The sequence below is a fragment of the Protomyctophum bolini genome (assembly GCF_963924005.1).
Source record: "Protomyctophum bolini genome assembly, chromosome: 15".
Classification (NCBI taxonomy): Eukaryota; Metazoa; Chordata; class Actinopteri; order Myctophiformes; family Myctophidae; genus Protomyctophum; species Protomyctophum bolini.
In genome coordinates this window covers 1,575,904-1,720,082 of record NC_137876.1, presented here as the reverse complement: position 1 = coordinate 1,720,082, position 144,179 = coordinate 1,575,904, and the positions used below count along the sequence as shown (strand labels likewise).

General features: G+C 44.6%; 6 protein-coding genes across 7 annotated transcripts in view; 4 read left to right on the top strand and 2 right to left on the bottom strand.

Moving 5' to 3' along the window:
* LOC308329189 (uncharacterized protein) overlaps positions 1-17,124 on the bottom strand; it is a gene marked incomplete at its 3' end in the record, with an annotated part of 32,419 nt that extends 15,295 nt beyond the window's left edge. The window contains exons 1-5 of the mRNA XM_080783392.1: positions 16,788-17,124; positions 14,406-14,492; positions 8,216-8,274; positions 5,247-5,425; positions 1,339-1,592 (exon numbers count right to left, since the gene is read on the bottom strand). Of these exons, the coding sequence (XP_080639518.1) occupies positions 1,339-1,592; positions 5,247-5,425; positions 8,216-8,274; positions 14,406-14,492; positions 16,788-16,923 (715 nt within the window). The 5' untranslated portion in view covers positions 16,924-17,124. The remainder of the gene's footprint in view (positions 1-1,338; positions 1,593-5,246; positions 5,426-8,215; positions 8,275-14,405; positions 14,493-16,787) is intronic.
* Positions 17,125-30,732: 13,608 nt separating this feature from the next.
* On the top strand, positions 30,733-40,580 carry LOC308330067 (alcohol dehydrogenase 1-like). 2 transcript variants are annotated; one of them, XM_080784715.1, is made up of 10 exons: positions 30,733-30,829; positions 33,232-33,333; positions 33,592-33,733; positions 34,273-34,360; positions 34,768-34,840; positions 35,410-35,556; positions 37,132-37,392; positions 38,006-38,138; positions 38,732-38,870; positions 40,271-40,580. In XM_080784715.1, exons 1-10 carry the CDS (start codon positions 30,812-30,814, stop codon positions 40,302-40,304), a joined length of 1,137 nt encoding a protein of 378 aa, XP_080640841.1. In that variant the 5' UTR covers positions 30,733-30,811; the 3' UTR covers positions 40,305-40,580. The 2 variants fall into 2 exon arrangements, with proteins under 2 accessions (XP_080640841.1, XP_080640842.1); XM_080784716.1 differs by lacking the exon at positions 40,271-40,580 and adding an exon at positions 39,066-39,095 and having other exon boundaries at positions 38,732-38,910.
* Positions 40,581-49,887: 9,307 nt separating this feature from the next.
* LOC308330068 (alcohol dehydrogenase class-3 chain L) lies at positions 49,888-68,260 on the top strand. The gene is made up of 9 exons (XM_080784717.1): positions 49,888-49,973; positions 51,518-51,619; positions 57,853-57,994; positions 58,204-58,291; positions 58,900-59,119; positions 60,063-60,323; positions 61,990-62,125; positions 65,457-65,595; positions 67,914-68,260. The coding sequence occupies exons 1-9, from the start codon at positions 49,956-49,958 to the stop codon at positions 67,936-67,938; spliced, it is 1,131 nt and encodes a 376-aa protein (XP_080640843.1). The 5' UTR covers positions 49,888-49,955; the 3' UTR covers positions 67,939-68,260.
* A 2,378-nt stretch (positions 68,261-70,638) lies between these two features.
* On the bottom strand, positions 70,639-101,621 carry metap1 (methionyl aminopeptidase 1). Its single transcript, XM_080784714.1, has 11 exons — positions 101,404-101,621; positions 99,059-99,110; positions 97,406-97,509; positions 95,935-95,995; positions 85,617-85,708; positions 84,324-84,407; positions 83,794-83,932; positions 77,669-77,800; positions 77,300-77,443; positions 76,424-76,489; positions 70,639-72,393 (listed from the first exon to the last, which is right to left on the bottom strand). The coding sequence occupies exons 1-11, from the start codon at positions 101,593-101,595 to the stop codon at positions 72,227-72,229; spliced, it is 1,233 nt and encodes a 410-aa protein (XP_080640840.1). The 5' UTR covers positions 101,596-101,621; the 3' UTR covers positions 70,639-72,226.
* Positions 101,622-103,661: 2,040 nt separating this feature from the next.
* On the top strand, positions 103,662-116,803 carry eif4eb (eukaryotic translation initiation factor 4eb). Its single transcript, XM_080784724.1, has 7 exons — positions 103,662-103,689; positions 105,967-106,095; positions 109,617-109,712; positions 110,331-110,394; positions 111,300-111,413; positions 112,394-112,533; positions 114,242-116,803. Exons 2-7 carry the CDS (start codon positions 106,055-106,057, stop codon positions 114,354-114,356), a joined length of 570 nt encoding a protein of 189 aa, XP_080640850.1. The 5' UTR covers positions 103,662-103,689; positions 105,967-106,054; the 3' UTR covers positions 114,357-116,803.
* Positions 116,804-129,150: 12,347 nt separating this feature from the next.
* Positions 129,151-141,625, top strand: LOC308329188 (kelch domain-containing protein 3-like; the record flags this gene model as incomplete). Its single annotated transcript, XM_080783391.1, has 3 exons — positions 129,151-129,329; positions 137,781-137,908; positions 140,631-141,625. The coding sequence occupies 3 exons, from the start codon at positions 129,151-129,153 to the stop codon at positions 141,623-141,625; spliced, it is 1,302 nt and encodes a 433-aa protein (XP_080639517.1).
* Positions 141,626-144,179: the final 2,554 nt, after the last annotated feature.

Sequence of the window (144,179 nt, the reverse complement as noted above, 5' to 3'; positions counted from 1 at the left end):
AGGTTCAGGAACAGCTTATTTCCTGTTGCTGTCTCCCTGCTGAACTATGTATGTATAGTTCCACTCACCCCTGACCCCTGGTGTTCAGTATGTCTGTATAGTTCCACTCACCCCTGACCCCTGGTGTACAGTATGTATAGTTCCACTCACCCCTGACCCCTGGTGTGTGTTCAGTATGTCTGTATAGTTCCACTCACCCCTGACCCCTGGTGTGTGTACAGTATGTATGTATAGTTCCACTCACCCCCTGGCCTCTTATGTATGTATGTATGTATGTATAGTTCCACTCACCCCTTACCCTGGTGTGTGTACAGTATGTATGTATAGTTCCACTCACCCCTGACCCCTGGTGTGTGTTCAGTATGTCTGTATAGTTCCACTCACCCCTGACCCCTGGTGTACAGTATGTATGTATAGTTCCACTCACCCCTGACCCCTGGTGTGTGTTCAGTATGTATGTATAGTTCCACTCACCCCCTGACCCCTGGTGTGTGTACAGTATGTATGTATAGTTCCACTCACCCCCTGACCCCTGGTGTACAGTATGTATGTATAGTTCCACTCACCCCTGACCCCTGGTGTGTGTTCAGTATGTATGTATAGTTCCACTCACCCCTGACCCCTGGTGTGTGTTCAGTATGTATGTATAGTTCCACTCACCCCTGACCCTTGGTGTGTGTTCAGTATGTATGTATAGTTCCACTCATCCCTGACCCCTGGTGTGTGTTCAGTATGTATGTATAGTTCCACTCACCCCTGACCCCTGGTGTACAGTATGTATAGTTCCACTCACCCCTGACCCCTGGTGTACAGTATGTATAGTTCCACTCACCCCTGACCCCTGGTGTGTGTTCAGTATGTCTGTATAGTTCCACTCACCCCTGACCCCTGGTGTGTGTTCAGTATGTATGTATAGTTCCACTCACCCCTGACCCCTGGTGTACAGTATGTATGTATAGTTCCACTCACCCCTGACCCCTGGTGTGTGTTCAGTATGTCTGTATAGTTCCACTCACCCCTGACCCCTGGTGTACAGTATGTATGTATAGTTCCACTCACCCCTGACCCCTGGTGTGTGTTCAGTATGTCTGTATAGTTCCACTCACCCCTGACCCCTGGTGTGTGTACAGTATGTATGTATAGTTCCACTCACCCCTGACCCCTGGTGTGTGTACAGTATGTATGTATAGTTCCACTCACCCCTGACCCCTGGTGTGTGTACAGTATGTATGTATAGTTCCACTCACCCCTGACCCCTGGTGTACAGTATGTATGTATAGTTCCACTCACCCCCTGACCCCTGGTGTGTGTACAGTATGTATGTATAGTTCCACTCACCCCCCTGCGCGGTGCAGATGATGTGCAGCTTGTTCCCGCGGGCCGTGAGGATCCACTGCACCACGGCGGGCTCCTGGTTGTGCAGCGCCAGCTCCGTGGCGGCGCCGTGGTCCAGCAGGCGGTGCAGGACGTACAGGACGTACTTGGAGAGGCGCTTGGAGGCGTTGAGCGGCTGCTTCACCTCCACGCGCCGCACGGTGCGCTCCAACACGCCCAGCAGGGCCTTCTGCTCTGTGGCCAGGCTGCACAGCCACCTGGACACCGGGACGAAAGAGACCCGTTAGCCTTCTGCTCTGTGGCCAGGCTGCACAGCCACCTGGACACCGGGACGAAAGAGACCATTAGAGCCTTCTGCTCTGTGGCCAGGCTGCACAGCCACCTGGACACCGGGACGAAAGAGACCCGTTAGAGCCTTCTGCTCTGTGGCCAGGCTGCACAGCCACCTGGACACCGGGACGAAAGAGACCATTAGAGCCTTCTGCTCTGTGGCCAGGCTGCACAGCCACCTGGACACCGGGACGAAAGAGACCCGTTAGAGCCTTCTGCTCTGTGGCCAGGCTGCACAGCCACCTGGACACCGGGAGAAAGAGACCCGTTAGCCTTCTGCTCTGTGGCCAGGCTGCACAGCCACCTGGACACCGGGAGAAAGAGACCCGTTAGCCTTCTGCTCTGTGGCCAGGCTGCACAGCCACCTGGACACCGGGAGAAAGAGACCATTAGAGCCTTCTGCTCTGTGGCCAGGCTGCACAGCCACCTGGGCACCGGGAGAAAGAGACCCGTTAGCCTTCTGCTCTGTGGCCAGGCTGCACAGCCACCTGGACACCGGGACGAAAGAGACCATTAGAGCCTTCTGCTCTGTGGCCAGGCTGCACAGCCACCTGGACACCGGGACGAAAGAGAATGGCACGATAACTTGATCAAAACCAGCCCTGATCGCCACCACCTTAGACCCTCGCCATAAACACCTGCCTTCCTTCACACCAAGGCAGAGAGACGCTGCGACAGCCAAGCTGAAAGAAATCTGCGCTAACGTACAATTGGAGAATGCGAATCAACATGCCGATGATGAAGGTGAATATTATTGACATTTATTGTATAGTATAGGCTATATACATTTATTTTGTATACTTTAAATACTTTTTGTGTTATGCCTTTAGCACCACCACCAATGTATAATGTGTAGTTCTTACTGCAGTACACAGTGACAGGCACTGTTTGCAAACAGTTCAAATTTAATAAAGTATTCAATCAATTAAAGGTGTCGCAGAGATTGGCCCTGCAACTGATGAAGAGGAGGAGGATCGCGAGGACGAGCCGATGGCTGCTGCTGAAGTGGAGAAGGAAAGTGCCATGCGTCAGCTCCTAGGAGAGGACTACAACCCGCTTGGAGCAGCTAATTATGATTCAGCGACAGAAGTGGACAACTTCATGAGAGACTGTCCCACCAAATTTGGAAAGTAACCCACTTCAATGGTGGAAAGCAAACCAGGCCCGCTTTCCGAGGCTGGCCGTATTAGCGAGGCGTTACCTTTGCATCCCTGGAACCTCGGTGCCATCCGAGAGGGTGTTCTCTGAAGCGGGTCTTGTAGTCACTCAATAGACTGCGGCACTGCGCACAAGGTTAACCCCTGAACATGTGGATATGTTGATTTATTTGAATAAAAACCGTTTTTGGGACACTGTGATGCTGCTAATAAGGTAGGCCTGGTCTTTATTTTATTTTGTTAATGTGCTACTGCGGCTGGCAGTGGCTATTGGCCTATATGGCCCCAGAGCGTCAAACTCAAAGCCTAAAGGCCGCTATAGGCACAGAGCAGGCTGTTTATTTTATTATCCACTCAAGTATTCCAATTTCTTCTCACAGTCACACTGATTAATACATTTTTTCGTTTGACAATGTTTTGCTGTTAATTACTATATATACCCTTCAACCGTTGTAACTTGTTAAATTATTTTATATTAGTTTTATTTATTTTAGCGTGTCACGTTTACATGGGACTGGGAGTTGATGTTCTGTAATTGGCCTCAAGTGGCTGTGGGCCTGTGGCCTTGCGCTGCTCAATGTGCAATGCATGCGTTTCTACTTTTGTTGAAACCAGCTCAGTGGCCTTGTGGTTAGAGTGTCCGCCCTGAGACTGGGAGGTCGGGGTTCGATCCCCGGCCGGGTCACACCAAAGACTCTAAATAATGGGACCCAGTGCCTCCCTGCTTGACACTCAGCATCAAGGGTTGGATTGGGGGGTGGGAAGTGAGGACGCTGGCGTCGACTGTTCGCCGCTTCACCTCCCAATGTATGAATGAATGAACCATTGTAAAGCGCTTTGAGTAAAGGCACGTAGTGCATAGAAAAGCGCCATAAAAATGCAATTCAATTCATTAAAAGCACAGAACTTGCCGATTTCATTTATTGTTTTGTGTAGGCCAATGCTTATTTAGTAGGCCTATTGTATATTATTAGCCTATTATAGGCTATTCCTAATCCTTCCTGACCGCTCCGCGATACATGTGTGCGTATACTGTAGCCTACGCACTAGTGCACTGATTGACATTTGACAGCAGGCCGCGTGAGCGGCAAGATGATTGTTTTAATCCTCCCGTTTCACTTCTAAAATAAACACCATATTTCTTATGGAAAACAATGTGTGTCATTCTTCTTCTTCCTCGTTGTAATATTGTTATGTTTAATGGTTAATAGTGCGCATTGTATTATGGGAAAAAAAACGCTGTATTTGTGTATTTTTTATGGGTAAAATAGCGCATTTCTTTCTTAACGGATAACGGTTAATTAGCCGGCAAGTCCTGGCGGTAACCGGTTAAAGGGACACTTCACCCTTTTTGCAAAAGAATATATGTTAATGACGTTTAGAAGCTTTAGAACACTTTCCTGGGAGTCTTTATGTGTGTAATATTTTAGATTGTAGCAGTGAGCCTGTTGTCTCTGATGTCATGGACACTGGGCTCACTTCCTTCCTGGACTACATGTTGTCTCAGTAAGACAGCTCTCCCACCTATCCACAAGGAGGAGCAGTGCACCAAAGTATTATGGGAATTGTAGTCCAGGAAGGTAGTGAGACCAGTGTCCATGACATCAGAGACAACAGGCTCACTGCTACAATCTAAAATATCTAAAACCACATATTACACATAAATACCCCCAGGAAAGTGTTCTAAAGCTTCTAAACGTCATTAACATATATTTTTTTGCAAAAAGGGTGAAGTGTCCCTTTAATACATTTCCATTTGGCCATCCCTACAGTGCATGCCTATTACTGTCGTAGCAAAAGTAGCTGCTCTACAAGCTCAAAACGCGTCGCAAATGCGACACGTTTTGAGCTTCTAGATCAGCTATTTTTTTTATTGGAATCCTGAAAAGTAACCTTTTTTTATTGAATTTCAAGTTATGTTAACTTTATGAAATGTTAACATATGGGCCTACAAAATGTTATAACATTTTAATACTAGTCATTTCATACTAGTCATTAAAGCGGGTTTGGAATTGTAAACAGATGAAATCAGTACTATATCAGTATTCTGATATTAACCCATTCTGCGCGGGAACCCTTTTTTGTGTTAGCATCATGTTATGCTTTAGCTATTGAAAAATAGCAGATCTACAAGCTCGTAGCGCGCCACCGAGTGGCGCGCTACGAGCTTGTAGGTCTGCTATTTTTGGAAAAATCGATCTGATCTCAGGTCAGAATGGGTTAATCAGACCAGTGTGTGTCCAGTGGAAACCTCGTATGAATCTGATCTCAGGTCAGAATGGGTTAACATGAGGGCCACATTAAGTGAAGGTGGGGGGTGCGCATGTGCCACCAGTTGCGCATGGGCCACCAGTTGCGCATGGGCCAGCAGTTGCCCACCCCTGCTCTAAGGTGTGACCCCCCATGTGACCAGCGTAAGCATACCTGGCCGGTCGGACGTGGAAGCACTTGAGATATTTGGCCATGACGAGGAACAGGGAGCTGATGTCGGCGTTGGGGAAGTGTTTGATGATGCCTTTGTTCTTGAAGCCGTAGAACACCAACCGGAACAGTTTGTCCATGGCCTCCTCCTTGCACTGCTCCTCCGAGTGGATGTCTACGGCCTGAAGGGGAGAGGACACAGCACACCTTAGGACATGTCTACGGCCTGGAGGACACCTTAGGACATGTCTACGGCCTGGGGGACACCTTAGGACATGTCTACGGCCTGGGGGAGAGGACACAGCACACCTTAGGACATGTCTACGGCCTGGAGGACACCTTAGCACACCTTAGGACATGTCTACGGCCTGGAGGACACCTTAGGACATGTCTACGGCCTGGGGGAGAGGACACAGCACACCTTAGGACATGTCTACGGCCTGGGGGACACCTTAGGACATGTCTACGGCCTGGGGGAGAGGACACAGCACACCTTAGGACATGTCTACGGCCTGAAGGGGAGAGGACACAGCACACCTTAGGACATGTCTACGGCCTGGAGGACACCTTAGGACATGTCTACGGCCTGAAGGGGAGAGGACACAGCACACCTTAGGACATGTCTACGGCCTGAAGGGGAGAGGACACAGCACACCTTAGGACATGTCTACGGGATGGAGGACACCTTAGGACATGTCTACGGCCTGAAGGGGAGAGGACACAGCACACCTTAGGACATGTCTACGGCCTGAAGGGGAGAGGACACAGCACACCTTAGGACATGTCTACGGCCTGAAGGGGAGAGGACACAGCACACCTTCTTAGGACATGTCTACGGCCTGAAGGGGAGAGGACACAGCACACCTTAGGACATGTCTACGGCCTGAAGGGGAGAGGACACAGCACACCTTAGGACATGTCTACGGCCTGAAGGGGAGAGGACACAGCACACCTTAGGACAGGGCTATTCAACTGGCGGCCTAGTGGCCCTTGGAATAATAATTGGAAAAAAAAAAGGGGGGGGGGGGGTTTCGTTTTTTTTTTAGAGAGAAAATTACAGGTATGATGTGCGCGATATATAAACAAAGTGCTAGATTATCATAATGACAGTAATCAGGCATAGTTGTTTCTATAGGGCGAGGGGGGCAGCCCCACCCCATGGGGCCCGCGACCCGCAATTTTATTTGCGCACGCATGAGACTGGACCATGGTCTTATTCAAAACGTATTTATTATTATTTGTGGACCTTCAGCATTTTTAGTTGAGGACCCCTGGCCTACATACATCTTTGTGTTTGAACACAAAATGCATTTGTAGAATCCAAAAAAATCTGCGCTTTGCGCGCATGCTGTGCGGCCCTCCACACACAATCATTCTACAGCTGTGGCCCCCGACCTAATCTAGTTGAATACCCCTGCCTGTCTACGGCCTGGAGGACACCTTAGCACACCTTAGGACAGTGGTTAGAACAGTTTGTCCATGGCCTCCTCCTCTACACCGATTAACACACCAATGGCGGAGGAAACCATGCAAGGCACCAACCAGCACATCAGGAGCAATCGGGGGTTCAGAGTCTTGCTCAAGGACACTTCCACACTATGACTCCGGGGGAGCCCACAGGGTTCAAACTAGGGGTGCAACGGTTTTCAACCGAAAACCGAACCGTTCGGTTCCACATACACGGTTCAATGCGCTCTAATGAACCGCGCTATTTCGGTTTGCATTAATTAATTTATTACAGCTGCGAAGAATGTATTTCTCGGTCACACACTGGCCTACTTAGAAGTCTAGCACTCTATCGGTCACACACCGTCCTACTAAGAAGTCTAGCACTCTTTCGGTCACAGAAGTGTAGCACTCTGTCGGCCCACCCCCTACACACACACACACACACACACACACACAGAGAGAGAGACGGCATGATGAGGAGAATCCAGCACTCGTCTTTAAACGTCGTTCTTGGAATAATTATTGATCGTCATACACAGAGACACACACAGCGGAGTAACCTCGCGCCAACAGGCTTCTAAGCACGGTCGTTGTAAGTTTGTTCAGATCTGATTCTGCATCTGCACTCGCTGTGTGAGTGCTAATTAAGAGGGAGAGTGAGAGCAAAAACAACCCGCAGCAGGACATTCATTCCGTCAGAAAAGTACCAACAAAATACTCCCATGTCCAATCCATGACTGTAGATAGAAGCCCTTCTTCTAATAATATAAGCATAATATCCTTAAATCCTCATGTAGACTTATTGTAAACTTTTGTAGGCTATTTTTCTGAGACACGACGCATTCACTGTGAATGACTCCCCTCCCAGGAGGCACTCTCCTCTCCTCTTTCCTGCATGTGCTTAATGCCCCGTGTGAGCGCATAGGTGCATTTATTTCCCCTTAAAAATAATGATGAGGCACATTAAAATAGCAATATAAGGTTTTTTTCCCCCTTTAAAATAATGAAAAGGCAGAAATGCCTAATAAAATAATATATGCTAAAAAAAGAGAAGAAAAGAAAATGCTATAAATAAACTTTTTTGAGTGGTGCAAGCCACTGCCTGGCTGGCTGGCTGGGTATGAGCATGAAAACAGCGTGGTTGTTTTTCACCACCTGTGCACAACCTAACACACACGCACATTATTAACTGTATATATGATGATTTCGTGTGTGCCAGTACAGTGACACTAGTACAGTACAGTAGAGGGTACAGTAGGGCGCGTTCCTGGGGATCACTTCACAAGGGGGTATTTTTTTTTACTGTACCGAAACCGAACCGAAACCGTGGCCCCCATACCGAGGTTCGAACCGAACCGTGGTCTAACTGAACCGTTGCACCCCTAGTTCAAACTAGCAACATTGCGGTTACTGTCCACTGTGTCCAGCCACTTTACCCCTAAAACTGTACGCTCTGTTGTCTTGTAATGTATTTTATTGTTAATCACAGCCTTGCAGATGGACTATGTTGTTCTGTTACTTACGTAATGCGGGCCCCAGACGTCCTGGAGGATCGTCACCCAGGCCAAGTAGGTGGAGATTCCTACAGGATGACAGGGAGACAAAACAAGAGGTTCATTTATCACGATGCCACAGGGAGACAAACCAAGACGTTCACAATCGTAATTGGCCGGCGACCCCCATCTGAAAAGATGTATTTCCAGGGACCCCCCCCCCCCAGAAGCAAAGATTTGAGTTAAAAACGTTCCCTCTGAAAGAACATATATTCAAAGATTTGCGCCACATTTTAACGATTTTTTTCAAAAATAGCAGATCTACAAGCTCGTAGCGGTAGCATGGCACCCGGTGCCGCGCTATGAGCTTGTAGATCTGCTATTTCTCAATAGCTAAAGTATAACTAACGTTTGCTTAAAACACGCCCAGAATGGGAACTTAGAAACAACTTAGCTCCCTCTCCGAAACACATTTTTACCTTTTGTGATAATTAGAATGTTGTTGATATTCGTCATGTCATGATTATAAATTGATTACCCAGGACCTGAATGGAAACAAGACTGCAAGGCCTTTTTTTTTTCAGTGAACCCTTTGGACATGTGTTTGACTGTACCCTGTTACTGATTACATTTCTGCCAATAAAGTATTCAATCAATGATTGCTATGATGCTATTCCCCACTGTATTACACTGTACTATGGCTCCCCCTAATGGCCGTTTATGGTAGTGTTCCCTGCACGCTGCACCAGAGCTAGTGCACATGCTCACAACGGTAACAAGACTACTCGCCCCGTTTCTGTTTTCCTCCCAGAACTTTCCCCAGTGAGGGGTGGGAGAGGCTGGACAGCAGACGGCTGGACTGAATTTCTCTAACTATAAACTCTCATGAGAGCAGACAGCCTAAGTACAAATATAATTTAAGTCTGTTATTTATAATTTAAGTCTGTTCACAGAAGTTGTTGTAGGATAATGTGGGGGATTATCTGACGAGGTACCATTTGAGTGGGCAAAACCTTACATTATACTAAATAATACTAAATTGTTTTTGGGTCAATATAAGTAAAACAATATAGCCTTTCCACAGGAGTATCTTTTTATATTTTTTCCAAAAAGAATACAAACAGCCAATAATAGCATAATTACAAAGTTATCCCCCTCACTGGTGAAAATTCCGGGAGGAAAAACGGGCAAGCACCGGGGCGAGTAGTCCAGTATCCGTGCTCGTCACCCCATAACAGCGGTTGTCTTGTCGGTGTACGCAGGGAGGAAAACCTGGGGGTTACGTAAGAACCGCGTGCTTTTTCTCATTAGGTCTCAGAATCTTATCCAACGATAACACAATGTTCTTTAGTTGTCCATGGCAGTCCGTGGATCAAATACCGAATAATGGAATCATAATAATAATAATATTAGCCCATTCTGGACGGGAACCCATTCTGGTGTTTTAACCCATTCTGACCTGAGATCAGATTCATACGAGGTTTCCACTGGACACACACTGGTCTGATTAACCCATTCTGACCTGAGATCAGATTCTAAAAATGTCAGTCGTTCTTCGATTTTTAAAAAATAGCAGACCTACAAGCTCGTAGCGCGCCACTCGGTGGCGCGCTATGAGCTTGTAGATCTGCTATTTTTCAATAGCTAAAGCATAACATGATGCCAACACCGAAAGGGGTTCCCGGTCCGAATGGGTTAAAGGAGAATTCCATGCTAGAAGGCTTTCTTACCTTTATCTTTAGTTGTTATGTCCCCCACCAAAGAGGTCCAGGTGTTATTTGTAGTTGTTACGTCCCCACCAAAGAGGTCCAGGTGTTTTTTTGTGCAAAAACTCCTTATTGGCTATTTCCCCGGCCCTACCATAAGCGATCAATGAATTTAATTGAATTGCATTGAATTGAATGGGGCATTGGGGTGTTGTGCTAATTTGCATATTTCCATCGCTCAATTCTTTTTTTTTTTTGTGTGTATATATTCTCTCTTCATAATGTAAATAGTATCCCAAGCGGCAACACTTTACTACTTATTTCGATGGAAATAAGCGAATTAGCACAAAACCCCAACCCCCATTGAGAGCTTATGGTATAGGGGAAATAGCGAATAATAATGCACTTTTGCACAAAGTAACACCTACCTGGACCTCTTTGGTGGGGACGAAACAATATATTTAGGACGACCGTTGAGTCGATTCTACTCTATGGCTCCGAGAAACAAGAGAACCGGTTGGATGGCACTTACACCCGCCTTCTAATGAGAGCAACATCTGTCTTGGAAGAGAAGAGCCACCCATCGACTGATCTAATATACAACAACCTTCCGTGTGTTTCTACACTAGTCCACCCATCGACTGATCTAATATACGGCAACCTTCCCTGTGTTTCTACACTAGTCCACCCATCGACTGATCTAATATACAGCAACCTTCCCTGTGTTTCCACACTAGTCCACCCATCGACTAATCTAATATACAACAACCTTCCCTGTGTTTCTTCACTAGTCCACCCATCGACTAATCTAATATACAACAACCTTCCCTGTGTTTCTACACTAGTCCACCCATCGACTGATCTAATATACGACAACCTTCCCTGTGTTTCTTCACTAGTCCACCCATCGACTGATCTAATATACAACAACCTTCCCTGTGTTTCTTCACTAGTCCACCCATCGACTGATCTAATATACGGCAACCTTCCCTGTGTTTCTACACTGGTCCACCCATCGACTGATCTAATATACGGCAACCTTCCCTGTGTTTCTTCACTAGTCCACCCATCGACTGATCTAATATACGGCAACCTTCCCTGTGTTTCTACACTAGTCCACCCATCGACTGATCTAATATACGGCAACCTTCCCTGTGTTTCTTCACTAGTCCACCCATCGACTGATCTAATATACGGCAACCTTCCCTGTGTTTCTTCACTAGTCCACCCATCGACTGATCTAATATACATCAACCTTCCCTGTGTTTCTACACTAGTCCACCCATCGACTGATCTAATATACAGCAACCTTCCCTGTGTTTCTTCACTAGTCCACCCATCGACTGATCTAATATACATCAACCTTCCCTGTGTTTCTACACTAGTCCACCCATCGACTGATCTAATATACGGCAACCTTCCCCGTGTTTCTTCACTAGTCCACCCATCGACTGATCTAATATACAACAACCTTCCCTGTGTTTCTACACTGGTCCACCCATCGACTGATCTAATATACGGCAACCTTCCCTGTGTTTCTACACTAGTCCACCCATCGACTGATCTAATATACAACAACCTTCCCTGTGTTTCTACACTAGTCCGATCCAGAAGAACACAGTTTTCCGGCCACTGCTACAGAGCTGACAATGAGGTTATAATCTTCCCTTCTTCTCTGGAGTCCTGCCTCAAAGCAGACCAGAGGTAGAAAACTGTCCTTCCCTGATGTCATCGCTATAGGGACACATGATGTCATCGCTAGTAGGCTTTACACAGGCATCAGTAAAGCAGGAACTGGGAGATGGCAATGAAGGACCGGGAAGTCTGGCGTAACATTGTGAAATCCACGATCTCGACCGCGGTCGAAAAATAATGATGATGAAGAAGGCCTTCTAGCATGCAATTCTCCTTTATGCACTATGTTATCTGTGTGATCTACAAGCTCTGCAAGAGCGGCACCAAGTGCCGCGCTACGAGCTTGTAGGTCTGCTATTTTTTTTTTAAATCGTGAAAAATGTGGCGCAAATCTTTGAATAAATATATACTTTCACAGTGAACGTTTTTAATCTTTGTTTCTGGAACAACATATTTTCAGATGGGTGGCCAGATGGGTGGCCTATTATTACATATCATTGTTGGGGGTCCATGAGGTGAAAATGTTTGAGAACGACTGACATACAGAAACATCAGAAAACTGTCAGGATTTAGAAGACATTAACCCATTCTGACCTGAGATCAGATTCATACGAGGTTTTCCACTGGACACACACTGGTCTGATGAACCCCATTTGGACCTGAGATCAGATTTTAAAAAATGTCAGTCGTTCTTCGATTTTTCAAAAATAGCAGACCTACAAGCTCGTAGCGTGCCACTCGGTGGCACGCTACGAGCTTGTAGATCTGCTGTTTTTCAATAGCTAAAGCATAACATGATGCTAACACACCAAAATGGGTTCTCGGTCAGAATGGGTTAAGAATCGTCCTCAGGTCTAAATGGGTTCAAAAGGTTGAAACCCCACCGTTATTTAATTATCATCATCCTTAGGACGTACCCAGAGATTAAAATAGGGTCCATTTTGCATCCCAAAATGCAGTTTATAGTTAAGGGACGCAATAAAACAACGACCTCTGCATCCACGGGATGGCGGGATGCACTACTACTGTACTGTTTTTTTATTCTACTTTATTTTGCTAGCTTTAATTATAATAATAATTTCTTTGTTTGTTTTCTACACGAATATAACCACATGATAACCATATAAAACAAAATGGGAGTTAAATGCTGCCATTTGTAAAAAAAAAAAAAAATATGACTCCTAACGTGGTTAAAGTGGGACTTATCAAATGTCCCTGGGAAAAGACCATCCCTGCATCCCGGGACTCATTACATTGAACACCTATACTTATCACTGCGTACCTCTGTGGTTTAGGTCTGACTGTAATCTCTAGTCTCTAGTCTTATCAGTGCGTACCTCTGTGGTTTAGGCCTGGCTGTAGTCTCTAGTCTATAGTCTTATCACTGCGTACCTCTGTGGTTTAGGGCAGGCTGTAATCTCTAGTCTCTAGTCTTATCAGTGCGTACCTCTGTGGTTTAGGCCTGGCTGTAGTCTCTAGTCTATAGTCTTATCACTGCGTACCTCTGTGGTTTAGGGCAGGCTGTAATCTCTAGTCTCTAGTCTTATCAGTGCGTACCTCTGTGGTTTAGGGCAGGCTGTAGTCTCTAGTCTATAGTCTTATCAGTGCGTACCTCTGTGGTTTAGGGCAGGCTGTAATCTCTAGTCTCTAGTCTTATCAGTGCGTACCTCTGTGGTTTAGGGCAGGCTGTAGTCTCTAGTCTATAGTCTTATCAGTGCGTACCTCTGTGGTTTAGGGCAGGCTGTAATCTCTAGTCTCTAGTCTTATCAGTGCGTACCTCTGTGGTTTAGGGCAGGCTGTAGTTTCTAGTCTATAGTCTTATCAGTGCGTACCTCTGTGGTTTAGGGCAGGCTGTAATCTCTAGTCTCTAGTCTTATCAGTGCGTACCTCTGTGGTTTAGGGCAGGCTGTAGTCTCTAGTCTATAGTCTTATCAGTGCGTACCTCTGTGGTTTAGGGCAGGCTGTAGTCTCTAGTCTATAGTCTTATCAGTGCGTACCTCTGTGGTTTAGGGCTGGCTGTATAGTCTCTAGTCTATAGTCTTATCAGTGCGTACCTCTGTGGTTTAGGGCAGGCTGTAATCTCTAGTCTCTAGTCTTATCAGTGCGTACCTCTGTGGTCTAGGGCAGGCTGTAATCTCTAGTCTCTAGTCTTATCACTGCGTACCTCTGTGGTTTAGGGCTGGCTGTAGTCTCTAGTCTCTAGTCTTATCACTGCGTACCTCTGTGGTTTAGGGCAGGCTGTAATCTCTAGTCTCTAGTCTTATCACTGCGTACCTCTGTGGTTTAGGGCAGGCTGTAATCTCTAGTCTCTAGTCTTATCAGTGCGTACCTCTGTGGTTTAGGGCTGGCTGTAGTCTCTAGTCTATAGTCTTATCACTGCGTACCTCTGTGGTTTAGGGCTGGCTGTAATCTCTAGTCTCTAGTCGTATCAGTGCGTACCTCTGTGGTTTAGGGCAGGCTGTAGTCTCTAGTCTATAGTTTTATCAGTGTGTACCTCTGTGGTTTAGGGCAGGCTGTAATCTCTAGTCTCTAGTCTTATCACTGCGTACCTCTGTGGTTTAGGGCTGGCTGTAATCTCTAGTCTCTAGTCTATAGTCTTATCACTGCGTACCTCTGTGGTTTAGGGCAGGCTGTAGTCTCTAGTCTACAGTCTTATCAGTGCGTACCTCTGTGGTTTAGGGCTGGCTGTAGTCTCTAGTCTATAGTCTTATCAGTGCGTACCTCTGTGGTTTAGGGCTGGCTGTAGTCTATAGTCTTATCAGTGCGTACCTCTGTGGTTTAGGGCTGGCTGTAGTCTCTAGTCTATAGTCGTATCAGTGCGTACCTCTGTGGTTTAGGCCTGGCTGTAGTCTCTAGTCTATAGTCTTATCAGTGCGTACCTCTGTGGTTTAGGGCTGGCTGTAGTCTCTCCAGGTCAATGATGTTTAGGTGCGGTATGAGCTCCTTGATGAGTGGCGTTGGCAGCTCTGAGGAGAGAGATCACGGAACACTAGCGTTAGTTAGTTAGGGCTTTAAGTCAACTAGTCGACTATTCAACTAGTCGACTAGTAAATCCACTACTAGTCGACCTTGTTGGTACTAGTTGACAAGTTGATAATAAAAATAATAATAAATGTAGGCCTCAAGATCAGCTAGAATCAGGGGTGCCCAAATGGTAGATCGTGATCTACCAGTAGATCACATGACATGCCCTTAAAGAATATTTAATTAAAAAAAAAGGAAAAAAATATATATATTTGTTGGCATACATTTTAGTTTTAAGATGTTGATATTGATTTTGTATTCATCTTTAGGGCCCCAAATCACACCTTAGAAAGCATGAGTGTATTTCAAACAGAAAGTGTTTTTTGACTGGGGGGGGGGGGGGGGGGGGGCTGTGTGCGCAAAAAGGTTGGTAGCGTTACAAATTAAATACAAAAAAAACCTACTTATTCCATTTGTCTTATATGTAATGACAGCTCCGCTCAGGTACAAACTATAACTACTACAAACTATTTTCAGCAATGGTATAAAAATAATTCCGGTGGGTAGATCCTGTTGAGCTGGTCATTTTGAAAGTAGCTCTCACGTCAAAAATGTGTGGGCACCCCTGAGCTAGATTATACACTTATAGTCACAGTACATAATTGGTGACAATAGCTATAATCGTCATGTTGTGGTTTTAGTACAACTATTATTATAAAAATGAATAAGTGATTTATTTGTTTTTACACAATAGGTAGACCTATAGTTAAACAACTAGTCGACTAGAATGATAGGAAATTATAGAAAAGTCGACTAGACGAATAGAAAATCACTAGACCACTAGCGTTAGTACAAAGAGACAGTGTTGTTTTTGGCAGCAGTAGTCTTTGGACTGAAACTTAATTTAGTTTTAGTCATATTAATAGTCACCTGGAATGTTTTAGTGTTCTAGTTATAGTTAGTTCTAGTCGACTAGAAGTGTCATGCGATTTCAGTCGACTAAATCTACAGTTGATTTAGTCGAGTAAAATGTATTTTGGCGGGCCTTGATGCCGTCGTAATGACAGCTTTGACAAAATCCCCTTTTGGCCAAAAAGTACTGTTTATACGTGTGGTGGCCAGGCTCGGAGTGCTTCCTAATCACACAACCCGCCTTTGTTTTGGTGAGTTTCGGTGAGCTAAAGACGAGGCTGGTCTGCATTCATGCGAGCCCCGGAAGTCAAGAGTAAGGGCCGATTCATACTCCTATTTTAGAGCCGAATAAATGTCGGTTCGGCGCTGTAGAGCCTACAATGTGACGTCATTTGGCTCTGTAGAGCCTACAATGTGACGTCATTTGGCTCTGTAGAGCCTACAATGTGACGTCATTTGGCTCTGTAGAGCCTACAATGTGACGTCATTTGGCTCTGTAGAGCCTACAATGTGACGTCATTTGGCTCTGTAGAGCCTACAATGTGACGTCATTTGAGGTTCGGGGGGGGGGGGGGGGTACCATCCTAAAGTCGTCTTTTCGGTGCTACTGAAATTTTCTGACGAGCCGAAATCATTTCGGCACTACAGCGCCGAAACAGCGGTAAAATAGGAGTATGAATCGGCCCTAACATAGCTCTAAATGCATTAGAGCTATGGGACAGACCATTAGAGCTATGGACCAGAGCATTAGAGCTATGGACCAGAGCTAGGGGGACCCCAGCTAAATAGTTGGGACTGTAACTCTGAGAGTGTACAAATGGACCCTAACGGGTCCAAAATAAATGGTTCCATTTGTACACTCTCAGAGTTAAATTAACATTGATTTTACAACATAAATTGGGGGGGTCTCAGAGATAGCAATGACCATTAAATGGGGGTCCGTAGACTAATGCATGTCAAACTGGGGGTCCTTGACATTAAAAAGGTTTAAGAATCACTGCTAGATCTGTAAACACCTTCTCTAATGGGGCCCATCTGAAGAGATATGCCAGGAACCCCCATGGACCTGCAAGTGCATGCCAGGGACCCCCATGCCAGGGAGGGACCCACGTGGAGTGGACCTCCACGGGCTAATTAGTGTCAATTTGGGGGTCCTTGACATGATAAAGTGTGGTGCTATAATGTAGACACCATTCATATCGAATAAAACACAGTATCGTCTCAGACAGTCACTCAGTCACCCAGCAGTCTGTGTGTACATCCATGCCACTCACTCACCCAGCAGTGTAGTGCGTGTGCGTGTGTGCCTCCATGTCGCTGTGTGTACTCACCCAGCAGTGTGTGTACCTCCATGTCGCTGTGTGTGTGTGTGTGTGTGTACTCACCCAGCAGTGTGTGTACCTCCATGTCGCCGACGTGCCGACATATCGCGTCGATACACAGCTGTTTGAGGCGGACCACACAGCCCGGGTGGACGCCGGGCTTTCGGCTCATGATGTCCGCGGCGTACACGGCATGCATTCTGACGGGACCTCACCGGACCGACGGCCGCGGGGGGCCCGGTAACAACAGACTGACCGCCACGGGGGGCCCTGTAACAACAGACTGACCGCCACGGGGGGCCGGTAACAACAGACTGGTTGCCACCGGGGGCCCGGTAACAGCAGGGGGTGTGTGTGTGTTTCTACCGAGGCTCCTCAAATGAAACTACAACGAAAACAACAACAACACTTTTTCCCCCCCTTGGCTGTCTTCTTCTTCTGCTGCTGCTGCTCTGCTGTGCTCACTGATACCAGGGTTGCCAGATTGTGTGCGAGAAACAAGTAGCCAGCAACCTGTTACCTGCTGTTATGACACATACTTACAAGCAACTTTACGGATAATTTCCAACTGTTTTTTATTGTATTGTATTTGTGACACTTGCTTTGGCGATGTAAACGTTTGTTTTCTCGTGCCAATAAAGCCCCTTTGAATTGAATTGATAAAGAAGCCCAAAGTCGCTTATAGTAAGCCGAGATGGCAACACTGGTTCTTCTTCTACTGTGCTGCTACTGTCTGCTTCCGTCTTCCGCTCCTCCTCTTCTTCTACTTGTTGTTGTGTTGACCGGTTGCAAAGATAGTTGCTTTTGGGGCAAACAGCGCCCCCCGCTGTACACCGGAGGATGTGTGAGGTTTTTTCGATACGAATCCACTCACAGTTAACAGATTTTTGTATTGAGTTGTGCTTGAAATGTACTGTAATTCTGCAAACTGTTAATAAATACTTAAATCAATCAACCAATGGTGTTTACATAGTGTGTGTGTTGTTTACAAAATTACACAGGTCCTATATTCATTGTTTACCTGGTAGCCTTATAGCTTCTAGTCCATAGCCCTAGAGCAGTGGTTCCCAAAGTGGGGCCCGGGGACCCCCAGGGGTCATTGAGGGAGTTCCAGGGGGTCCCTCAGCTAAATGATAGTTTGGAACCAAAGGGACCCTTTTATGGGTCTGTAACTCTGAGATTGTAGGCTACAAATATGTGTACAAATCTCAGAGTTAAATTAACATTGATTTTACAACAATAATATGGGAGTTCCAGAGATAGAAATGCCATTAAATTCGGGGTCCGTAGAACTAATGCATGTCAAACTGGGGGTCCTTGAAATTAAACGGGTTGAGAATCACTGCTAGAACCGTAAAATTATTCTCTTATGGGGGGGAACATGTGTGGTCAAATGGGTGTCAATTTTTGGGGGTCCATGGCATGAAAAGGTTTGGTTGCTTTACTACAAGTTATATCTTCATCAGGAAATATGTGGAATACATGATGAACATCTTCCAACTGAAGAGCGGTGATGGCTCAGGGGGTAGAGTGGCCCTGGGTGTTCGAACCCTGTGGTCTCCCCCAGGGTAACTGTGGAAGTGTCCTTGAGCAAGACACTGACTGAACCCCTAATTGAAATAGAGGAATGGAAGCGCTGCAGGGATCTGTTAGTAGTGGCTCTTAGATAGGTGCTCTTTGGTGATACAGGTAAAACCATATAGACAAAAGGTGTTCTTCCTCCAAGTGGTACTGCTTGTCAAAAATGTAAATTGCAGACTTGAAAAGAAAAGAATCCAAGGCACTCCGTCTTCAGTGAAAAATTAAATAGTTTATTTGAAGGATGAGCAAGGCAAATAAATGGACCAACGCGTTTCGACCACAAAGGTCTTCGTCAGGGTCTATCTGGAACCCTAATTGCTCCTGATGTGCTAGCTGGTGCCTTTGCATGGTTTCCTCTGCTATCGGTGTGTGAGTGTGTGAATGTCATGCACAATCTCTGTAAAGCGCCTTCGATAAAGGCGCTATATAAATGCAGCATTTACCATTTAACTGATACAAATGTTATCTCAAATAATACATCTCAAACTAATTTAGCACTTTTCTACTTTACATGGAGCCGGGCAAAGGCAACAACAAAATACAAACAACTTTATTAAGAGGGAAAAACACTAAAAGCTATTGGAATAAAAACATTTTAAATAAAAACTGTGAAAAGAGTATAATCAATAAAATGTTGAAAAATGTTGAAATATTTTGAAAACCTTTGAAAATGTTAGATTTCTTTTGGAAACTAAGAAGTAGTGTTGGAAGTGTGTTCAGCCTTAACAGGTGTATAGAGGAATATAATTATGTTGAAAACTATTTTGGACGGGCCACCAACAATGCGAACAATAGGGCTTCAATATTATATAATTATATAATTAAATATATATAATTTGCCTCCCAAAATAATTTGCAAATTATTTTGGGAGGCAAATTATTTTGGGAGGCAAATTATTTTGGGAGGCAAATTATTTTGGCAAATTATTTGCCAAAACCCTAATTTGCCAAAACCCTAATTTGCCAAAACCCTAATTTGCCAATAATTTGCCTGCCAAAATAATTTGCCTGCCAAAATAATTTGCCTCCGACAATAATTTGCCTCCCAAAATAATTTGCCTCCCAAAATAATTTGCAAATTATTTTGGCAGGCGAAAATATTTTGGCAAATTATTTGCCAAAATTATTTGCCAAAACCCTAATTTGCCAAAACCCTAATTTGCCAAAACCCTAATTTGCCAATAATTTGCCTCCCAAAATAATTTGCCAAAATAATTTGCCAAAACCCTAATTTGCCAAAACCCTAATTTGCCAAAACCCTAATTTGCCAATAATTTGCCTGCCAAAATAATTTGCCTGCCAAAATAATTTGCCTCCGACAATAATTTGCCTCCCAAAATAATTTGCCTCCCAAAATAATTTGCAAATTATTTTGGCAGGCGAAAATATTTTGGCAAATTATTTGCCAAAATTATTTGCCAAAACCCTAATTTGCCAAAACCCTAATTTGCCAAAACCCTAATTTGCCAATAATTTGCCTCCCAAAATAATTTGCCAAAATAATTTGCCAAAACCCTAATTTGCCAAAACCCTAATTAACATTTTCACACATTTCACATTTTCACACATTTTCACACATTTCACATTTTCAAACATTTCACATTTTCACACATTTCACATTTTCACATTTTCACAATTTTCACCTTTTTCGATTTTTCGATTTTCAATTTTCAATTTTTCGATTTTCATATTTCACTTTTCACTTTTTCGATTTTTCAATTTTTTTCGATTTTCGATTTTCGATTTTCAATTTTCAATTTTCCGATTTTCGCATTTCGCATTTCGCATTTTCACACATTTCACATTTTCACACATTTCACATTTTCACACATTTCACATTTTCACACATTTTCACACATTTTCACACATTTCACATTTTCACACATTTCACATTTTCACACATTTCACATTTTCACACATTTTCACACATTTGACATTTTCACACATTTGACATTTTCAACACATTTCACATTTTCAACACATTTCACATTTTCACACATTTCACATTTTCACACATTTCACATTTTCACACATTTCACATTTTCACACATTTCACATTTTCACACTTTAGCATTTTCACACTTTAGCATTTTTCCGTTTCTATCTCGAATATCTCGATAGATGGATATAATATGATATTTGAGATATAGATATACTCTTCGTTTAGAGTGGGGTGCCCAAAAGGTAGATCGCATTTTTCGAATTTTTGCATTTTTGATTTTTCACACTTTCGCATTTTCACACTTTCACACTTTCGCATTTTCCGCTTTTTCGCATTTTCGCATTTCTCTGTTTCTATCTCGAATATCTCGATAGATGGATATAATATGATAGGGGACACGGGGAGAACATGCAAACTCCACACAGAAAGGCCCTTAAACCCCGCCTCGGGTATGGGCACTGATGACATGGAGGAGAGAACACGTCCCTCAGCGCCCACAGCGGGAATCGAACCCAGGACCTTCTGAGGTGACAGCACTACAGACTGTGCCACCGTGCCCCCTAGGGGGCGCCACCGTGCCCCCTTCACATAATTACTAATGCCACCATCAACTACTACCAGACAACAGCAGGGAATGTGATAGTGGTTCCCAAACCCGGAAATAATCATTATATGAACTGGGTCATAATGTCAATTAACCGAGGAAACGTTTCAGTACTTTTTTTCCCACCACTGTGCTCTGTACACACACACACACACACACACACACACACACACACACACAGTGCACACACATACACACAGTGCACACACATACACACACACACACACACACACACACACACACACACACACACACACAGTGCACACACATACACACAGTGCACGCACACACACACACACACACACACACACACACACACACACACACACACACACACACACACACACACACACACACACACACACACACACACACACACACACACACACACACACACACACACACACACACACACACACACACACACACACACACACACACACAACCTAAGCCCTGAGGGCATGCAGGTTCGGTCACACAAACTATTGCAGTTATTAATTAATCTCTCAAAGACGGATGCTTTGATTATAAATTATAATAGTCCATTTGTGTATTGGGCCGAATACAGAAGGTTCTCAGATTGGTCATTCATTGACCACAGACACATAAAAATACCAGGAGGACAGTCAGTCAGTCACCGACGGACTGACTGACCCCAGCCATCTACACGAACACTACATATTATCCTCACCAAATCCCCCCCATCTACACGAACACTATACATATTATCCTCACCAGACCCCAGCCATCTACACTATAACACTACATATTATCCTCACCAGACCCCAGCCATCTACACGAACACTACATATTATCCTCACCAGACCCCAGCCATCTACACGAACACTACATATTATCCTCACCAGACCCCAGCCATCTACACGAACACTATACATATTATCCTCACCAGACCCCAGCCATCTACACGAACACTACATATTATCCTCACCAGACCCCAGCCATCTACACGAACACTATACATATTATCCTCACCAGACCCCAGCCATCTACACGAACACTACATATTATCCTCACCAGACCCCAGCCATCTACACGAACACTATACATATTATCCTCACCAGACCCCAGCCATCTACACGAACACTACATATTATCCTCACCAGACCCCAGCCATCTACACTATAACACTACATATTATCCTCACCAGCCTTATGTGACCCGTGTGTTCCAATTGATGATATTCACAGGGCTGCCATCTTGCCAGCAAGGTGCTACCGTGCTACCTAGGTTCTACTTCCCATAGACGGCCCATTCATCCACACAGAAAAGTCCTCTCTGATTGTATTACACAACGTCAAACTCACCAACATTGCAGCTGTTACGGAAAGCTTGAGTTATCCTCTTAAAACAAAAACTCGCGCTTCCTCGACAGCGCGACAAAAACTCGCGCTTCCTCGACAGCGCGACATTCCTTGCAGATGATTTTTTTTGTAAGTGTTTCGAATGTCCACATCATGCAGGAGGCAGCAGGAGGTTGAATGTCCACATCATGCAGGAGGCAGCAGGAGGTTGAATGTCCACATCATGCAGGAGGCAGCAGGAGGTTGAATGTCCACATCATGCAGGAGGCAGCAGGAGGTTGAATGTCCACATCATGCAGGAGGCAGCAGAATGTCCACATCATGCAGGAGGCAGCAGGAGGTTGAATGTCCACATCATGCAGGAGGCAGCGGGAGGTTGAATGTCCACATCATGCAGGAGGCAGCGGGAGGTTGAATGTCCACATCATGCAGGAGGCAGCAGGAGGTTGAATGTCCACATCATGCAGGAGGCAGCAGGAGGTTGAATGTCCACATCATGCAGGAGGCAGCAGGAGGTTGAATGTCCACATCATGCAGGAGGCAGCAGGAGGTTAATGTCCACATCATGCAGGAGGCAGCAGGAGGTTGAATGTCCACATCATGCAGGAGGCAGCAGGAGGTTGAATGTCCACATCATGCAGGAGGCAGCAGGAGGTTGAATGTCCACATCATGCAGGAGGCAGCAGGAGGTTGAATGTCCACATCATGCAGGAGGCAGCAGGAGGTTAATGTCCACATCATGCAGGAGGCAGCAGGAGGTTGAATGTCCACATCATGCAGGAGGCAGCAGGAGGTTGAATGTCCACATCATGCAGGAGGCAGCAGGAGGTTGAATGTCCACATCATGCAGGAGGCAGCAGGAGGTTGAATGTCCACATCATGCAGGAGGCAGCAGGAGGTTGAATGTCCACATCATGCAGGAGGCAGCAGGAGGTTGAATGTCCACATCATGCAGGAGGCAGCAGGAGGTTGAATGTCCACATCATGCAGGAGGCAGCAGGAGGTTGAATGTCCACATCATGCAGGAGGCAGCAGGAGGTTGAATGTCCACATCATGCAGGAGGCAGCAGGAGGTTGAATGTCCACATCATGCAGGAGGCAGCGGGAGGTTGAATGTCCACATCATGCAGGAGGCAGCAGGAGGTTGAATGTCCACATCATGCAGGAGGCAGCAGGAGGTTGAATGTCCACATCATGCAGGAGGCAGCGGGAGGTTGAATGTCCACATCATGCAGGAGGCAGCAGGAGGTTAATGTCCACATCATGCAGGAGGCAGCAGGAGGTTGAATGTCCACATCGTGCAGGAGGCAGTAGGAGGTTGAATGTCCACAGAATGTAGGAGGCAGCAGGAGGTTGAATGTCCACATCAAGCAGGAGGCAGCAGGAGGTTAATGTCCACATCACGCAGGAGGCAGCAGGAGGTTGAATGTCCACATCATGCAGGAGGCAGCAGGAGGTTGAATGTCCACATCGTGCAGGAGGCAGTAGGAGGTTGAATGTCCACAGAATGTAGGAGGCAGCAGGAGGTTGAATGTCCACATCAAGCAGGAGGCAGCAGGAGGTTGCTTTACTGATAACGAGTGCTTCCAAACTCTGACACACAAAAATAATCATCTGTAAGGATTTTTTTGACATGGAGATCTCTGTATCTGCCTGTGTCCCACATGGATATCTCTGTGTCTGTCTGTCTGTGTCCCACATGGATATCTCTGTGTCTGTCTGTCTGTGTCCCACATGGATATCTCTGTGTCTGTCTGTCTGTCTGTCTGTCTGTGTCCCACATGGATATCTCTGTGTCTGTCTGTCTGTGTCCCACATGGATATCTCTGTGTGTGTCTGTCTGTCTGTCTGTCTGTCTGTCTGTGTCCCACATGGATATCTCTGTGTCTGTCTGTCTGTGTCCCACATGGATATCTCTGTGTCTGTCTGTCTGTCTGTCTGTCTGTCTGTCTGTCTGTGTCCCACATGGATATCTCTGTGTCTGTCTGTCTGTCTGTGTCCCACATGGAGATCTCTGTATCTGTCTGTCTGTCTGTCTGTCTGTCTGTCTGTCTGTCTGTGTCCCACATGGAGATCTCTGTATCTGTCTGTCTGTCTGTGTCCCACATGGAGATCTCTGTATCTGTCTGTGTCCCACATGGAGATCTCTGTATCTGTCTGGGTCCCACATGGATATCTCTGTGTCTGTCTGTCTGTCTGTCTGTCTCTGTCCCACATGGAGATCTCTGTATCTGTCTGTCTGTCTGTCTGTGTCCCACATGGAGATATCTGTATCTGTCTGTCTGTCTGTGTCCCACATGGAGATCTCTGTATCTGTCTGTGTCCCACATGGATATCTCTGTGTCTGTCTGTCTGTGTCCCACGTGGAGATCTCTGTGTCTGTCTGTCTGTGTCCCACGTGGAGATCTCTGTATCTGTCTGTGTCCCACGTGGAGATCTCTGTATCTGTCTGTCTGTGTCCCACGTGGAGATCTCTGTATCTGTCTGTGTCCCACATGGATATCTCTGTGTCTGTCTGTCTGTGTCCCACATGGAGATCTCTGTATCTGTCTGTGTCCCACATGGATATCTCTGTATCTGTCTGTCTGTGTCCCACATGGAGATCTCTGTGTCTGTCTGTCTGTGTCCCACATGGAGATCTCTGTATCTGTCTGTGTCCCACATGGATATCTCTGTATCTGTCTGTCTGTGTCCCACATGGAGATCTCTGTGTCTGTCTGTCTGTGTCCCACATGGAGATCTCTGTATCTGTCTGTGTCCCACATGGATATCTCTGTGTCTGTCTGTCTGTGTCCCACGTGGAGATCTCTGTTTCTGTCTGTCTGTGAAGAGGGCAAACTGACTGCGACTGTGGTTAAGTAGGCTAATCAATTGTCAGGTGTGGGGTTGCCATGGCAATACATTGGCTGAGGCCAGAGGCTGGAAATTGCACAGGTGAGGGGATTTAAAATAATAATAATAATAATATATACGATTTATATAGCGCTTTTCAAGGTACCCAAAGTCGCTTTACAGAACAAAAGTAAATTCTATTAGAAAACTAGTTAAAAGGTAAAAAACTAGAAAAACAAAATGAAAAATAAAACAAAAAAACAAATGACAAACAAGAAGGGTGTGTGTCTGTGTGTGTGTGTGTGTGTGTGTGTGTGCGTGCGTGTGTGTGTGTGTGTGTGAAGGGGGGGGGGGGGGGGTAGAGTAGGGAAAGACAGTTTGAAAAGGTGGGTTTTGAGTGTGCTTTTGAGCATGTCAAAGGTGGGGGGCAGCTCTGATGTGTGCTGGGAGTGACAGGGCCGCTGCGAGGGCCCAGCTGTCACCCCCAGGTTCTCTTGTTGTCCCAGTAGGTTGGCAGTACTTGACCCGAGGGAGCGGGTCATGGGGACATGGCGTTGGATGAGTTCAGAGAGGGAGGGGGGGGGGGGGGGGGGGGGGCTGGTTGTCGAGGGCTTTGTAGGTGGTGGTGTGTAGTTTGAAGTCAATTTTGACTGGGAGCCACAGTGCAGTTCACGGAGGACAGGAGTCATGTGTGATGAAATAAATACAGTACACTGCCGCCCCGTTTATCCTTTTTGTCCTCCGTAAATATAGCTATTTGTATTTGTTGATTTTCTGACCATTCTGACCTGAGATCAGATTCATACGAGGTTCCCACTGAACACACACTGGTCTGATTAACCCATTCTGACCCGAGATCAGATTCTAAAAAAATGTCAGTCGTTCTTCGATTTTTCAAAAATAGCAGACCTACAAGCTCGTAGCGCGCCACTCGGTGGCGCGCTACGAGCTTGTAGATCTGCTATTTTTCAATAGCTAAAGCATAACATAGTGCTGACACCAAAATGGGTTCCCGGTCAGAATGGGTTAACGTGTTAGTCAGCGATATGAGGTCAGGAGAACAAGGCGTGGTCGAGTTCTGCAAGCATCGTTGAATTGCCGCGGTGTGCGTTGGAGGTTGCAGGCCTGTACGTGTTGTGGGAGTGGGCGGCGGCCGGCGGGGCGGCTTCAAATCTGACACCGAGCGATTTATGATCCACAATCTGTGAACTGAGTGACACCAGAGGGTGAAAATCGTTATAGTTCCTCTCAGTGTTGTTTTTGGCAGCAAATTTAGATTTTTTTAGGTTTTAGTCGTATAGTCTCGTATTAAATAGATTTAATTTAGTCCCATCACATTTTAGTCACCTGGAATGTTTTAGTGTTAGTCTAGTTTTAGTCGACTTAAATGTCGACTAAATTGTATTTTGGCGGGCCTTGATGCCGTCGTATAACGACTGTTTTTATACACTTTCTGAAAACAGCCGATCTACAAGCTCCGCGCTGCGACGCGCTGTGAGCTTGTAGATCTGCTATTTTCAGCATGCGACCACGTGTGAAATGACTCGTATACTGGATCTCTTGTCCACTAAGAGTCCCTTCGTAAGGTTTTAGTCTATAGTTTTTATTTGTTGACGAAATTGTCAATACATTTAGTCTTAGTTTCAGTCACCGTAGCTTAGTTTTCGTTTAGTTTCTATTTAGTTTTCGTCAGTGGAAAAGGGTAGTCGACTTAGTTTTAGTCGACGAAAACAACAGTGGTTCCTTATGATGTTCCTTTCCACATCAAAGGCTGCTGCGTTTGGTTGGCTTTGAGGTTGTGGCCAGTCAGTCACAGCATGTACTGTATGTCTACTGTACTACTGTACTGTACTTATCACTACTGTATAGCTCACCACTATCACACTCCTTGACTCCACTTGTGACTGAATGATTGATTGATTGAAGTATTTATTAACAGTTTGCAGAATTACAGTACATTTCAAGCACAAACTGTTAGCTGTGAGTGGACGACAGCATAAAGCATTCCGCTTTATTTACAAGAGGGTCCACCTTGTTCAATTCATCGTAACATTTAGAGACCTACAAATATATACACTTCTATATACTATATTATAGCCAAAAACAGGAAATCGTCATAACGGAGGAGAGAAACGTGTGTGCACGCACACACACAAAAAGCACAGTTATTATCACCTTCAAGTAAATGTGCTTTGTTTATCGTCCACCGCTGATAAGCAGGCCACGTTATCGTGCTATTGGACTAATATTCATTATCCGTCATTAACCACATCATTTTATAGTTTTACTGCCTCGCACAGACGATGTATACTGTAAGTTATCTTATAAGTGTTCATGACTCATGAGGTCGCTGTATTTCCCCCTAATTGTCACGTAGATAATGAAGTAGATTATAAAGTATTTAAAGGACCTATAACATCAAATTCAAACTTTTTCAATTTATTTTCTGTTTTTGGGGCTCCCATGTGTGTTTTCTTACTTTTCTATCCCCACAAATAACCAATTTTGAACAATCAGGCCTTCATGTCATATGGGTGTTTTAATGGAAATTGCTCTCAGAAACAGCTCAACTGATTTTGGCCTCATCGTGATGTCATCAATGTCACTCTACACTCTACTAGTTGCAAATTTGCATTTCCACTTTGTTTACAATGTCCACCGTTGTTGATTTTCCAAGCTGGCATGGAATGGAAACAAGCCTGGTTTTATCTAGCATGAGTATTATAATGACTCAAATATTAAATAATCTGCATATCAGCACTCCCACCACCTCAGGACATTGTGGTATTGCAGCTAAAACTGCTTTCAAAGTCCAGAAAGAAATGACAAGGACTGGTTATATCAGAGTGGTCATTGAGGCTCAAACCATTAGAAATAACTTTGAGGGACATAGACAATATGATATTAAATATTAAAAGCAGTTTTAAAATGCATGTTATTTGCGCTTTAATAAAGAATCAGGCAGATATATCGTACAACTAAAGATGCAGGCAGGAATCAGGAAATAGCAAAATGACAATTTTAGTCACAACAGGAAACAAGCAGGACATCAGTGACACCAGGTTATGAACTGACAATGAGGGTTAATTTGTACAGAGTCCAGTTTTATAGGAGTCGGGTGATCGTAGAAGTGTTAACAGGTGGGCTGATGAGGGAGTTGGAGACAGGCAAAGGAAAGGAAAGGAAAGGTACTATGTTTACCCAGGGTAACTGGAATAAGGAAAGGAAAGGTACTATGGTTACCCAGGGTAACTGGACTAAGGAAAGGAAAGGTACTATGTTTACCCAGGGTAACTGGACTAAGCTCAATAACTTGTTTACAGCCAGGCCCTGCTCATAGAACATTTCATGGTAGGGGGTTCAATGCCTTGCTCAAGGGCACTTCAGCGGTGGTCATTTTAACGTGCCGGTCCGGGGATACGAACTATAGCGACCTTCACGATATCAAGACCGCTCCGCAAACCGTTTGGCCACCGCTGCCTCCTACCTCAAGGTAGCAAAGCGGAACACCACATTATGGTCAGTCTTCTTACTCAGTACAAGGGATACACCCTGTGGAACGCCCTACCAACTGAACTGAAACGACAAACTGATCTGAAAATGTTTAATGATGAAGACAAACTCGGGCCAGAGGTGCGAACACTAATGTGTATTAGGCACATTTTAAAACTGTTATTGGACTTAAGTATTGGATGTATTAGTATTTGACTTACATTGGCAATAGGAATAGTGTTTTACTTTTAGAAAAATCCAAATAATTGCGATTGGGCGATTATGTAATAATTGTGGCACGCACACACACACACACACACACACACACACACACACACACACACACACACACACACACACTTTGTGTGTGGTGTCGTTAGTTTTTATTTGTTGACAGAATCGACAGTCTTAGTTTTAGTCATGCTATCTTAGTTTCCATGTAGTTTTTGTCAGTGGAAAAAGGTAGTCGACGAACATTTAGTCGTAGTTTTAGTCGACGAAAACAACACTGCTACACCAGCCAACCCTCTGAGATGAACACAATCTAAGCCCTGGGTGGGGGGGGGGGGGGATTCAGTCCACTAACTATTTAACTTCCAGTTATAAATTAATCTCTCAAATACCGATCCTCTGATATAATAAGTGACCAGATTTGACTGAGAGCCTGCCACCGCGCAACCTCCATCTTTTTTTTCCAAAATGAGTTAATAGCACAGGCAGACTCTTCACATACTAGATAATACCATAATTCTATAATTTAAAAAACAAACAAAAAACATACTATAATTTAAAAAAATCCAATGGCAGCACCTGACCAATCTCAGGTGCTTTACCAATTATGTGCTGTCCCCCACTTGCAACATCCACACAGGCCACCAGGGGGCGCACCGGCCCACAGGTTGAGAACCACTCCCTTATGGACTTATGGCAGAGGTTCCCAAACCTTTTCATGTCTCAAGGACCCCCAAATTGACACTAATTAGCCCCGCGGACCCCCCATTAGAAGAGATATTCCAGGGACCCCCCATGAGAGAAGATTTTTACGTCTCTAGCAGTGATTCTCAACCCGTTTCATTTCAAGGACCCCCAGTTTGACGTGCATTAGGCTACGGACCCCCCATTTAATTTAATTCAATCTATATTGTAAAATCAATGTTAATTTAACTCTGAGAGTGTAGATATGGTTCCATTTGTACCCTCTCAGAGTTACAGATCCATAAGGGACGTTTTCCCTGAAGAAGGCCGAAAGGTCGGAATGTTGGATTCTTTTCAATAAATATACAGCATGGTGGCTACATGTGTGCGGCCTTTTCTCTCTTTTTTACAGACCCATGAGGGTCCATTTGGTTTAGCTGAGGGACCCCCTGGAACTCCCTCAAGGACCCCCTGGGGGTCCCCGGACCCCACTTTAGGAACCACTGTCTTATGATACATTGATCAGTCAGTGGAGGAAAAAAATACTCGCATTTTGTGCTTAAGTTAAAGTATCAATATTGCAGTGTAGAAACTCTGTTTACAGTTAAAGTATCAATATTGCAGTGTAGAAACTCTGTTTACAGTTAAAGTATCAATATTGAAGTGTAGAAACTGTGTTTACAGTTAAAGTATCAATATTACAGTTAAAGTATCAATATTGAAGTGTAGAAACTCTGTTTACAGTTAAAGTATCAATATTGCAGTGTAGAATCTCTGTTTACAGTTAAAGTATCAATATTCCAGTGTAGAAACTATGTTTACAGTTAAAGTATCAATATTGAAGTGTATAAACTGTGTTTACAGTTAAAGAGTCAATATTGCAGTGTAGAAACTATGTTTACAGTTAAAGTATCAATATTGCAGTGTAGAAACTATGTTTACAGTTAAAGTATCAATATTACAGTTAAAATATCAATATTGCAGTGTATAAACTCTGTTTACAGTTAAAGTATCAATATTGCAGTGTAGAAACTCTCTCGGTAGGCCTACAAGTAAAAGTTCAAAATGTAGCCTATATACTTGAGTAAAAGTACAAAAGCATGAATGGGTATCAACAGTGGGGGCGTGTCTCCATGCTTCAGCAGCAGTATTATATAAACCTCTGCTCTGCTGTGTGTCAGACTGTGTCTCTCCTCAGCTCAACCCTAACGACGTATGCTTAGAATACTGAATATACTTCAACTACTAGAACTTACTTCTACTTAGTTGTAGCCTGTATACTCACCTGTTCTCGACTCAACTCTCCTGCTCAACTCTCCTGCTCATCTCCTGCTCATCTCCTGGTCATCTCCTGGTCGCTACAGTAAAGTCTGCTCCTCGCTGCACCGCCCCAGACATCATGGCAACCGCAGGGAAGGTGAGTAAACATGCTTTCATCTGGCAGTGCTTCTGAAACCTTTGGTTTTCCATATACGCCCTGCACAGCCGTGGAGTGTGTCGAGCCTACACATGGAACCAAATGTAGGTAAAGCGTCAGTTCAGAGTTGCTGACCCGATAATTAAGGGTCCATTTGGGTCCCCGACCGTCAAAGCAGTGTTGTTGTTGTTGTTTTTGGCAGTAAATTTAGTTTTTTAGTTTTAGTCATTAGTCTCTTGAATAGTTAGTCTGGTTTTTATAGTTGACTGAATTTCATAAGATTTAAGTCGACTCAATCTACAGTTGATTTAGTCGACCGAAATGTATTTTGTTGGCCGTTGGTGGGTGTTTTTGATGAAAATAGCCGATCTACAAGCTCACAGCGCGTCGGAGCGCGACGCGTTGTGAGCTTGTAGATCGGCTATTCTCAGCAGGCAATGAAGTATAAAATGACTTATACTGGATCTCTTGTCCACTAGTCCCTTTCCTAACATTTTAGTCTATATTTGTTGAAGAAATTGTCAGTATATTTAGTCATAGTTTTAGTCATCAGAGCTTAGTTTTTATTAAGTTTTTATGTCAGTATATTTTTTTACGGTAGCAAATAAAACGTCTTGTAATGTCTCACTGTTGACATAGTTTGTTTAGTTTTGGTCCTTTTGTGTCCTTTTGGTCATATTTATTGTTTTACACCCTGTGACGTTAATCACCTTCGTTTCACCCTCCTGTTGACATTAGTAGATTACCAGATTACCGGTAAAATATATTTTCCAAAAAGGGACTTGGAGAGACAAGCGTCGTGAAAACAATGTCGTACAACACCGACACATAAAAACGACAAAGAAATGCAACTAACCGTGACACACTACAGCTAAATTAACACAATATTACATTTTGTTTTAAAGTGACACTTTCACAGAGTTGTGTTAAACATATTTAGACCTGAGGACGATTCTACAAATGACTTCTAAATCCCGACAGTTTTCTTTAAAAAGTTAGTGCGGTTCTCAAACAATTTCATGTCAACGACCCAAAGAATTATATGTAATTGGCCGACACCCATATGAAAATATGTAGTTCCAGGGACCCCCACCCCCACCCCAGAAGCAAAGATGTGAGTTAAAAAACATTCGCTCTGAAAGAATATAATATATAATATAATAATATATAATATATAATATATAATATAATATTATATTTGCGTCATGCCGCACTACGAGCTTGTAGATCTGCTATGTTTCAATCGCTAAAGTATATAACATTCAAGTCACGTACGCAGCAGGAAATTATGGAAGGTAAACTGAAATTAATCTTGAAGCCATAAAGTGCCTGTCTGTCTGTCTGTCTGTCTGTCTGTCTGTCTGTCTGTCTGTCTGGGGTAATTAAATCCCACACTTATCAAAGTGTGGCGATAAGCTCCTTTATGTTAACCCATTCTGACCTGAGATCAGATTCTAAAAAATTGTCTCCATTGATTTTTCAAAAATAGCAGACCCTACAAGCTCGTAGCGCGCCACTCGGTGGCGCGCTACGAGCTTGTAGATCTGCTATTTTTTCAATAGCTAAAGCATAGCATAATGCTAACACCAAAAGGGGTTCCTGACAAAAATGTGTTAATGAACAAACCGAGGAACTCCCTCTTTATGATGTCTGCCTGCCTCTAGCTCAGCCCTGCCTGTATTATATCATGTGACCTAAATTATGTGGACAATGAATTTCATTTGATGTTTTATTATATATGGGCTAAGATTAGTGATTTCGTAACACTTGCTATGGAATACTGTTTCTCAAACGATGGTCCACGGACTTAACTGATATACAGTATTGACACTACTGTATATCTTGGGTGTGCCTTATAACCTTTATCCCTAAAATATTTTGCCATATCTTACTTATCTTGAAAGATATTTTAAAATAGTTCCAACTATAGCTGATCTACATCCACACATTGTGATCTTGTAGATCGACTATTTTAATAATAGTAATAATAATAATAGTAATATATATTATATATGTATACATATAGTAACAAATGTAGCACATGATGACATGATTATATGGGCACATTTCCTATAATAATGATGACTCAATGAGGTACAGTATAACTGGTACACTCACCCTTCTTGAGATTCTATTTCCCTTTTCTGTGGAACGTCTTAACCTCAGACTTCCCTGCAGTATTTCTGACAACATTGACACACTTCCTCCACGGAACAAGTGCACAAAAAGGTTTAGTGCACTGTTAATATAAAAGTTTTATAATAAGGTGGTTTAATGAAACAAACTGTCTGTCTGTGTGTGTGTGTGTGTGTGTGTGTGTGTGTGTGTGTGTGTGTGTGTGCGCGTGTGTGTGTGTGTGTGTGTGTGTGTGTGTGTGTGTGTGTGTGTGTGTGTGTGTCCAGGTCATTAAGTGTCGTGCGGCCGTGGCGTGGGGACCAAACCAACCGCTGGTCATCGAGAACATCGAGGTGGCCCCGCCCCAGAGGAATGAGATCCGGATGAAGGTACCACACGCATGCACGCACACGCACGCACGCACGCACGTCAGTATCCTTCAGTCTTAGTTTCAGTCATCATGGCTTAGTTTTCATTTAGTTTCCATTTCGTTTTCCCCATTGGAAAAAGGTAGTCGATGAACATTTTTTGTCATAGTTTTAGTCGACGAAAACTAACACGCACGCACGCACACACCTGTGTTTGTGGTGGGAGTGGATTTCTGTTAACACAGCGAACGCAAAATGAATGTGTGGGTGTCATTGCAGATCGTGGCCACCGGGGTGTGCCACACCGACCTGTACCACATGTTCGAGGGGAAGCACGAGGCCGGCTTCCCGACCGTGCTGGGTCACGAGGGGGGGGGCATCGTGGAGAGCGTTGGACCCGGGGTCACCGAGTACCACCCAGGTCAGTGGAGGGGGGGGAGGGGGGGGGACACCCAGGGGTCACCGAGTACCACCCAGGTCAGTGGAAGGGGGGGGGGGGGGGGGGCTATACTGAGAGAAAGCGTGCTGCATTAAAAAAAAGGTTTTGGAATTGTTCTTATTTTTTTTAGGTTTTCTAATCTCAATTGCACCCAAAAAACACTTTTAACTTTTAACATTCAGTAGATTTTCTGTGATCTGGGGTTTTCTGGCTCAAACAGGTGCTCTGATTTTCCGGCAGCTTGTGATGTAAGAGCCTGCAAATCACATATATGTCAATGGGATTTGCCAACAGATGTCACTGTTTTCACTGTGTTTGCCTGTTTTCATTGTAGCTCAAAAGGCTTCCGAACCCCAAAGAAAACTTCAGACCACAGAAAATCCACTGAATGTTCAAAGTTCAGGTTTTTTGGGTGTAATTGAGGTCATAAAACCTAAAAGAAAAAAAGAAAAAGAAAAAGAAATGAAAATGAATGTCATGAAACCTTTAATTAACGGAGTCGTGTGTCCTCTCCTCTCCAGGCGACAAGGTGATCCCACTGTTCATCGCCCAGTGTGGGGAGTGTCGCTTCTGCAAGAACCCCAAGACCAACTTGTGTGTGGAGGGATGGTGAGAGAGCATTAAAACCTGTTCTCCTTTCATTACAAGCCAAATAACTGCATGTGCTTTTGGTGCCATATATACATACTGTATAATATAGAACAATTACTCGTTTGTATACAATAACATGTACTTATTAACCCATTCTGACCGGGCACCCATTTTGGTGTTAGCATCATGTTATGCTTTAGCTATTGAAAAATAGCAGATCTACAAGCTCATATCGCGCCACCGAGTGGCGCGATACGAGCTTGTAGGTCTGCTATTTTTGAAAAATTCGAAGAACGACTGACATTTTTCTAGAATCTGATCTCAGGTCAGAATGGGTTCATCAGACCAGTGTGTGTCCCAGTGGAAACCTCGTATGAATCTGATCTCAGGTCAGAATGGGTTAATCCCCTCCATTGTGTCTACAGGGCTGCTGATCGTTATGACATCATGTCAGAGGAGGACAGCAGGCTGAGCTGTAAGGGTCAGAAACTCTACCAGGTGTGTGTGTGTGTGTGAGCGTGTGTGTGTGCGTGTGTGCGTGTGTGCGTGCGTGTGCGTGTGTGTGTGTGTGTGTGTGTGTGTGTGTGTGTGTGTGTGTGTGCGCGCGCGCGCGCGTGTGTGTGTGTGTGTGTGTGTGTGTGTGTGTGTGTGTGTGTGTGTGTGTGAGCGTGTGAGCGTGTGTATAATATACTGTATATATATACCAGGGACGTGCACACATAGACATCAAAGGGGGCTTCGGGCACAAAACTATTCATGATCCTTTTTACGGAATGCATATCTTTCAACCTGACTGTCAGTCAGGCAGAAACATGATTATTTAAACTACATTTTTGTGTACACGTATCGCAAATGAATGCCCTATACTTTTGTCGTATACAAGCCTGAAAATAGCCGATCTGTGTGCGCGCGTGCTGCGCGTGCGCGCGTGCATGTGTTGTGTGTGTGTATATGTGTGTGTGCGTGCGCGTGTGCGTGCGCGCGTGTGTGTTGTGTGCGTGTGTGTTGCGTGTGTGTGTGTGCGTGTGCGCGTGTGTGTATATGTGTGTGTGTGTGCGTGTGCGTAGTTCATGGGGACCAGTACGTTCTCAGAGTACACGGTGGTGAACCAGCACTCCGTGGCTAAGATCAACCCGGCCGCCCCGTTGGACCGCGTGTGTCTCCTGGGCTGTGGCATCTGCACCGGGTACGGCGCCGCCGTCATCTCCGCCAAGGTACACCACACACTACAAGCTCGTAGCGCGCCACTCGATGGCGAGCTACGAGCTTGTAGATCTGCTATTTTTCAATAGCTAAAGCATAACATGATGCTAACACAAAAATGGGTTCCAGCCCCAAAATGGGTTAATGGCAAGATGCTACTGTACCTATAGGTGCAACTTCCAATGGCAGCCCATTCATCCAAACAGGAAAGCACCCACCAGAAAATCCACTTCAAAATCTAAAAATCGGTCAAATTGACCGCTTAGACATGCTAGTGTTAAGTAGGCCAATCAATTGTCAGGTGTGGGCTTGCCATGGCAATCAATTGGCTGAGGCCAGAAGCTGGAAATTGCACAGGTGAGGGGATTTAGGCTGATTAGGCCCATGCACTGCATGGCAGAGCCTGAGCAAAGTCTTTTGTTGTGGTGGTTCTGGAGAACCGTGGGTCCGACTGACTCGATACCGGGCACTGCACTCCCTGTGGGGGGGGGGGGGTGGAACGCCTGTGTCGAATGTGAAGTCGGTGGGGCGAACGGTTCTGGAGTTACGTGCATTACACACAGATACGCACACACAGAGACGTGGCATGGCAAATGAAGCTTCCTTACTTCAAAAGGAGATTGGAGTTAGTGGCAGAATATATGGAAGCAGGATCTACAAACGACGCTGCATTGAATCTAATTTAATTTACTACATTTGTTAAATTATTTTAATCTCATTTACTAAATTAAAAACTAAAAAATATACCTCCCATATCACAGAGAAAAGTTAAGTAATTATGTAATCATCCCCCAAGGCAGTAAGTAGTCTCAAGGCAAACAATGCTATACAATATATTATTTTTGTTTTGTTTTCTTTCTTTTTATTATAATGTCATTTATTTTACTTTTTTTACAAAAAAAGTGAACTGAGAGAAAAGGAAATGTTCTGTAATATGAAATGAAATTGCCTGTAAATTATTCTATAATGACAAGAAACAAGTTAAAACAAAGACATGGCTTAGGTACAAAGGGAGTCTACCAGCGCGCCTCAAGCCTAAAACGGCTGATCCGGTGCTTCACAGGTGCAGGGACATCAAAGTTGCAAAAGGAGAGGAGACTGGAGCAACACGGACATTTAGAGCCTTTTATTAAGGTGTATACAAAACGACTAACGTTTAAGACATGGCTTATTTATGGTAGGAATCAATCAATCAAGAAATAAAGGTCTGAGGTCTTTCCAAACAAAAGGTGATGGAGCCTTCTCAGCTATAGCACCTAAACTCTGGAACGAGTTACCTCTGAATTTTAAAAATGCAGAGTCAGTCGACACTGTTAAAAAGCTGCTTAAAACACACCTATATGGTAATTATTTTGGCCTAATATAGTGAGTATCTCTATTGAGTCTTTGTTCTGCCTGTACTGTATATATTTTCATGTATTCTGTTGCTCGTTTATTATTGTCATCGCTGTTTTGCTGTTGACTGTGTTTTTCTTGTGTTATTTTTATTATTTTACCGTGTACAGCACCAATTGTGATTGTTTTGAAAGGCGCTTATAAATAATAAAATTACCTTTCCTTTCCCCGTCCACCGCTGCCCTCTGCAGGTGGAGCCGGGCTCTACGTGCGCGGTGTTCGGGCTGGGCGCGGTGGGCCTGGCGGCCGTGATGGGTTGCGCGGCGGCGGGCGCCACACGGATCATCGCCGTCGACGTCAACCCCGACAAGTTCGCCAAGGCCAAGGCGCTCGGCGCCACGGAGTTCGTCAACCCCAAGGACCACAGCCAGCCAATCAGCAAGGTGCTCTCCGACATGACGGGGGGAGGAGTCGACTTCTCCCTGGAGTGTGTGGGCAACACCGGAGTCATGGTGAGAGAGAGACACTGACACACACAGAGAGAGAGAGAGCTCTCACAGGGTTAAACCCCATGTTTCTATGTCAGTGGTGGTGCTCAACCTTTTTAATGTCAAGGACCCCCAGAATTATCTGTATTTGGCCACGGACCCCCGTCTGAAAATGTGTAGTTTCAGGGACCCCCCGAGAAGCAAAGATTTGAGTTAAAAACGAAATAATATACAATATATCCAAAGATTAAATAGCGATTAAATAGCAGATCTACAAGTTCGTAACGTCAAAGCGTGGCACTCGGTGCCGTGCTATGAGCTTCAAGCTCTAAAGTTATTAAATAATTACAATAATTGGCCTGGGGTGAAAATGGGTGCTTTTTAAGATCTTAATACCTAAAACAAAGAGAGAGAGAATTAAATGAAAAAGACCATCACTGCGTTAAAAGTAAAAAAAAATATATCATGCACTGGTCAAACATGTTGTCAAATAATATACCAGGAAACGGTTTTGAAAATAGTCAAGCTTGTAGATCTGAAAGTGTGTGTGTGTGTGTGTGTGTGTGTGTGTGTGTGTGTGCGCGTGCGTGCGTGCGTGCGTGCGTGCGTGCGTGCGTGCGTGTGTGTGCGTGCACAGAGGAGTGCGTTGGAGGCGTGTGTGAAGGGTTGGGGCGTCAGTGTTCTGGTCGGATGGACCGATGTGGACGACTTCTCCGCCAGACCCATCCAGCTCATCGCCGGACGCACCTGGAAGGGCTCCCTGTTCGGAGGTCTGTGAGATCACTGTTACACACACACACACACACTCTATAGAGGTCTGTCAGATCACTGTTACACACACACACACACACACACACTCCTATTGGAGGTCTGTCAGATCACTGTTACACACACACACACACACACTCTATAGAGGTCTGTCAGATCACTGTCTGTGTTACACACACACACACACACACACACACACACACACACACACACACACACACACTCTATTGGAGGTCTGTCAGATCACTGTGAGACACACTCTCTATTGGAGGTCTGTCAGATCACTGTCTGTGTGATACACTCTCTATTGCAGCCCTTTACATATCAAGGTCCATTTATTGTTCTGCATTTTAGCCACGGAACCACCATTTGATGACATTTAGCCTCTCAGACACAAAACTAAAGAAATATGTCCAACATTTCCATGCTGTATTGATTGCTTGTACCATTTAGGAGAGATCCTAATGTGTGTGTGTGTGTGTGTGTGTGTGTGTGTGTGTGTGTGCATGTGCGTGACTGTGCGTGTGCGTGTGCGTGTGTGCACGTGTGCGTGTGCGTGTGCGTGTGTTCGTGCGTGCGTCCCCCCCTTCCCCAGGTTTCAAGAGCAAGGACGGGGTTCCAGACATGGTGGAGAAGTACCTCCAGAAGAAGGTCCAGATAGACGAGTTCATCACCCACAGGATGGACCTGGACAAGATCAACGACGCCATCGAGCTGATGAAGCACGGGAAATGGTAGGCCTCCTGGAGACGCCCTACCGTCACACCACAGGGGGTGGTAGAGGGGCACGGGAAATGGTAGGCCTCCTGGAACGCCCTACCGTCACACCACAGGGGCGGGCAGAGGGTGGGAGAGGGGCACGGGAGATGGTAGGCCTCCTGGAGACGCCCTACCGTCACACCACAGGGGGTGGTAGAGGGGCACGGGAGATGGTAGGCCTCCTGGAAACGTCCTGCCGTCACACCACAGGGGCGGGCAGAGGGTGGGAGAGGGGAGATGGTAGGCCTCCTAGAAACGTCCTACCGTCACACCACAGGGGGCAGAGGGTGGTAGAGGGGAGATGGTAGGCCTCATGGAAACGTCCTGCCGTCACACCACAGGGGGCGGGCAGAGGGTGGGAGAGGGGAGATGGTAGGCCTCCTAGAAACGTCCTACCGTCACACCACAGGGGGCGGGCAGAGGGTGGGAGAGGGGAGATGGTAGGCCTCCTGGGAACGCTGTTCCATCACACCACAGGGGCGGGCAGAGGGTGGGAGAGGGGCGATGGTAGGCCTCCTGGAGACGCCCTGCCGTCACACCACAGGGGCGGGCAGAGGGTGGGAGAGGGGCACGGGAGATGGTAGGCCTCCAGCTGGAAAAAAGAAAAGTGATATTTTAATTAAGTGAAATCACTGAAGATACCTTTAAATTAGTCAGACACAATTAAAGATGGGAGTGCCACGATTTCTTCCACCCCTAAAACATGATAGTCAGGTATTAATTATTATAATATAAGGAGGAAGAATTTTTTTCCAAAAAGTGTACAGTATTTTGTTAAAATCATGCTTTTATGTGGACACGCCCACCAGTTCATTAAGTATGCCTGGTCTGCCTGGTGGGTGGTGATGGGTGGTGATCCACCTGAACTGAAGCCACACCCACAGCTGTAGTTGTATGATAAAGGGGGAGGGGTTAGGGGAGGGGCTGATAGTGTGATGTCACTATATTACTGTTTATTTCAAAAAAGACTAAAATGTTAGGTAGGGACTAGTGGACAAGAGATCCAGTTTTATGCTGGGTTGCATGATGAAAATAGCAGATATACAGTGTAAAATATGTCATTACAACGACATCAAGGCCTGTCAAAACACATTTTAGTCGACTAAATCAACTGTAGATTTAGTCGACTAAAATCGTATGACATTTAGTCGACTAAAACTAGACTAAACACTAGAACATTCCAGGTGACTAAAATGTGACTAAAACTAAGTGAAAACTATTCAAGAGACTAATGACTAAAACTAAAATAGAAATGTGCTGCCAAAAACAACCCTGCTAAACGACGACAACACGTAGCAAATTAGCAATAAAATTGACCACACAGTGTAACGGACGGTGAACTAATATGACATTCTTGTTTTCTTTTGTCCGACAGCATTCGGTGCATCGTAAGCGTTTCTCCACAATAAGACGGACCGGCGGCCCCCTTCCTCCCTTCACCCTGCAGGGGAAACGGAAGCCCACCACCCTAGGCACGCATGCAGCGCTTATCCAAACGTTTAGCTAACAGCTAGCCAAACGTTAGCTCCCACCGCCGCCTTGCTTCTCCTCACCATAGACTGTATATAAAGGCTAGATGGCCCAGTGCATTGTGGGATGTGTAGTTCTCTGTATACTCTAACCAGCCCATATACATTATATATAAAGGCTAGATGGCCCAGTGCATTCTGGGATGTGTAGTTCTCTGTATACAGTACTATACCAGCCCATAGACATTATAATATATAAAGGCTATAACCCAGTGCATTCTGGGATGTGTAGTTCTCTGTATACTCAGTCTAACCAGCTCATAGACATATATAAAGGCTAGATGGCCCAGTGCATTCTGGGATGTGTAGTTCTCTGTATACTCTACCACCTCATAGACATATAAAGGCTAGATGGCCCAGTGCATTCTGGGATGTGTAGTTCTCTGTATACTCTACCACCTCATAGACATATATAAAGGCTAGATGGCCCAGTGCATTATGGGATGTGTAGTTCTATGTATACGCTATACCAGCCTATAGACATTATATATAAAGGCTAGATGGCCCAGTGCATTGTGGGATGTGTAGGCGGAGTCTCTGAGGGCGGCCATCTTGCTGAGGGGCTACAGTAGGCCTACAGTATGTTCTATAACAAGAATAATCATCATAACTTTATTTGTGTGACTGCGTTGTGTTGAGTGTCGGTACATGGTGTTCCATTGCAACGCTTCATTGCCGACTCCTGTATTCCAATACAATTCCAATACTCTGAAACTCTGAATTGTGTCTGTCTCATTGTGTTGTTTAACAAGTGCGCTCCGAAAGATTCCACAACAGGTTCTTCCAGTGAAAGAACAACTTATGGTTCATTGAAAAAGTTACACAGTATATGACATTAACATATTAACCGTTATTCACATTAATGAGTGAACTTTGCCAATAATTGTTGAAATGTTATTGCGTTTGTTGTCTCCAACTCAATGATTCAAGTTGTTTTTGTTGAAGAAAAATACATTATCTCAACAAAGATGTTAACCCATTTAGGCCTGACGTCGAAATAAAAAAAATGTCTTCTAAATTCTCACAGTTTTCTGAAATACGTAAATATAAATATGTTTCTGTATCAGTGGTGCCTAATATTTCATGTCAAGGACCCCAAAAATTATATGTAATTGGCCGCCGACCCCCATCTGAAAATATGTTTGTTCCAGGGACCAAGCAAAGATTTGAGTTAAAAACGTTCGCTCTGAAATAATATATATTCAAAGATTTGTGACATGTTCACAATTTTTCAATAGCTAAATTATAACATAATGTTTAAAACACCAATTGGTGGTTCCCGCCCAAAATAGGGTTTACGGTCAGCAAAAACCGTTGAGTGTGTTTATTTCAAAACCCAAACATGCAGTGATATGAAGACAGTTGAAGCTTTAAGTGTTCTCCGTGTTTATCTATGTCAGAGGCGCTAAAGTTTTAATTATAAAAGAACACGATTATTAATAATATATGCAGCATTGACCCTAGCATGAGAACAAGATGTAACTTTGTGCTTTGCTTTGAAATAAAGCTTTTGTTATAATATATAATAAATAAAGCTTTTGTCATACAGCCACAATAAATGACCTCCAATGTTCGTTCTGCTTTACGAGTTTTGATCAACATGCTCCTGTCTGTTTTTTGGAGGGTAGGGTAGGTAGGGAGGGAGGGGCAGTTGACGGGTGCCCCAGACAAACAAGTCAAAGGCACCGCTCACTTCACACAAGTGTCATTTTTTTTTGCCGTTTTATGAATTTGTCAGATTTTTGAGGGGCCCTTCCTATATACACAGGGTTAATGTTTGTCTTTAGTTTAGTTTAGTTTAAGTTTGTTTAGTAAACGCATCGACAATGAATGGAACATTTACGTCATAATGTGTCGTTTACGTCATATTGTCTCTTTATTGTTAATGGCGTTTAATGTTTTTGTTTGCACCGTTTGTGTTTTACATCACCCAATCAACATTTCTGAGTTAGACTTTAATATATTAGCGCCCCTCACTTCACACGGGTGTGATTTGTATTATTTATATTTCCTTCTTTATCGTAGGCACGCTTTTATCATGTCGGCGTCGTCGGGTTGTTATTGTTGGTCGTCATGGCTGCCAGTTCCCACCTGATGTCGTGTGTGAGCTCCGACTGCTCCAGACCGTTCTGAATAACTGCCAGCTTGCATAATGTCTTGAGGCTCGGACTGAAGTCTAAGACGTACAGGTCACCAGGTGTTCCTAGTCCTCCAAAGAGGAACATACGATCTCCCACCATGCATGCAGCAGCATATCCCATACATCGGACCCGGACCTTTCCCTTGGGCTCAACCTTCTTCCAGGAGAAGGTCTCTGGACTGAATTTCCACACATCATTATTGTTCCAGCCACGAAATATGTACAGCTCTCCATTGTAGGTAAATGCTGGTGAATGATAGAGTCCTTCTGGACGAGGCTGTGGAGATGGTGTGCTCAGCCACAGGTTGGTCTCTGTGTCAAACACTCCGAGGGTGTACTGGTCCCTATAGTCCCCAAATAAAACAAACATCTTTGTCCCGATGGTGGCAGAGTAACGTATGTAGACGTATGAATCAGGGAGGTGGAGTTCCTCTGGTGTTAATTAAAGACCAGACCATTGTGCTGGTGTCCAACTTGTACATGTCAGTACCAGTCAGATGGGTGAATCCTCCATGTATAAACATGACCTTCTCCAACACACAGGCTGAGTGGTAGTACCTCTCCTCTGGAACAGTGCCAGAAACCCTGGGTTTGAACCATCTGTAAGCGTCAACACCAAATGCATAAAGCACATTGCAGTAAGGAATCCCCCCCCAGATGTAGACTGTATCTTCAACCAACACAGCTGTGTGGCCAGAGCGCCCGGATGGAACCTCTAGGTGGCGTCCTCCTCCACTTCCTGGGGTCAGCTTCCTCCAGCATAAAGACACTGTGTTGAAGACGTGAACATCAATGGGATCACTGTCTCCTCCAAAGCAGTACAGTTTGTCCTTCAGCACCACAGCTGCATGGCGACATCTCTCTGCTCCTCCTTTCAGACGGACGGTCCAGCCGATCATTCTAACATCAGGTTGTTCTTGCTTCTCTGTCCCACAATGCAGTTCTGTCTCTCCGTCTCTGTCCCAGAATGCAGTTCTGTTCTGTCAACCACACGCTATCTCTTATATCTCTACAGTGGTACAAACGTCATGTGACGCCTCTGGCCAATCCGTGAAGCCGGTGTGTTGTGTATGTCAGCCAGACATACAGTAGTCTATCTGTGTCCGTCACTCAGGGAAAAGGCTCCAGTTTTCAGTGTGACTCAAAAGATAGAGACCGAACCGGAGCGTTGATATATTATTGATTTCAGTTAATTACTAGTATTACAATGTTATTGTCTTCTCTTTTTTTTAATGTCCAATGTATTTGTATTTAATTCAGGTTTCCAATTTAAAAATGGCAAAAAAAATATTCAGGATTTTAATTCAAATATAGCAAAAATAGCTGATCTACAAGCTCAAAACGCGTCGCAATGCAACGCATTTTGAGCTTGTAGATCGGCTATTTTTGCCACGACATTAATATGCAATGTGGTCCCACTGGAGTGAGTGTGGAAATATCGTGGCCCTCTCTATCGTCAAAGTTGCCCACCTCTGATCTAAGCACTACAGCATGCAGAGGAGAAGTCATAACAGAACCATCTAAACACTACAGCATGCAGAGGAGAAGTCATAACAGAACCATCTAAACACTACAGCATGCAGAGGAGAAGTCATAACAGAACCATCTAAACACTACAGCATGCAGAGGAGAAGTCATAACAGAACCATCTAAACACTACAGCATGCAGAGGAGAAGTCATAACAGAACCATCTAAATACTACAGCATGCAGAGGAGAAGTCATAACAGAACCATCTAAACACTACAGCATGCAGAGGAGAAGTCATAACAGAACCATCTATTAAAACACTACAGCATGCAGAGGAGAAGTCATAACAGAACCATCTAAACACTACAGCATGCAGAGGAGAAGTCATAACAGAACCATCTAAACACTACAACATGCAGAGGAGAAGTCATAACAGAACCATCTAAACACTACAGCATGCAGAGGAGAAGTCATAACAGAACCATCTATTAAAACACTACAGCATGCAGAGGAGAAGTCATAACAGAACAATGTAAACACTACAGCATGCAGAGGAGAAGTCATAACAGAACAATCTAAACACTACAGCATGCAGAGGAGAAGTCATAACAGAACCATCTAAATACTACAGCATGCAGAGGAGAAGTCATAACAGAACAATGTAAACACTACAGCATGCAGAGGAGAAGTCATAACAGAACAATGTAAACACTACAGCATGCAGAGGAGAAGTCATAACAGAACCATCTAAACACTACAGCATGCAGAGGAGAAGTCATAACAGAACCATCTAAACACTACAGCATGCAGAGGAGAAGTCATAACAGAACCATCTAAACACTACAGCATGCAGAGGAGAAGTCATAACAGAACCATCTAAACACTACAGCATGCAGAGGAGAAGTCATAACAGAACCATCTAAACACTACAGCATGCAGAGGAGAAGTCATAACAGAACCATCTAAACACTACAGCATGCAGAGGAGAAGTCATAACAGAACCATCTAAACACTACAGCATGCAGAGGAGAAGTCATAACAGAACCATCTAAACACTACAGCATGCAGAGGAGAAGTCATAACAGAACCATCTAAACACTACAGCATGCAGAGGAGAAGTCATAACAGAACCATCTATTAAAACACTACAGCATGCAGAGGAGAAGTCATAACAGAACCATCTAAACACTACAGCATGCAGAGGAGAAGTCATAACAGAACCATCTAAACACTACAGCATCCAGAGGAGAAGTCATAACAGAACCATCTAAACACTACAGCATGCAGAGGAGAAGTCATAACAGAACCATCTATTAAAACACTACAGCATGCAGAGGAGAAGTCATAACAGAACCATCTATTAAAACACTACAGCATGCAGAGGAGAAGTCATAACAGAACCATCTAAACACTACAGCATGCAGAGGAGAAGTCATAACAGAACCATCTAAACACTACAGCATCCAGAGGAGAAGTCATAACAGAACCATCTAAACACTACAGCATGCAGAGGAGAAGTCATAACAGAACCATCTAAACACTACAGCATGCAGAGGAGAAGTCATAACAGAACCATCTAAACACTACAGCATGCAGTCATAACAGAACCATCTAAACACTACAGCATGCAGTCATAACAGAACCATCTAAACACTACAGCACGCAGAGGAGAAGTCATAACAGAACCATCTAAACACTACAGCATGCAGAGGAGAAGTCATAACAGAACAATCTATTAAAACACTACAGCATGCAGAGGAGAAGTCATAACAGAACCATCTATGCGAATGATCCATGTGTTATGTCTACGTTATGTCCACGTTATGTGAAATGTTGTTTTGTTGCAGTTTTTGTTTTGTTGTTTTGTTTTCGTCGTTTGTTTCCTGTTTATCTAGGAATTGTATTGTTTTGTCTTGTTTTGTTTTGTCTGGTTGAATTGTTTGTAAAAAGTGTCTTTATGAAGTGTATTTTGTGAATTGCCGAGACCCTTGAAAGGGAGATGGTTAAATCATCTCAAGGGATTGTTCCTAATAAAGAATTTCAGACACTCCTTAGAAGTGCCGCGAGGCTGAAACACATCACCTCACATCACCTTTCCCACTGCCTTCCATTTGTCATCATAGGAGTAGTAGAAGTTTAATATAGTGAGAACCAAAGTGCCTCAAAACTCTCCTTATTTACTTTGAGCCTGAGCCAGACGTCCTAGCGTGACCTCTCCATTGGTCCAGTGCTCACGGACGCATTTTTAACCCAGTCAGTACGGCGGGAATCCCTTTTGGTGTTTCTATAGCATTATGTTATGCTTTAGCTATTTGAAAAATAGCAGATCTACAAGCTCGTAGCGCGGCACCGAGTGGCGCGCTACGAGCTCGTATAGGTCTGCTATTTTTGAAGAATTGTGAAAATCTGGTGCAAATCTTTGAATATATATTCTTTCAGAAGTGAACGTTTTTAACTCAAATCTTTGCTTCTGAGGGAGGGGGGGTCCCTGGAACTACATCTTCTCAGATGGGGGTCCGCGGTCAAATACAGATAATTCTGGGGGTCCTTGACATGAAAAAGGCTGAGCACCACCACTGACATATAGTAAACATAGGTTTTTCAGAAAACTGTTAGGATTTAGAAGCCATATATTTTTTTTTAGAATCTGCCTCAGGTCAGAATGGGTTAACCCATTCTGGGTTAAACGTCTGGTTTAATTATTTGTCCTTGTGCCTGGCATTACAGCCTCAGGCCTGGATGTCTAGCCAGTATAAAATGTTAACGACATTCTCTCTGACCGTGTTCCAGTATTTACACACAACGTCCACTCAAGCCTGACCGGTGTTCTTCCACTTGACCTCAACCTCAAGACAAAAGAATATTAATAATAATAGAAAGACCAAGAGGTCATTTACGGTTTACTAACCCTGCATGAAGAGGAGACCGGATATCACCATGGATGCTGTCAAAAGTATATGAATGTACTTCTGTTCTGTATTGTTCTGTATTTGCTGTATGTTGCTGGACCCCTTTAAAAAACGAGATGATACATTCTCAAGGGGATATCCTTTTCTCAATAAAGATTCATATACTGTATATATATATATAAAATACTTTTGCCCAATATTTAGCTGGGAAGCGCAAAACATATTCTTGTTCCCACACATTCAACTGTCATAAGACTTAAACAAAGCAATACAGCGTCAAAACCAAACTCTGGGTCTACCAAAATAAGCACAACTACACCAATACTATTTGTACACATCGTACATTTGGATTTCACGAGACTATGGCTATAAACTAAAATACAAAAACAATACTGCTTTGAAGTACAACCTTGAACCTCGTGAGTCACATTTACACTGACTGACTGGACCACGACAATCTTGTCTGCCCAAAATGTAATTCCTGGCAACGCCACTGGGATGGAGGCCTAAAATTAGCCTGGTTAATAAACCAGACTAATATCGCACGGACCGCGGGATATTAGTCTGGGGAGGCTCAGCTTGGATTTAATTTCCAGGGCTGCGGGTTGAAACATTTTCTCTTTGACGCAATTGGTCAGAGCTACTGTCAGTTAAAGGTCTCAAGCATTGAAAGTCATTGTACCAAAGCCCGCCCATATTGCATACCGTGTCCCGATTGGCCGCCCCATTTCTCTGGTGTAGGAAATGGGCGTACAATTGAGCCTCTCCAGACCGTAATCCGCCGGCAGGCAATTTTTTTTTGCCAACGGCTGATTCGGTCTGGTTTATTAACCAGGCTAGCCTACAATGGCATGGAGACAGGGACTAAACGCCACTGGGATGGAGGCCTACAATGACATGGAGACAGGGACTAAACGCCACTGGGATGGAGGCCTACAATGACATGGAGACAGGGACTAAACGCCACTGGGATGGAGGCCTACAATGGCATGGAGACAGGGACTAAACGCCACTGGGATGGAGGCCTACAATGACATGGAGACAGGGACTAAACGCCACTGGGATGGAGGCCTACAATGACATGAAGACACTGGGATGGAGGCCTACAATGACATGGAGACACTGGGATGGAGGCCTACAATGACATGGAGACACTGGGATGGAGGCCTACAATGACATGGAGACACTGGGATGGAGGCCTACAATGGCATGGAGACAGGGACTAAAATACTCAAACGGTTACTCAACATATCAACGTAATGTATACTTGGCTTATGTACATCTGCAAAATAGGGTTGAGGATTATGGATAATTACTCTTCATTAATATCTTAGTATAAGCTATAATGATATGAGAGTAGATCTGGGATTAGATTAATGTTGTTGAAATAAGATTAGTGGTTCATTACAGTAAACCGTTTTGGTCATTTTGGTAAATTGGCCTGCATTTATATGGCGCTTTTCTCCAAAGCTCTTCACATTACAATGAATAGTATACTTCATGTTCAGCCACACCTACACTTTGGAACGATCTTCCACTCCACATCAAGGCTTTAGCCCCACCCTGGAGATGTTTTAATCCAACTTGAAAACACACCTTTTTAGTCTGGCTTTTAATACAGTGTGAAGTTATTGTTTGACTTGAATGGGAAAATGCGAAAAATCACATTCAAGTATTTTTTTCCTCTGAGACTGTAAGCACTACAGTTACAAAACTAACAACAAAAAAAGAACAACAAAAACAAGTCATTGTTTTTGTTGTTATTTTGTTTGCTTGGCCTGTTTTTATGATTGTATTACATGTTCTATTATTGCACTGTGGATAGACTACTACGGTCTACCTGTTGACTTGACATTCACCAACACAGTGATGCGGAGGAGACCATGCAAGGCAGAGACCTGCTCACAGGGAGCAGTTAGGGCATGCAGGGGTGTCTTTTTTCAAAGGGGGCCATATTAGAAAATACCAGTAAGACGCGCAAACGCGGGAAGCGAACGCAGCTGAGACCCTGCAGATCATGTCTGTCTGTCTGTCTGTCTGTCTGTGTGTCTGTCCTGCTGTTACTGTATATGTGGACCTGGCCCCTTTTGTGCCCATATATGGAGCTGAGTGGACCTGGCCCCTTTTGTGCCCATATATGGAGCCGAGTGATTGCTGATGCAACACACTCCATATTTGGACGTATAGCGGGACAGACACACACACAGACAGACAGACATGATCTGATAGGTCTCATAGTAAGAGATCTACAAGCTCATAGCCCGGCACCGAGTGCCGCGCTACGAGCTACACATCAAATCCAGCAGAAAGTTTAAAATCCTCCCTAAAAACTCATGCACCTTTTCTCCATTGCCTTCAGCTCCTAGCTACGTTTTAAACCTTTTTGTAATTGTAATTAGTAGGCTATTTGTTGTTTCATGTTCCTTAAAATGTTGTTATATTGTATTTTTATTATATGAAGTATTGCCAAACGTTTTTTGTATTTTATGATGTCATTTTTATAATGGAAAGCACTTTGGGTCAACTTCTGTTGTTTTTAAATGTGCTTTATAAATAAAGGTGACTTGACTTGACTTGACATATAGTTCACCCAAAAATATGACAATTATACACACTTCATGGGGTGTATGATTGGTATAAAATATGACAATTATACACGCTTCATGGGGTGTATGATTGGTATAAAATATGTCTTTTTTTTTTAGAGCTATAGTCCTAAAACCCTTGTCTTAGTGCTGTGTGCAAAGTCCATTGGAGGGCAGTTAGCCGTGGAATGACTAACTGCACACACCCACACACACACGCACGCACACACACACACACACACACGCACACACACACACGCACACACACACACACACACACACACACACACACACACACACACACACACACACACACACACACACCACTATGATAACGCCCACTTCCTGCTCGTGCTTGCCTCTACCCTTGTCTTCTGTTGCACACACACACTTACACACACTTACACACACACACTCACAGACGCTCCATGGACACTGTAGGCAAGGTAAGAACGCTCTCTCCAGAGATATACACTGTCTGTAAGACTCGTAGTTCTAATGCATTGTTACAGTAAAGAGTTACATAACTGTATATTTGAGTATACATGTGTAGGCGTGTTCTGTTCTCTGTGGACTGAGGGAGGCCCACTGTTTACAGTAGACAAGAATGTCTCTCTCTCTCTCTGTCTGTGTGTCTGTGTGTGTGTGTGTGTGTGTGTGTGTGTGTGTGTGTGTGTCTGTGTGCGTGTGTGTGTGTGTGTGTGTGTGTGTGTGTGTGTGCGACTGCGCGCCGCACGCACACATGCGTGTGTGACTGTATTTCCTGCATGTTTTGCAATGTACGGCCAACGTACAGTAATTGAAACAGCAGATTTAGAGATTAAATATACAGCAAAAGTACAGCAAAGGGCAGGGCCGTCATGTGGGGCTGGCATTCGTCCAACACCTCCCTGTAGCTTACACAATTTAACCTCACAGTATATTCACTTTGTGTTATTATAATAATATATATGCATTATTTTCACCACCTCTGAACCGATGGGATCTCAAACCACTCATGTGACTTGTGTGACACACATGACGCACATGTCATTAGACACGTGTTTGTATGCGTCTGTCTCCACATCCATTAGCCACTTTCACCCATGATGGAATCTTCTATTTTAAGGCTATGGGTAGAAGATAGAAGATATAATTTTTGTTTTGCAGAAAGTATCAGCACAAGCTGCACTTATTCACTCGTCTTGAAATAATAGGGTCTTAGACTTGTTGCAGTTGTCCTTCTGAAATGATGCCTCAGGCATGAGGTATTAGTGAATGATTGAGTAATGTCTGCTTCTATAAGTGCAGTCAGGCCCGTTCTTCATGACCACATGGTGTAAAGGGTGTGTCTATAGAACGCCTTTTATCCAAAGGGCTTTACAGAGATTGTGCATTATACATTAACCCGTTCATGCACACATTGATGGTCGGAGGAAACCATGCAATGCAGTGACCAGGAGCAATTAACATGGCAACCCCTAATCGCTAAGAGTCTTGCTCTTCGACCCTGACCCTGCATGGGGGAGCCTGGGATCGAACAGGGAACCGAACTGCTTCCCAAGCGTCCACTCTACCCCTGAGCTCACCTGACAGTGTCCACTAGCTGCCAGCGCTCTCACCAACACACTGTCCACTCTACCCCTGAGCACACCTGACAGCGTCCACTCTACCCCTGAGCACACCTGACAGCGTCCACTAGCTGCCAACACTCTCACCAACACAGTAGTGTCCACTCTACCCCTGATGACCACACCTGACAGCCAGCGCTGTCACCAACACAGTAGCTTATAATATTTGTCTGTTGGACAATACCACGGCATATAATCATATGGCACGTCATAATATCAGGCACATAATCAAGGCAGTGGTTCAAGTTTTCCTCGTGACATTAGGGGGAAATATTTACAACATGTACCGTCCATAATATGACATAATTAAAGGGACAAAAAAATATATGTTAATGATGGTCTTAATGATGGGGGCGTGGCTGTTGTTCTTTGTCTCCTAGGTGATTCGCTGCAGGGCGGCGGTGGCATGGGAGGCGGCCAAGCCCCTCTCTCTGGAGGAGGTGGAGGTGGCGCCCCCTAAGGCCGGGGAGGTCCGCATCAAGGTAAACACTGCATTCCATATTTATACTCAAGTTTATATCAGGGGGGCAGTCAGACAGATATTTTGTGAAGCCACTAAGGAAATCGGGATTTCCTGAAAGTTCATATAATGGCCTGTTGTGGCGCTGTCATTGGGCCCAAAAAAAACCATTTCATTTTACGTTCATGTTAGACCCGGAGAACGCTTTGTCCATATATTTTACAGTCTATGGTTTATATATATATATATATATATATATATATATATATATATATATATAAAAATCACACCTGTGTGAACTGAGTGGTGCAACTGTTTCTGGCACAACAGTGCCACTTTTGCCCCTACTGGTACTCTAAACATAGTAACATATAGTCCCATAGTGACATTGCTGTTCCTTGGAGTGGTTGCACCACTCAAAAAAATTGCTAGTAGATCTGCTATTTTTCAATAGCTAAAGTACAGCACAATGCTTAATACACCAAAAGGGGTTCCCGCCCCTTAACAACACAAAACTTGTATGGGGATCCGCGGCCAAATATACAGACTAAATTTAGGGGGTCCTGGACATGAACATGTTTGAGAACTACTGCTACTACAACCACCCCCCCCGCCCCCCACTCCCCCCCCCCCTCTTCGTGGAAGTAATATTGCCATTACTTATATGTCTGACACACTGCTTATTAAATAATGAGCTTTAATTGATGTAGATCTCGGCCAATGGCGGTATAAGTGTGTTAACCCATTCTGGGTGGGAACCCAGTTTGGTGTTGGCATCATGTTATGCTTTAGCTATTGAAAAATAGAAGATCTACAAGCTCATAGCGCGCCACCGAGTGGCGCGCTACGAGCTTGTAGGTCTGCTATTTTTGAAAAATCGAACTGACATTTTTAGAATCTGATCTCAGGTCAGAATGAAAACTGTCAGGAACTGTACTGTACTGTACTGTACTGTACTAAATTATTTTCGCTCCTATGCCACCAAAATGTGGAACGCCCTACCAACAGTCATTAAGACATGTGAATCCCGTGACTCCTTCAAAACCGCTCTCAAAGGGCACCTACGGACGGCTGCAATTCGAAACTGGCCTCTGTAAAATCTGAATCCCCCCCACCTATTTGTATGTCTCTAAATGTTTTGATGAATTGAACAACGTGGACCCTGTTGTAAACAAGTGTAATGCTTAACTGGGTCGTCCACTCACAGTTAACAGTCTCTGTATTGAGTTTGTGCTTGAAATGTACTGTAATTCTACAAACTGTTAATAAATATTTCAATCAAGTACTGTACTGTACTGTACTGTACTGTACTGTACTGTACTGTACTGTACTGTACTGTACTGTACTGTACTGTACTGTACTGTACTCGTATAGTGATGCCCCCTTGCCGTTTGTGCCCATGTGACCACCACAACTTGGCAAAGCGTTATCATATCATAATTATCTTCATGTTGCAGGAGGGACAGCCCAACGAGGTTGTGACTGGTTATAAATTTGATCGGCTGTTTTCAGTATTTTCTGTATACGCCACCACCACTGTACAACAGATTATAATACAGGCCAACGAGGTTAATCAGACTAATTAATTTAGTCAATTTAAATAAATCAAATAATATGTCAACGTCATAATAGAAATATTAAATTATATGAATGGGGCACAATTTTTTGTCCAACATAGAGAGGGATGTAAGGGGGAGGGGGAGGGGGGCATTCCTGAGATGGCTTTGAAAACCAACAGATACCCGTGCTTCTCTTATCACAGAGAGGTTAAGCCTGGTTCTGAGAGAGAGAGAGAGAGACAGAGAGAGACAGAGAGAGAGAGAGAGAGAGAGAGAGAGAGAGAGAGAGAGAGAGAGAGAGAGGAGAGAGAGAGAGAACAACGATGGGCACCATGTAACTGTCACCAGCGGTCCTCCATCTTGGGGCACATGAGTGTTGTTTTCGTCGACTAAAACCAAGACGAAACATGTTCGTCGACTACCTTTTTTCACTGACGAAAACTACATGGAAACTAAATTAAAACTAAGCCACGATGACTAAAACTATAAGACTAAATATACTGACAATTTTGTCAACAGATACAAACTAGACTAAAATGTTAGGAATTAAGGGACTAGTGGACAAGAGATCCAGCATAAGTCAATTTACACTTGGTTGCATGGTGAAAATAGCAGATCTACAAGCTCACAACGCGTCCAGGGGGGTCCCTGGAACTACATATTTTCAGATGGGGGTCGGCGACCTATATTACATATTTTCTTTTAGAAGTCCTCGACATGAAAACGTTTGAGAACGACTGACATACTGTAGGTAGATTCAGAACGACTGACATACAGGTATAGATTCAGAAGACATTGTAGAATCCTTCCCAGGTCAAAATGGGTTTTAACACAATCCTGTTTTGTTTACACAAACCCTCAAAGCTGGACACAGGAGAGCTCCTCAACAACCATAAAACAACAACATGGACACTCTGCCAGACAGCCTGTACTACTATTAAAGTATCAGTGTGGAGTATTGAAGACTGCAGAGAGTAACAACAACTGCAGCTAGTTTCTTTCAACTCACTTCCAAATGAGCAAGGTAGCACCCCATACACATATAGCAGCAGCAGACATCATGGGTAGCACCCCATAGCAGCAGCAGACATCATGGGTAGCACCCCATAGCAGCAGCAGACATCATGGGTAGCACCCCATAGCAGCAGCAGACATCATGGGTAGCACCCCATAGCAGCAGCAGACAGCATGGGTAGCACCCCATAGCATAGCAGCAGACAACATGGGTAGCACAATCAATGGAAATCCATTCAGCAAAAATTACAATTCAATTCTGACCTTTGATGTCTCAATCACGTAGTAATCCATATAATCAAAGGCGGACGCTGTTGTTGTGGAGTTGCCCAGTAAAGCTGAAGTCCTCAGGATACAACTGTTGTAGGCCTACAGTAGGCTAGCTCCTCTAGGGACTGTTGTAGGCCTGCAGTAGGCTAGCTCCTCTAGGGACTGTTGTAGGCTAGCTCCTCTAGGGACTGTTGTAGGCCTACAGTAGGCTAGCTCCTCTAGGCACTGTTGTAGGCCTGCAGTAGGCTAGCTCCTCTAGGGACTGTTGTAGGCCTGCAGTAGGCTAGCTCCTCTAGGGACTGTTGTAGGCCTGCAGTAGGCTAGCTCCTCTAGGGACTGTTGTAGGCCTGCAGTAGGCTAGCTCCTCTAGGGACTGTTGTAGGCCTGCAGTAGGCTAGCTCCTCCAGGGACTGCTGACTTCATTTATTTACAAAAACCTTGCAATAGACGTTTGGCATTGTGAGGCTAACATCTAGGATACTCTCAGAGAGGCTTCTCGTTTATATTTAATCATAAACAAAGTCACAAAGATCTAGTTTCTGCGGTGAAAACAAACAAATCTGCCTCATTCTAGAAACAAGCACATGGTGACACCGTGACAGGCCTCAGGCAGGCATGAGCAATCAATCTATGATGCAGGTACAGATGGACAAACCAGGCAGTGCCAGTTGCTACAGATCCAAATAGGACAAGATTAATTATTAATAATAATAATACACCCACTGCCATATTTTGCTAAATTGAATGCAGTGATTGCATTCACATTATGTTATTATGCAATGACGCTATACTGTCATCATTGGCCCAGTTCAGAAACACCTGGGTCTAGGCCCAGGTAGGACTAGCCCCGCAAGCAGAACCCGAATGTAGTAAAGTTTCTGATACTTTTATGACTTTACTGCATTGGGTCCTGCTTCACGCTGGGCTGACGCCAGTTACGCACAAACAAATACAATGTAAACACGCCATGAGACGGACTTCTGCGCGCTTTTACCATGTTTATTCATGTATTGACTTACGAATGTGCGAACTATAAGTACCTTACATACCATACCGACACATCTCCTGTGTCGCGGAAGCCGTTAAGTATTTTTAATCCATGATTGATTAAAAATGTCGCTTCTTCCTACCTTGTTTATTGACACCTCATTGTACCGCCTATCTGGCTAGCTAGTGGTGCTACAGCTATGACGGAGCAGATCAAAGGCAGGGACGTAGCCCGCAAAGCCAACCGCACATCGGGAGGCGGTACAATAAACGGTAAATAAACAAGAAGAAATCAAAGCGACATTTTTAATCAAACATGGATTAAAAATACTTAACGGCTTCCGCGACACAGGAGATTTTATCAGAGGTATGTAAGGTACTTATAGTTCGCACATCCGTAATCAAACACAATACAAAGCGCGGTAATAGCGAGCAGATCGAAGAAAGGTTGAGTTTTTTATATCCGCGTTCCAACAATCGCATTGGAAAATCTTAGCATGACCAGGGACCCTACGGGTCAGCCCGGTTCGGTTCGGATTGGGCTGACCCAGGGGGTTCCGAGAGGGGCTAAGGTAGGACCAGGTGTGGCACAACATTGAGCAGCATGGAGTGTTGGAGTTTGGAAGCGCTCGTTGTAAATCACTCCACCGTCCTGCCGTACCACCTGTTTCCAAATGTCACATAATGCAGGAGGCAGCAAAATGTTGTGTTATTGAAAACAAGCACTTCCAAACTCTGACACTTGGAAAAATAATGAAATGCACGGCATTTCTTGACAGAAAGTACAGCTCATCATAACGTTTCTATGTAATATGGTGGATTTTTATGAAACAAAAACTTTGCAGATAGAAAGAGGATATAATTCAAGCTTTTCGTACAGCTGCAATGTTGGTGCAGTTTAACATTGTTTAATGCAATTAGACAGGACTTTAATGTTGGTGAGTTTAACATTGTTTAATGCAATCAGACAGGACTTTAATGTTTGTGAGTTTAACATTGTTTAATGCAATCAGACAGGACTTTAATGTTGGTGAGTTTAACATTGTTTAATGCAATCAGACAGGACTTTAATGTTTGTGAGTTTAACATTGTTTAATGCAATCAGACAGGACTTTAATGTTGGTGAGTTTAACACATTGTTTAATGCAATCAGACAGGACTTTAATGTTGGTGAGTTTAACACATTGTTTAATGCAATCAGACAGGACTTTAATGTTGGTGAGTTTAACACATTGTTTAATGCAATCAGACAGGACTTTAATGTTGGTGAGTTTAACATTGTTTAATGCAATCAGACAGGACTTTAATGTTGGTGAGTTTAACATTGTTTTAATGCAATCAGACAGGACTTTAATGTTGGTGAGTTTAACATTGTTTAATGCAATCAGACAGGACTTTAATGTTGGTGAGTTTAACACATTGTTTAATGCAATCAGACAGGACTTTAATGTTGGTGAGTTTAACATTGTTTAATGCAATCAGACAGGACTTTAATGTTGGTGAGTTTAACATTGTTTAATGCAATCAGACAGGACTTTAATGTTGGTGAGTTTAACATTGTTTAATGCAATCAGACAGGACTTTAATGTTGGTGAGTTTAACATTGTTTAATGCAATCAGACAGGACTTTAATGTTGGTGAGTTTAACATTGTTTAATGCAAATCAGACAGGACTTTAATGTTTGTGAGTTTAACATTGTTTAATGCAATCAGACAGGACTTTAATGTTGGTGAGTTTAACATTGTTTAATGCAATCAGACAGGACTTTAATGTTGGTGAGTTTCACATTGTTTAATGCATTCAGACAGGACTTTAATGTTGGTGAGTTTAACATTGTTTAATGCAATCAGACAGGACTTTTCTGTGTGGATGAACGGGGGCTGTCGAGGCCAGAAAGTAGTTTTTTGCCACTCAGTGGGCGTTCCCGCATAACTTCCAGGTACGATGATGTCATGTGCATACCCTCTATACAGTAGATAGAGGATATTAGTCCATAGGTCAGAGCTATAGTGCAGTGTTTATCTGCTGTATAGTTGTTATAGAACACACCTTCATTGATAATCTGATCCACTCCCACCCTAAACCTAACCCACTCCCACTGCTATGATGATGCCTTTGAGCGCTAATGATGACTCAGGCATGTGCCGGCGGGGGGGGGGGGGGGGGGGGGGGGGGTGGGGCCACTCCCTGCCCTTTTACCTCAAAGTGCCCCTTTGCTCTTTTCAGTGATTAGTATTTTATTTCATAATGTACACAGCAGTGTTGTTGTCGTCGACTAAAACTAAGACGAAAAATGTTCGTCGACTACCTTTTCGCCGCTTCACCTCCCAACGTATGAATGAATGGACCGTTGTAAAGCGCTTTGAGCACTTGGAAAAAGCGCTATGAAAATGCAATTCATCGTTATTAATGGTTGTGTTTCAGATCGTGGCCACAGGGATCTGCCACACCGACTCCTACACTCTGAGCGGGTTCGACTCAGAGGGGGTGTTCCCGGTGGTTCTGGGTCACGAGGGAGCCGGCATCGTGGAGAGCGTGGGGGACGGAGTCACCGGCTTCAAAGCAGGTAAACCTCTAGATGCAGACCATTGTAGATCTGCTATTGTCCTCAGATGCAGACACTTGTAGATCTGCTATTGTCCTCAGATGCAGACCATTGTAGATCTGCTATTGTCCTCAGATGCAGACACTTGTAGATCTGCTATTGTCCTCAGATGCAGTGTGAAATGCTCCGTTTAACGGTGCTGTTTGTTGCTGTTCCTCTGATCCCTCCAGGGGACACGGTCATCCCTCTCTACATCCCACAGTGTAGAGACTGCAAGTTCTGCAAGAACCCCAAAACCAACCTGTGTCAGAAGATCAGGTAGAGTAAGAAGAGAGCTTCAAACTGAGTTGGGGTGCCGTGATTTGCCACCTAGATCTGCATATATGGAGCTTCAAAACTGGAGCTGACCTGTTCTGACAATCCATATGTTGATCCTTACCCATCCGTCCTTCCTCTTCGATGTCTCCCTTTTGACTGATACCTCTCCATTTAAACTCTAGACGGGGCCTGTTGACTGATACCTGTCCATTTAAACTCTAGACGGGCCTGTTGACTGGTACCTGTCCATTTAAACTCTAGACGGGGCCTGTTGACTGATACCTGTCCATTTAAACTCTAGACGGGCCTGTTGACTGGTACCTGTCCATTTAAACTCTAGACGGGGCCTGTTGACTGATACCTGTCCATTTAAACTCTAGACGGGGCCTGTTGACTGATACCTGTCCATTTAAACTCTAGACGGGGCCTGTTGACTGATACCTGTCCATTTAAACTCTAGACGGGCCTGTTGACTGATACCTGTCCATTTAAACTCTAGACGGGCCTGTTCATTCTGTGCGGTCCATTGCAGGGTGACCCAGGGCAGAGGGCTGATGCCTGACGGGACGTCCCGGTTCTCCTGTAACATTCTGTGCGGTCCATTGCAGGGTGACCCAGGGCAGAGGGCTGATGCCTGACGGGACGTCCCGGTTCTCCTGTAAGGGGCGGAGCCTGTTCCACTTCATGGGCTGCTCCACCTTCTCCGAGTACACGGTGGTGGCCGACATCTCCCTGGCCAAGGTCAACCCCAAGGCCCCGCTGGACAAGGTCTGCCTGCTGGGCTGCGGCATCTCCACGGGCTACGGGGCGGCGCTCAACACCGCCAAGGTGGGTACCCTCACAAAAAACATGCAGTAATCCTGGTCTCTAAACTGCCTCCCCCTGGCCAGCCGGGGCGCCTGATGGAGGGGAAAGGAACTGGTTGGAATAACGTGTTCCTTTCACGCGCTACGCTACGTCCAACCAGGGAAACTCCCCCCTGTCAGGTGTAAAGGAGCAACTTGGACACTCAGGCATGAAGGAAGCATGAGTTCAAGTCCGTTGCTCTCCCCTTGTCCCCCATATATGGGGACTAGGTTGGCGGAGGGTGTGTAGAGCCCAGGATCACATTAGATGATTGACACAGGGGTGAAAAATGGGTTACAAAATCGTGGGATAAAAAAATATATTAAATAACACCGCCAAGGTCAGTCCACCACTGACCACCCTAATGCACCCCCTATAGCTGTATAGCATCTCCACAGGTCCAAGGTCAGTCCAGTCATCACTGTAGCAGATCCGTGATGCAATGATCCATGTGTTATGTCAGCTTTTGTTTTGTTGTTGTTTGTTTCTTGTTTATCTAGGAATTGTATTGTTTTGTCTTGTTTTGTTTTGTCTGGTTGAATTGTTTGTAAAAAGTGTCTTTATGTATGAAGTGTATTTTGTGACTTGCGGAGCCCCTTGAAAACGAGATGGTTCATCTCAAGAGATTGTTCCTAATAAAGACATTTCAGACCAGTCACCACTATTGTTGATTTCGTCGACTGAAACTAAGACGAAACATGTTCGTCGACTACCTTTTCGTCAACAAATTAAAAACTAGACTAAAATGTTCGGAAGGGACTATAGTGGACAAGAGATCCAGTACAAGTCATTTTACACTGGGTTGCATGCTGAAAATAGCAGATCTATACAAGCTTACTTGTGAGCTTGTAGATCTGATCAACATTTACCATTTACCAAAAGGACACGTATTGAACTCAGTGGGCGTTCCTGTGTGTGTCGTCAGGTGGAGGCGGGCTCCAGCTGTGCGGTCTTCGGCCTGGGCGCCCTGGGCCTGGCGGCCATCATGGGCTGCGCGGCGGCCGGGGCGCGGCGCATCATCGGCGTGGACATCAACCCGGAGAAGTTCGCCGTGGCCCGGGAGTTCGGCGCCACGGAGCTGCTCAACCCAAAGGACCACAGCAGGCCCGTCCAGGAGGTTCTGGTGGAGATGACCGACGGAGGCGTGGACTACTCCTTCGAGTGCGTCGGGAACGTCGGCATCATGGTCAGAATGTACTATTTACAATTGAGGCATTTAGCAGACGCTCTTAATCCAGAGTGACTTACATTAAAGGTATATTCAGTGATTTCACTCAAAAAACCTTAGGTTTCGTTTTTGGCTGTGGGACCTAAGCCTTCGTCCAATCAGGATAGAGAGTCACTGACGAAAACTAAATGGAAACTAACTGAAAACTAAGCTATGACGACTAAAAACTAAGACTAATATGCTGTTGATTTTGTCAACAAATAAAAACTAGACAAAAATGTTAGGAAGGGACTAAAGTGGACAAGAGATCCAAGTGTCATAAGGGCTGGGGGACCAGTGTGATCATTAATGTGTTTCTCCTCCTCTACAGGGTGGTGTTGGAGGCGTGTCATAAGGGCTGGGGGACCAGAGATGATCATTACTGTGTTTCTCCTCTAGAGGGCGGTGTTGGAGGCGTGTCATAAGGGCTGGGGGACCAGTGTGATCATTAATGTGTTTCTCCTCTAGAGGGCAGCCATGGAGGCGTGTCATAAGGGCTGGGGAACCAGTGTGATCATTAATGTGTTTCTCCTCTAGAGGGCAGTGTTGGAGGCGTGTCATAAGGGCTGGGGGACCAGTGTGATCATTACTGTGTTTCTCCTCTAGAGGGCAGTGTTGGAGGCGTGTCATAAGGGCTGGAGGGACCAGTGTGATCATTACTGTGTTTCTCCTCTAGAGGGCAGCGTTGGAGGCGTGTCATAAGGGCTGGGGGACCAGTGTGATCATTACTGTGTTTCTCCTCTAGAGGGCAGCGTTGGAGGCGTGTCATAAGGGCTGGAGGACCAGTGTGATCATTAATGTGTTTCTCCTCTATGGGCAGTGTTGGAGGCGTGTCATAAGGGCTGGAGGGACCAGTGTGATCATTACTGTGTTTCTCCTCTAGAGGGCAGTGTTGGAGGCGTGTCATAAGGGCTGGGGGATCAGTGTGATCATTAATGTGTTTCTCCTCTAGAGGGCAGTGTTGGAGGCGTGTCATAAGGGCTGGGGGACCAGTGTGATCATTAATGTGTTTCTCCTCTAGAGGGCAGCGTTGGAGGCGTGTCATAAGGGCTGGAGGACCAGTGTGATCATTAATGTGTTTCTCCTCTAGAGGGCAGTGTTGGAGGCGTGTCATAAGGGCTGGAGGGACCAGTGTGATCATTACTGTGTTTCTCCTCTAGAGGGCAGCGTTGGAGGCGTGTCATAAGGGCTGGGGGACCAGTGTGATCATTACTGTGTTTCTCCTCCAGAGGGCAGCGTTGGAGGCGTGTCATAAGGGCTGGGGGACCAGTGTGATCATTACTGTGTTTCTCCTCTAGAGGGCGGTGTTGGAGGCGTGTCATAAGGGCTGGGGGACCAGTGTGATCATTACTGTGTTTCTCCTCCAGAGGGCGGCGTTGGAGGCGTGTCATAAGGGCTGGGGGACCAGAGATGATCATTACTGTGTTTCTCCTCTAGAGGGCGGCGTTGGAGGCGTGTCATAAGGGCTGGGGGACCAGAGATGATCATTACTGTGTTTCTCCTCTAGAGGGCAGCGTTGGAGGCGTGTCATAAGGGCTGGGGGACCAGTGTGATCATTACTGTGTTTCTCCTCTAGAGGGCGGCGTTGGAGGCGTGTCATAAGGGCTGGGGGACCAGTGTGATCATTACTGTGTTTCTCCTCTAGAGGGCAGCGTTGGAGGCGTGTCATAAGGGCTGGGGGACCAGTGTGATCATCGGGGTAGCCGCGGCCGGTCAGGAGATCTCCACCCGGCCCTTCCAGCTGGTCACCGGGCGCACGTGGAAAGGGACCGCCTTCGGAGGTGAAAAGAGGAGGAGTTAACGTTATTATTATTATGGGCACTGTATTTATTACGGTATTTCTTGCCGGTAAACCTTCAAGTTTAGCAGCATGTTAACCCATTTAGGCCTGACGTCGAAATAAAAAAAACGTCGGCTCTGATACCATAAAAAAAAGCAGATCTACAAGCTCGTAGCGCGCCACTCGGTGGCTGGTCAACCCCAATGTTTGAGAACCATACACTAAACCTAGAGAGAGAGAGAGACAGACCAAATACAGAAAAGATACAAAGATATTATATTATATCCTCCACGTAATCCTCTGAGAATGTCCTGTGGGTGGTCCCGACCTCAGGATAAGATCATGAGTCATTAACCCATTTATATTCTACAGTCTTTAACCCATTCTGACCTGAGATCAGATTCATACGAGGTTTCCACCGGACACACACTGGTCTGATGAACCCATTCTGACCTGAGATCAGATTCTAAAAAAATGTCAGTAGTTCTTCGATTTCTCAAAAATAGCAGACCTACAAGCTCGTAGCGCGCCACTCGGTGGCGCGATATGAGCTTGTAGATCTGCTATTTTTCAATAGCTAAAGCATAACATGATGCCAACACCAAAATGGGTGCCCGGTCAGAATGGGTTAACCCATTCCGGGCGGGAACCCCTTTTGGTGTTTTAAGGATTACTACTTTAGCTATTGAAAAATAGCTACGAGCTTGTAGATCAGCTATTTCCTGCTATAAAAAAATCACGAAAATGTGGCACAAATCTTTGTCAGCGAACATTTTTAATGCAAATCTAGGGGGGGGGGGGGTCCTTTTTGGGGGTCCTTGACATGAAATAGTTTGAGAACGACTAATAATAGAAACAGAAATTCAGAAAACTATCAGGGTTTTAAAAGGCCATTGTAGAATCATCCTCCGGTCTAAATGTGTTAAAGCCGTCATCTCTCCCTCGTCTCCGCTCCAGAGACAAAGCCCATGTGACGCATGTGGAGATGCTGTAAACGTGACCATATTGTGTTTGTTACCGTATACGTGACCATATTGTGTTTTATACGTGACCTTGTTGTGTTTGTTACCACCGATAAGAAAGCCTCTCATCCTCATCCGTCTGTCTGCGTTCAGTGCGTCGGCGTCTTTCGCTGACGTCCGTAAGGGACGTGCATTCCACCGCACACATTCACATCTTGGTTATTTATGAGTTTATCCGCGTGCGTGCGACGTGCGTGCGTGTGTGTGTGCGTGTGTGTGTGTGCGTGTGTGTGTGCGTTCATCGAAGAACACTGACATCGAAGAACGACTGACACAGAAACATAGCTTTTTCAGACAGACATTTTTAGAATCTGATCTCAGGTCAAAATGGCTTAAATAAGTGCACGCGTGTGTGCATGTGGACGTGCGTGTGCGTCTTCATTTCCACCTCCGCTCTCCAGTGACACATTTACAGCCATACGTGGGCGTTTGGTTTGGGCTGATAGAATGAACAACATTCCCCACACATCTACCTCCAGGAAACACAGACACACACACACACACACACACACACACACACACACACACACACACGCACACGCACACAGTCACACAGTCACACACACACACACACACACACACAGTCACACACACACGTCCACCTCCAGGAAACACGGCTGTAAGTTATGGTCCGACTCATCCTCCCGCTCAACGACACAAATCATCCCCATCAGTTCACGCCGTGTTCTGTCCTGGGAGGGACCGGATGATGGAGGGTCTAAAAGGTTGAGGGGGGTCTGAACTAGCGGTAGGCCACGTAGGGACGTGCCAGAGAGGGTTAGCGGGGCAGCGGCTGACATCCCCTAAGAGGGCACTTTGACAAAAAAAAATAGCAGATCTACAAGCTCTTGTAGATCTGCTATACGGGGCGCAACCCAGCACTAGTGGAGAGTAGTAGTGAACTAACCCTAACCCAGCACTAGTGGAGAGTAGTAGTGAACTAACCCTAACCCAGCACTAGTGGAGAGTAGTAGTGAACTAACCCTAACCCAGCACTAGTGGAGTAGTGAGAGAGGAGTGGGAGTAGCTATAGCGGTGTGTAACGACATTGACGATCAGTGGCGTGCACAGAGACATTTAGAGGGGCAGGTGCTCAAGTGAAAAAAAAAAAGGGCACCTAGCACGTGGAACCGGCCGGTTGCCTTATAACCCATTCTGACCTGAGATCAGATTAAAAAAAATGTCTTCTTACATCCTGACAGTTTTATGAAAAAGCTATCTTTCTAAGTCAGTCGTTCAGTCGATTTTTCAAAAATAGCAGACCTACAAGCTCGTAGCGCGCCACTCGGTGGCGCGCTACGAGCTTGTAGATCTGCTATTTTTCAATAGCTAAAGCATAACATGATGCTGACACCAAAAGGGTTATTTTTCTCAAAAGGGCACAATGCCAAAAGGGCAGGGGGTGCTCTATAGCACCCACTAGTGTCTATCTGTGCACGCCACTGTTGACGATGACGAACCACGCAACCACCCGTCGCGTCCAAGCCCACCTTTATAGCGAGCGGCCCGTGACGTCAGCCGCTGCGGGCGGCTATAACCCGTTAAGAGGCTCGACAAGCCAAACGCTTATTGATATTATTCGGGGTTCTCGATAAATGCCGAACCGGATTTGTAATGGATTTCTAGACAAATTTGACAGTGGCCTTGTTGTGGTTAGAGTGTCCGCCCTGAAACTGGGAGGTCGGGGGTTCTATCCCCGGGCCGGGTCTTACCAAAGAGATGGGACCCAATGCCCTCCCTGCTTGGCACTCAGCATCAAGGGGTTGGATTGGGGGGTCAAATCTATACTAATCAAATGATTCCCGAGCGCGGCACAGCTGCAGCTCACCGCTCCTTGGCTGCAGCTCAAACGCGGAGAACACATTTTACTGCGGTAACGTGTGTGACAAATCGTACGACTTTGACTTTGTCTATAGGAGTCGTTGCACCACTCATAAACCCTATGTTTCTCTGTCAGCGGTGCTCAAACTATTTCATGTTTACATTTTGTGTAATTGACCGCCAACCGCCATCTGAAAATATGTTGTTCCAGGGACTCGGTGTGTTGTGTTTTGGCGCCCCCCTGTGGTTGGGATGACTCGGTGTGTTTTAGCGCCCCCCTGTGGTTGGGATGACTCGGTGTGTTGTGTTTTAGCGCCCCCCTGCGGTTGGGATGACTCGGTGTGTTGTGTTTTAGCGCCCCCCTGCGGTTGGGATGACTCGGTGTGTTGTGTTTTAGCGCCCCCCCTGCGGTTGGGATGACTCGGTGTGTTGTGTTTTAGCGCCCCCCTGTGGTTGGGATGACTCGGTGTGTTGTGTTTTTTTTTAAAGGCTATAAGAGCGTGGACAGCGTCCCCAAGCTGGTGGAGGACTACATGCAGAAGAAACTGAAGGTGGACGAGTTCGTCACTCACACGCTGGCCTTCGAGAAGATCTCTGAGGGATTCGACCTCATGCACGCTGGGAAATGGTACCTACCTACCGTCCGCTCTGTCTGTCTGTCTGTCTGTTCCTTTCCCCTCCATCAGGCGCCCCGGCTGGCCAGGGGGAGGCAGTATAGAGACCAGTTCCTTTCCCCTCCATCAGCCGCCCCGGCTGGCCAGGGGGAGGCAGTTTAGAGACCAGGAGTACTGCATGTTTTTTGTGAGGGTATCTACCCTAGGTGTCACTTGGAGAACATGCTAACTCCACACAGAAAGGCCCTTTCACCAACCCCACCGAGGGTATGGGCACTGATCTCAGCAGCTGTTGCTAGTCATGGCTGCCAGTTCCCAACTGATGTTGTGTGGGAGTCCAGACTGCTCCAGACCGTTCTGAATAACTGCTAGCTTACATAATGTCTTGAGGCTCCGACTGAGGTCTAAGACATACAGGTCACCTGGTCTGTTAACTGCTCCAAAGAGGATGACACGATCTCCCACCATGCAACAGCACATTTTCTTCATTGGACCCGGGCGTTTCCCCTTGGACTCAACCTTCTTCCAGGAGAAGCTCTCTGGACTGAATTTCCACAGATCATTGAGGTTTCCCTCCATGCCTTGACCACCAAATATGTACAGCTGTCCATTGTAGGTAAAGGCTGAATGACCATCACGTGCTTCTGGAAGAAGCTGCGCAGAAGGTGTGTCCAGCCAGTGGTCGGTCTCTGTGTCAAACACTCTGATACTGTTGTACCGACCCCCCCAGCCCCCAAATACAAACATCTTTGTCCCGATGATGGTAGCAGAGTGACGTAATGAAACAGGAGGTGGAGTTCCTCTGGTGTTAATTAAAGTCCAGACCATTGTGGTGGTGTCCAACTTGTACAAGTCATTAGTGTATCTGTATCCTTCTTTTGTATTCTTTTCCAATCCTCCATGGATATACATGACCTTCCCCAACACACAGGCTGAGTGGTGGTACCTCTCCTCTGGAATGGTCCCAGAAACCTGTGGTTTGAACCACCTGTGGTCGTCGACATCAAATGCATGAAGAGCATTGCAGGAAGAATTTCCCCCCCAGAGGTAGACAGTATATTCTATCAGCACAGCTGTGTGGCAGCAGAGCCTGGAGGGAACCTGAAGGAGACCTTCTCCTGTTCCAGGCTTCACTGGGGTCACATTCCTCCAGCGTAACGACACTGTGTTGAAGACCAACACTTCAATGGGATCTCTTCTACTATTCTTTCCGTCTCCTCCAAAGCAGTAGATCTGGTGTCCGACCACCACAGCAGCAGCCTCGTCCTTCCCATGTTCTCCTTCCAGATGTATCGTCCAGTGAAACATCTCACACAGCAGCTCCACCGTCAATGAGTGTTGACAACTAAAGTACAACTAGTTTACAGATGAACTTGTTATAGGATGACGGCAGCTCGGTGTCCTCGTTGCAAGTCATTAACTGATGTTTAGTGTGTCGGACAAGTCTTTATAAAGAACAACTACACGGTTGTGACGTCATGGCGTGATTACGTCTTATGTTAGGATGGCTGATGATGTCACGCAATGTGATCGATGAAAGAACAGCAACTGTCTACTAACGACTACTACTTACTGTATATAAATAACATAATTATTGGTCTAATGTTTGTTTGACATAACTATGTCAGTACCACCATGACGTCAATTCTCCATATTTGGGCGTAAAGGCGATTTATGTTCTGAACAATCTATCTTAAATCTATAAATGCACCACGTGTCTCTGTCTGTCTGTCCGTCCGTCCAATTTTGTTCTGAGGCATTTTGCTATTTATTTTAGAGAAGCTCTTTCAGTCTTCTTCTCTCTAGTTTTAGTCAGTTATAGTTGTGTGGAAAAACACAACACTATTTTTCAATAGCTAAAGCATAACATAAGGCTATCACCAAAAGGGTTTTCAGAAAACTCAATCGGCCTCAGGTCCAAATGAGTATAATTTAGTATAATGTAGGCCATGAACATCTATAGTTAGACCTGCAACTCACACAGATTATGTCCCTATACGTTTACATACATATAGATATAGGACATACATGTACGTACTGTATGAGACCAGTAAGACGCGCAAACGCGGGAAGCGAACGCAGCTCGTACATATTTGGGTTTTGGACGTATAGCTGCTTTGGGGACTCCTTATATGGTTATGGCTGAGTCATGGTGACGTAATCACTCAGCTCCATATATGGGCACAAAAGCGGGACAGACAGACAGACAGACAGACACACAGACATGATCTGCTAGGTCTCATAGTAAGTGCTCACTGCGTTCGCAAAAACAAAGAATATTATAAAGTCAACAGCGACAAATTCTCATCTCCATCATTTTCTTGTTTTTCAGCATCCGTGTGGTCCTGCAGTTCTAGAGGAACGCACACGCGTGCGCACACACACACACACACACACACACACACACACACACACACACACACACACACACACACACACACACACACACACACACACACACACACACACACACACACACACACACACGCACACACACACACACACACACACACACGCGCAAAGAAGAGCCGTCCCATGAAGAGCTGCATCCCAACACTCCTCCTCACCTGCTCTGTTTTCCTCCCATCACAGCAGGGGTTTTTATGACCCCTGCTGGACGACTAGAGAATCACACGTCACTCCACACTAACTTCAATAAAGCTTTCACTTCCTGCTCTAGTCCAACTGTTTCATTTCACATCCACAACATCTGTCTTTTTTCACTTTTATCCCAATTCTGGGCGCTACACTTCCTGAGGGGGGGGGGGGGGGGGGCAGTGGACTGACCTCATGCTTCCTTCTATGCATGAGGAGTCCAAGCTGCTTCTTTTCACCTGACAGGGCGGAGTTTCACCGGTCAGACGCAGCGCGTGGAAGGAACACGTTAGTCCGGCCAGTTCCTTTCCCCTCCATCAGGCGCCCCGGCTGGCCAGGGGGAGGCAGTATAGAGACCAGTTCCTTTCCCCTCCATCAGGCGCCCCGGCTGGCCAGGGGGAGGCAGTATAGAGACCAGTTCCTTTCCCCTCCATCAGGCGCCCCAGCTGGCCAGGGGGAGGCAGTATAGAGACCAGTTCCTTTCCCCTCCATCAGGCACCCCGGCTGGCCAGGGGGAGGCAGTATAGAGACCAGTTCCTTTCCCCTCCATCAGGCGCCCCGGCTGGCCAGGGGGAGGCAGTATAGAGACCAGTTCCTTTCCCCTCCATCAGGCGCCCCGGCTGGCCAGGGGGAGGCAGTATAGAGACCAGTTCCTTTCTCCTCCATCAGGCGCCCCGGCTGGCCAGGGGGAGGCAGTATAGAGACCAGTTCCTTTCCCCTCCATCAGGCGCCCCGGCTGGCCAGGGGGAGGCAGTATAGAGACCAGTTCCTTTCCCCTCCATCAGGCGCCCCGGCTGGCCAGGGGGAGGCAGTTTTTCAACATCTCACTGTTAACCAGGGTTTTGTGAAAAGTGGTGTATTCTTTTTAAATTATTAAACAAATTGTTGAAAAGCTCTATATTTTGAGTGTTTGGGGCTTAAAGCCAAAAAGAATCCCAAGACTGAAAATTACTTTTTGCAAATCTGCACTGATCTCATTCAATAATATGAAAATCCTATGAAATCCTCAGGACTGAAATCCGTCCCCAGGACTGAGAACTTTAACCCATTCTGACCTGGCACCCCTTTTGGTGTTGGCATCATGTTATGCTTTAGCTATTGAAAAATAGCAGATCTACAAGCTCATAGCGCGCCACCGAGTGGCGCGATACGAGCTTGTAGGTCTGCTATTTTTGAAAAATCGAAGAACGACTGACATTTTTCTAGAATCTGATCTCAGGTCAGAATGGATTAATCAGACCAGTGTGTGTCCTAGTGGAAACCTCGTATGAATCTGATCTCAGGTCAGAATGGGTTAAGCCCTGTAGTAGCATGATGGGTCTACAGTACAGTACATATCTACTACTATCGTTTTTTTTACAAACAATTTAATATCCCACAATTTCTGTACACATTTGTACCCTGGTCTTTTTTTGTCCCACCAGTGTTGTTTTTGGCAGCAACATTTAGATGTTAGTTTTAGTCATAGTCTTTTGAATAGTTTTAATTTAGTTTTAGTCACATTTTAGTCACCTGGAATGTGTTAGTTTTGGCTCTGTGGGCAGGTGTCAAATCGAGCTGGAAATGAAAATTAACATCTCCATGAAGCTTGTCAACACTCTGAAGCACAATGTACTCTATACAGATGGCTGTGTTGAAACCAGCGTTACATTTTCACTGTCAGTGGATCAACACCACAGCAGATAACATGGTCTAAATCATCACTCTTTTGTCATGTCCAGAGTCTCAACACAACCATCTATATTATGATATTTTACCGTACATTGACAAGCTTTATGTTGATGCTGATGTTCCTTTTCAGGCAGCACTTGGCACCTACCTGCCCACAGAGCCAAAACGACACAGTGACAAGATGCCAAACAAAATAACGTAAACCTGATACCCTAAACCTGTCCATTCCACTATGCTTCCGTTGTAGCCTTGCAGTGCGTTGGACTGTCGGAGATATCAAATAATTAAATACACGCTGTATAAGGGGTCCGTTTGGTTCCATTTGTACACTCTCAGAGTTAAATTAACACTGATTTTAAAATATAAATCGGGGGTCCCAGAGATATAAATGCCATTAAATGGGGGGTCCGTCGTAGACTAATAACGCATGTCAAACTGGGGGTCCTTGAAATTAAACGGGGTTGAGAATCACTGCTAGAGCCGTAAACATCTCCTCTAATGGGGGGTCCCTGGCATATAATTAGTGTCAATTTGGGGGTCCTTGACATTAAAGTTTGGGAACCACTGCGGTCTAATAGTTTACTGGGGGTCCATAACAACATAAAATAAGTTTTAAAACTGGCGCACACACACACACACACACACACACACACACATACACACACACAGTAAGAACACAATCCAATGCTGATGTCACACATATGCAAATACTGCCATTAATGTTTAATTAATCAACTAATCTTTTATTCGATGAGCAGTTGGAGCCCCTCCCCACCCCCCCCCCCCCCTGTGTGCCCCGGAGTGTGTGTATGTGCGTGTGCGTGTGCTTGCGTGTGTGTGTGTGGTATTATTAGAATACTTATGAGGGCCAAATGTCCCCATATAAATGTACAGTAGAATTTGAGAAATGTAACAATTTTCCTGGTCCTCACGGGAGAAAATATTGATTTATGGATATATAAAGAGTTATAATAAGGATAATAAATATACACGTCAACTTGAATGGGTGGCTAGTAGGCATGTAACGATTCTCTCACCATAAATTATACGATTCGTATCACGATATGAGGCTCACGGTACGATTTTACACCATATTTTAAACGAACAAAAAAAATGTTTATATACCGAGTGCCGTGCTACGAGGCTTGTAGGTCTGCTATTTTTGAAAAATCGTGAAAATGCGGCACACATCTTTGAATATATATTCTTTCAGAAGACTTTATTTATTTCGAATGCAGGTTAATGAGCATCAACGACCATCAGCTGGTCACAGTTTCTACTGAAAGTGACTGAAAGTCTCATTTCTCTCCAAAAGCACTTGAATATGATGGAAAGCTCACATTTCACACACACACACACACACACACACACACACACACACACACACACACACACACACACACACACACACACACACACACACACACACACACACACACACACACACACACACACACACACACACACACACACACACACACCATAATTCACTAGCTAAAAGAAATAAATACATTGAAAATTTATTATTTTATTTTATCGATTCATATTATCGTCGGGATTAATATCGATAAATATATATATCGATATACGATATATCGTTACATGCCTATAGTTGCTAGGGACAGAATAATGAATTAATTATCTGCGGGTCGTTCAGATTAGGGACTCGGGTTACGCACTCAGAGGTTTTACGTTTAGGGTTTTGGGAGGTTGGAATCGTCACAGATTTGGACTTAAGTTACGAGGCGAAAACAGCCGAACCTACCGACGACGAGTCTCGTGAGCGTTTGTGGAACGGCTAAATTCGGCTTGAGGTTCGCATGCGCGACACGCTGGCGAAGCATCGCATTTTTTACGACAATTACAATCGGGTCGCCCTCACAAGTATTATAGCAACACACTGTGTGTGTGTGTGTGTGTGTGTGTGTGCGTGTGCGTGTGTGTGTGCGTGTGTGCGATCCAGAAGGAATGGCGGCGGGGGAGGGAGGGGGGAGTGTTGATTTTGATTTTGACAAATTTAAATTTTTAGTTTTAGTCATAGTCATTTTTCTAAACATTCCATTTAGCTTTAGTCACATTTTAGTCACCCGAAATGTTGTAGTTAGTTGTTAGTCTAGTTTTTAGTCGGCCAAATATCATATTACAAGATTTTAGTCGACTAAATCTACAGTTGATTCAGTCGACTAAAATGGGCGGGGCTTGATGCCGTTCGTAACGGTTTTAATGTGTCCTTTGGGGGGGGGGCGTGGCCTTAGTTTTGGCTCTGGAAGTGGGGGCGGTGTCCTGGGGGGGCGTGGCCAGGGGCGTGGTCAGGGGCGGGGCCTAGTTTTGGCTCTGGAAGTGGGGTGGTGTCCTGGGGGGCGTGGTCAGGGGCGGGGCCTAGTTTTGGCTCTGGAAGTGGGGGCTGCCCCCGCCCTCCCAGCGGCGTGTCAGAACGTCGCAGCCCGTCTCCGTCACCAGCAGGGTGTGCTCAAACTGCGCCGAGCGACGCCCGTCACGGGTGACCGCCGTCCAGCCGTCGGGCCACGTCTCGTCCTGCCAGCCCCCTGGAGAGAGAGAGAGACGCACACACACACACACACACACACACACACACACACACAGAGACACAGTCACACACACAGAGACACACACACACACACACACACACACACACACAGACTTGTATATATTACGATGAAAATGTGTTAAGTCTAAAGGTCATTACACACTGGCGAATTGGCGACGCGATATATTCGTGCGAATAATTCGCATTTAAAAAAAAACAATTGAAGTCCATGGAAGCTTCCACATCAGTGGCGAATGTGCGAAAATGCGACCGTTTTCGCTCTTTATTTGTTCGCTCTGGTGTCGTATTTTGCAGAGATTTGCAGGCGAACTGCAACATCGCGTCGCTAATTCGCCAGTGTGTAATGACCTTTAAGGTACTAAAAAGTCTAATGTAGTTTGAACCAAAAATTGCATGAAGTCTGCATCTGTGTCGAAATGGACTCAGTCACGCACGCACAAAGGCAGATGCCTCCATGAGCTGGACTGTGTGCTAATATTCTCTCTCTCTCTCTCTCCCTCTCTCTCTCTCTCTCCAGTGCATTCTAACAGGCGGAATATAAGGAAAACCATTAACCCATTCTGGGTTAACGGTTTTAGAAGCTGGTTTTACAAGCTCGTAGCACGACACCAAGTGCCGCGCTACGAGCTTGTAGGTCTGCCATTTTCGAAAAATCACGAAAATGCGACACAAATCTTTGAATATATATTCTATCAGAGCGAACGTTTTTAACTCAAATCTTTGCTTCTGGGGGGTCCCTGGAACAACATATATTCAGATGGGGGTCGGCGACCAATTACATATAATTCTGGGGGTCCTTGACATGAAATAGTTTGAGCACCGCTGACATAGAAACATTGTTTTTTCTGAAAAGATTTTTTTATTTTTTTATTTCAACGTCAGCCCTAATTGGGGTTAATGTTACAGCTGGTAAAAGCAGGGCTGATGACTGTGTGCGTTGATGTATTCTAACCAATAAGAATACATACTTTATCACCATTATGGAATGTTTTATATTAATAATATAAATCTGTACATTCTCAAATGACTTGTCATTCATTTACTGTGTAATGTGATTGATTTGATTAGATTATCTTTATTTTGAAACCTTCAGGTAAAACAGTCAAATAAGAGAAAAAAAAAAACAATATATATATATAACCACAATGCATGTATATTTATTTTTGAATGAAATAAGAAAATTATAATGACAACAATGTGATCATTGGTCTTGCACCTGAAGTTCAAAAAGGAATAGGAAGAAGTAAAAACGTATTTACTCCTACCCCCATCTTAAACATTCACCAATAAGTAATTGCAATAAACATATAATCGTAATATATATAATCATATAATCAGGCATGCAAACAGGCCCAAGGTGAAAAAGGTGACAGTGTGCGGGGCCAACGCTGTGCGGCGCAAATCTTTTAAGCGTTTATCGGTACTAAACCCACTTTGGGGGGGGGGGGGGGGGGGGTGTGTCATGGGGGACAGTATATACTACACTGTACTGTACTAGCCCTCCTCCCGGCCTGTGTGTCTGTGTGTTAGGCTGTGCAACAGTGACACTTGGTGGTGAACAAATGCTATAACGCTATGTTTCGTGCTCGGACACAGCCAGGGACCCAGGGACACAGCCAGGGACAGACCCAGTGACACAGGGGCAGCCAGGGACAGACCCAGTGACACAGGGACAGCCAGGGACAGACCCAGTGACACAGGGACACAGCCAGGGACACAGCCAGGGACAGCCAGGGACAGACCCAGTGACACAGGGACACAGCCAGGGACAGACCCAGTGACACAGGGACAGCGAGGGACAGACCCAGTGACACAGGGACAGCCAGGGACAGACCCAGTGACACAGGGACACAGCCAGGGACACAGCCAGGGACAGACCCAGTGACACAGGGACACAGCCAGGGACACAGCCAGGGACAGACCCAGTGACACAGGGACAGCCAGGGACAGACCTAGTGACACAGGGACAGCCAGGGACAGACCTAGTGACACAGGCACACAGCCAGGAACAGACCCAGTGACACAGGGACACAGGGACACCGCCAGGGACACAGGGACCCAGCCAGGGACAGACACAGGGACACATACTGTAGCTGTCTATAGTGTGGTTGAGTGGCTGCACCACTCAAAAATGACAGATGATTATTTACTAAATCAGTACAAATCTAGTCAGTATTGAGCAAGATGTTAACATTCATGTCCTGATAGTCATAGAACAATTAATTTACTCCAACAGGAGCACTAGCCCCTCGAGGAGCACTAGCCCCTCCTATATTCAGTAGATTTGTGTCCTAAATGCCATTGACAATGAATGAATTGTCATATATCGGCTATTTTTGCCCTACACAATCCTACACATTCATTGTCACAAAAATGACAATGAATGGATGATGTATGATGATAAGGGTCACTTCACACAGGTGTGATTTAAAGAAAGAAACTGGTCCAGCACTCACACTCCCATCTCAAAATCCCTTACAGTTACACTCTTCACATCATGTAAAATAGAAAATTATATTCACTGGCAAAATAATGAATTATAATACAAATAAAATGTTTTGGGATGGTTTAGTCAACAGGGTCAGTTTACTTCATTATTTTAGCCTTAGTCAATTTAAGACATGTAGAGTAACATCCTCTCCTTATTCAACAGTTGAGCTGCATGTTTTGCACACACACACACACACACACACACACACACACACACACACACACACACACACACGCGTGCTTTATTTATTTACTCATACGCATGCATGCACACACACGAGCACACAGACAGACAGACACACACACACACACACAGCGAGAGAAACTGACGCCGGCGCGTCCACACCACAGACAGTATAACGCAAAGTGCTAACGTTGCTAATGCTAACTGTAGCAGCTAAACTAATGGATCGACTGGCGAGTCACAGACAGTGTGTCAAAATTCATGCCGAGTCCACACAAACAGGTTTTTTTTCCGCGGAGCGACCAGCGGCTGCGCACATCATGCCGCCCAGATGCAAGCAGAAATATCGCTCAGAATCATTAGTGACTCACGAGAGTAGTCTGTCAGATAATTCTCCGGGCAGCGAGCTCGGGCTCCACAGACCCCCTCACCCCCCCCAAACATTTTTTTAACGGATTTGCATGAATCACACAGGTCCTATATTTGGGATAAAAACGGCGATTTTCGCCGAAAAGCTACACTTTTGCATGTCTGTATAATAACTGCATCCATACATACATACATACATACATACACACGTACATGTGTCCATGTGTATGTGAGAACAATAATTAAGAAATCAAGTATAGCCCGAGACAATCAACGTGCCTCATCCTCCACTCTAATAGTTAAGTCATTTTTATACATCCTCTTAAATTGTACAATGTTGGTGCTTTGTTTGAGTTCTAGAGCCAGACCATTCCACAAATTGACCCCACAGATTGTTATACATTGACTTTTCATGGTAGTGTGGACAAGAAGTTTCTTCAAATTTAGCTCCCCTCTTAAATTTTGTAATTGAACCCCTGACGATGCCTGGTCAATGCTGCCACCTAGTGGCTTATACTGGCCACAACAACCTGTACATTACTTTGAAGCTACAGACTGATGTCATTGTCAAGCATTTATGTTATACTTTAGCTATTGAAAAATAGCAGATCTACAAGATCATTGCTTGCCATTGTTGTCTCTTTATTGTTAATGGCGTTAGTTTGAAGTTAGTTTTCTTTTACCCAGGGTTCATGTTTTAGGTTATTAGACAAAGTAAAAGATGAGTGTTAAATGTTTTTAATTTGCTGCTGTCTTTCGTTTTAGGGATTTTAGCTATTTTTGGGCGCATTCGAACATGGGGCTAAATATGTATTTTTTTTACCAAAGAAATATGGTGATTTATTATTTTATTATTTACTGTAGTCCTACTAGACCCCAAGAAATTACATCTGGCCACAAAAGATCACGGGATCTGTTGAATGTGACAAACTGCTACCTTCACGTTCATTGGTCCAAAACTCACCTTCACATATCATGGGTTCGATGGTGAACACGTGTCCGGGCTTCATTACTCCTACTGCTTTGTTTTCTACAAAACAAACACATTATCAAAACAAAAGCATGGGAATACATCACATAAAAGCATTTATCATGAAACATGCGTAAGCTAAGAAAGTAACAGTGGAATATCTATATAATGAAACTATACATATAAACTATACATATATACTATACTATGCTATACATATGTACTATGACGTTAATTATAGTGCTGTCTACATAACATGCTATAAGTCTGTATCAAGTCTGTATTACTTCTACTGCTTTGTTTTCTACAAAACAAACAAACACACATTATCCAGCAACCCACGTTGGAAATTAAATGCAAGGAATTCAATAGTCAGACAATGTAGTTGGGTCAGTATGTCGTGATGAATTGGTCGTGTGGAACAGCCTGTAGGTGTGTGTGTGTGTGTGTGTGTGTGTGTGTGTGTGTGTGTGTGTAGGTGTGTGTGTAGGTGTGTGTGTGTGTGTGTGTGTGTACGTACTGGCGTAGTGTGGTACGTTGGGCGCGGTGTGGAACAGACTGTGTGTGTGTGTGTGTGTGTGTGTGTGTGTGTGTGTACGTACTGGCGTAGTGCGGTACGTTGGGCGCGGTGTGGAACAGACTGTGTGTGTGTGTGTGTGTGTGTGTGTGTGTGTGTGTACGTACTGGCGTAGTGCGGTACGTTGGGCGCGGTGTGGAACAGTGTGTGTGTGTGTGTAGGTGTGTGTGTGTGTGTGTGTGTGTGTGTGTGTGTGTACGTACTGGCGTAGTGTGGTACGTTGGGCGCGGTGTGGAACAGACTGTGTGTGTGTGTGTGTGTGTGTGTGTGTGTGTGTGTGTGTGTGTACGTACTGGCGTAGTGTGGTACGTTGGGCGCGGTGTGGAACAGGCGGTGGATCCCGTGCCCACAGTAACTCCTGACCACGGAGAAGCCGCTGGCCTGGGCGTGCTTCTGGATGACGTTCCCCAGCTCTCTGTAGCGGACGCCAGGCTTCACTGAGGAGCACACGTTACCCACAATGCTTAGAGCAGGGGCCATGACATCACAGGGTCCATGACATCACAGTGGCCATGACATCACAGTGTCCATGACATCACAGTGTCCATGACATCACAGCATCCATGACATCACAGACACTTTGAAATACGATATCTAAAAACACAACATAAAGTCGATAGACAGAGTCGATAGACTGCATAAGGCGTTCATAAGGGTCTCACCAGCGTCAATAGACTGCATAAGGCATTCGTAGGTGGTCTGGACCAGTCTCTTGCCTCCTTCGTCCACCTCTCCCACGTAGAAGGTCTCGTTGAGGTCGCCGTGGAAACCGTTGTGATAGACGGTGATGTCCACTGCAAGGGAGAGGTCAAGAGGTCAAGAACACTCCACCTGAACTGGGATCATCTATCGGTGACGTTCCGTTTCCGTCTCACCCCTACGATAATGTGCATAATAACTCATAACTCATACATAATGTGTACTTTATACTGTTGGTACTAACACTTTGAGGGCTTTATATTATTCCATTTAGACCTGACATCGAAATTAAAAAAATATCTTCTAAATCATGACAAATCTTCTGAAAAACCTCATGTTTCCATATCAGTGGTGCTCAATATTTCACGTCAACGCCGACCCCCAGAATTATCTGTATTTGGCCGCCGACCCCCATCTGAAAATACGTTGTTCCAGGAACCCCCGACAGAAGTGAGTTAAAAATGTTTGCCGTTCAAAAGATTTGCACGCACATTTTCACGATTTCTTCAAAAATAGCAGACCTATAATAAAGCTATGAGCTTGTAGATCTGCTATTTTTCAATAGCTAAAAATTATAACAATGTTTAAAACACCAAAAGGGGCTCCCGCCCCAAAATGGCTTAACCAATTCTGAACGGGAACCCATTTCGGTGTTATAGCATCATGTTATGCTTTAGCTATTGAAAAATAGCAGATCTACAAGCTCATAGCGCGCCACCGAGTGGCACGCTACGAGCTTGTAGGTCTGCTATTTTTGAAAAATCGAAGAACGACTGACATTTTTAGAATCTGATCTCAGGTCAGAATGTGTTAATCAGACCCAGTGTGTGTCCTAGTGGAAACCTCGTATGAATCTGATCTCAGGTCAGAATGGCTTAATAATATATTCAATATAGCGAGGCTGCCGTGGTTGTTTTGGAGCATAAGACACCCAAGTATTAGCTTCGGTGTCCGACTGTCCGTAAACGCTAATGACTCCATCAGTCTTGTCTCAGCTCTGCTGTGTCTGTGACAAGTCCCTCCATCAGAGAGGACGAGGGGAGTGCGCGCACACGCGTGTGCGTGTGTGCGTGCATACGGGCGTGCGTGTGTGCGTGCATGCGGTCCGTAAGACCACCGCCATCACCAGACCACTAGTATTCATGAAGGGGTTTTAAAATGTCCGCGCTCCCGTAGAGTCAATTTTGTGGCACGCTGTGACGGCCGTTCATCATGTCCAAGAGCTCCAGACTAGCACTGGCGTCGCCTACCTTTTCAGTCGGTATAGCGCCACCACAAATTAGTTAGCATGACCAACTTTTTCTTTCGTTTGACCTCATATAACACCGAGGCTATAGCACAAAGGTTTTCTTGGCTGAAGCATAAATGCCTTAACCCATTCTGACCTGAGATCAGATTCATACGAGGTTTCCACTGGACACACACTGGTCTGATTATAACCCATTCTGACCTGAGATCAGATTCTTAAAAATGTCAGTCGTTCTTCGATCTTTCAAAAATAGCAGACCTACAAGCTCGTAGCGCGCCACTCGGTGGCGCGCTATGAGCTTGTAGATCTGCTATTTTTCAATAGCTAAAGCATGACATGATGCTGACACCAAAATGGGTTCCCGTTCAGAATGGGTTAAAATGTCCGCGCTCCCGTAGAGTCCATTTTGTGGCACGCTGTGACGGCCGTTCATCATGTCCAAGAGCTCCAGACTAGCACTGGCGTCGCCTACCTTTTCAGTCGGTAGCACCACCACAAATTAGTTAGCATGACCAACTTTTTCTTTCGTTTGACCTCATATAACACCGAGGCTAGCACAAAGGTTTTCTTGGCTGAAGCATAAATGCCTTAACCCATTCTGACCTGAGATCAGATTCATACGAGGTTTCCACTGGACACATACTGGTCTGATTATAACCCATTCTGACCCTGAGATCAGATTCTTAAAAATGTCAGTCGTTCTTCGATCTTTCAAAAATAGCAGACCTACAAGCTCGTAGCGCGCCACTCGGTGGCGCGCTATGAGCTTGTAGATCTGCTATTTTTCAATAGCTAAAGCATGACATGATGCTGACACCAAAATGGGTTCCCGTTCAGAATGGGTTAAAATGTCCGCGCTCCCGTAGAGTCCATTTTGTGGCACGCTGTGACGGCCGTTCATCATGTCCAAAAGCTCCAGACTAGCACTGGCGTCGCCTACCTTTTCAGTCGGTATAGCGCCACCACAAATTAGTCAGCATGACCAACTTTTTCTTTCGTTTGACCTCATATAACACCGAGGCTAGCACAAAGGTTTTCTTGGCTGAAGCATAAATGCCTTAACCCATTCTGACCCGAGATCAGATTCATACGAGGTTTCCACTGGACACACACTGGTCTGATTATAACCCATTCTGACCTGAGATCAGATTCTGAAAAATGTCAGTCGTTCTTCGATCTTTCAAAAATAGCAGACCTACAAGCTCGTAGCGCGCCACTCGGTGGCGCGCTACGAGCTTGTAGATCTGCTATTTTTCAATAGCTAAAGCATAGCATGATGCTAACACCAAAATGGGTTCCCGGTCAGAATGCCTTAAATTAAGCACATAACATGGTATATTTCTCACTCACACACATTCTAGAGGAAATGATTATAATGAATTAACCTATAGTGCATTTTTCCATATAGTTATTATCATTTGGCTACTGTATATGAAACAGAAATGAGACACACCCCTTACCTTCTGCATGGGCATGTTCAACCTAATGGCCAATAAGGATATTTAACACTGATATTTAACACACCACTCTTCCTGCACCCTTATGCAATGTGAAATGCCACCGAATTCATAATCCTTGCCCACTTTGCCTTTGTCTTTTCTTTATATATAGAATGAACATGTGAAAGCTGATGTGCTTTTATTGTGAAGAGGAAAGTTTTCTAAACGGCGATGCTGAAACTAGCTGATCCACAAGCTCACAACGTGTGGTGGACACGACGCGTTGTGTGAGCTTGTAAATCTGCTATTTTCAGCACGCAACACACCACGTCGTACGACGACGAAGAAGAATATACCAGGTTTCACGTGGGAGATGTATTTTGTTCGAGGCGATCATGTATGTAGCCTGGCCTGCATACAGTCTATGGCCTGCACACAGCGCTACTCAGAGGCGATCATGTATGTAGCCTGGCCGGCATACAGCCTATGGCCTGCACACAGCGCTACTCAGAGGTGATCATGTATGTAGCCTGGCCTGCATACAGTCTATGGCCTGCACACAGCGCTACTCAGAGGTGATCATGTATGTAGCCTGGCCTGCACACAGGCTATGGCCTGCACACAGCGCTACTCAGAGGTGATCATGTATGTAGCCTGGCCTGCACACAGGCTATGGCCTGCACACAGCGCTACTCAGAGGTGATCATGTATGTAGCCTGGCCTGCACACAGTCTATGGCCTGCACACAGCGCTACTCAGAGGTGATCATGTATGTAGCCTGGCCTGCACACAGGCTATGGCCTGCACACAGCGCTACTCAGAGGTGATCATGTATGTAGCCTGGCCTGCACACAGGCTATGGCCTGCACACAGCGCTACTCAGAGGTGATCATGTATGTAGCCTGGCCTGCACACAGGCTATGGCCTGCACACAGCGCTACTCAGAGGTGATCATGTATGTAGCCTGGCCTGCACACAGGCTATGGCCTGCACACAGCGCTACTCAGAGGTGATCATGTATGTAGCCTGGCCTGCACACAGGCTATGGCCTGCACACAGCGCTACTCAGAGGTGATCATGTATGTAGCCTGGCCTGCACACAGGCTATGGCCTGCACACAGCGCTACTCAGAGGTGATCATGTATGTAGCCTGGCCTGCACACAGGCTATGGCCTGCACACAGCGCTACTCAGAGGTGATCATGTATGTAGCCTGGCCTGCACACAGGCTATGGCCTGCACACAGCGCTACTCAGAGGTGATCATGTATGTAGCCTGGCCTGCACACAGGCTATGGCCTGCACACAGCGCTACTCAGAGGTGATCATGTATGTAGCCTGGCCTGCATACAGTCTATGGCCTGCACACAGCGCTACTCAGAGGTGATCATGTATGTAGCCTGGCCTGCATACAGGCTATGGCCTGCACACAGCGCTACTCAGAGGTGATCATGTATGTAGCCTGGCCTGCATACAGTCTATGGCCTGCACACAGTGCTACTCAGAGGTGATCATGTATGTAGCCTGGCCTGCATACAGTCTATGGCCTGCACACAGCGCTACTCAGAGGTGATCATGTATGTAGCCTGGCCTGCATACAGTCTATGGCCTGCACACAGCGCTACTCAGAGGTGATCATGTATGTAGCCTGGCCTGCATACAGTCTATGGCCTGCACACAGCGCTACTCAGAGGCGATCATGTATGTAGCCTGGCCTGCATACAGTCTATGGCCTGCACACAGCGCTACTCAGAGGCGATCATGTATGTAGCCTGGCCTGCATACAGTCTATGGCCTGCACACAGCGCTACTCAGAGGCGATCATGTATGTAGCCTGGCCTGCATACAGTCTATGGCCTGCACACAGCGCTACTCAGAGGTGATCATGTATGTAGCCTGGCCTGCATACAGCCTATGGCCTGCACACAGCGCTACTCAGAGGTGATCATGTATGTAGCCTGGCCTGCATACAGTCTATGGCCTGCACACAGCGCTACTCAGAGGTGATCATGTATGTAGCCTGGCCTGCATACAGTCTATGGCCTGCACACAGCGCTACTCAGAGGTGATCATGTATGTAGCCTGGCCTGCATACAGTCTATGGCCTGCACACAGCGCTACTCAGAGGCGATCATGTATGTAGCCTGGCCGGCATACAGTCTATGGCCTGCACACAGCGCTACTCAGAGGCGATCATGTATGTAGCCTGGCCTGCATACAGTCTATGGCCTGCACACAGCGCTACTCAGAGGTGATCATGTATGTAGCCTGGCCGGCATACAGTCTATGGCCTGCACACAGCGCTACTCAGAGGCGATCATGTATGTAGCCTGGCCTGCATACAGTCTATGGCCTGCACACAGCGCTACTCAGAGGTGATCATGTATGTAGCCTGGCCTACATACAGTCTATGGCCTGCACACAGCGCTACTCAGAGGTGATCATGTATGTAGCCTGGCCGGCATACAGTCTATGGCCTGCACACAGCGCTACTCAGAGGCGATCATGTATGTAGCCTGGCCTGCATACAGTCTATGGCCTGCACACAGCGCTACTCAGAGGTGATCATGTATGTAGCCTGGCCTGCATACAGTCTATGGCCTGCACACAGCGCTACTCAGAGGTGATCATGTATGTAGCCTGGCCTGCATACAGTCTATGGCCTGCACACAGCGCTACTCAGAGGTGATCATGTATGTAGCCTGGCCTGCATACAGTCTATGGCCTGCACACAGCGCTACTCAGAGGTGATCATGTATGTAGCCTGGCCTGCATACAGCCTATGGCCTGCACACAGCGCTACTCAGAGGTGATCATGTATGTAGCCTGGCCTGCATACAGCCTATGGCCTGCACACAGCGCTACTCCACGCAAAATAACAAGCTATTGGAAGCTATTTTTCAACAACAAGTTTACCGTGTTTGGGGTCGGGGACGAGGCGCGCAGTTCCGCATATTATGTTGTGTCTGCTGTCTCCGTGGATTCAGCGACAGCAATGCACAGCATGCATCATCATCCTAGTTGTAAAATGTGCGCGCTCCAGGAGAATTCCATACTAAAAGGCTTCCTTATCTTTCTTTGTAGTTGTTACGTCCCCACCAAAGAGGTCCAGGTGTTATTTTGTGCAAAAGCTCCTTATTGGCTATTTCCCCTACCCTAAGCCCTAAATGAATTGCATTGAATTGAATGGGGCTATGGGGTGCTAATTCACTTATTTCCATCACTCAAAATTATAATTTCTTTGTATATATCCTCTCTTCATAATGTAAATAATATCCCAAGCGGCAACACTTTACTACTTCTTTCGATGGAAATAAGCGAACTAGCACAACACCCCATAGCCCCATTCAATTCCCATTCAATGCAATGCAATTCATTGAGGGGAACGCAGTAGGACCGTACCGTTGAGGATGTCTCCGTCCAATAAGGGTCTTCGGTCGGGGATCCCGTGACAGATGACCTCGTTGACCGACGTGCAGCAGGACTTGGGGAAGTTGTAGTAGTTGAGAGGAGACGGATAGCACCGCCTGGCCGTGCACGCCTACACGCACACACACACACACACACACACACACACACACAGTCACACACACACACACACACACACACACACACACACACACACACACACACACACACACACACACACAGTCACACACACACACACACACACACACACACACACACACACACAGATTAAAATAGGGTGCATTTTGCATCCCAAAACGCAGACTATAGTTAAAGGACGCAATAAAACGACGACCTCTGCATCCACGGGATGCGTGCGTGCGTGCGTGCGTGCGTGTGTGCGTACGTGCGTACATGCGTGCGTGTGTGCGTGCGTGCGTGTGTGCGTGCGTGTGTGCTTGCGTGTGTGTGTGTGTGTGTGTGTGTGTGTGTGTGTGTGTGTGTGTGTGTGCGTGCGTGCGTACCAGATGGACAGCGTGGTCAATCTCCTCCGTGGTGACGCCAGGCTTCACCATCAGCGCTGCGATGTCCAACACCTCTCTGGCCAACTGAGGAACCACACCACACCATTTAGACCGTCAGAACCACACCACAGTTACACCATTTAGACCAACCAGAACCACACCACAGTTACACCATTTAGACCAATCAGAACCACACCACAGTTACACCATTTAGACCTTCAAAAACATGTCTCCTAAATGTTAACAGTTTTATGAAAAAACCCCATGTTTCTATGTCAGTGGTACTCAACCATTGTCATGTCAACGACCCCCAGAATTATCTGTATTTGGCCGCCGACCCCCATCTGAAAATATGTGGTTCCAGGGACCCCCACCCCACCAGAAGCAAAGATTTGAGTTAAAAACGTTCGCTCTGAAAGAATATATATTCAAAGATCTACGCCACATTTTCACGATAAAAAAAGAATAATTGAGATCTACAAGTTAAAACACCAAAAGCTTAGTAGCAGACCTACGAGCTTGTAGGTCTTCTATTTTTGAAAAATCAAAGAACGACTGACACAGAAACATAGCTTTTTCAGAAAACTGTCAGGATGTAGAAGACATTTTTTAGAATCTGGTCTCATATCAGGTCAAAATGGGTTAATCTGTGGGGTTCATTGTGGCCACTAGATGTCAGCCTTACACACCTTATTGGTAGCTCATGGACAGGATAGATCACTGGTTTTAAAACCGTTTTCTTTTTCATATGAACCCACTTAGACCCGAGGTCTGATTCTACAAACTATGTCTTCTAAATCCTGACAGTGTTCTGAAATACCTCATGTTTCTATATCAGTGGTGTCTGAAATACCTCATGTTTCTATATCAGTGGTGTCTGAAATACCTCATGTTTCTATATCAGTGGTGCTCGACCCATTCTGACATGAGATCAGATTCTAAAAAATATCTTCTACATCCTGACAGCTTTCTGAAAAAGCTGTGTTTCTATGTCAGTCGTTCTTCGATTTTTCAAAAAATAGCAGACCTACAAGCTCGTAGCGCGCCACTCGGTGGCGCGCTATGAGCTTGTAGATCTGCTATTTTTCAATAGCTAAAGCATAACATGATGCTAACACCAAAAGGGGGTAATATTTCATGTCAAGGACACACCACACACACACACACACACATCATGAGTCCTACCGCGCACACCACACACACACATGAGGAGTCCTACCGCGCACACCACACACACACACGAGGAGTCCTAACGTGCACACCACACACACACACACACATGAGTAGTCTTACCGTGCACACCACGCGCATGCCTTCGATGTCTTCAGGGGGGAGGATCTTAATCTGTGACGTTCCTTTCAACGACTGCTCCGACTCAGACATGCCTGTTTGTGCGCGCGCACACACACACACACACACACACACACACACAGTAACAATGAGTGTACAAATGGAACCACTTTTTTGTGGTTCCACAAAAAAATCTTTTTTTTTAATCCATGTCCTAATATGACACATAATACCCCCTCCACCCCCACATAAATTGTGATTGAATAACACAATATGTATTATGATGTAAGATGATGTTGTTTTAGTAATCCTGGTGTTCTGCATTATAAACTGCCAAGCAGGTGAATGAGTGAGATCTAACCATTTATAAGTGAGATCTAACTTTTAGGACAGATTCCAGACCGTTAATTAAGAGTCACGTCAGGGTTTTAAATGGAAGATGACTTAATCTGAACATGTTGCTATAGTTTGTCTGACAGCTTTTTAAGTGCTCTATAATCTTACAGAACAATAAGTGAAAATAGCAGCTCTAAAGCTCTATATTGTGACAGTAATCATTGCTATAGTGTGTTCAGTAACAGTGTTAAATAGCTCTATATTGTGACAGTAATCATTAGAGTGTGTGTTCAGTAACAGTGTTAAATAGCTCTATATTGTGACAGTAATCATTGCTATAGAGTGTGTTCAGTAACAGTGTTAAATAGCTCTATATTGTGACAGTAATCATTGCTATAGAGTGTGTTCAGTAACAGTGTTAAATAGCTCTATATTGTGACAGTAATCATTGCTATAGAGTGTGTTCATTAACAGTGTGAAATAGCTCTATATTGTGACAGTAATCATTGCTATAGTGTGTGTTCAATAACAGTGTTAAATAGCTCTATATTGTGACAGTAATCATTGCTATAGAGTGTGTTCAGTAACAGTGTTAAATAGCTCTATATTGTGACAGTAATCATTGCTATAGAGTGTGTTCAGTAACAGTGTTAAATAGCTCTATATTGTGACAGTAATCATTGCTATAGAGTGTGTTTCAGTAACAATGTTAAATAGCTCTATATTGTGACAGTAATCATTGCTATAGTGTGTGTTCGGTAACAGTGTTAAATAGCTCTATATTGTGACAGTAATCATTGTTATAGAGTGTGTTCAGTAACAGTGTTAAATAGCTCTATATTGTGACAGTAATCATTGCTATAGTGTGTGTTCGGTAACAGTGTTAAATAACTCTATAGTGTGACAGTAATCATTGCTATAGAGTGTGTGTTCAGTAACAGTGTTAAATAACTCTATATTGTGACAGTAATCATTGCTATAGAGTGTGTTCAGTAACAGTGTTAAATAGCTCTATAGTGTGACAGTAATCATTGCTATAGAGTGTGTTTCAGTAACAGTGTTAAATAGCTCTATATTGTGACAGTAATCATTGCTATAGAGTGTGTTCAGTAACAGTGTTAAATAACTCTATATTGTGACAGTAATCATTGCTATAGAGTGTGTTCAGTAACAGTGTTAAATAGCTCTATATTGTGACAGTAATCATTGCTATAGAGTGTGTTTCAGTAACAGTGTTAAATAGCTCTATATTGTGACAGTAATCATTGCTATAGACTCTATAGCAATGATTTATTTAGTGATTGCCAGTCTGAGGGTGTCATTAAGATGTGAGTCAGTCATACGAGTTCTAAACTTGGATTTTATTATTTTAATTTGTGAAAAGGCCATTTCAAAATTCCTTCTCTTTAGCTCTGACCTGCAGGTGACAGTCACTTACTAATCCAATAATCTCCATTTAAATATCTGAAGTTAATGCAAACACATCCTGCATTTTATCGGACAGCAGTTCAATGACAGTAGGCTCAGTAAAGAGGAAAGGGTTTGATACAAAAGCAGCTACTTGACTCATGCGTTGTACTTCAACAAGTTTTCATATTTCATATTTATCATATTTTTTGCTCTATGTGTGCATGTGTACAGAATTCAAACTGTAGCATTGATTATTGTCACGGACAGAAGTCATTCGTTCCCTTTGCATATGCCCTGGAGTGCACTCGCCTATTAGTTTGCATTGCAGACTGGTATATTCAGTATATTTTTCTCATTTTTATATTTTTGTTGTTGCTGCGCAGCAGTTGAGGAGAACGCAACTATGCATTCCTTTAAGCAACACAACTTCTGCAGCTGCATCCATATGTTTAGAATTTGCATCAATGATCAAATCCCAATAATAAAAAATATTATAACAACGAACAACGAAAACTGAAGGAGCAGCGGAGCTATCGGCTAGTAGTCCCAACTCAAGTGTCTACTCTGCAGCCTGTCACGAGCCCCGTAATGAACTGATACGCGGGACGCACGTTGTTCCGTATTTTAATGTCGGGTCGGAGAATAAATACAGTATGAATGACGGCGGGATTTATTTGACAACTCTGTCCTGCTTTCTTCACGAGAAGAGAAGAGCGCTCACAGCTGCTAATATGGTAGCAACCCTTCAGACCTGTCAGTTCTCTTTACGGCATGAGATGTGAACCTGGGTCTGGGAAGCTCAGAGCTGCAGCCATTGGCTCATGATACGAGCACACGACCAATGGGACAGATCATTCAGTGTTGCTAAGATACCCCCCCCCCCCCCCCACCACACCTTAGAGTATACTCTATGCACCACACACGCACACACACCCTTGGACGATGGGGTCTATTCTCAAACTCAGAGCCACAGCGCTCTGCTCAAAATTAATTTGCATGTGACGAGCGGCACTGACATTATTCCAATGGACACTTCGCGATCGACTGGAAACGTTCCCGCGAGCTACCAGTAGCTCGCGAACCCCCGGTTGGTTACTCCTGCTATAGAGTGTGTTCAGTAACAGTGTTAAATAACTCTATATTGTGACAGTAATCATTGCTATAGAGTGTGTTCAGTAACAGTGTTAAATAGCTCTATATTGTGACAGTAATCATCCCCACTCCCCATTTTAACAAACAGAATACATTGAACACAAATAAGAATACATAACACAACATTATAAGTGTGTATTGTAGGATAAGCAGACAGTATCACTGAAGCAGATACAGGTACAACCACAGTACTACACTACTACTACTAATACTACTACTACAAGAGTACAACACACACACACACACACACACACACAGCTGCACGTGTACAACAACAGTAGGTCATGGAAGTACACGCGATATGCCATGCAACACACATACACAGCCTGTAGTGTACCGTCTGACACCCACTGTGTGTGTGTGTGTGTGTGTGTGTGTGTGTGTGTGTGTGTGTGTGTGTGTGCGTGCTTGCGTGTTCGTATAATTCTGAGGGCCAAATGCCCCTATAAGGGCAGTGGCCCCCGCATATTTTCAACTGGATAAACATGGATGTCTCCACTTACAGCAGTGAGGTATTAGGCTACAACGGTTGGGTTCTGTTAAAGGAGAATTCCATGCTAGAATGCTTTCTTTGTAGTCGTTACGTCCCCACCAAAGAGGTCCAGGTGTTATTTTGTGCAAAAACTCCTTATTAGCTATTTCCCCTACCATAAGAATGGGAATTGAATGGGGCTATGGGGTGTTGTGCTAATTTGCTTATTTACATCGCTCAAAATTATATATTTTTTGTATATATCCTCTCTTCATAATGTAAATAATATCCCAAGCGGCAACACTTTACTACTTCTTTAGATGGAAATAAGCAAACTAGCATAACACCCCATAGCCCCATTCAATTCCCATTCAATGCAATGCAATTCATTTAGGGCTTATGGTAGGGAAAATAGCCAATAAGGAGTTTTTGCACAAAATAACACCTGGACCTCTTTGGTGGGGACGTAACAACTACAAAGAAAGGTAAGAAAGCCTTTTAGTATGGAATTCTCCTTTAACATCCCGGACGGACGTTCGGGGTTATTTAATCCACTAAATCAGAGCGACCAGCGATACATTTTCTGATCACTCTCCGTCCTGAGCGCTGGGCGTTACTAATTGATAGGGCGGAGAACTCCGTCCTGATTGGGCGTTACTAATTGATAGGGCGGAGAACTCCGTCCTGATTGGGCGTTACTAATTGATAGGGCGGAGAACTCCGTCCTGTGCGTTGGCGGTGTTAACAACATTCATCAGATGCCTGAGGAAAGTCCAAACGTTGTGGCTAGGGGTTCCGGACCGGACTGACACTGATATGGATTATTGTGAGACCGGACCGGACTGACTTTTTTGGCCGATTCTGATGACATGGTGCATCCCTAGTTGTAGCCGAATACCGCCACAGAGTAAGAGAGAGAGAGAGTGTGTGTGTGTGTGTGTGTGAGTGTGAGTGTGAGTGTGTGTGAGTGTGTGTGTGTGTGTGTGTGTGTCATACCTGCCATTAGACCAACTTCTGCTGCTGAAGGAGATATCTCACCATTAAAACAACACACACACAAGCTCACGCTCGCACGCACACGCACAGACAGTAGACACATACTACACACACACACACACACACACACACACACACACAGTAGACACACATACTGCGCACACACACACACACACACACACACACACACTCAACTAGGCGTTTTAAACTGCTGGTGGTCTGTGAGGGTACTGCATGTGGTCCCTGAACATGCATTCAGTAATGAACTAGAGTAGACAGACAGACAGACAGACAGACAGACAGACAGACAGACAGACAGACAGACAGACAGACAGACAGTATATTTTACAGTAACCGATTGTTCAAAATAACAATATTCACACAAAAGTTGTGTGTCAATTCCTCTGCGTTCCACGGGGCCCGTGACGGTAACCATGACAACCTCCGCAGCCCTGCTACCTCATCAGCACACCTAGGTCGCCATGGTTACCGTCTCCTCTCCTCCGGTGGCATCTAAAACAAAGGGCTCTATCTCTCTCTCTCTGTGTGTGTGTGTGTGTGTGTGTGTGTGTGTGTGTGTGTGTGTGTGTGTGTGTGTGTGTGTGTGTGTGTGTGTGTGTGTGTCTCTCTTTGTGTGTCTCTCTCTCTCTCTCTCTGTCTGTGTCTGTGTCTCTCTCTCTTTACACTAATTACACTAATTGTAAATTGCAAGTGTCAAATACATTTTTTCATTTTTATCCCACCAATTATTTTCACCCAGTGTCAACAATCTAATGTAATCCTGGGTGCTACACCCTCTCTACTGTACCAACCAATGAATATTTACATTTAGAGTTAAAGATCTCCAAGGGTCCAATGGTAATTATAGTTACGTTTTCGCTAGAAACAGGACTGAGTGACCGACTGTCGTAAACGATACAGAGACAATTAGAACCAGGGGATGAGCGAGTGACTTAAACATGTAGCTATAGGTGTAATGTTAGAGTCCACTGAAGTGAACCTTTTCAAGCCTGTTTTCTCAACTCGCTGTTTCTCTGAAAGACGTTACTCTTGCCATATCTCCAAAACTGGGTCAAACTGAACAACCAATATGTCCATTTGAAGCTATGATTCCCTGCTTTCATATGACATGAAAAGAAACGAAAATTCTAAAAGAAATCCAATGGCAGTCCCTCAGTCAAATGTAGTCACAAATGATGATGTCCTCACGTGTGTGTGTGTGTGTGTGTGTGTGTGTGTGTGTGTGCGTTCACGCATATAAGATTATGTGCGCGTGCATAAACAGTGGTGGCTCAGGGAATGCAGACTCCGGGGAAGGGAGGGATAGATGGAGGGAGGGAGGAGGGGTGGAGGGATGGAGGGAGGGGTGGAGGGATGGAGGGAGGGATGGAGGGATGGAGGGAGGGAGGGGGGAGAGAGGGAGGAGGGGAGGGAGGGATGGAGGGCTATTTCTGACCACACAGACCTGCCCGTCCTCTGTGTTGCCAGGCAACCATACATCAGGGCGATGGAGCATTTTGTCTCCTTAAATCATGTATGACTGAAACACGGAATACGTTCAACGCTTTGAACCGTGACGCACTTCAACAATACGTTCAACGCTTTGAACCGTGACGCACTTCAACAATACGTTCAACGCTTTGAACCGTAACACACTTCAACAATACGTTCAGCGCTTTGAACCGTAACGCACTTCAACAATACGTTCAGCGCTTTGAACCGTAACACACTTCAACAATACGTTCAACGCTTTGAACCGTAACACACTTCAACAATACGTTCAACGCTTTGAACCGTAACACACTTCAACAATACGTTCAACGCTTTGAACCGTAACACACTTCAACAATACGTTCAACGCTTTGAACCGTAACACACTTCAACAATACGTTCAACGCTTTGAACCGTGACGCACTTCAACAATACGCTCCAACGCTTTGAACCGTAACGCACTTCAACAATACGTTCCAACGCTTTTAACCGTAACGCACTTCAACAATACGTTCAACGCTTTGAACCGTAACGCACTTCAACAATATGTTCTAACGCTTTGAACCGTAACACACTTCAACAATACGTTCAACGCTTTGAACCGTAACACACTTCAACAATACGTTCAACGCTTTGAACCGTAACACACTTCAACAATACGTTCCAACGCTTTGAACCGTAACGCACTTCAACAATACGTTCAGCGCTTTGAACCGTAACACACTTCAACAATACGTTCAGCGCTTTGAACCGTAACACACTTTAACAATACGTTCAACGCTTTGAACCGTAACGCACTTCAACAATACGTTCAACGCTTTGAACCGTAACGCACTTCAACAATACGTTCCAACGCTTTGAACCGTAACACACTTTAACAATACGTTCAACGCTTTGAACCGTAACGCACTTCAACAATACGTTCAACGCTTTGAACCGTAACACACTTCAACAATACGTTCAACGCTTTGAACCGTAACGCACGTCAACAATACGCTCAACGCTTTGAACCGTAACGCACTTCAACAATACGTTCAGCGCTTTGAACCGTAACGCACTTCAACAATACGTTCAACGCTTTGAACCGTAACGCACTTCAACAATACGTTCAACGCTTTGAACCGTAACACACTTCAACAATACGTTCAACGCTTTGAACCGTAACACACTTCAACAATACGTTCAACGCTTTGAACCGTAACACACTTCAACAATACGTTCCAACGCTTTGAACCGTAACGCACTTCAACAATACGTTCAACGCTTTGAACCGTAACACACTTCAACAATACGTTCAACGCTTTGAACCGTAACGCACTTCAACAATACGTTCAACGCTTTGAACCGTAACACACTTCAACAATACGTTCAACGCTTTGAACCGTAACGCACTTCAACAATACGTTCAACGCTTTGAACCGTAACGCACTTCAACAATACGTTCAACGCTTTGAACCGTAACACACTTCAACAATACGTTCAGCGCTTTGAACCGTAACGTACTTCAACAATACGTTCAACGCTTTGAACCGTAACACACTTCAACAATACGTTCAACGCTTTGAACCGTAACGTACTTCAACAATACGTTCAACGCTTTGAACCGTAACACACTTCAACAATACGTTCAGCGCTTTGAACCGTAACGCACTTCAACACACACGGATTAACGTGTCCCAAACCGTCCCTCCAAAAGAAAAAAAGGAGATCTACAAGCTCACAATGTGTGAGCAATTATGGTTCTTCTGACGACTAGTCACAACTAGAGTTGCACTCTGTCGAGTGCAACTCTACCCATCTTGCAATGGGTCTGGTGGTCCACAAGATTCGCTACACCGCCAAGACACCCATGTACCCGTCTAAATACTTCCTTAATGTTAGCGAAGTCCACACCCATAACACCAGAGGGAGTGCAACAAACCATGTACAACCCAGATTCGGCACAAACAAGGAACTAAATTATTTTAGCTCCTATGCCACCAAAATGTGGAACGCCCTACCAACAGTCATTAAGACATGTGAATCCCTTGACTCCTTCAAAACCGCTCCCCCCCCCCCCCCCCACCACCACCACCCACCCTTTTTTCCCCTCACTGTATTATGTGTCTTTTCCCTTTTTACCTCTTTTATGATGAATTCCTGTTCTGTTCTTTAACTATATAGAAGTGTCTATTTGTACGTCTCTAAATGTTTTGATGAATTGAACATGGTGGGACCCTCTTGTAAACAAGTGTAATGCTTAATTGGGTCGTCCACTCACAGTTAACAGTCTTTGTATTGAGTTTGTGCTTAAAATGTACTGTAATTCTGCAAACTGTTAATAGATATTTCAATCAATCAATCAAACCTATACTTGCGCGTTACACACAAGTAGGCCAGTGCGCAAGCAGAGCGCGCAAGTACTGTCGACCGCTACGAACGTTCAGATCTCAGCCTCTCTGTACAACATTGAAATTACATACTAAAGTCAGGTTATAAATGGTGTTGTAGCGACTACTTCTTCCCATCAAATCAAATTAGAAGTATTGCTATATGAGGCTGAGCTGTCGGCAGGAACTGTATGACGCGTTTCTTTCAATCAAATCCAGAAAAGTTCTTATTGTAGTTAAAGGTGATTTATTGACAAAATAAACAAGGTCCAAAAATGTACTGAAGAAAATGTTGATAAATGAAAACGTAGGTATAAACGATTAATAATAATAATAATAATGAATTGCATTTTTATGGCGCTTTTCTATGCACTACGTGCCTACTCAAAGCGCTTTACAACGGTCCATTCATTCATACGTTGGGAGGTGAAGGTTCATTCATTCATACATTGGGAGGTGAAGGTTCATTCATTCATACATTGGGAGGTGACGGTTCATTCATTCATACGTTGGGAGGTGAAGGTTCATTCATTCATACATCGGGAGGTGAAGCGGCGAACAGTCGACGCCAGCGTCCTCACTTCCCACCCCCAACGGTCAACAGAAAATATTGAGCCTAGAGAGCTCACCCCCATTCTCTCACTGAACGCCACTGCCCAGACACACAGCTGACATCAGTAAAATGATTAGCAGATGGGAGGGGAGGGGAGGGGAGGGGAGGGCTGTCAGCCAATGAGTTTTAATGGGTTAATGAAAACTGCTGGGAATTCTGCACTTCCTTATTGGCTCCATTAAGCCTGAATCTCACTGAATCTCACCGCCTGGTTATAAATGGAAATTAAAGTCACTCCCCCCAAGGTTATCAAATGTTATTCCACATTAATATTATTATATATATATTATATATAGCACTGACAATCAAAGGAGAAAAAATAAATAAATCCATAAGATGCCTGAGCTGTTGAAATGAGCCTAACTGGAAGTTGATTAAATAGCAGGAGATCAAGTATAACCACTTTGATGACAGACGGAGAAACCTTGTATGTCCCAAAACCAGCCCCCAGTAAAGGCTATCAGACGTTGAAACATGGTGAGAAGAACCGTGTATGTCCCAAAACCAGCCCCCAGTAGACTGTATTGATATCCTGGCCCGCCCCAGAGCAATCCTCTCACACGGTCCAGAAATAGACCCGTCAGGCCCGCTGCGTTCCCCTAAAAATACTCCATCCAGTATTCTGTGGGCTCCCATCAACGCCACATCCTTATTTAAGTGCCAGTGTGAACTATAGGCCTCGTGAAATAAATTGCCTCGGATTCATGTGGCTTTCCAGCGCCAGTAATCCAATGTTTACCTAATGGAAGTTAAACCCCTTTTGGTGTTTTAACTAGCACTTTAGCCATTGAAAAAATAGCAGATCTACAAGCTCGTAGCGCGGCATCGAGTGCCGCGCTACGAGCTTTGTAGATCTGCTATTTTTAGAAAAGTCGTGAAAATGTGCCTCAAATCTTTTGAATATTGTTACAAAGTCAACGTTTTTAACTCAAATCTTTGTTTCTGGGGGGGGGGGGGTCCCTGGAACAACATATTTTCAGATGGGCGATTACAGATCACTTTTGGGGGTCCTTGACATGAAATATTGAGCACCCACTGATATAGAAAACATTGTATTTCAGAAAACTGTCATGCTTTAGTTTTTATCTTATTTCGAGGAGACCAATTATAAGAGCAAAACGATATTTAACCCATTCTCCGCCTCTGGCTTAGATCAGGGGTGCCCAAAAGGTAGATTTTTTTCCTCTACCAGTAGATCACATGACATACAGTATATAACAATATATATAATAAATAACATAGTAAAAAATGTTTAAAAAAAGCATCTGCCACTTGAACCAAGGTGACATGTGCAACCCAGATTTGGCACAAACAAGGGACTAAATTAATTTCGCTCCTAGGCCACCAAAATGCGGAACGCCCTACCAACAGTCATTAAGACATGCAAATCCCTCGACTCTTTCCAACACACACACACACACACACACACACACACACACACACACACACACACACACACACACACACACACACAGAGCTTACCTAGTGGGTGGTCAGCGTAGTCGGGTCTCTGGATGTCTCCAGGTACTAGCCTCATGGTGGTCTGCAGAACAACGACAGGGTTCAGATCAGGGGTCCAGGACCCCCACATAGACTAATAATAATAATAAAACTATATTTGTATAGCACCTTTCATGACATGAAATGCAGCTCAAACTGCTTTACAGAGCAACGGAGAAAATAAAAGAAAAGCAAGGCATAAACATTAAAAAACAAGCAAACAAGCAACAACTGAACATTTGTTAAAAGATTGTTGGACAACAACTTCAGAAACTTTATACATCCACATATGATAACAGCATCCTAAGGTTAGCAAGGAATATCACCTCTAATACTAAGCATGTGTTGTATGGAGAATATAGGTTGCTGCCTTCAGGAAGGAGATATGGTGTTACCAGCATATACAATAAGGTCAGACTAAAGAGGTCCTTTGTCTACCAGTCGACCTTGAGGCTTAATCAGGAGATGTAGTAGCCACAGGATAATCTAAGCGGTGGATATTGCTCATGTCTTTATGTATGTAAATTGTCTTGTTCTTTGTATATGTGTTTCTGCATACTTGGCTGCTGTGTCGCAAGACAAATTTCAGTGTGAACTGACAATAAAGTAATATATCATATCATATCATAATGCAATACAGTGAGGACATGAATAACAAACAAAAAAAAAATCAATTAAAAGCAATGTTGTAGAAGTGGGTCTTGAGCTGTGCTTTAAAAATGTCTACAGAGGCTGCCTGACGAAGGTACAGTGGGAGTTTATTAAACTACAGAGGCTGCCTGTCGAAGGTACAGTGGGAGTTTGTTAAACTACAGAGGCTGCCTGTCGAAGGTACAGTGGGAGTTTATTAAACTACAGAGGCTGCCTGTCGAAGGTACAGTGGGAGTTTGTTAAACTACAGAGGCTGCCTGTCGAAGGTACAGTGGGAGTTTGTTAAACTACAGAGGCTGCCTGTCGAAGGTACAGTGGGAGTTTGTTAAACTACAGAGGCTGCCTGACGAAGGTACAGTGGGAGTTTGTTAAACTACAGAGGCTGCCTGTCGAAGGTACAGACTCACCAGGGGATAGTGAGGCCGTAGTTTAAAAGACTCACCAGGGGATAGTGAGGCCGTAGTTTAAAGACTCACCAGGGGATAGTGAGGCCGTAGTTTAAAGACTCACCAGGGGATAGTGAGGCCGTAGTTTAAAGGGAAAAGACTCACCAGGGGATAGTGAGGCCGTAGTTTAAAAGACTCACCAGGGGATAGTGAGGCCGTAGTTTAAAGGGAAAAGACTCACCAGGGGATAGTGAGGCCGTAGTTTAAAAGACTCACCAGGGGATAGTGAGGCCGTAGTTTAAAAGACTCACCAGGGGATAGTGAGGCCGTAGTTTAAAAGACTCACCAGGGGATAGTGAGGCCGTAGTTTAAAAGACTCACCAGGGGATAGTGAGGCCGTAGTTTAAAAGACTCACCAGGGGATAGTGAGGCCGTAGTTTCCCCGTGAAGTGGTATCCTGGCCATGGGTCTGTGTTGGTGTCCTTCACCACGCAGTTCTGACATTCACTAGAGACCTCCTCTACACACACAGGCACGCACGCACACACACACACACACACACACACACACACACACACACACACACACACACACACACACAGGCACACACACACACACAAACACACAGGCACACGCACACACACACACACACAGGCACACGCACGCACGCACATTAATAACGCAAAAGAGAAAAGAAGAACATGACTGCATCTCAAGTAATCGACACATGACTATACTATAAAAAAAACGTATTTTTTCTCCTTTTTTGGGCGACTTTTTGGGCGACAGTAAGTACCAGGTGTCATGATTGAGTGTACGCGGGCGCTGCGCTACAATACATACCCCAGTCATTCACAGCGAGTCATTTTGTCCAGCTGCCTACAGATAGTTATACTGCTTTACAGTACATTTAGCAATTTAGCTACATTAACCCATTCTGACCTGAGATCAGATTCATAGGAGGTTTCCACTGGACACACACACACTGGTCTGATTAATCCATTCTGACCTGAGATCAGATTCTAAAAATGTCAGTCGTTCTTCGAATTTTCAAAAATAGCAGACCTACAAGCTCATAGCGCGCCACTCGGTGGCGCGCTATGAGCTTGTAGATCTGCTATTTTTCAATAGCTAAAGCATAACATGATGCTAACACCAAAATGGGTTCCCGTTCAGAATGGGTTAAAAGCACTACAAGTAACTTCATGGAATAAAATGATAGCATACTTGGTTTTACTAAGTGTCATTCTGTGCAGTTGACAGCTAATGGACAAAAAAACACAGTATTTATTGGAACAGGTAGCACATGTAAGAGACGGACATAACCATATTTATGACTAGACAAGCCAGTTCGGGTGTTTTGGTGGCACCTAAACCAAGAACAAAATATTCTTAAATCTTCTATTATCTACAGAGCAGTAATAGGTTGGAATGCACTACCAAAGTTTATAACCAATATAAATACAAAATTCATCTTTAAAATCAAGTTAAAAGAACACCTTATATGTAAACCATACTGCAGTAACCCTGGGAAAATAATAATTCTAATGTATAATGTGTTGAAAGTGATTTTTTTGTTGTTTGATGTTTTTCTTTGTTTTTTATTTCTCCTATGTTTTTTATTTCTTATTTTATATTTTATTTTACTATGTTTTATTTTGAGTTAGTGTTTGTAAACAATTGTAAGTATTGCCTTTTGTTAAATGTTAAATGTTTGTCTGTGTCGGACCCCAGGAAGACTAGCTTCTGTCAAGGCAAAAGCTAATGGGGATCCTTATAAACAATAAACAATATTGTCACACCCATTCCTGGGCTCAGAGGTGCTAAATTAATAAAGGAATCTTTGAAGGGGGAATTCTCTAATTTGGGATTTCTGGTTCAACAGGTTTTCAAATGGTCATATCTTCTTCATTTCCCCCCCAATTTCAATGAGCAATACCTCATAATATAAAAGGTTACAGTGTGCAGTTTCATAATATGTAAAGAACTGAAAAATGCCCCCTTGTATATCAAACCACTGTCCCCGGTCACATAATATAGTGACCGTTTTGCACATGGGAAATACGTACTTGCTTTTTTGTGCAGCTGCTTATGAGTTCCCCAACTCCCTTTGAAACATTCCTGTAGGAACACAAGACAGACGAGAGAAAATGCAACATGAGCACAAGAGAGATGGTACGAGAAGAGAAACATGGCAATGATAATAGTGTCTTAGTGTTTAACCCGTTCTGACCTGAGATCAGATTCTAAAAATGTTCTTCTACATCCTGACAGCTTTCTGAAAAAGCTATGTTTCTGTGTCATCCGCCTTCAATTAAGGCCAACATTGTACACAATTTTAGAAAGATGTCAGTGAGGTATTTGTATATTTAAGGCATGTCAATTATAATAGCTCTGCCCTATGTGTGCAATGTGTGATTACGACGCCTAAATGGTAAACAGAAATGCAAATTGTAATGTTGAAATGTTCAATGCAACACACACACACACACACACACACAGTTAATTCCAATTTGTGTGACAAATTATGAACATAAAATGTATAATAGTGATTCATGACAGCCCTACATGAGAATCTACGTCCCCATACACACAGTCACACACACACAGTTAATTCCAATTATTTGTGTGACAAATTAAGATCTTAAATTTGTAATCGTGACTCATGACAGCCATACATAAGAATCTATGTCCCCATACACACAGTCACACACACACACACACACACACACACACACACACACACACACACACACACACACACACACACACACACACACGGGGTGTATAAATATCTGTCCCTCCCAGCCAGTGGGAAACAGGAGCCCTGGGGCATGGCCGTGGAGAGAGAGAGCGAGAGAGAGCATGTTGGCTGTCACACTGACTCACACATGAAACTTTTACACTTTCGTTTACCATTACAGCGTATTGGGATCCAATCCAAACAAATTATTCACACCCTCGTGTGTCTGGTCTGGCTGCCCTATAGAGCACTCCATCTGCCTCCCAAAGACAGAAAGGGAACAGAAATCACAGCCTAAAGCAGAATGACTGACTGACTGACTGACCCCTCCATGGCTGCTACACGGACCCTGGTGACCCGCCCTATCCTGTGACTAAAGCAGAATGACTGACTGACCCCGCTATGGTTGTTACACAGACCCTGGTGACCAGACTGACTGACTGACTGCTACACGGACCCTGGTGACCCGTCGTATCCTGTGACTAAAGCAGACTGACTGACTGACTGACTGCTACACGGACCCTGGTGACCCGTACTATCCTGTGACTAAAGCAAGCTGACTGACTGACTGCTACACGGACCCTGGTGACCCGTCATATCCTGTGACTAAAGCAGACTGACTGACTGACTGCTACACGGACCCTGGTGACCCGTCATATCCTGTGACTAAAGCAGACTGACTGACTGACTGCTACACGGACCCTGGTGACCCGTCATATCCTGTGACTCCGCTCTGCTGTCACCTAGTTACAACATTAGCGTTTTGATTGATTCAAGTATTTATATTAACAGTTTGCCGAATTACAGTTCATTTCAAGCACAACTGAACTCAATACAAAAAACAACGGTTAACTGTGAGTGGACGACAACATAAAGCCCTTGTTTACAAGAGGGTCCTCCACCTTAATGTTCAATTCATCATAAAACTGTGACCCCCAGGAGCTACCGAATTCGTCGGGGTAACCGATGTCGGCGTGACGACCCCACCCACCCGGGGGGCTGAGGTTAAGTGGAGTTCTGGGGTGCTGTTATTAACCTAAATTATATGCCCCCCCCCCCGCCCCGCCCCTCCCCTCAGACAGACAAATAACAGATCTACATACACGCCAACAACGTTAATGCTCTTGTTATAGCTTTGTAGATCTGCTCTTTTTTTATCTCGTTATGGTTTCCTCCAGTCAGAACCTGTGGAAAACGTGCTTTCCCCTTTTCCCCGTTCACTGCTCGCTTCCTCCATGTCCGGCCTGGAGCCCCGCCCACCGCATCCGGCGCTCTCCCCCACGTACACACACACACACACACACAACAAAACACACACACGTTTCCGTATCCTGTTCTAGACCGGACGTGCCTTTTTCAACGCGAATAGAACAGCTATACCGACCGTAACAAACGTTCGTCTGGCGGATGGTCTGGATGGGTGTGTGTGTGTGTGTGTGTGTGTGTGTGTGTGTGTGTGTGTGTGCTGTATGAAGCAGTGCTTCTGGCTGCCATGGGGCCTTATTGGTGGTCATTATGATGCGTTTGTTTGTATGACAACCTTTCACAAAGACAACAAAAAAAAATCAAACAAAACAAATCATCTAAAATTTCAAAACAAAAGCCCAGTAGAGAACCCGAACCACCAACACCACCAGTACCACCACCACCACCACCACCACCACCACCGACCTGCGAGCAGAAGTAGGATCCCGGGATGTGTAGCTTGATGCAGGTGGGACACTGCAGCTTGGCCTCCTTGCCGCAGCCGTCCGTCTCGCATTCTCTCTGCTGTTGTTGTTGCTGGTCGTCTCCTTCTTCTTGTTCCTCTGCTTCTTGCTGCTGCTGCTGCTGTTGATCGGTTTCGCTGCTGCTGTTCGCCATGCTGCCTCCTGCCTCAGCCTGCCGTGTCGAGGAGGAGGGAGGGAGGGAGGGGCGAGGCGAGGCGAGGCGAGGCGCTACGGAGCCGGGGACAGGCTGGTGGGACTGGGGCTGGTGGCATGGGGTAGTTTTATTTCACCCGTGCGGTGTGCTGTAAGGCACTTATTATAGTACTATTTACAATTTGGGCATTTACAGTGAGTAGCAGCAGACGCTCTTAAATCTTAATCCAGAGCGATTTGCAAATTTAGGCATTTAGCAGCTATAGACGCTCTTAATCCAGAGCGATTTATTATTTAGGCATTCAGATGCTCTTAATCCAGAGCGATTTACAATTTAGGCATTCAGATGCTCTTAATCCAGAGCGATTTACAATTTAGGCATTCAGATGCTCTTAATCCAGAGCGATTTACGATTTAGGCATTCAGATGCTCTTATAGCTAATTACAATAATAGGCATTTATCAGACGCTCTTAATCCAGAGCTATTTACATTAAAGCAAGAACAAAAAAACATGGCAATACATCACATAAAAAGAAGCTTATCAAGAAACATGCGTAAACTAAAACGTAACAGTGGAATCTCTATATAATGAAACTATACATATAAGTAAAGTTTATAATAAACTATACATACAGACTATAGGCCTACCTATAAAGTGTTAATTATGATTACAATGCATTTCTATAGTGCTGTCTACATCACATGCTATAAATCTGCTATAAGCCAACACCACTTTTTATGGTGGCTCAGAGGTAGAGTGGCTGGATGGGAACCGTCCACCAGGTTGCCAGTTCGAACCCGGGCTCTCCCAGAGTTAATGTTTAAGTATCCTTGAGCAAAGACTCTGAACCCCTAATTGCTCCGTACCGGTTCTAGGCCTTTTGAGGCCCTAGGCAACATATTATACAGAGCCCCGCCCCCCCCCCCTCCTGCTTTGCCACGCCGGATAAAAATTGTAAATTTGCCATGAAAATGCTTCAATCTGGTGCACTTTGAGATCAAAATTAAGAAGCTAGGTGGGGGCCACATGTGGCCAGTAGCCCATGTAAGGGATACATGAAAAAAAAAAATCTTCTCCCTGTGACGAGGCCCCCTCAGTGGTTGAGGCCCTAGGCGACCGCCTAGTTCGCCTATGCCTAGAACCGGCCCTGCTGGTAGTGGTCCTACCCCCCCCATGAGACTTACAAATCCCAAATGTTTATAAACAAATCCCAAATGTTTGTAAACAAATCCCAAATGTTTATAAACAAATCCCAAAATGTTTATAAACAAATCACAAATGTTTATAAACAAATCACAAATGTTTATAAACAAATACCAAAATGTTTATAAACAAATCCCATGAGACTTGGTCCTACCCCCCCGACCATGAGACTTACTACAGCTCAACTGGTAGTGGTCCTACCCTCCTGATGTGCAGGTTGGTTCCTTGCATGGTTTCCTCTGTCATCGGTGGGTGAATGGGTGAATGTAATGCACAATCTATGAATGTGTGTGTGTGAATGGGTGAATGTAATGCACAATCTATGAATGTGTGTGTGTGAATGGGTGAATGTAATGCACAATCTATGTGAATGTGTGTGTGAATGGGTGAATGTAATGCACAATCTATGTGAATGTGTGTGTGAATGGGTGAATGTAATGCAATCTATGTAAAGATGTAGATCTAAATACTGTAATAACAATGTATGAGGCACACAAACAATCACCTGCTCCCGAGCTGTATCCAGGAGCTGTTCTGGCCTAGAGAGAGAGAGGTAAACAACCTAAGAGGCACTTCCATGTGCCTAAATGGCAAAAAAACTACCATAAGACACCTGCGCATGCTCAATCAAACCGTCAGGTGGGTACAGTTTCGTCCAATCAACGCCGACGTTCACATACTTGGGGGAGTAACGGCCGGAGCCACGTTCCGTTCCGCCGTAGGACGGTGTCGCGGCGTCGTAAAATGGCAGATGTACAAGCCCACGCGTCGTGGCGGACGCGTCGCCGCGTGGACTTGTAGATCTGCCATTTTACGACGCCCGCGACACCGTCGCGCGACGCTCACACTACACGCACGTCAGGCTGTGAAAGATGGCGACCGCCGGACCGGTGAGAACTTTCACTTACAGAACACACCAAAACCATCAAAATGTTAACGTTTTTTAAACCTCTGCGTCATCACACATACATCAAAGTTACTGTATAAAAAACTAAACACGTTTATTAACACAACCTTTATTAATTAAAAAAGTATTAATGAATATTATTAGAAGAACTAGTATGAAGTTTTCTGTTTTTTTTTTTTTTTTTCCTTCCTCCACCAGCCCTCGACCCCCCGTCTGTCCAAATAGAGGAAAAGCTTGTTGGAAACTAAAGCCACGTTAGCTTCGTGCTAGTTAATGCTAACGGCTGTGGACACACTAGTTCTAAAGACTTGTGTCTGCACATTCTGGGGCTGTTGCTCAATTTGCTTTTGCCAATTAAAGTTTTGGGATCCGGTCTAGAGCAGAAGCGGAAACAGCTTGTTTTTCCTGCATGTAAAGTGTGCGTGGAATTAATAACCGGATACAGGAGGCGGGGCTCCGGGTCCAGACGGGACGTGAGTTCGGACTAGTGAAAAGGAACCCGAGGCTTCTTCCTTTTGGAAAAGTGACGCAAGGACTAAGTTGACGTTATAGCAGTGTTACTAACAGCTGTTGAATATTTATAAACGTTACAACAACTTGTCCAGTAACAATTAAAACACGTTACTGAACACACTGAGCAGGTTGTTGGTCATGTTGGCTAAACAGCTGCTCTACATGTCCTTTTAAGACTTGAATTATTGTTAATTATATATGCTTGTTCTGCCTATAGCCTATACCGGTACCTCATGTCAGGAACAGCCAGCATTGAGCAACCTTACACGAGTTGGTCTCCAACTAAATTAAATGCCAATATCAGATAAGAGAGTTAAAGTGTGTATTATTATTATTATTATTAGTAGTATGTTGTTGCGTGGTGGATGTAGAGTAGAGTTTATTTATTTTGGTCATTATAACAAATAATAATAACAAATCATTTTTTTTTTGCAAAAGAAACATTGACCAAAAAGGTGTAGGCTGAAGCCTAAGCTTATAGTGCTACCCTTCTAACAGATAAATGGCTTTCACAGGTAAAATAATACAACAAAACAAACAGAAGGGGAAAAAACAAGAAAACAAAACAAAAACAAACAAACATAACATAAAACAAAAACAAAGACAGACAGGACAATACAGTTAACAGGAACAAGACAACAAAGAACAAAAACAACAAAACAAAACACAAAACAAGACATCATATCAATGTTCTATAATTATGTATCTACTTTTTTTGAACTATACAATTTATTTTAATTTATTTATTGTACTACAGTTTTTTTTAGTTCGTTATCGTTTTGTGTGTATATGTATCAAAATCACTCAGATTAATTAAATATGAATTCCCGAAAAATGCATCAGACTAAATGTGAAAACACCTAGAAAAATATAAGTATAAAAATAAGTAAAGTATAAAATATCAATCAAGCTTCATTTATATAGCACAATTAAGAAAACAAGCGCAGTTAATTTGCTTCACTGAAAAAAAAGAAGAGGACGCAGGTGGTTATTAACTTTCATCTCCAACTTTATATAATAATTTAATCAGACAAGATAGTTAATAAATAATAATAATAACTCTGTTCTGTGAGGGAGTCTCATGCACAGAGAACGGACGACAATAGCAGATCTGTAAGCTCAGAACGGTCGCAACCGCAACGCCAAGTGGGCTTGTAAATCAGCTGTTCTCGGCGGGCAGTACAGTTGAACGAATGAATGGTTTATTTCGATCTATTCAGTTGGACATTTATTACAGAAACATTGTTTTCTTTCATAACGCGATCGAAAAGGAATATTTAGGCAGAATCTTATAGCTTATTTATTTATGCCTATAATCCTTATTACATATTAACAACTTAGAACATGTACAGGGCCTACAAAACAATCAACATTTAGACAAAACATAAAGACAAAGAAAAACAAACAGAACAAGACAGAACAAAATAACATTCAGACAATCTTACACATTATAATAGCATTTAAGTCGTCAGGCATTCCATATGGTATTTTTTCCTGTTTTAGCCTTTTTTAAATTGTACTGTAGGTCTCAAAATGTTCTGATGAATTGAACATGGTGGCCCCCGTTGTAAACCAGTGTAATGCTTTATCAGTGTGTCGTCTACTCCACACAGTAACAGTCTTTGTATAGAGTTGTGCTTTCGTGCGAAATATGTACCCATTCTGCAATGCTGTTAATAAATATTTAAATCAATCAAAAATCAATGTTCTGTCCCAAGTCTGAAGCCGTGGCCTTGTTTGTGTTCAGGAAAGCACCCCTACCCCCTCCCCCCCCCTCCCCCCACGAAGGAGGAGCAGAAGAAGAAGAAGGTCAGGAGGAGATCGGACAAGAAGTAATGAACCCAGAAGATTACATCAAACACCCTCTGCAGAACAAGTGAGACACACCACCTCCATTCATTAAACACACATTTAGGAGTTTGCATGTTCTCCCCCGTGTCCCCTAATCCTGGTCTCTAAACTGCCTCCCCCTGGCCAGCCGGGGCGCCTGATGGAGGGGAAAAGAACTGGTTGGAATAACGTGTTCCTTCCACGCGCTACGTCCAACCAGGGAAACTCCCCCCTGTCAGGTGTAAAGGAGCAACTTGGACACTCAGGCATGAAGGAAGCATGAGTTCAAGTCCGTTGCTCTCCCCTTGTCCCCCATATATGGGGACTAGGTTGGTCTCCCCTTGTCCCCCATATATGGGGACTAGGTTGCTCTCCCCTTGTCCCCCATATATGGGGACTAGGTTGCTCTCCCCTTGTCCCCCATATATGGGGACTAGGTTGCTCTCCCCTTGTCCCCCATATATGGGGACTAGGTTGCTCTCCCCTTGTCCCCCATATATGGGGACTAGGTTGCTCTCCCCTTGTCCCCCATATATGGGGACTAGGTTGGTCTCCCCTTGTCCCCCATATATGGGGACTAGGTTGCTCTCCCCTTGTCCCCCATATATGGGGACTAGGTTGGTCTCCCCTTGTCCCCCATATATGGGGACTAGGTTGCTCTCCCCTTGTCCCCCATATATGGGGACTAGGTTGCTCTCCCCTTGTCCCCCATATATGGGGACTAGGTTGGTCTCCCCTTGTCCCCCATATATGGGGACTAGGTTGCTCTCCCCTTGTCCCCCATATATGGGGACTAGGTTGGTCTCCCCTTGTCCCCCATATATGGGGACTAGGTTGGTCTCCCCATGTCCCCCATATATGGGGACTAGGTTGGTGGAGGGTGTGTAGAGTCCAGGATCACATTAGATGATTGACACAGGGGTGAAAAATGGGTTACAAAATAAAAAAAACATAAAAAAAAAAACACACACATTTAGACCTGAGCTCGATTCTAAAACATGACAGTTTTCTGAAAAAAACCCATGTCAGTTTCCTGTCAAGGACCCCCAGAAATGTTATGTGATTGGCCGCCGACCCCCATCTGAAAATATGTTGTTCCAGAGACCCCACCCAAAGCAAAGGTTTGAGTTCAAAACGTTCTGAAACGCTCTGAAAGAATATATATTCAAAGATTATATATATTCAAAGATTTGCGCCACATTTTCACCTTTTCTTTAAAAAAAAATAGCAGATCTACAAGCTTGTAGCGCGGCACTCGGTGCCGCGCTACAAGCTTGTAGATCTGCTATTTTTTAATAGCTAAAGTATAACATAATGCTTAGTTAGTTAGTTGCTGCGAGAGTGAGGTCTAGCCAACACCAACTCGGGATTCCTGGATCGCATGCCCTCTACAAATTCCTATCCAACATCAGGTCCTTAATTGAGCTCTGCAGTGTTAAAGCAGAAATAACATGCATTTTAAAACTGTTTTTAATATTTAACATCATATTGTCTATGTCCCTCAAACTGAGTCTCAATCACCACTCTAATATAACCGATATAACTCTGATAAGACGGTTTCTGAACTGCCCACAGCCCTCCTATGAGACACAGACAGAGTAGGAAAATGTTTGTGCCATTTTTTCATGATTATTTGTGAGGACCTACTATATGAAGATAGGTTGAAAAGTGGTGAAGTGGTCCTTTAATGACTGTTGGTAAGGGCGTTCCACATTTTGGCGGCATAGGAGCGAAATGAATTTAGTCCAAGATGTATTCAGTATAAGTTTGGTTCTGTTTGGGCCCGTGGCCGTTCGTTTGGGGCACGAACACAACCATCTGTTGGGTCTCAGCTGAAAGACGTTGGTGAACCCTTGCTCTGAATTCCTTGTAGGGCTAATGTCTCATTGGCCAAACCGTATGACTCTGAAATGCGGCCAAAGTTTACTCTTACTCCAGTTATGATGTCAAAGTTTACTGCAGTTATGATGATGTCAACCCATTCTGGGCGGGAACCCCTTTTGGTGTTTTAAAGCATTATGTTATACTTTAGCTATTGAAAAATACCAGATCTACAAGCTCGTAGCGCGGCACTCGGTGTACAGTTGTAGGCCTGCTATTTTTGAAAAATCATGAAAATGTGGCACAAAATCTTTGAATATAATTATATTCTTTCCGAGCGAACATTTTTAACTCAAATCTTTGCTTCCGGGGGGGGTCACTGGAACTACATATTTTCAGATGGGGTTCGGTGGGAAAATACATATATATATATTTTTTTAATATATTTTTTTATCCCACGATTTTGTAACCCATTTTTTCACCCCTGTGCCAATCATCTAATGTGATCCTGGGCTCTACACACCCTCCACCAACCTAGTCCCCATATATGGGGGACATGGGGAGAGCAACCTAGTCCCCATATATGGAGGACAAGGGGAGACCAACCTAGTCCCCATATATGGGGGACAAGGGGAGACCGACCTAGTCCCCATATATGGGGGACAAGGGGAGACCAACCTAGTCCCCATATATGGGGGACAAGGGGAGACCGACCTAGTCCCCATATATGGGGGACAAGGGGAGAGCAACCTAGTCCCCATATATGGAGGACAAGGGGAGACCGACCTAGTCCCCATATATGGGGGACAAGGGGAGAGCAACCTAGTCCCCATATATGGGGGACAAGGGGAGACCAACCTAGTCCCCATATATGGGGGACAAGGGGAGAGCAACGGACTTGAACTCATGCTTCCTTCATGCCCGAGTGTCCAAGTTGCTCCTTTACACCTGACAGGGGGGAGTTTCCCTGGTTGGACGTATAGCGTGTGGAAGGAACACGTTATTCCTTTTAACTGTTCTGCTTTTAACTTGTACTGTTTTTAACCTGTACGGCGACCTTGAGTGCCCTGAAAGGCGCCTTATAAATAAAATGTATTATTATTATTATTCCAACCAGTTCCTTTCCCCTCCATCAGGCGCCCCGGCTGGCCAGGGGGAGGCAGTATAGAGACCAGTTCCTTTCCCCTCCATCAGGCGCCCCGGCTGGCCAGGGGGAGGCAGTTTAATACAGATATCTTTGACATGAAAATGTTTGAGCACCACTGACATAAAAACATGTTTTTTTTTTCAGAAAACTGTGAGGATTTAGAAGACATTTTGTAAAATTCTCCTCAGGTCTAAATGGGGTCAAAGAGGATTTCAGTTTCTACAGTGTTATGAAAAATAGTCTCTATTATTACTTTTCTATCCGTTTTGAAGACATACATTTGTACTACTCTTTTCCCTGGAGTTGTGCGTGCACACACACACACACACACACACACACACACACACACACACACAAACTACATGCCGTTCTTGCCAGAAATGCTAATGAGCAGCTTACATTTCCCAAAGCAGCTATACTGGAGAATTCCTTAATCTCAAATGTCAATAACCTTTTTTTTTAAAATAAATACAGTTTCTCTTCCTGAATTCGGTACAGCCCGAGCTTTCCACAAGCGCTGATCTACAGTACAAGCTCAGAATGATTTGTCATAATGACAATATATAAAGGATCTTAATGAGTGTTATTTCTGTCCACAGGTGGTCCCTGTGGTTCTTCAAGAATGACAAGAGCAAAACGTGGCAGGACAACCTGAGGGTCATCTCCAAGTTCGACACAGTGGAAGACTTCTGGGCGTAAGAGTCTCACCCACCTCCCATTGTGGATAATAGCCTAGTCTACGCACATGCAGCCATATTGGAATTCCTTACAAGAGTAATATATTAAGAGAGTGGCGACACTATGCCGTTGACTCCCATTGTAACAATGGAATGTGGAAGTGCTCATTCTATCTCAATGGGATAGTTCCAGCCATAGGAGCAATGTTTGGAACTATAGCCCATAGCACCCCGCTTTGTCTCAATGGGATAGTTCCAGCCATAGGAGCAATGTTTGGAACTATAGCCCATAGGCACCCGCTTTGTCTCAATGGGATAGTTCCAATGTGTGGAACTATAGCCCATAGGCACCCTGCTTTGTCTCAATGGGATAGTTCCAATGTGTGGAACTATAGCCCATAGGCACCCTGCTTTGTCTCAATGGGATAGTTCCAATGTTTGGAACTATAGCCCATAGGCTGTGTTGTTGAACACACACACAGATTTCGAGTTGAGATTTAAAACTGAAAGTCCCATAGCCTTACTGCAGGGCAGAATGGAAGCAGTAGAAGGCTATGGACCAGAGCTAGTCATTACTGTGATTTAGTCATTACTGTGATTTGTATTTGTAGTCATTACTGTGCTTTGTATTTGCAGTCTCTACAACCACATCCAGCTGTCCAGCCTCCTCATCACAGGATGTGACTATTCCCTCTTTAAGGTAAGGCCTAAATGGGTTAATATAAAAGGAAGCAGAAAGCTGCAGCGAACAGTGAACCTAGCCTCATAGATCACTGGGAAGAGACAGAGACTAACCCTAACCCTAACCCTAACCCTAAATGGGTTAATATAAAAGGAAGAAGAAAGCTGCAGCGAACAGTGAACCTTAGCCTCATAGATCATTGGGAAGAGACAGAAACAATTAAGTTGTATCCACAAGGAAGTACTTAGGAGAAAAAAAAACTGTCAAGATAGCAAATAAATGACGTCCTGTCATCCACTCTGCAGGGAGTTAGAACGACTTCCCTCTGGTAGACGGTACAAAGTACCTAAAGCTAACTTAAAAAAAAAAAAAAATCCTTCATTCCTAATGCCATTAAGGCACTAAATGATACCATGTCTCTTTAAATCTGTTTTTAATGTAATGGACCTTGGTTGTCCTGCTTTTTGCCCTTGTAGATAAGTGTGTTGTTGCTATTTTGTTGTTACGAGACCGAAGACATGGCCAAAGCATTTCCCCAGGGGGTCCCCAGACAAAAACGTTGAGAACCCCTCTGGCCTAGAGAGTAACAGAACATGTCCCTTTGTCCCTGTAGGACAGCGTGTAACTGTCCCTTGTCCCTGTAGGACAGCATGTAACTGTCCCTTGTGCCTGTAGGACAGCATGTAACTGTCCCTTGTGCCTGTAGGACAGCGTGTAACTGTCCCTTGTCCCTGTAGGACAGCATGTAACTGTCCCGTGTCCCTGTAGGACAGCGTGTAACTGTCCCTTGTCCCTGTAGGACAGCGTGTAACTGTCCCTGGTCCCTGTAGGACAGCATGTAACTGTCCCGTGTCCCTGTAGGACAGCGTGTAACTGTCCCTTGTCCCTGTAGGACAGCGTGTAACTGTCCCATGTCCCTGTAGGACGGCATTGAGCCCATGTGGGAGGACGAGAGGAACAAGAGAGGCGGTCGGTGGCTGATCACCCTCAACAAGCAGCAGAGGAAGATGGACCTGGACCGCTTCTGGCTGGAAACGGTACCGACGCACACCCCCAAATCCTCCAGTTTCCTCCAGTAGATCTGCTATTTTTCAATAGCTAAAGCATAGCATAATGCTAACAACAAAAGGGGTTTTAACCCATTCTGACCTGAGATCAGATTCTAAAAATGTCTTCTATGTCAGTCGCTCTTCGATTTTTTCAAAGAATAGCAGATCTACAAGCTCATAGCGCGCCACCGAGTGGCGCGCTATGAGCTTGTAGAATCTGTTTTTCAGGTCAAGCCAAGGACGACACTTAGCTGAGAGTGAGAGATCAAGTAGGGACCCCCACTATACATAGGCAATTATATTATAAAACTGTGTTGCAGATTAAACTACTTGTTTGACAGCACTACGAGTGTGACCTGTAATTTTTGTTTTGTTTATTTGTTTCTTTTCTATTTATATGTTGGTAACATTAATTGATAAACGATAGGCTATTACATTTTAATCTCTTGAACCCTCTATACTCAAAACCTCAAATTGATCTTTGAGATATAATAATTATACTATAGCCTATGATTATTAGTAATCTAACAATTCCACAATAACCAGCAGAGAGCAGACCCTTTGTTTACTTACAGAATTCTATAAGTTGGGTTGTTTGAGATGCAGAGCTATAATACTAACCTACAGTAAAACAATAAATTGCTTTGAATTTAAATGTAATGCATTTTTAGTTTTTACATGTTTTGGGAAATTAATAGAGCTTTAATATAAATCCTTTCTATTGTGATGAATCGCCATCGCATCGTATCGGTAGAGGGGTGAATCGCATCGTATCGCATTGATTTGAACTAAATGGTTATTGCATCGCATCGCATCGGGAAGAGGGAGAATCGTATCGCATCGTATCGCCAGGGGATTCCATGTATCTCTAATGTATCGTATCGCTGGCAGTGCATCGAGATGCGTATCGAATCGTGAGATGAGACGAGATTCACATGCCTAATGTATACCGTGTGGCCCGCCCACAGCTGCTGTGCCTGGTGGGCGAGGCCTTCGACGACCACAGCGACCAGGTGTGCGGGGCCGTGGTCAACGTCCGCACCAAGGGGGACAAGATCGCCGTGTGGACGTCCGACATCGAGAACCGAGAGGCCATCACACACATAGGGTGAGGTGTCCGTCCGTCCGTCCGTTTTGGAGCGGTGCAACCACTCCTACAACCAACAGGGCTTAAAGTTCTCCGTCCGATTTCCGTCCTGAGGATTTCATAGCGGTCTTTTATGAGATCAGCGCAGATTCGCAAAAAAATATATTTAAGGGGAAGTATGTGTATAGTGTAGCGATATGATGGCCAAATCCGTGAAAATGCAGCCTGTCTCTTTAAGAAGCTAGTGTGCACTACACAATGGTTCTTGTATTTATGGGCAGGGGCTGGATTGCTTAGAACAGACAGAGGCTAAGGTACCATGCACATTCATTTTCAAATATAATAACACTTTGGACAAAATAGCCAAAGTGCCCAGGTGTCCAGACATTGTCTAGATGTCCAGACATTGTCTAGATGTCCAGACATTGTCCAGACATTGTCTAGATGTCCAGACATTGTCTAGATGTCCAGACATTGTCTAGATGTCCAGACATTGTCTAGATGTCCAGACATTGTCTAGATGTCCAGACATTGTCTAGATGTCCAGACATTGCTGGAAACTATATACTGCCCACTGCCCACCTATCACCGTCCCATTTTAGTTGCCAAACCAATGGGTTCTCTTGTAATTGACTTTTGTTCTCACTTGCAACCTTATTATTGTAATGCAAGGTGCATAATGGCCTACTGAAGGCTACATGCCTATAAGTGTCTTCCTCTGGGTTATTTTTTACTTTAACACAGGGGTTTTTCAACTGATTGCGACCCAGGGACCACCACCTTGACTAAGAATCAACCTGGGGACCACCACCTTGACTAAGAATCAACCTGGGGACCACCACCTTGACTAAGAATCAACCTGGGGACCACCGTTGTGTTCTAATGGGATATGGGCTAAGATTATAGTGCTTTCGTAACACTTGCTATGGAATACCGTTTCTAAAACGATGGTCCACGGACATAACTGATACAGTACAGTACTGACTGTATATCTTGGGCGTGCCTTATAACCTTTATCCCTAAACTATTTTGCCACATTTTACTATCTTGAAAAATATTTTAAAATAGTTCAACTAGCTGATCTACTACATCCACACACAACCACAACCACACGACATCTAACTAGGGATAACTAGGAGCAAGAAATAACACTAGGACTAGGAATATACGAGGAGCTAAATAACACTGACACAATGTACGAACCAACAAAGAACTGAAAACACAAGGACATAGACATGGGATAACTAGACACAGGTGGACACCACTGACAATCAATGGGATAGGCGATAGGGATAGTGTGGAAACACTGGCAACCACAGGACTAGTGAGACAAAGCAGGGACAGAACTACAGGGGCAGACAGGAAGGCACAAAACAGGACTACAAAATAAAGGTTCACAGTGTAAGGCAAAACTGCAACTAAGAAACAAGGAAAACAGGGTACACAAGAAACATAACATGTCACAGACCGTGACAGTTGCTAGGTGTAATGTTAGAGACCACAGAAGTGAACCTTTTCAAGCCTGTTTTCTCAACTCGCTGTTTCTATTCCCTGCTTTCACATGACATGAAAAAACGAAAATCCAACGGCAGTCCCTCAGTCAAATCCTACATTGCTCGGGTAAATGCTTAGCTACGGTCGGCTAATGGTTTTCTAACGTGAGCCATGTTGTTGTGTGTGTGTGTGTGTGTGTGTGTGTGTGTGTGTGTGTGTGTGTGTCTATATACAGGAGAGTGTATAAGGAGCGTCTGGGCATCCCCATGAAGCTGACCATCGGGTACCAGTGCCACGCCGACACCGCCACCAAGAGCGGCTCCACCACCAAGAACAAGTTCGTGGTGTGACCGGAGCACCCCCCCCCCCCCCTCCCCCCCCCCCCCTCCCCCCCCCCCCACACCGCCATGTGCCTACTAGTGCCTACAGCTCTGCTCCGTACCGCTGGGGGAGTTCTCCTTCACGGGACACTGAGGGGCTCAACCCCTTTTTGTTGCAAACCAAGATCTTCTTTTTTAAACCCATTTCGGGGCCGAGAATTATAATTAATGTTATAATGTTTTAAGCGTTCTGCTCTACTTTCTTAGCTATTGAAAAGAAATAGCAGATCTACAAGCTCGTCGTAGCTCGTAGCACTTGAAAAAACCCGTGAAAATACCCCCATTTGAAAATATATTCTTTCAGAGCGAACGTTTTTTTTAAAAACTCAGATCGTTGCTTCTGGTGGTTGCGTGGTCCCTCCTGGAACAACATATTTTCAGATGGGGGGGTCAATATTACATATATTTTCTGAGGTCCTGGATATGAAATATTGAGCATCACTGATATATAGAAACATGAGGGTTTATTGTCAGAATGATTTGGAAGACGTTTTGTTCTCAGGTCCATTTTGGTGTTAGCACTATTCATGCTTTAGCTATTGAAAAATAGCAGATCTACAAGCTCATAGCGCGCCACCGAGTGGCGCACTACGAGCTTGTAGGTCTGCTATTTTTTGAAAAATCAAAGACATAGAAGACATTTTTAGAATCTGATCTCAGGTCAGAATGGAAAACTGTCTCAGGATGTAGAAGACATTTTTAGAATCTGATCTCAGGTCAGAATGGGTTTAAAAAGAAAAGAAGGATCTGGCTGCAAATGGCCCGACGTGTCTGTCGAAGGAGAGCTAACGTAATGGACCAGAGATAGACGGTGCTTCATAATGTTTACTACACTGCTGCAAAGACTGCACGCTTTACGGTGTGCAGTCAACCATGTCAACCACCACCTTAATATTATATACCAAATACAGTCTGGAGGGTTAAAACCATGTCAACCATCACCTTAATATTATATACCAAATACAGTCAAAATCGAAGAACGACTGACATAGAAACAACAGCTTTATCAGAAAAGAATCTGATCTCAGGTCAGAATGGAAGAAGTACAATTTGAGTACTTTTTTGCACCACTGCATTTCAACCATCACATACTCTATACCAAATATATATATACATATATATATATATAAACATATTCTATACCAAATATATGAACATGAACCAAAACCCTGGGCCTGAACCCCCCGGGGAGAATGAAAAAAATTAAAACATAAAAATGTAAAAAATATAAAAAATAAAAACAAATCATGTAATCTTCACAAAACACTAAACGCTGGATTTACACTTAGTCGCGTGCGGTCGTCGTCGTGCGGCCGTTGTCGTGTGGCCGTCGTCGTGCGGTCGTTGTCGTGCGGTCGTTGTCGTGCGGTCGTTGTCGTGCGGCCGTTTTGCAAAAAAACCCAAAGCTCACTCAAAACTAGGGCCGATTCTGTCCAGTGTTGTTTTTGGCAGCAAATGTCTTATTTTAGTCTAGTCGTATATAGTCTTTGGAATGGAACTGTAATTTAGTTTTAGTCATATTTTTAGTCACCTGGAATGTTTTAGTGTCAGTGTAGTTTTAGTCGACTAAATGTCATGAGATTTTAGTCGACTAAATCTACAGTTGATTTGGTCGACTAAACTGTGTTTTGGCGGGCCTTGGTGCCGTCCTAATGACTGATTTTACACTTGCTGAAAGCAGCCGATCTACAAGCTTGTAGATCTGCTATTTTCAGCATGCAACCATGAAGTGCAAAATGACTTATACTGGATCTCTTGTCCACTAGAGTCCCTTCCTAACATTTTAGTCTAGTTTTTATTTGTTGACAAAAAAAATACCGACAGTATATTTAGTCATAGTTTTAGTCATCATGGCTTTAGTTTATATGTCGTTTAATTTTGTCTGTGAAAAAAAGGTAGTCGACGAACATTTCATCGCCGTAGTATTAGTCGACGAAAACAACACTGTTTTGTGATCTTTTGTAGATCGGGTATTTTTCCCAAGAGCGCGACAGCTGCACCCAGCCAAGCATAAATCACGCAGTGACAATGAACAATAATAATCAATATCAAAATGAGAAGAAGCTGCATGCCGTGTCTAAAGAAATGTTTGTTGATTTATTTAATGGCAGGGAATTCTTTACGGAATGAAAATAATGCATAAAAAAAATACCTTTTATTTCTGTTTTGCCTTAATTCTCTTACAGCACCTTTGTGTGTGTATCGCTGTAACTCCCTTAATGTTAAAGCCTTTTTTAATTTATTATATCAATTTGCCTACATATATATATTATAGTAGTTATAGACCTTGTATTGTTGTATTGCTTATGGCCGTATAAGACCAGTGCACATACAGTAATCAAACCTTTTATGATGATTTCATTATGCAATGATTAATGTGAGTGTTGATGTGATTAAACAGATATTTGGTTTTTGCAGTTTGTGAGTTTTAAGTCTTTTTTTTTATATTGTTTGGAATACATATTTTCTTTCCACCTGTAACTTGTACAATTTAGGCATTTATCAGACGCTCTTAATCCAGAGTGAACAAAACGCATGGCAATACATAACATACATGAAAAGTAGTCATCATGAAACATGTGTTACAAGCTAAGAACGTAACAGTGGAATATGTATATAATGAAACTATACATATAAACTATACATACTATACTATTCATATATACTGTAAAGTGCTATAACTACATATAAATGAAATTCTAGCGCTGTCTACGTAACATGATACAAGTCTGTATAAAATGCTATGGGCCATGATGGAGTCTGAAGAGGTGGGTTTTTACGGCGGAAGATTGGGAGTGAGGCTGCAGTTGGTTGAGTGAGGTTGCAGAAAGAACCCGGGACTCCCACTCTGCCAGACCAACGCACAACCCACCGTGCCAACAGGGCTGAGCCCGATGGCTGGCTGGCTGGCTGGGGGCTACGTACACTTGGTTAGAACTGATTTAATATTCACCTCTCACTGTCACGGTGCGACTCAGGAGATGTAGGACCCCAATTGCAGAAACGGCGCAGGAGCAGAGCACGTCAAATATAGGTTATTTATTCTCCAAAACACAGGAACACAAGAGAACTTGTGTTGTCTTATGTCTGTCTATTTGTGAAAAAAAAGGATTGAATGCACTCAAAACAAATGCCTATGTGTGTATACACAAATGGCAAATAAAGGTATCTGAATCTGAACGCAGGAGAATAACAAAGAACACTACGAGAACCTAACTGGGACTGAACACTGTAACAACATCTATAATCAAACAGGGAACACAAGGGACTGCAGGGTTTAAGTAGACACAGGGATCACAAGACACAGGTGAACAGAACAAACAATCAACTCTGGGATTGGCTGGGAGACTAAACAGGACACAGGTGGAGAAAACTAGTAATCATAAGACAGGCAAACACAACTAGGCAGAACAGGAAACACTACCAGGGCAACACTACACATAATAAAAGTGTGGTGACACTCAACGGATGCTGAGCTGAGCCGTGTGTCCCTGCATGTCCCAGTGATAGTGACAAGTGGTAGAATTTAACACCTTCATGAGGATTTCTCTGGATAAAGATTAGTTTATAGTGGGATTATAGTTACAGTACTAAGTAACGTTGTTCGAGAAAGGGAAGTCTGGAAGTCTCAGCTGGGTTAACCAGACACCGCGACCTGATTCCGGAGAGGTAAAAATCCTCGACATGAAAACCTGGGCTGGTAGAAAGTCTTGGAACTCTATAGTAGTGACTTTCTGGAATTCATTAATAAAACAAAATAACAAAAAGGTTCAAAGGAACAGTATTGTATAACGGCAGAACAAAGGGAAGGTGTAATTAACCCATTCAGAACGGGAAAACCCCCAGCAGATCTACAAGCTCATATACCGAGTGCCGCACAACGAGCTTGTAGATCTGCTATTTTTGAAAAAAATCGTGAAAATGTGACGCAAATCTTTGAATATATATTCTTTCAGAGCGAACGTTTTTAACTCAAACCTTTGCTTCTGGGGGGGGGGGGGGGGGGGGGGGGGGGGGGTTCCTGGAACAACATATTTTCAGATGGGGGGGTCGGCGGCCAATTACAGATCATTTGACATGAAATATTGAGCACCACTGATATAGAAACACAGGTATTTCAGAAAACTGTCAGGATTTAGAAGACTTTCTTTTATTATTATTATTATTTTGACGTCGGGCCCAAATGGGTTATTGTGAAGGAACAGAAGAATAACCCACCAACAGAGCAAGGTTTTGACACTGATCAATATGCATATGCCCACACAGAGCAAGGTTTTGACACTGATCGATGCGTATTATGCCCACAAAGAGCACCAGAGGTTTGTGTTCATATGAATCATAACGTTGATACAACGATATGCATTTGGGCAAAGTTTCAGAACGGGAAATTGGAACACATTTATATGTGTTTGTTGAGACATTGGTTCGACCTCCCTTTTAATAGTCCGACCATTCAGTGCCGGTTCTAGGCCTTTTGAGGCCCTAGGCAACATATTATACAGAGGCCCCCCCCCCCTCCTGCTTTGCCACGCCGGATAAAAATTGTAAATTTGCCATGAAAATGCTTCAATCTGGTGCACTTTGAGATCAAAATTAAGAAGCTAGGTGGGGGCCACATGTGGCCAGTAGCCCATGTAAGGGATACATGGAAAAAAAAAATCTTCTCCCTGTGACGAGGCCCCCTCAGTGGTTGAGGCCCTAGGCGACCGCCTAGTTCGCCTATGCCTAGAACCGGCCCTGCGACCATTACTAACACTATCCCAAACCCTGTAACCTAAACCTATTACTAACACTATCCCAAACCCTGTAACCTAACCAGGGGGCAGTCAGACAGATATGTTGTGAAGCCACTATGGAAATGGGGATTTCCTGAAAGTTCATATAATGGCCTGTTGTGGCGCTGTCATTGGGAACCCCCCTCAGGGACCACTGGTGGTCCCCGGACCACCTGGAACCCCCTCAAGGACCACCGGTGGTCCCCGGACCACTGGTTGAGAACCACTGCTACCGTGGGTTTCCTCTGTCTGTCCTGGTGTCCCTCGAGCGCTTTAATAAACAGAAAATACATTTTCAGGTGGGTTGCCAATTTCATCCAATCAGGAAGTATACCCACGAATGTTCCTTCTCCAATTATGTCTGCTAATTTACTTTAACTTCCAGTTCCACTTGTTCCAATCCTCTCTCTCTCTCTCTCTCTCTCTCTCTCTCTCTCTCTCTCTCTCTCTCTCTCTCTCTCTCTCTCTCTCTCTCTCTGTCTCTCTCTCTCTCTCTCTCTCTCTCTGTCTCTCTCTCTGTCTCTCTCTCTCTCTCTCTCTCTCTCTCTCTCTCTCTCTCTCTCTCTCTCTCTCTCTCTCTCTCTCTCCCCCTCTCCAATACAATTGGTATCTCGCCCGACCTGAACACACCTGCGCGTCTGGGGATCTGGCACAAAGCAAAAATTGTCCATGAGTAGCTGTCTGTCTGTCTATGAGTAGCTGTCTGCCTTCCTGCCTGTCCAATTGTCCATGAGTAGCTGTCTGCCTGCCTGTCCAATTCTCCATGAGTAGCTGTCTGTCTGCCTGTCTATGAGTAGCTGTCTGACTGCCTGCCTGTCCAATTCTCCATGAGTAGCTGTCTGTCTGTCTGCCTGTCTATGAGTAGCTGTCTGCCTGCCTGCCAGCCAGCAAGTTGGTTAACAGAAAATAAATTGTTATGGCTGAGTAAAATAAAATACAATAAACACAATTTGCCTGAAAATAGATTACCCAGCTATGACCTTTTTCATGAAAAAAAATGAGTAGTGATATGGCTGACTGAGTAAAATAAAACAATCTACCTGAAAATAGATAGCTATAAGTGAAGAGCAATTTCCGCAATTACCATTTCCGCAATTTCCGCAATTTCCATTTCCGCAATTTCCTCAATTTCCATTTCCGCAATTTCCGCAATTTCCATTTCCACCATTTCCGCAATTTCCGCAATTACCATTTCCGCAATTTCCGCAATTTCCACAATTTCCATTTCCACCATTTCCGCAATTACAATTTCCGCAATTTCCATTTCCGCAATTTCCATTTCCATTTCCAACTATTAATGGCAGATGGGTTTCATCATTCAAATAAAATAGAATTCTGTCCGTTTAGCTATAAAATTATGTCAGGGAATAGGGTTACACAGTATATGTCTTTCATTTGCATTGCATCTCCCCCCCCCCCCAAGCTTTTATTTTCGTTCGAGTAATAGTACAACTCTAATAGTATTACTTATAATAATGTAATTAAAGATAACTTCATTCAGATTTATTTATTTTTATTTCATTTTCCAGATTTATTTTTCTTCTTTTTTTTAGATTTTCATTGGTGGGCCAGTCATAATGGTCCCGCGGGCCTGATGTGGCCCGTGGGCCTGAGGTTGAGTATCACTGGATTAATGAAACAACACACACACCTAAAGGGTGTTCAATAGCACTGATTTATGCAACAACAAACACACCTAAAGGGTGTTCAATAGCACTGATTTATGGAACAACACACACACCTAAAGGGTGTTCAATAGCACTGATTTATGAAACAACACACACACCTAAAGGGTGTTCAATAGCACTGATTTATGAAACAACACACACACCTAAAGGGTGTTCAATAGCACTGATTTATGAAACAACACACACACACACCTAAAGGGTGTTCAATAGCACTGATTTATGAAACAACACACACACCTAAAGGGTGTTCAATAGCACTGATTTATGAAACAACAACACACACCTAAAGGGTGTTCAATAGCACTGATTTATGAAACAACACACAGACGTAATACTGAAATTTTGGACAAAACACTTCATCACTGTCTTTAGATGTATAATTACAGTCAGTAAAAACACACTATAAACAACAGTACTTTTTGTGTTTATAATTGACAGAATGTATAAATATATTATGGGGTCAACACACACTCGTCTCTTTACTGTAACCGTTACCACAAACAGTGTTACATATAATGTATTTGTTGGAATAATGATCTGAATTGTATATATATTTTATTATTGATATTACTCTTATTGTGAAGTACCTAACACCAGACAGGAAGTGCTTGTTAACTATGTGTATATAACCCGGTGTAAATAAACCTGTCAGAGATGTGCATACTACTGACCCAGCAACACATAGCTGATGCCTCCTGGTGTGTTATTTATTTACTTCAGCAGTGTTATTCCTCCGTCTATATTTCTTCACTTTATATTTCTGGTACAACACGCAGTGTTACAGCTGTGAAACTCAACAGGTTATGGGCCCAGAGAGACCGGATTTATTTACGAGGTGAAAAGTTTGTTGTCGGCGTGCTTTGCCAAACTAGTCTCGAGTTAGGCTAACAACAGAAGAACGGAACCATGCGGGCTGATTCGAGTGGTCAGACTCATTGGTCAAGATTGTGTTTCGACGGAGATGCTGAGAGATATATACTGTGGGAGACGAGGATGTTGGGACATTTGAGACTACAGGGGTTGAAGGATATCGTCCTAAAAGATCTCGAGCCACCCGTTCAGGGTGAAGAAGTTGATGTGCCCTACGAAGACAAGAACGCTATGGCATATGGAGAGCTGGTCCAGTTTTTGGACAGCAAGAGCCTGTCGCTGATTACACGAGCAGCGACGGATGATGGACGCAAGGCACTAAAGATCTTGAGAGCCTTTTATACAGTCAAAGAGCCGGCTGCAGCAGCATCAGGAAATGACGGTGTCATGAGCGCCCAGATCCGAGTGCCGCAGCCGTCTATGTCTATGCTACATGAAAGTCCTGATGATGACCAGCGAGGGACGGTGAGCGTTGGTGACGGTAGGATGTGCTACAGATGCGGCGTGAGAGGCCACATCGCCAAAATGTGCGAACGCCTGGAGGAGTGGTGTGAATACTGTCAACGTTCTACACACCGGTACGCGGTCTGCAGAAGGAGGAGACAACAGCGGCGAGATGAGGCACGGAGAGTGTCGGAGAAGAAGAACAGCGAGCACGAGTACTCATTCGGGGTGAGAGACTGTGATGCCGAAGTTCAACAAGTGAGAGCCGAACGAGGACATCGTGATCGTGAGAGACAGACGGGTCTGATGGTCGACACAAGAGCGACTTCCCATGTCATCACGGACATCACAAAGTTCACAAGTTTCGACGGCAGTTTCCAGCCTAACGAACACTGTATGGAGTTGGCTGACGGTACGAGATGTCGGGGAGTGGCGGAGCGCAGAGGAGATGCAAAGGTGATCCTGATCGACAGCAGGGGGCAGCGCCACACAACTACCCTGAGACGGGCATTATACATTCCTACATATCCACAGGACATGTTTTCGGTGCAAGCAGCAACCACCAGAGGTGCCACTGTTATTTTCCAGAAAGGTAACAATGTTCTGAAGTGCAGAGATACCAGGTTCAAAATATATTTGTACAACAGAATGTATTATTTGAACACAGTGAACGACCAGAAATGTATGGCTAATGCTAATGGTAAAGTGCAGACGCACAGGTTGAAGTGTGTGATCCCACCCATTGTAGAGCGCCAGACTGTTAATGATGATGATGATGATGATGATTTATATGTGCCGAGATGGAGGGGTAGGTCTAAGATAAATACTCCACTCCTACCACGAGGGCAGGTTCAGCAGCAAGTGCACGAGGCGGTAGTAGCTACACCTCAGGCAAACCAGACTGTGCAGGTTCAGCAGCAAGTGCACGAGGCTGTAGTAGCTATACCTCAGGCAAACCAGTCAGATGAGGGCGAGGCTAAAGATGAGGCTAAACAGCAGACACGTTACCCTTCCAGAGTGAGGATGAAGCCAGCCTATTTGAGTGACTATGTAACTGTCAGTGCAGAAAAGGTCCTGAAGAACATGGACTATTCCTACAGCTACAGGTTACAAGTCAGACAGCCAGAGGGCAAGAAAACAGTGGGGGAAGCAAGTAAGAAAACAGTGGGGGACAGAAACGGGATGGTGCATGATTATTGGACTAAAAATCACACTAGTACTCAAAACCCAGCTATGCAGAAGAAAATGAGAACACAAAAGAAACCAAAGAGAAAGAAATGTTCATTTGTGTGGGAGTGATCTGATTTTGTGATTGATTTAATCTGCTATTTATTAAGTATTTGGAAAGAAAATATGCATTTGAAGAAGAGTAACATGTGTATTTAAGTTGATTATTGAAATGAGTAATGACAGAATGCTTAAAGATTTGTTTGAAGAGACACATGCATTTTGTATTATATTGTGAAAAGAAGAGAGGGGAGAAAATGTGTATATAAGAGAAATGTATGAAAAAGAAAATATATCCAATGTACGATCAAGTGGGGGGTGTTGGAATAATGATCTGAATTGTATATATATTTTATTATTGATATTACTCTTATTGTGAAGTACCTAACACCAGACAGGAAGTGCTTGTTAACTATGTGTATATAACCCGGTGTAAATAAACCTGTGAGAGATGTGCATACTACTGACCCAGCAACACATAGCTGATGCCTCCTGGTGTGTTATTTATTTACTTCAGCAGTGTTATTCCTCCGTCTATATTTCTTCACTTTATATTTCTGGTACAACACGCAGTGTTACAGCTGTGAAACTCAACAGTATTGTTACAGTAATGTAATGGTACAGTAACAGTGTTAATGTAATCGTACAGTAACAGTGTTAATGTAATGTAGTAACAGTTACATATACAGTGGAGTCCCCTTCGTCTGTACCAGGCTGACTTCTATAGGTTTTGAAAGGTACCTTTCATGTGAAAGGTACCTCAGGAAGCCACACCTCTCATGGGGGGAAATACCCGTAGATCCGAAGTCCCGTTAGTCCCGTTATTAGCATAGAGCAGAAAACCACTGAAGATGTTCTGGTTGTCAGAGTTATCATAGAGCCTCTCCCCACGAGGTATACGCATGTAAACTGTGTCTCCCTGCTCCAGCTCCAGGATCATTCCATTAGACACATATGTCGTATAACCACTAACAGATGGATAGTTATAAATGAGTTGCTGACCATTTTTAAACATCTGGATCCACACATTCGAATTCATAAAGTGGTGAGCTGCAGTGAACCTGAACTGATAAACCCCTTTCAGGACTGATGTAAAGATACCTGAGAGAGAGAGAGAGAGAGAGAGAGAGAGGAGAGAGAGAGAGAGAGAGAGAGAGAGAGAGAGAGAGAGAGAGAGAGAGAGAGAGAGAGAGAGAGGAGAGAGACAGAGAGAGAGAGACAGAGAGAGAGAATGACATTAAACTTCTCTCCTCTCATCCTTCCCGTCTATTGGTTTAAATAGTACAGTAATGAATTCTATGAAGTGAATCAACATGAACGAATCGTATAACCAACCTGTAGATGGATCGTAGCCGTCGCCCACATTGGTGAAGACCTTCTGGTAGATCAGAGTGGTGTCAGTATCAAACGGTCCAACTTGTCCACTGTTAGTCAACCCAACAGAGAACGCCACCTTCGGTGGGTCTGTCAACACACAGACATTATCACAGTGATAATAAAAACACATATTTTTAGGTTTACAATTATTACTAATATTTCAACAATACATTGTTTATGACGTCAGTATGAATAGCATTAATATGAATTATGTATGTGATGTATTGCCATGCTTTTTGTTCTTGCTTATTGTACTATTATTATTTCAATAATACACCAATTAATTAAATGTACTGTCTTGCAGTGCAGTAGCTTTACATACATCCAACTATCAGCAAGACATTAACCCATTCTGACCTGAGATCAGATTCATACGAGGTTTCCACTGGGACACACACTGGTCTGATTAACCCATTCTGACCTGAGATCAGATTCTAAAAATGTCAGTCGTTCTTCGAATTTTTCAAAAATAGCAGACCTACAAGCTCGTATCGCGCCACTCGGTGGCGCGATATGAGCTTGTAGATCTGCTATTTTTCAATAGCTAAAGCATAACATGATGCCAACACCAAAATGGGTGCCCGGTCAGAATGGGTTAAGACATTAAATAAATAAACTCACTCCTCAGTTCATTATAACATAATGCATAATAAATAGACTCACTCCTCAGATCCTGTACTTGGCTGTCAGTAGAATTCAGGTGTGTTTCGATGCTGGACAGCTGAGCAGCATGAGCTGAAATCAACACAAGATTACCATTAATCAATTAAATCATTGATAATAGTTGTTACATAATTAATCACAATTATTAGATGTAGTTTAATTTGCTGGATTGTATGATAAATACAGTAAATTACATTATCTATAACACTCAGACAAGCCCTCCATCGTCACTTCATTCACGCACGCACGCACACGCACACACACACACGCGCACACACACACACACACACACACACACACACACACACACACACACACACACACACACACACACACACACACACACACACACACACACACTCATCGAAGGAGGAGGAAACCATGCAAGGCACCAACCTGCACATCGGAAGCAATTTCTTGCTCAAGGACACAATGACTCACTCTCACTCACTTTGGCAGCCATTACTGAAAACAATATCACAGAGAAATAAATGTATTAACTCATTCTGTGCCACTGACCAATAAATACGTGAGATGGAGGATGACCGATTTAAGAAGTCACACCTGGCCTGAGTCAAACTAGAACTGGACTCAGAGCTGGGTGTGGCTGCACTGTTGTGCATGGACTTAATCATCATCATTTTTCGACCACGGTCGAGATCGTGGATTTCACAATATCACGCCAGACTTCCCCAGATCCTGCTTACTGATGCATGATTTGTCTCTAGCGATGACATCAGGGTACGACAGTTTTGTACCTCTGGTCTGCTTTGAGGCAGAACTCCAGAGAAGAAGGGAAGATATAACCTCATTGTCAGTTATGTAGCAGTGGCCGAAAACACGTGTTCTTCTGGATCGGACCAGTGAAGAAACACAGGGAAGGTTGCCGTATATTAGATCAGTCGATGGGTGGACTAGTGTAGAAACACAGGGAAGGTTGTTGTATATTAGATCAGTCGATGGGTGGACCAGTGAAGAAACACGGGGAAGGTTGCCGTATATTAGATCAGTCGATGGGTGGACTAGTGAAGAAACACGGGGAAGGTTGCCGTATATTAGATCAGTCGATGGGTGGCTCTTCCAAGACAGATTTTGCGCTCTCATTAGAAGGCAGGTGTAACTTAATCATGGACTTAATCAAGGCAGGATATCAACAGGATAAATCAGTCACCCTCCATCTTACAACGTCATTTGTTTAATTCTGTTGATTAAGATATAAACATGTAAACATGCAGGAAATAAGCGGTTAAGTTAAAGTCATCTTGTCGTCTGCATTCATTCCACCAGCAGCTAAATGTTAAAGTTAAAGTCATCTTGTCGTCTGCATTCATTCCACCAGCAGCTAAATGTTATAAAGTTAAAGTCATCTTGTCGTCTGCATTCATTCCTCCAGCAGCTAAATGTTAAAGTTAAAGTCATCTTGTCGTCTGCATTCATTCCTCCAGCAGCAACATTCCCTTTTGATGAAAACAAGCTTCATTCACGGCCCATACAGCGCCGTCGCTACACATACCGTACGAACAAGACGAGCTATGTGTAGGGCAACACGCCGAGGGTGGCAGCACAAACATTATGCGTAGGGCAACATGCCGAGGGTGGCAGTGCAAACATTATGTGTAGGGCAACACACTGAGGGTGGCAGTGCAAACATTATGCATAGGGCAACACACTGAGGGTGGCAGTGCAAACATTATGCGTAGGGCAACACACTGAGGGTGGCAGTGCAAACATTATGCATAGGGCAACACGCCGAGGGTGGCAGTGCAAACATTATGCGTAGGGCAACACACTGAGGGTGGCAGTGCAAACATTATGCATAGGGCAACACGCCGAGGGTGGCAGTGCAAACATTATGCGTAGGGCAACACGCCGAGGGTGGCAGTGCAAACATTATGCGTAGGGCAACACACTGAGGGTGGCAGTGCAAACATTATGCGTAGGGCAACACGCCGAGGGTGGCAGTGCAAACATTATGCGTAGGGCAACACACTGAGGGTGGCAGTGCAAACATTATGCGTAGGGCAACACGCCGAGGGTGGCAGTGCAAACATTATGTGTAGGGCAACACACTGAGGGTGGCAGTGCAAACATTATGCGTAGGGCAACACACTGAGGGTGGCAGTGCAAACATTATGCATAGGGCAACACGCCGAGGGTGGCAGTGCAAACATTATACGTAGGGCAAGCTGGACAACCAAATCAGCGACGTCCAAGTGTTGATGTTTCACGCTTACAAAATGTTTCGGGTGAATTTAAACACTAAGATTGTGATTATGATTTTACACAACCGCTTGTTTTTTTTTTTTGGGGGGGGGGGGTTTGAGGGGCGCAAGACCAGCGTATGTACCAGCTGAACATCACCGGGTTCAAATTACCTTCACTTTGTTTCTCCAAGACTTCAACCTGGACCTCTGTGGCACCCAGTCTGGTGTCTGTGGCATTCAGTCTGGTGTCTGTAGCATTCAGTCTGGTGTCTGTAGCATTCAGTCTGGTCTCTATGGCCTTCAGTCTGGTGTCTGTAGCATTCAGTCTGGTCTCTATGGCCTTCAGTCTGGTGTCTGTAGCATTCAGTCTGGTGTCTGTGGCATTCAGTCTGGTCTCTGTGGCATTCAGTCTGGTCTCTGTAGCATTCAGTCTGGTGTCTGTGGCATTCAGTCTGGTGTCTGTGGCATTCAGTCTGGTCTCTGTGGCATTCAGTCTAGATGATTGACACAGGGGTGAAAAAATGGGTTACAAAATCGTTGGATAAAAAATATATTAAAAAAAAGAATGTACACAATTTCTCCCTGTTTAAGTAGCATCTTAAACTAGGGGGTTTACTTGACTCTGAATCAATTCACAAAATGTGATGAGGTCATCCAATTTGGGGGGGGGGGGGGGGGGGGGGGCAGAGGAGGAGGGTGGGGGGTGAGGGGGCAGCTGGCGATGGAGTATTTTTCGTGTCAAAACAAAAATATGCTTGCAATGGATTCTGAATAATGGAAACAGCCCTTAGTTGAAACATGCTACTTGAAACAGAATGACACTTAAAGGAGAATTCCATGCTAGAAGGCCTTCTTACCTTTCTTTGTAGTTTGTTACGTCCCCACCAAAGAGGTCCAGGTGTTTTTTTGTGCAAAAGCTCCTTATTGGCTATTTCCCCTACCATAAGCGCTCAATTAATTGCATTGAATGGGAATTGAATGGGGCTATGGGGTGTTGTGCTAATTCGCTTATTTCCATCGAAATAAGTAGTAAAGTGTGCCGCTTGGGATATTATTTACATTATGAAGAGAGGATATATACAAAAAATATATAATTTTGAGTGATGGAAATAAGTGAATTAGCACCCCCATAGCCCCATTCAATTCCCATTCAATTCAATGCAATTCATTTAGGGCTTACGGTAGGGGAAACAGCCAATAAGGAGCTTCTGCACAAAATAACACCTGGACCTCTTTGGTGGGGACGTAACGACTACAAAGAAAGGTAAGAAAGCATTCTAGCATGGAATTCTCCTTTAAATAAAGAAATGTACATAAATTATATATATTTTTTAAATCCCTAATTCCTGTACCTGGCCTCCGTGTAGCTGAGCTTCTCTGTCTGCTGGACCACGGTGGCTTCCAGACGCAGAACCTCGTCCTCGCTGGCCGACAGCCTGGCCTCCACGGCCGCCATCGAGGCCCTGAGACGTCTTATCGCGGCCCAGACTCCACACTCCACACACAGTCGGTTCTCATGGTCAGGTTGCTGTACCATGCTAACAGTCTGAGCCTCACGGTCAGGTTGCCGTACCACCATGACCCTGAGTTGTCTCAGCGCGGCCCAACGAGGCCGGTCCAGTCGGTCCTCATGGTCAGGTTGCTGTACCAGGGTACCAGTCTGAGCCTCATGGCGAGCCTCAGACAGACAGAAGAGTACCAGCAGAACAGCCACACAGTATAAGAGCTTCATTCTGGAAGAGAGTGAGCGTGTCTGTCGGCGTCTCACAGCCTCCCTTTATGCCCCGAAAAGACACGTGGAGGAAGTGTGTCAATGTTGTCAGAATTACTGCAGGGAAGTCTGAGGTCAAGACGTTCCACAGAAAAGGGAAATAGAATCTCAAGAAGGGTGAAGTGTACCGCAGTTACTGTAACTCAATGAGTCATCATTATTTCATTATTTCATATGATTTATGATACGATGATACATGTGGAAAGTTGCGTTATTATTGCGACACGCCGGCGTGTCGCAATCATAACCGTACAGGCGTCTGTGTTGCAACACCAAAAGGTCGTGTCGGGACAAGACAGGTTTTTTAAGGTCGACCACATCCTCTGCTGTACAGCTTGTTTACATTTGATTGTGTCGCCAGATATGAGAATAACATCATAATTAAATGTGCGGATGATACCACAGTGATCGGACTAATAACCGACGGTGATGAGAGGGCCTATAGGAGGGAGATAGAGGATCTAACTCTATGGGGATAAGAGGGCCTATAGGAGGCAGATAGAGGATCTAACTCTATGGGGATCAGAGGGCCTATAGGAGGGAGATAGAGGATCTGACTCTATGGGGATCAGAGGGCCTATAGGAGGCAGATAGAGGATCTAACTCTGTGGTGATGAGAGGGCCTATAGGAGGCAGATAGAGGATCTGACTCTATGGGGATCAGAGGGCCTATAGGAGGCAGATAGAGGATCTAACTCTGTGGTGATGAGAGGGCCTATAGGAGGCAGATAGAGGATCTAACTCTATGGGGATCAGAGGGCCTATAGGAGGGAGATAGAGGATCTAACTCTGTGGTGATGAGAGGGCCTATAGGACGCAGATAGAGGATCTAACTCTATGGGGATCAGAGGGCCTATAGGAGGCAGATAGAGGATCTAACTCTATGGGGATCAGAGGGCCTATAGGAGGGAGATAGAGGATCTAACTCTATGGGGATCAGAGGGCCTATAGGAGGGAGATAGAGGATCTAACTCTATGGGGATCAGAGGGCCTATAGGAGGGAGATAGAGGATCTAACTCTATGGGGATCAGAGGGCCTATAGGAGGGAGATAGAGGATCTGACTCTATGGTGCGATAACAACAACCTCTCACTTAACACCAATAAGACCAAATAAATCACTGTAGACTTTGGTCTTATTCACAGACACAGACACATTCACATGGTCACTCAACACATCACAGACACATTCACATGGTCACTCAACACATCACAGACACATTCACATGGTCACTCAACACATCACAGACACATTCACATGGTCACTCAACACATCACAGACACATTCACATGGCCACTCATACACATCACAGACACATTCACATGGTCACGCATACACATCACAGACACATTCACATGGTCACTCATACACATCACAGACACATTCACATGGTCACTCAACACATCACAGACACATTCACATGGCCACTCAACACATCACAGACACATTCACATGGCCACTCATACACATCACAGACACATTCACATGGTCACTCATACACATCACAGACACATTCACATGGTCACTTATACACATCACAGACACATGGCCACTCATACACATCACAGACACATTCACATGGTCACTCATACACATCACAGACACATTGGGGATCAGAGGGCCTATAGGAGGGAGATAGAGGATCTAACTCTATGGGGATCAGAGGGCCTATAGGAGGGAGATAGAGGATCTAACTCTATGGGGATCAGAGGGCCTATAGGAGGGAGATAGAGGATCTAACTCTATGGGGATCAGAGGGCCTATAGGAGGGAGATAGAGGATCTGACTCTATGGTGCGATAACAACAACCTCTCACTTAACACCAATAAGACCAAATAAATCACTGTAGACTTTAGGAAGTCCAAACGTATCCACACCCCCATTTCCATCAAAGGGTCATCTGTCGACATAGTTGATAACTTTAAATTCCTTGGCATACACATCACAGACACATTCACATGGTCACTCATACACATCACAGACACATTCACATGGTCACTCAACACATCACAGACACATTCACATGGTCACTCAACACATCACAGACACATTCACATGGTCACTCAACACATCACAGACACATTCACATGGTCACTCAACACATCACAGACACATTCACATGGCCACTCATACACATCACAGACACATTCACATGGTCACGCATACACATCACAGACACATTCACATGGTCACTCATACACATCACAGACACATTCACATGGTCACTCAACACATCACAGACACATTCACATGGCCACTCAACACATCACAGACACATTCACATGGCCACTCATACACATCACAGACACATTCACATGGTCACTCATACACATCACAGACACATTCACATGGTCACTTATACACATCACAGACACATGGCCACTCATACACATCACAGACACATTCACATGGTCACTCATACACATCACAGACACATTCACATGGTCACTCATACACATCACAGACACATTCACATGGTCACTCATACACATCACAGACACATTCCCATGGTCACTCATACACATCACAGACACATTCACATGGTCACTCATACACATCACAGACACATTCACATGGTCACTCAACACATCACAGACACATTCACATGGCCACTAATACATATTACAGACACATTCACATGGTCACTCAACACATCACAGACACATTCACATGGTCACTCAACACCATACACATCACAGACACATTCACATGGTCACTCATACACATCACAGACACATTCACATGGTCACTCATACACATCACAGACACATTCACATGGTCACTCAACACATCACAGACACATTCACATGGTCACTCAACACATCACAGACACATTCACATGGCCACTCATACACATCACAGACACATTCACATGGTCACTCATACACATCACAGACACATTCACATGGTCACTCATACACATCACAGACACATTCACATGGTCACTCAACACATCACAGACACATTCACATGGCCACTCAACACATCACAGACACATTCACATGGCCACTCATACACATCACAGACACATTCACATGGTCACTCATACACATCACAGACACATTCACATGGTCACTCATACACATCACAGACATATGGCCACTCATACACATCACAGACACATTCACATGGTCACTCATACACATCACAGACACATTCACATGGTCACTCATACACATCACAGACACATTCACATGGTCACTCATACACATCACAGACACATTCCCATGGTCACTCATACACATCACAGACACATTCACATGGTCACTCATACACATCACAGACACATTCACATGGTCACTCAACACATCACAGACACATTCACATGGCCACTCATACATATTACAGACACATTCACATGGTCACTCAACACATCACAGACACATTCACATGGTCACTCAACACCATACACATCACAGACACATTCACATGGTCACTCATACACATCACAGACACATTCACATGGTCACTCATACACATCACAGACACATTCACATGGTCACTCATACACATCACAGACACATTCACATGGTCACTCATACACATCACAGACACATTCACATGGTCACTCATACACATCACAGACACATTCACATGGTCACTCATACACATCACAGACACATTCACATGGCCACTCATACACATCACAGACACATTCACATGGTCACTCATACACATCACAGACACATTCACATGGTCACTCATACACATCACAGACACATTCACATGGTCACTCAACACATCACAGACACATTCACATGGTCACTCATACACATCACAGACACATTCACATGGTCACTCAACACATCACAGACACATTCACATGGTCACTCATACACATCACAGACACATTCACATGGTCACTCATACACATCACAGACACATTCACATGGTCACTCATACACATCACAGACACATTCACATGGTCACTCAACACCATACACATCACAGACACATTCACATGGTCACTCATACACATCACAGAATATACATCACAGACACATTCACATGGTCACTCAACACATCACAGACACATTCACATGGTCACTCAACACATCACAGACACATTCACATGGCCACTCATACACATCACAGAATATACATCACAGACACATTCACATGGTCACTCATACACATCACAGACACATTCACATGGCCACTCATACACATCACAGACACATTCACATGGTCACTCATACACATCACAGACACATTCACATGGCCACTCATACACATCACAGAATACACATCACAGACACATTCACATGGTCACTCATACACATCACAGACACATTCACATGGTCACTCAACACATCACAGACACATTCACATGGCCACTCATACACATCACAGACACATTCACATGGTCACTCATACACATCACAGACACATTCACATGGCCACTCATACACATCACAGAATACACATCACAGACACATTCACATGGTCACTCATACACATCACAGACACATTCACATGGTCACTCATACACATCACAGACACATTCACATGGTCACTCAACAACGAGTACATCCTCAAGAAGGCGCAGCAGCGACTGTACTTTCTGAGGCGCCTTAAAAAATGTGGCTTAAGTACAAAAGGTCTAGTGATTTTTTATCGCTGTATAATTGAAAGTGTCTTAACTGGCTGCATCACAGTGTGGTACGGTAACACGACCGCTCAGGACTGCAACAGGTTGCAGAGGACCATTAAAACAGCAGCTAAAATCATCGACACTACAGAACTACCCAGTCTCCATAACATCTCCACCACTCGCTGTATGAAATAAAGCCCACAAGATCATGGAAGACACCAGCCATCCCGCAAATACCCTGTTCAAACCACTACCTTCCAAAAAACGCTACCAGAGCATAAAATCTCGTACGAGTCGTACCACCCGTCTCAGTAACAGTTTCTACCCCCAGGGGGCAGTCAGGCTGCTGAACAGCTGACCTCGAACTGTATTGCACTTCACTTCACTTGCACTTTTCTTTTCCTTTTTTGTGTCTTTTTCTTGCACTATAGATGTTTGTTTATGTCCGGACTAGCAATATAATACAACATAACTTCAAAAGCTGCTATTAATTTATGATTAATATTTATCTATTTATTTTATCGCTGTCTAGGACAGGGGTAGATCGGTGCAAATTTGGGGGATTCGCTACATCGTTTGAAAATTGGTCTGAAAGTCTTGGGATTTTTTTTGGCTTTAACCCCCGTGTCCTGTGTATGTAAGACTGAGAGTGTCCTGTGTATGTAAGACTGAGAGTGTCCTGTGTATGTAAGACTGAGAGTGTCCTGTGTATGTAAGACTGAGAGTGTCCTGTGTATGTAAGACTGAGAGTGTCCTGTGTATGTAAGACTGAGAGTGTCCTGTGTATGTAAGACTGAGAGTGTCCTGTGTATGTAAGACTGAGAGTGTCCTGTGTATGTAAGACTGAGAGTGTCCTGTGTATGTAAGACTGAGAGTGTCCTGTGTATGTAAGACTGAGAGTGTCCTGTGTATGTAAGACTGAGAGTGTCCTGTGTATGTAAGACTGAGAGTGTCCTGTGTATGTAAGACTGAGAGTGTCCTGTGTATGTAAGACTGAGAGTGTCCTGTGTATGTAAGACTGAGAGTGTCCTGTGTATGTAAGACTGAGAGTGTCCTGTGTATGTAAGACTGAGAGTGTCCTGTGTATGTAAGACTGAGAGTGTCCTGTGTATGTAAGACTGAGAGTGTCCTGTGTATGTAAGACTGAGAGTGTCCTGTGTATGTAAGACTGAGAGTGTCCTGTGTATGTAAGACTGAGAGTGTCCTGTGTATGTAAGACTGAGAGTGTCCTGTGTATGTAAGACTGAGAGTGTCCTGTGTATGTAAGACTGAGAGTGTCCTGTGTATGTACTGTAAGACTGAGAGTGCTTTAACCCCATGTGTCCTGTGTATGTAAGACTGAGAGTGTCCTGTGTATGTAAGACTGAGAGTGTCCTGTGTATGTAAGACTGAGAGTGTCCTGTGTATGTAAGACTGAGAGTGTCCTGTGTATGTAAGACTGAGAGTGTCCTGTGTATGTAAGACTGAGAGTGTCCTGTGTATGTACTGTAAGACTGAGAGTGCTTTAACCCCATGTGTCCTGTGTATGTAAGACTGAGAGTGTCCTGTGTATGTAAGACTGAGAGTGTCCTGTGTATGTAAGACTGAGAGTGTCCTGTGTATGTAAGACTGAGAGTGTCCTGTGTATGTAAGACTGAGAGTGTCCTGTGTATGTAAGACTGAGAGTGTCCTGTGTATGTAAGACTGAGAGTGTCCTGTGTATGTAAGACTGAGAGTGTCCTGTGTATGTAAGACTGAGAGTGTCCTGTGTATGTAAGACTGAGAGTGTCCTGTGTATGTAAGACTGAGAGTGTCCTGTGTATGTAAGACTGAGAGTGTCCTGTGTATGTAAGACTGAGAGTGTCCTGTGTATGTAAGACTGAGAGTGTCCTGTGTATGTAAGACTGAGAGTGTCCTGTGTATGTAAGACTGAGAGTGTCCTGTGTATGTAAGACTGAGAGTGTCCTGTGTATGTAAGACTGAGAGTGTCCTGTGTATGTAAGACTGAGAGTGTCCTGTGTATGTAAGACTGAGAGTGTCCTGTGTATGTAAGACTGAGAGTGTCCTGTGTATGTAAGACTGAGAGTGTCCTGTGTATGTAAGACTGAGAGTGTCCTGTGTATGTAAGACTGAGAGTGTCCTGTGTATGTAAGACTGAGAGTGTCCTGTGTATGTAAGACTGAGAGTGTCCTGTGTATGTAAGACTGAGAGTGTCCTGTGTATGTAAGACTGAGAGTGTCCTGTGTATGTAAGACTGAGAGTGTCCTGTGTATGTAAGACTGAGAGTGTCCTGTGTATGTAAGACTGAGAGTGTCCTGTGTATGTAAGACTGAGAGTGTCCTGTGTATGTAAGACTGAGAGTGTCCTGTGTATGTAAGACTGAGAGTGTCCTGTGTATGTAAGACTGAGAGTGTCCTGTGTATGTAAGACTGAGAGTGTCCTGTGTATGTAAGACTGAGAGTGTCCTGTGTATGTAAGACTGAGAGTGTCCTGTGTATGTAAGACTGAGAGTGTCCTGTGTATGTAAGACTGAGAGTGTCCTGTGTATGTAAGACTGAGAGTGTCCTGTGTATGTAAGACTGAGAGTGTCCTGTGTATGTAAGACTGAGAGTGTCCTGTGTATGTAAGACTGAGAGTGTCCTGTGTATGTAAGACTGAGAGTGTCCTGTGTATGTAAGACTGAGAGTGTCCTGTGTATGTAAGACTGAGAGTGTCCTGTGTATGTAAGACTGAGAGTGTCCTGTGTATGTAAGACTGAGAGTGTCCTGTGTATGTAAGACTGAGAGTGTCCTGTGTATGTAAGACTGAGAGTGTCCTGTGTATGTAAGACTGAGAGTGTCCTGTGTATGTAAGACTGAGAGTGTCCTGTGTATGTAAGACTGAGAGTGTCCTGTGTATGTAAGACTGAGAGTGTCCTGTGTATGTAAGACTGAGAGTGTCCTGTGTATGTAAGACTGAGAGTGTCCTGTGTATGTAAGACTGAGAGTGTCCTGTGTATGTAAGACTGAGAGTGTCCTGTGTATGTAAGACTGAGAGTGTCCTGTGTATGTAAGACTGAGAGTGTCCTGTGTATGTAAGACTGAGAGTGTCCTGTGTATGTAAGACTGAGAGTGTCCTGTGTATGTAAGACTGAGAGTGTCCTGTGTATGTAAGACTGAGAGTGTCCTGTGTATGTAAGACTGAGAGTGTCCTGTGTATGTAAGACTGAGAGTGTCCTGTGTATGTAAGACTGAGAGTGTCCTGTGTATGTAAGACTGAGAGTGTCCTGTGTATGTAAGACTGAGAGTGTCCTGTGTATGTAAGACTGAGAGTGTCCTGTGTATGTAAGACTGAGAGTGTCCTGTGTATGTAAGACTGAGAGTGTCCTGTGTATGTAAGACTGAGAGTGTCCTGTGTATGTAAGACTGAGAGTGTCCTGTGTATGTAAGACTGAGAGTGTCCTGTGTATGTAAGACTGAGAGTGTCCTGTGTATGTAAGACTGAGAGTGTCCTGTGTATGTAAGACTGAGAGTGTCCTGTGTATGTAAGACTGAGAGTGTCCTGTGTATGTAAGACTGAGAGTGTCCTGTGTATGTAAGACTGAGAGTGTCCTGTGTATGTAAGACTGAGAGTGTCCTGTGTATGTAAGACTGAGAGTGTCCTGTGTATGTAAGACTGAGAGTGCTCTGAGCAAAACCATTTTCATTGTATGTATACTCTGTATCTACTGTATACACATGACAAATAAACCTGAACCTCAACCTGAACCTGAACCTGAATCTCATCGAGTCATATTGGTGTGGTCGACCTTTGACCTTAAAAGGAGAAAGAGGCGCATCATCAGTATTCCTGACATTCCTCCCGTCATTCCTCCCGTCATTCCTCCCGTCATTCCTCCCGTCATTCCTCCCGTCATTCCTCCCGTCATTCCTCCCGTCAGCCGAGGACGGTGTATATAGTGCAAATTGATACTCATTTCCCCCCACTGTGTATCTCCTGCCTGAGGGCAAGACCTTACTTAACCCAGGGATTTTCAACTGATTATGAACCTGCAGGGACCACCACCACCCTGACTGAGAATCAACCTGTTGTGTGGCCCTTTAGCAGCCTGCATGTATTATATTGTTTATATGGGTAGTTAGGGCACATTGCCTAATAATGGTGACTCAACCAGTCCATCCTGTACAGTGTGTGGGTGGAACACTTTCCCGTACAACTGTGGAAGTTATTGACATCCAACTTTACAGTAAATGACAACATTGACGTGTCAGTTACACCTATTTGTGCAAATAAAGGCACTTTTTCCGTGTGATGCATATTTTGATAGCTTATGCCTCTCAACATATCTCATAATTGTACACATAACACGTCTGCCTATAGGAGTTCACATGCAGAGAAGCTTGAGTGAAGAGGTCATTTAGAATAGCAAGTCACTAAGAGAGCCTATAGGGACACTTTAAGATAGTCAGTGTGCAACAGCTGTGAGATCCTGCTATACATAGTGAGACATTGTGAGGTTTTACCACACTGAAGAATGCTTTGAAAATAAGACCACCTGTGGTAACTTGTTGACAAGAGGCAATGGAGCCTTAAGGGTCAACACACACACACACACACACACACACACACACACACACACACGCACACACACACACACACACACACACACACACACACACACACACACACACACACACACACACACACACACACACACACACACACACACACGGACAAGGTGACACCCACAGATTGGGGATGTATGAGATGGAACAGAGAATCAGTTAGAACTGTGAGTGAGGGGACAGCAGAGAGAGACAATGGGAACCTAGAGGCGCTCTGCCTGGGACGAAGGCCTAAATATGCTGTAACCATGGAACGAATGCTTGTAACCTGTAACTGATGGCTGATCAATACATGGAAAGAAGGAAATATGCCCGCTTGGACCTCCTATTCATTTCAGCAGCAACTCCAACAAAGGAATTAGGTAAATGAATCCACAGAGCCCTGTAAGAAAAGACACGTCAGCACTTTTTCCCGTGTCATCATACAGTAGCCTACATCACCAGGTCATTTAGTGCACTCGGTTTCGCAACTTTGCATGGTCAGGGACCACATGCAATACCGCCACAGACCACCAGTGGTCCACGGACCACCTGTTGAAAACCTCTGCTTTAAACCATTATATTTTAACTTAAGCTGTTAAGACCTACACAAAAATAGCAGATCTACAAGCTATAAGCTAAGCAAGTGCCACGCTATACGAGCGCAAATATTTGAATATATATATATATATATATATATATATATGCTTTCACAGCGAACAAAATATGTTCAGGTGGGGGTCTGGGCGTGCTGCCAAATGCGGATCATTCGATCATTCGCTCTGGAGAGGGAAGTCTGGAGCTCTCTGGGGGGTCCCCCGCGACCCGACTACGGATAAACGGTTGAAGATGGATGGATAATCCTGGTCTCTAAACTGCCTCCCCCTGGCCAGCCGGGGCGCCTGACGGAGGGGAAAGGAACTGGTTGTTATAACGTGTTCCTTCCACGCGCTACGACGTCCAACCAGGGAAACTCCCCCCTGTCGGGTGTAAAAGGAGCAACTTGGACACTCAGGCATGAAGGAAGCATGAGTTCAAGTCCGTTGCTCGCCCCTTGTCCCCCATATATGGGGACTAGGTTGGTCTCCCCTTGTCCCCCATATATGGGGACTAGGTTGGTCTCCCCTTGTCCCCCATATATGGGGACTAGGTTGGTCTCCCCTTGTCCCCCATATATGGGGACTAGGTTGGTGGAGGGTGTGTAGAGCCCAGGATCACATTAGATGATTGACACAGGGGTGAAAAATGGGTTACAAAATCGTGGGATAAAAAAAAAAATTAAAAAAAGAAGATGGATGGATGGATGTATAGCTAGCCTGTTTCTATTTATTCAGTTGAATACACAATGGTTGCACCACGGTGCGCTGTCTGTCACCAGCAATATGAGCTGTGATTTGACTTTGACAGCTATTTGCCGATGTATTCCTTATTCTATCAATAATGTATATAGGCTATACAGGGGCCCCTATACAGGGGTCCATTTATATTTACACACTCACTCCAGGGGCCCACATTGCATATTACTGTCGTAGCAAAAGTTTCCGATCTACAAGCTCAAACTGACACGTTTTAGTGTGACGTCACGTCATGCTGACACCGTCAGGTTAGACCACACAATCCATATTTGGGGCGTGGCTGACAGTCTATATATGGTCATGGCCGAGTCACAGTGACATCAGCGGCAGAGACACAGTATTTATAAGAGAAGGTGGAGCAGAGCAGCGTAACACCGCTGGAGACGTTGGGAGGAGCAACAGAGACCCACATTCTGGAAGGACGACAGAACCAAAACGTCTCTTCAGAACTCTATCCATTACAGATCGGTTGATATCCAGTGAAGTTGCAGGTCTGTCAGATCGGTTGATATCCAGTGAAGTTGCAGGTCTGTCAGATCGGTTGATATCCAGTGCAGTTGCAGGTCTGTCAGATCGGTTGATATCCAGTGAAGTTGCAGGTCTGTCAGATCGGTTGATATCCAGTGCAGTTGCAGGTCTGTCAGATCGGTTGATATCCAGTGTCGAACGATGCAGTGGACGGTGTTCCGGAGGAAGGATGTTTTCGGGCTGCAGTGACCGTGGGTCGCCACCAGGTGTTCTCGTTCGGAGGCTGCGCCGATAAGCCTCACGTGCACGTCGACGGGCTCATCAACGTGCACGTCTTCAACACGGTGTCTCTGACGTGGAGGGAACTGCCTCCCGCAGTGACACCTGGAGGAGGAAGACAGAGTCACCCCGAGGTTCCCTCCTGCCGTGTCACTAACCAGACGGCGGTGCTGGTGGGAGACAGCGTCTACGTCTGGGGAGGGTACAACTGCTTCACGTTGACGTCCTGCAACGTGCTGTATGCATTCGATGTCGACGCCCACACATGGTCCAAACACAGGGTTTCTGGGACAGTGCCCGAGGGGAGGTGGGGCCACTCGGCCTGTGCCGAGGGGAAGGTCATGTTTATCCACGGAGGACACAGGGACACCAATCCTGCATTCAGTAATGACGTGTACAAGTTGCACACCGGCACGATGGTCTGGACTGTGATTACCACCGGAGGAACTCCACCACCCGCTTCGTTCCGTCACTCTGCCACCGTCATCGGGACAAAGATGTTTGTGTTTGGGGGCCAAGGGGACGAGGGGGAGAGCTACGACACCATCAGAGTGTTTGACACGGAGACCGACCGCTGGCTGGACACTCCTTCTGCACAGCCTCGGCCAGAAGGACGCTGGTTCCATTCAGCCTTTACCTACAACGGAGAGCTGTACATATTGAATGGCTGGAACGGTGCAAAGGCGTTCCATGATCTGTGGAAATGCAGTCCGGAGACTTTCTCCTGGAAGGAGGTCAAGCTCAAGGGGAAGGGCCCGTCACGGACGATTAACGGCGGCTGTTGCATTGTGGGTAATCTGTTCCTGTTCGGAACAGATTACCTGTCTACGGAAGGCCTGTTCATCTTAGACTTGAGTCCTAGTCTGAAGACATTGTGTAAGCTGGCAGTTATTCAGTACGGTCTGGATCGGTCTGAACTCCCACATGACGTCAGGTGGGAAGTGGCAGCCATGATCGGATGAAGAATAAATTAAATATGGCCTGAACCGCTGGCCATAGCGTCACCTAGGTGCATAAAAAAAAGAAAATAAAATCTCTCTCCTCTCCTGAACAGTTGGTCTTTCCGCCATGACTGTCTCTGCACAAAAAGAGTCGCATATTATTTGAACGGGGGACACCCCCTACCCTGTTGAGGCATCCACAGATAAATACTGTGAAAATAGCCATTAGCCAATAGCAATGCGAGGCGTTGTGAGATTGTAAATCGGCTATGTGCTAAATCGTTGTCTCCTCCTTATATTATTTGACAGTTTGGCCAATGTTTGGACCAGGTTTTTTTCTGTAGCTTGTCTTGGCTTACCTTTGATGCAGTTAAAGGTCTTTTTTCATTTAATTTTAGCCACTTGGTCACATCACACGGTCTACACAGGGTAGCAGAATCCCCTCTTACTTTTGTTGTGCTGTGGTTTTGTTGTAGTTTTGTAGTTAGGGTCTCAACCAGCCCTCCCTCCTTCCCTCCCTCCCTCCCTCCGGATGGACGTATAAACCAAGAGGTTTTTTTGTCCGTCCAATTTGGAATGCCACCAGAATAGCACTCTACATCTTTAAGCGGTGATTTATTATGAGTACACTATAGTGTACGTTCTCCACCTATGGAGTTCCTGAACAAGCCTTCGTTTATGTAGCCTAATGTATTATAAAACATATAACCAGCCCATGGCACGCTCTGCCTGCATGCTCTGGGCTGCCTCCATGCGTTGGTAGAAAGCAGGCAGCGCGCGATGGCCACAACCACGTTGTGTTCTGGAAGCAAAACCCCGTTAGCGTTGCGTGAAGAAGGGGTTCTTCTTCTTGTACGTGGGGGTGACTGGTCTAATTGGCAGCCCGTTATACCGCCACCTATAGCGACATTATAGCGTTTTCATGAAGTGTGCGTTCTCCTGTAAAGGGTCGATACAAAATGAGAACGCAACGGGACTTTGACGTTTCATCTGGAGATGGTCGCCGTCTAAAAGAGGCAGCATTCTCTTCCACTTGGTCTGTGTCTCCTAGTTCTGTGGAAACCTCTGCCTACCCGTGACCCTAGAGACGTGAGATGAACCGCCGATGAAGTCTCCAAAGCATCAGAAGAAAGAAGAAATTGATCCAAGTGACAGGACGTTCTATCTAGTCTGACGGTGCGTGCAGGACTTCAAAGCACGTCTCCCGTTTCCCTAGAAACGCTGAGGAGACACGGTGAACGAAAGATGTTCAATATGTGTCTTATAGACGGGAGTCGCCAACATGTCCGTACATGAACAACCGTGTCTGTGGTAAAGACTTGGTGTTGGGTTAGTTAGTTGGTTCTGTGGTAAAGACTTGGTGTTGGGTTAGTTAGTTGGTTCTGTGGTAAAGACTTGGTGTTGGGTTAGTTAGTTGGTTCTGTGGTAAAGACTGGGTGTTGGGTTAGAATAGTTGGTTCTGTGGTAAAGACTTGGTGTTGGGTTAGTTAGTTGGTTCTGTGGTAAAGACTTGGTGTTGGGTTAGTTAGTTGGTTCTGTGGTAAAGACTTGGTGTTGGGTTAGTTAGTTGGTTCTGTGGTAAAGACTTGGTGTTGGGTTAGTTAGTTGGTTCTGTGGTAAAGACTGGGTGTTGGGTTAGTTAGTTGGTTCTGTGGTAAAGACTTGGTGTTGGGTTAATTAGTTGGTTCTGTGGTAAAGACTTGGTGTTGGGTTAGTTAGTTGGTTCTGTGGTAAAGACTTGGTGTTGGGTTAGAATAGTTGGTTCTGTGGTAAAGACTTGGTGTTGGGTTAGTTAGTTGGTTCTGTGGTAAAGACTTGGTGTTGGGTTAGTTAGTTGGTTCTGTGGTAAAGACTTGGTGTTGGGTTAGTTAGTTGGTTCTGTGGTAAAGACTTGGTGTTGGGTTAGAATAGTTGGTTCTGTGGTAAAGACTTGGTGTTGGGTTAGTTAGTTGGTTCTGTGGTAAAGACTTGGTGTTGGGTTAGTTAGTTGGTTCTGTGGTAAAGACTTGGTGTTGGGTTAGTTAGTTGGTTGGTTCTGTGGTAAAGACTTGGTGTTGGGTTAGTTAGTTGGTTCTGTGGTAAAGACTTGGTGTTGGGTTAGTTAGTTGGTTCTGTGGTAAAGACTTGGTGTTGGGTTAGTTGGTTGGTTCTGTGGTAAAGACTTGGTGTTGGGTTAGTTAGTTGGTTGGTTCTGTGGTAAAGACTTGGTGTTGGGTTAGTTAGTCGGTTCTGTGGTAAAGACTTGGTGTTGGGTTAGTTAGTTGGTTCTGTGGTAAAGACTTGGTGTTGGGTTAGTTAGTTGGTTCTGTGGTAAAGACTTGGTGTTGGGTTAGTTAGTTGGTTCTGTGGTAAAGACTTGGTGTTGGGTTAGTTAGTTGGTTCTGTGGTAAAGACTTGGTGTTGGGTTAGTTAGTTGGTTCTGTGGTAAAGACTTGGTGTTGGGTTAGTTAGTTGGTTCTGTGGTAAAGACTTGGTGTTGGGTTAGTTAGTTGGTTCTGTGGTAAAGACTTGGTGTTGGGTTAGTTAGTTGGTTCTGTGGTAAAGACTTGGTGTTGGGTTAGTTAGTTGGTTCTGT

What these genes read in the sequence shown, in the direction of transcription:
- LOC308330067 (XM_080784715.1), top strand. An exon ending in GGAATGAGATCCGGATGAAG is followed by an intron (nt 33,334 to 33,591) that starts GTACCACACGCA and finishes GTGTCATTGCAG; the next exon opens with ATCGTGGCCACCGGGGTGTG. An exon ending in GAAGGGCTCCCTGTTCGGAG is followed by an intron (nt 38,139 to 38,731) that starts GTCTGTGAGATC and finishes CCCCTTCCCCAG; the next exon opens with GTTTCAAGAGCAAGGACGGG.
- LOC308330068 (XM_080784717.1), top strand. An exon ending in TCGGGAACGTCGGCATCATG is followed by an intron (nt 60,324 to 61,989) that starts GTCAGAATGTAC and finishes TTTCTCCTCTAG; the next exon opens with AGGGCAGCGTTGGAGGCGTG. An exon ending in GAAAGGGACCGCCTTCGGAG is followed by an intron (nt 62,126 to 65,456) that starts GTGAAAAGAGGA and finishes TTTTTTTTAAAG; the next exon opens with GCTATAAGAGCGTGGACAGC.
- metap1 (XM_080784714.1), bottom strand. Translation starts at nt 101,595, where the DNA reads ATGGCGAACAGCAGCAGCGAAACCGATCAACAGCAGCAGCAGCAGCAA. An exon ending in GATCCTACTTCTGCTCGCAG is followed by an intron (nt 99,111 to 101,403) that starts GTCGGTGGTGGT and finishes GTGTTCCTACAG; the next exon opens with GAATGTTTCAAAGGGAGTTG. An exon ending in GCAGCTGCACAAAAAAGCAA is followed by an intron (nt 97,510 to 99,058) that starts GTACGTATTTCC and finishes CTGTGTGTGTAG; the next exon opens with AGGAGGTCTCTAGTGAATGT.
- eif4eb (XM_080784724.1), top strand. Translation starts at nt 106,055, where the DNA reads ATGAACCCAGAAGATTACATCAAACACCCTCTGCAGAACAA. An exon ending in AAACACCCTCTGCAGAACAA is followed by an intron (nt 106,096 to 109,616) that starts GTGAGACACACC and finishes TTCTGTCCACAG; the next exon opens with GTGGTCCCTGTGGTTCTTCA. An exon ending in ACAGTGGAAGACTTCTGGGC is followed by an intron (nt 109,713 to 110,330) that starts GTAAGAGTCTCA and finishes TTGTATTTGCAG; the next exon opens with TCTCTACAACCACATCCAGC.